Source organism: Nyctibius grandis, chromosome 1, assembly GCF_013368605.1.
Source record: "Nyctibius grandis isolate bNycGra1 chromosome 1, bNycGra1.pri, whole genome shotgun sequence".
Taxonomy (NCBI): domain Eukaryota; kingdom Metazoa; phylum Chordata; class Aves; order Nyctibiiformes; family Nyctibiidae; genus Nyctibius; species Nyctibius grandis.
Genome location: NC_090658.1, coordinates 126,194,749 through 126,324,697, shown reverse-complemented (window position 1 = coordinate 126,324,697; position 129,949 = coordinate 126,194,749). Strand labels below are relative to the sequence as shown.

The following is a 129,949-nucleotide window of genomic DNA, read 5'->3' as shown; positions in this document are numbered from 1 at the left end:
GACCCTTTCTGAAAAGAAATGCTTCCTAATGTCTAACCTGAACCTCCCCTGGAGAAGCTTGAGGCTATGTCCTCTTGTCCTATCACTAGTTGCCTGGGAGAAGAGGCCGACTCCCACTCCGTTACAACCTCCCTTCAGGTAGTTGTAGACTGCAATAAGGTAACCTCTGAGCCTCCTCTTCTCCAGGCTAAACAACCCCAGCTCCCTCAGCTGTTCCTCGTAGGTCAGACCCTCCAGACCCTTCACCAGCTTGGTCGCCCTCCTCTGGAGTTGCTCCAACACCTCAACATCTTTCTTGAAGTGCGGGGCCCAGAACTGGACACAGTATTCAAGGTGCGGCCTCACCAGTGCCGAGTACAGAGGGACAATCACTTCCATAGACCGGCTGGCTACACTATTCCTAATAGAGGCCAGGATGCCATTTGCCTTCTTGGCCACCTGGGCACACTGCTGGCTCATGTTTAGCAGGCTGTCGATCAGCACCCCCAGGTCTCTTTCCGCCGGGCCGCTTTCTAACCACTCTTCCCCCAGCCTGTAGCGCTGCATGGGGTTTTTTTGGCAACCCATGGTTGGCCTATGGTGCTTGTTATAACATAGTGGCAGATGTTGCAGTGCTACATTATAGATTATTGACATCATAAATTGCAAGAATGAATTCTAAACTATTATTGTCCACTGTATCAAACATAACTAAGGCACTTAATATGTTCTTACTTAGTGGCGCTTCACATTTGACTTGGTAGTGTTAGGTTAACGGTTGGACTCGATGATCTCAGAGGTCTTTTCCAACTAAAATGATTCTATGATTTTAAAATGGATGTAATATTGGATAAGCATATTAGTGATCTGATGATAACGCAGAAATTGAAAACATTACTGTTGATAAATTCTGGGGACAGAGTTTGCTCAGACTGACATAGATTTAAAAAGATATCATCAGATGGGTTTACAATGTTGTACTTTGGCCTGTGTAGTCAGAGGGTCAGCTTGTGATTGGTACTGCACCACTTCTGAAACAATGTTAATCCATAAACCCATTGTGCTAAATGCTGTGTTTATCCAGAAAAAAGCCTGCTCAAAGTGCTTATGATCTCAACATGAGGACAAGGGATGAATATAGGCAGGCTGGGAGTAGATGGATGAGGACAAGCAGGCACTAGAAAGTGGTACATAGTTGTTCAGCATGAGAGGCCTGTGCTTCTGCACAGCAGCACTCCAGCTAATGAGAAATCTTTTCCATGTGCACTACGTCAGGAACGGTTTTCAAAGTAGAGACAGCGTGGTAGTTTTTCAGATTTCTGGGATGTTCTGCAGAGTTATTCCAAAGGATGTCAAGAGCCCAGAAGAAAATTGCTGATGGATAGCAGCAGGTCAAAATTGTCTCTCAAAGCCAAAAAGGGTGTTGCAACTAGGAAGAGCCTTGGTCTGGTTTTGATTGAGTGGACAGGGAGATAGTATTGCATCATGGAGATAGAGGCAAACAGGTCCAGACAAGTTTGGAGACTAAAGTAGTATCTTTCAGATACCATGTAAAAGTGGCAGCTGAATTTGTCTTCATAAGTAAGGGGATCAGGAGAGTGTTTCTCTGTAGAAACCTTACACTTGTAGAAACTGTGAGGGTGTTCACAGGAAAAACTTACCATATATGGATTCACTTTCTTATAGACTTTCCATAAATATCTGCGCTGGCCACACTTTTAGATGGAGTATGTGGTTAGATGCAACTTCTTTGTAGGTCAGTGCTGCAACTCATGTTCTTCCGGTGTTGGCAAGAACATACACAAACATAAGGAAGTAACTTTTGCCTTAGACAAGATGTTTTTTGTATTGTAGGCTGAACTTTTTTGGTTTCCATGGCATTTGAGAGAAGATAATGTGTTGATTTAGGCTTGGTTTAATACAATTCACAGTAAAGAATTGTCTTCACCCAGTACATGGACACACAGATATTATCTGGTTTATGAGTGAAGAAGGAGAGCCAGGAAGAGAAGTCTTTAGGGTTTTTTTGGTTGATCATTTACATCTTAGCAAGATACTGCACATTGAATGACCTTGCTTCCATTCAGTGAAGACAGATGATATTTTCTTATAGATTTGATCTATGTGATGGAAAAAGTTTAATGTTTCTTACCTTATGGGTGCAATGTCTTTGAGGAGGAATGGCAGGACAATTAAAAAAAGATTTTTCGTGTTTAAATGGATGGAAAATCTGAGCCCAGAATTTTTGAGAGCTGGGGGAAAAAGGAGAGATTGAGAGTTATAAGCGTCATTATCCTTCTGTGCATGTTTCTTGTCTCAGCAAATTCAAAATCTGCTATTTTATTCCATTTAACTTATCACATGCAGCTAGTATTCCTCTCTGAAGTGGCTGAAAAGACATGGAAAGAAAACCACTGGATGCTAATTCTGTATTCCTAACTGAACATGTCTGCTGAAATCAAGGTCCAGAGGAGCTTTTACTTTGGATGTTAAGAGAAGAACAAAATCAGCATTCATACTTCCTTTTTTCGTTTTGTTGAGATCCACCCTTGCACTTTGTCTTTTCCCTTTTCCTGCAGGTCTAACAAAGAACTTCTGCTCCTGAGGACCGAGAGCATCAAGACTCCAAAGTCCTAAGGCTACAACTCATTCAGCAAATCCCTTCACCACAACATCCAAGAGGATCCTGGATCTTGGATGCTTAAATCCAAGAAGATCTGATTATATCAGACACCTTATTACCATCTAGCAAGTGATGGGCATTCATTTTATCTTTCTGGAGTTAACAAGTGCCTCCCGTATGAGTTAAGCTTTTGTGTAGGACTTGATGAGGAATTTCCCCTCACTCATGGAAATCCAGAACTTGGATTCATCTCAGCTCATGTAGAGCAAAAATTCAACCACTTAAATTAGAAACCTTGTCTCTCTAGTCTCACTGGGTAGTCAGTGGGGAGAGATAAGCGTAGGATAATCTGTCATATATCGACATAACAACCATATAAACCCCTTGGCACAGCTGTGCTACTTTCAGAACCTTGGGAACATGCATCTAAAAATGGGTAGACTAAATCTGAAATTAATGCCAGATTAAGCATTCAGAGAGATGATGTTGTTCTCCGTTTTGTACACATGCATCAACCACCACTTTCAGTCCCCACAAGTTTGAATGGATGTACACAGAGCAATGAAATGCATTGACACAGGACTTTGCGAATGCAGCTCAACCATTTTATTTCACAGGACTGTGACCCCAAAGAGAGAAAATACATGCACACTTATTTTCTTTATTTGACAAATCTTTAATTAGAAAATCAGTCTTTTCTTTATTATAAAATTTCACAGGCTAATAAATCTTGACAGGTTATAGAGAGAATATTTTTTCTATGAACCTAATATAAAAGTTAAAATAAATAACAGCATTCATTAGATTATCTCTTCCCCCCTACTATGTTACCTATTACAAAAAAGCCTATAGTCATCAATGTTTATTTAAAAATCATAGATGTATATTGCAGCCTTTTATGACTTGAAGGGATGATATTAACATTTGATGATTTATTAATCATTTCTGTGACTCTGACTGGCAGGAGTGGAAATGCAGCAGCCTTGGATCTAAACCCATACATGGAATTTTAATGTTCTGAATTCAGCAAAACTACTATCTGCAGGGGAGCACACAGTCAAATTTAATGATTATAACACTGCCTTTTTAAAAAGAAAAATCCAAGAATTAATTAGCATTAAAATATTAAAATCAATTATACAGTAAAGCTTGCAATTTTACACACAGTTTTTGCACGAGAGTGCTGCTAACACGGTGCTGGTGTGTGGGCATGTCTATGAACCAGGACACTCTAGCTGAACACAGTAGGGCTTTCATTCATATGGGACTGGCATGAAGACACTTTGACTAAAGGTGCAAGACCGTAACCTGGACATTTTTACAGAACTGGATTAAATGACATAACTCAACCATGCAACTACATGTGAGGGTACTTGATAGAAACCCAAAGTTTATTTACTGTATGTTTACAAAGCAGCTGCTTCCCTGGAAAGAAATGTCCAAGAGATGAAATGAAATCTCACGTGAAAAATGAATATACAGTTATCTACATTAACTTATGCTCCTCATTAAAATTATGAGTAGTTTATAATTCATATTTAATTGATAGAACAGAGTCTAAAGTCTGGGATTTTGTATCTGTTTTGCATAGTCCATTTAATACCCGGTATTTTCTTGCTTGCATGATTAGTGTCTAAGAGAAACAGTTAAATAAAAACGAAGTCATTTACATAGTTCCACAGTTTATTTAAAGCATTTTGAATCTGAAATGATGAAAAGAGGACTGGGTAAATTACTTGGCAAACTGCACATAATTTATTACTACACTGAGTAAGTATATTGCACTGTCTAAAATAGTCATTGTTAAATTACCAGCTTTTAGACACTGTCTAGATAATTTTCTGTGATTTTGCCCTCCTCCCCCCCCAAGCTACAAATTAATATACAGTTTTAAGTCTCTATTTTAGTGGAAACCCTACTGAAAATAATTAGTTATTGTTAGCCCAAGGTCAGGATCAGCGATGAGTACAGCAATAATGCAACTGTTCTTGTTAGACACTTTATTGCTGATTCCTCTGTATGTATCCATACCTCTTCTGAGGTGCATTTGTCAACACATTCTCAGATTTCTCTCTTAGCAGGCTTGTTCCAAAGCCCACTGATGCTCATAAAAATATTCTTCTTGTTGCTAGGCTTCAGGCAGGTCTCATATGTGCCTCATCCTGCTCTTTGTAGTTTTTCTGCTATTCCATGGGAAAAAGTTTTGCTAGATATTTGGCTGTACCCATTGTTCTGTCTGTTGGCTGCCAAGATGTACTCCAAAGAAATCCCTTCAGAATCACAGAGGACTTGTTCACCTCACCTCACCTCTGCAATGTCAACATCTATGCCTGAACTAAACCTCCCAAGCTCCTTTGCTCATCAACAGAGAGAAGCAGCTACTTTTAGGGCACAATCCATTTGTCCTGGTTTCTTTTCGCCTTTGTTATGATACAATGGATTGTGCCCAGGAAAAGCCTACATCTGTCTCTTGGTCAAACATAGGGTCTATAAATTTGGGGTTACATGTAAATGTTCTTACTTTGGTCAGAAGAATCCCAGGCTCTCATGTAGGAGTCTTGGTTCATATTTATATTCTTGAGTTGGAAGTTTTAAAAGCATTCATCATTTACTTGTCAACTGTGATCAAGGTCAGACAAAGTTTAACTGCAGAAGCCAGTGAGGTTGTTCTGCTCAAACATACTGAAAGTCTGATTTTAACTCTTTCTTTTCATTAAATGCCACCATGAAATTGCACATAGGTTCCTAAACACATGTTTTGCTGGAGGAGGACTTGTCTTAGCTAAGAAAATACAGCTGCATAAGAGATTCCATCAAGAAAACAGAATGAAATCAGGATCTATCTCCTTTTTTCTAACTAACTGTCATCAAAATAACCAACGTTGTGCTGTGCAGGTGGTTTTGCTAAACATATGGATGCATTTCAAACTCTTCCATATGTTTCAAAATGCTGAATGTTTCATAACTAGAAGTATTCTATACTTAAAGAAAAGACAGGTCTTACATATCGGAACTTTTGATGTTAACAAGACTGAAGTTTGGGCTTCGTTGTGCTGGTGTTCAATTTCAAACATGAAATTGAAGAGTTTTGAGTTCAGAAGGTAACTTCGTATAATAAATGTAACACGGTCTCCTTTCCTAATTTATATCCTTGCATTCAAAAGAAACAAGGAAAGGTGAAGATAAAATAGATCAGAAAGCATGGCATTATCTCCTCTTTGTCCTGAAAATGTCTAATAACTGAATGGATATTGTGAAAGATTTGGACTCAAAATATAAGACTGGTGGAAGTGATGTTACCCTGGGGTTTATGCTAGCATTTGTCCTTGTATTGCTGTTCAATCGATCTACCTCTGTACAAAAGGCTGCAGTCACTTATATTTCAGTCAAGTAATACCAACAGTTTCGGAAAAAGACCACTCTTGTTCCCCCTGCAGCTGATGCAAAAACCTGCTGAAGTCAACAGGAGTATTTCCAACAGTTTCAGGAGGCTGTGGAGCAGTCCTCAGTGCAAGCAAGTCAAATACAAATTGTGACAGAATGAGCAAAGGCAGGAGCCTGTATCCAAAAGAACTAAAAAGCTATCAAGTAACTAATCCTCTCATTAGATTTTGCAGGACTCAAACTGGTTGATGTTCCGACACTCTAGTGATGGTCATAGCAAGAAAGCATGCATAGAGCTGCACAAACGGCTGTTCAGCAAGCACCAGACACACTACACTTACGAGAGTATAATCTAAATGATTTTACTAAAACACTGGACATTTTAATGCTCAGTGATAACTAATATTGGGAAATGCTGGAGCACAGAAACAGAAAACGAGGAGTTCCTCTCTTATGGTGTGCGTTGCGTTCTGTTTGCCTGATGCGTGAAATGTCACACTTTGCAATGCGTGTGCTGAGAAAGCAGAACCATTTGCTGATTCTTACTGCAAATTTTCATCCTCATGGAGCATGAACTAAACTCTGGGTAGTGAGCTAGCAGAATCCATCATTTGATTACAAACAGCTGTTTAAATATATATACGCACATATAAAATAAATGAATCATTTATTTACACTTGGCAATAAAACATGAGGTTGCTCATCCATTATTTATCCCTGCAGTGGAAATCAAGAATACGGATGCAAAATTTCACTGAAACTTTTCTTGCTTGTGCTGTACAACACTATGTTCTGAAATAAAATCCCTGGTGTCCCTCCTCCCTTAAATTTTGATCCAGAGCAACCAGCAAAACTGCTGCACAGATGAGAGGACACATGGTACTCTAGGCTTTCAGGCAGAGAAGAAATGGTATCTAGTTCCTTTATTTTGCTATCATCTTTTTTCAATTTTTCTGTTGAGTATAGTCTAATTCCACTTGACACACTTAAGAAAATTATGAAAGTAAGAGGGAGACGTGAGGGCTGAATCTCTGCTCAGTTTCTTTTTCCAAAATAAATCTATTGTAAATCTGTTAACTTAAAATTTTACCAATACTGGAGAGATATCACATAGGTAGTCCAGTGCGGGAGATTCCATGGCCAGCTATCACCAGCACTGTCTCATTATTTCTTCTGCCTCACTCTGTGTGTCTTTATCCATCTGCCCTCCCCAGAGTTGTAGCTGCCTTGGTGCAATCTTTGGGTTTTTTTGTTTGTTTGTTTGTTTGAAGAAAGCCTAGACAGTGGAGCCCTATAAGCTCTGCTGTATAACTGATGGTTCAGCACAAACCAGTTTCTAATCCTTGGAAAATGCTGTTTTATCAGCACTTGCTTTTCTTACAAATTGAGATGAAAAGTTGGATTTTACTATTACTATTGTTACTTACCATTTAGTAATTGTTAATTTTGTTTTTAAATCCTGAAAGAGATGGATATATAAATATTTCATTTTGGTGTGTTTGAAATGGGATGGAGCATTTTAATATTTCTGCCTCACAATATTTTGTTTCAGTTTGTTGAACTTACTCAAAACTCTTTTAGTTCTTGTCCTTGGGACATTAAACTACATTTCCCTGTCATGGCACACTGCTTCCTCTTAGGCATTATAGTTTGAGTGTCCTGACTGGCTTGGAGCTGGGCTAGCTCTCCCACAATGCCAACACAAGTGCCCTGGGATCCAATGCTCCTCTGACCCCTTTCTTAATGGGGACTTATAGACACATCAGCTTGCCACTCCATGAGATATGCCATTTGGCTGTAGAGCCTGACCAATCCAAAGATTATGGCTTCATGCCAAGTGCTCTTCAGCCATCAGTGAGATCTCTGAAACAATTCCTGATGACCCGGGATGTGTCAGGACAGTGCAGGGCACCTGCGAAACAGAGAGGAGGGCAGTGTGCCACCTGAGTAGTAAAAAGCCCTTGTTTGCAGGGCTTCTCTGCTTTAGCTCACACAGGAGGGGCTTTTGTAAAGAGAATTTAATTCCTTCTCAACTACGTATGCCCCTTGCTTCCCCTCCACTTACATGCAATTTCCACAAATGTCTCCTGTCCATTTCCCAAAGCATTTTCATTTTGAGCACTTAAAACTGTGATGTAATCAGGATTAACTTTTTGCTTGGACTTCTCTTCCAGAGTACAGACTTACTGTTTTTGAATAGCTGATCATGCAAGTGGGTCAGCTTGGGTATAGCTCTATATAATGTGACTCATTTCATTGAGTCTCTGTCTGGGTCTGGGATTGAGCCTTTCTTTCCCATTAAAAGAAGGTAGAGGGTTCAGACATCAAAGGAATTCTGGCAAGATTTAAAAAAATGAAAGCCTCTTTAAGTTGTCTCTGCCTGCATCAATAGTGGAAACTATACCTTATGCTATTAATAATGAATTTTTAAAAGATTAATGCATTTTTAACCGTCTTTGCTTCCCACTTCCTTCTGCAATGCACTCAGTGAAACTTATTTGGCCTATTTCAGTTTTATTTCTAGGCAATTTCACATTATTTGGGCTCTCCCATTAACACTAGGATGACCAGGATATTCAAGCCCATCTAAGGGTTTTTAAGTCCTTGATTAGATATCCCTTATGGGGTACAAAAGTGTTGAAAGTACTAGCTCTGAAAAACTGGCCTCTTGAAGCTCTCAGTCTGAGGAGCTCCACTAACAAGGCACTCTCAAAGGTGCTGTACAGCCAGGCTTTTCAAAGAGTTTAGAATGATAAAAGTACATTTCTGCTAGATTTTTAACAGCTCCTGAGCAGTGAGCCTCAGTGGGAGCTAAGCACCATCTTTAGGTATCTCTTAAAAAATCTGCCTCATTTCCTGGCTTTTGTAGATGTTGGCCACCTTGGGTCATTAGTGCTTTATGGAGGTTGCTTATATTTTTTTCAGTATTTCAAGGGCTTTTCTGTTACAATGTAACTTCTATTTTGGTTCAGCCACATCTATTTTTAGCAAGTCAACACATGATTCACATTTCCAGGAACCAGCTGTCAAGGGACTGCTGCTTAGACTTTATGAGCAGGAGATCCCTTACACTTCTGTGGTCTTAGGGGAGCTATTCCTCTGGGGATTCCTCAGAGGAATTAAAAATAGACGCTTGACTAATTGAGAACATAAGTGCAAAGTTATGGTGAGGAGATGAGCTATTTATAACAGGATGGCCAAGATGACATGGAAAAACTGCTGTTTAGAGGCCGTTGCTCTAAAATGTCCCAATGAAGTCTTAACGAAAGAAGGGTCACCTATGTTCAAATGCCAGGGTGTGAATTAAATGGTTGAAAAATGAGAAAATAATAACATACAGAAGTACACAAAAATCATATGCTACCAAGCTGACAATTGTTACCAATTATATTCTCTTTAAACTAAGGCTTTTCCATTATAAGGGTATCAGAAAAAAATTATGAAGTCATCCTTATTTGTATTCCATTCATGTACAAATTGATTTGGGGAAGAGTTTTAATGTTACAGTGCATTACACACAGGAATGGATATCTTTTCATTTATAAATGAATGTGGCTGAATATGGATGGGAAATATGTGCCAGTGTAACTGCATTTTTATGATCACAGTTATAATCCTTATTTACAGCAATAGCCAAATCATTGCTGATAGCTGGAAAAAGGATTTCAATGGAAGACTAATTATTTTGCCCGGTGGATATAGCACAGTATCTCCCAGTTGCAACTCTTACCTGAACTGTCTGTAAATATCAAACCTTGAATTTAGCTTCATTAAGAGCTCTCAGATGCCCGGCCCTGCTCTGTGTTGACCTAAAAGCCAAGGACAATGTTGTGGCTGAGCCTAACCATTACTAATGATGTCACATACTGTAACAGATGCTTTTGGTGTTGCCCCTTCTCTACCCTCAGTTGTATTTAATAACCCATCACGTAGGATATGCCTCAGGGAAAAGAAGACTGAGACAGTAAAATGAAGTATGCAGCTCACCTACTGAGCCAGGGAGTTGAAACAACTTATGCATCTCCATCCATCAGAAGCCTGTGACATTATCCAGAGGGCACAGGGTCTATGTGGGAAGGGGTGACTTCACTGGTTTGGGGTGTTTGAAACTCTATGTAGGAGGGAAAGATAGATAGGAAAGCTGGAGAAGACACCAGGAAAGTGGAGACATAAAAATAACCAAGACTACAGCCAGACTGGGTGCATGGTTTTGAAAAATGCCTATAGGAAACTTCTTGGTTTGAACCAGGGGAAAAGAGGGGACTCTCTGTGAGCCAGAGAAGCTGTTTCCTGCTGCCTAGAGGCAGCATCTTTTGCATGCCTCATAGGTGAAAGAGGAGAACAGTGAAGAAATAGCTGAATTCTTTATCGATTTCTTCTGCCAACAGAAGCGACTGCAACCTCCAAAATTCAGATAATTGCCAGGAAGGGAAAATTTTTAAAAAAGTTAAATCTCTAAAAATAGATCTAATCCTCTCAATTTCTATTAATCTTTTCCTTGGCTGGTGTCAGACATTACATATGTAGGAAGGGAGTGAGTTTTCCCCTGCCTTCTGCACTTGTAGATTTACTAGTATTCTCAGGGCTACGGACTCCTTCAGAGACACCCTCTTTGAAGATGAACTCTGAGAAAATGGTTAGGACAGTGAACTTCCAGCCATTTGTTAACAGATATTTGCAAGCATCTTTGAAAGAAAATGCTGCGTAACTCTGAGTCTCTCTATTCTGTAAATGCTAGAGCCTGGAGAGGTTTTTCTAGAATTGCAGTTCTGTATTGCCACAGGTGCATATTTTATTGCGTAGTCCTAAGAAAGCAGATGCTTGGCAGTATTTTTCAGGGATTTGTTCAAATCTGTTTCTGCTGACCTCTGCTGACACTATTACCTTCAAACAAAAATATTTATTCCTTAAGTATCATGACTTTGAGCTGACACAAGAAAGCATTTACTTCCCAAAATCTCATGGCTCTTTGGCACAGAAAGAACTAAACAAGACAGGTAAAATTTGAGCTGGTCCACACACACACTCAAGGGATAGTGTTTTGTCAGCTACTTAGAACAGACTGTGATCTGTACAGTACAATGGAACAGAGGCAGAGAGATATGAGCCGTATTTACCTTATCTGTGGATAGAAGAACTACGAGCCTGATGTATATGTGCAGTCATAAGTCATAAGCTTCGAATTTACAGTCGTAGTTACTCAATCACTTTGACGTTATTTCCTCAGCAAGAAAACCCCTTAGATACAAATTTTCAAGTCTATCTGAAAATTTGGTAAAACAGGCTCCAGCATCACATGAACTGAAAAGAGAGCACTTCAACAAATTCTGATTTGCTCTGAGTTTTTTCCTTAACTTTATCATTTATACCCAGAAACATTTAGTCTTCTAACAAGAAGCCAAAAAGAACCAGCAGCTTGGTTATGATATGACTGCTTCTTTGCATTGCTAAATTTCATTTTTAGCTTTAAAGTTCTTTTTTCCTCAACCAAGTACAAAGCAAATCCCATTTGCAACTAGTCTTTATTACTGCCTTTGAAGGAATTAAATATCCAGCTACTTACTGTTCAATAAACTCCTCAAATCCTGTGTGAACAAAATGAACAAAGCTCATAAGCACATGCTTCTCTCCCATAGACGCCAGTGAGATCTGAGCCTGTGCTTGAAAGATATGAGCAAAAGTGGGAATATTTATGCTCATAAAGCTATGCTGGGTTAGAGATACCAGCGTTAATTGTAGAGGATCTGTGTAAAGGTACTAGTTTGGTTTTGAAAATGGCATAGTTGTGTTGGTGTGGTATTAGTCATATGATAGCCTTATTTCTGAGGAGTGATGAGCTCCAACACAGTGCCATGCTGACACAGCTTTGCATCTATGCTTGCAAAGCTGCCTTGTCTTCTCATCATTGCAGTGCTACTCAGTGTAGAAAGGCTCTCTGCAAGGCTACAGGTTTGCATGGATTTCGAATTCAGTAAATATGTTCCCTTGCACACTGTAAGATGAGTCTAAGTAAACCATGCTTATATTAGTCAGTGATGTTTCTCCTACTTTATGCCCTTATTTGGCTATTTCCAGCTTTGTCAAACTTGTATTGAAGGCCAAGTGGTTGCAGCTAAAGTGATAAGTAGCAAACCTATCGGCCATGCATTGAAGAGCATGTTTCAGGACCTTGCCATCAAGTTTTGAGAACTGTTAAGAGTTACTCCAGGGAAGCATCAGTGCCAGCAAGCCCCTGAGAGCAACTGCTGGAGCTTTCACAGAGCGCAGGGGAAAAGCTGCTGTAAGCTGTGATACAGCATTGATTGCAAGAAGCAACAACTGCGTTGTAAGACTGACCTCCTCTAGCTCCTTTGGCTCAAGGGGACTGAAGACTTTCCGTATCACGTCAGTGATTAAGCTCTTAAAATGCCATGGATTTGGAAATTGAGGAGGAATGATGCAAAGAATATGTTGCCTTGACTCATTCCTTCCAGCCCTTCAGTACTCTGGTATCCAGTTCTCCCAGATCACACAAAGCAAGAGCATCTATAAGATGAAAGTAAAGGGCTTGTTCCCTGGATCTTGAACGCAGTATTTGTGTTCCTCTGTCAGGAATCAGCTGGGTTTCCAGCCTTTTCAGTTGAAGAGTAGAAGAGATTGCAGTGGTTCTGAGTGAAAATGTAGTAGATGCCTAATATCAGCATGAACTTACACAGTGGATAACATCCAGAATAGATATGACCTCCTTGTCTATCATAGCTCAAGAAGCATTATGGGATTCCAATTTAATGTGCTAAAATGTCATCACAAACATGAAATTCTAAAGCCATCACTCAATGATTATAATTAGCCCATGGCAAACTGCTTTGAATACTCAAGTAACTATAAAAGGTGAAAATTTTCTTAATTAGCAAAAATGCAGAAAATGTGTGAGACAGACTTGTGGCTGGGAAGGCTCCAATTAACCTGGCCCAGACTGAGATGATTAGGAGGGCAGCTCCAATAGTGCAAAGGATGTAAAAACTGCTAATGTGGTATCAGGTCTTGTATTTTTCCATCCCTGGGCCTGTTCTTCAGTGCTACTTTCAGGCACATCATTTCTTAACACAAAATCATTTCCTGAACTGGCTGCCAAAAACCAGACCTAAATCCAGCAAGCCCTGACGATGCTCTGCAAACCTTTTCAGATATTAACTCTTTCAGTGAGTTTGATCTGTACAGCAATTTTTCTGCCTGGATGTCACACAGTCCTGCTCAAGCTCTAGTTCAATACTATTACAAGGAAGTCTAGACCAAAATGATTGGTAAAATTACCACCCTAGACTAATAAAAAGCAAGAAACCATTTATTTCCATGTCATGGCATCTTGTGGACACAACACCTCACACTGGGTCTCTGATCATCGTATTGTAATTGAAAAGCTGCTTAGCCTGGACTGAGCTTGCACCTAACAAATGCAGTGGCTTTTTCTCATTCACTTCAGCAAGAGAAGATCATGCCAACTCCTTCAATTTCAGACCACAGGACTACTGTCCTGTCCTGTCCTGACAACCACTGTACAAAACCAGAGTGCTGCAATGTGTGTGGGTGCCACAGCTGAATTTAGTTTTAACAGCAATAGCATAGTTACTACTGATAATCAGGGCAACAGGGATTTCTGAACAAGCCATTCACTCAGTCGCTTACTCAGCTTCTCAGAAATGTTTTGTTTTCATCTCATACTCTAAAACTCAGATACGTGTGTATGAGCTGCAGTCATATCTCTGTGATGCATCTTAGGAAAGAGCACTAAGTAGTTGTATTCCTTTAAAGGAGAGATGGAGAAATAGCCATCAGCACAACTGCAGCATTCCCAAGTAAAATGTAAATTACAGGCAGAAATCCAAAAGTGATCATGAATGAGATGGACTGAGTAAAATATGCTGATTTTTTTCCCACTCTCTAAAATGTCTACATCTACCCACAAAGAGCCAGGATATGGGTCAGTTCATCACAGAAGATGCGTTCTTACAGCAGTACTACCAATAATGTTTCTGAAACATTTCATTTGCTGTAAGAAACTATGCCAAACCTTTGAGTTGGAAGACCATATATATGTTTTTGTTTCATGGTGCCTTGAGCTCATAGAAACTTCAAATGCTAACGATGACTGCATCATTTCTCTGCATGCTGCTGTGAAGATATCACCTGTCTTTCACACTATGCACTAATTTCTGAGGTGCGTGGGAGAGAACCAACAACTCAAGAACAGATCTAAGGTCCGTCAATCAACACACCACCAAACTCCATACTGATGCAATGTTGAGAGTACAAGGGAATTATTTTCAGGAATAACAAAAATGAAAATGGACATTTTTTTGGCAGAACTAATACTAAAAAGTCAATCTGCATTAAAAAAGGAATTAATTGAAAATCTCATTAATAGGTGACAGTTTAACTGTAACAGGTCCAAAATTTTGTATTTATGTTTTTTTAATATTCAAATCCATGTTACCTTTTATTTCTCACAATAAATTGACCTGCATTTACTTTTAGTTTTTCAAAAATTACAAGCAAAAATAACTGGATCTATATTATTATCATTATTTTTAGACAAGAACTGGCTAAAATTCTGGAATGAGAACTGCAGTTTTCGGTAAGAATTGAGCAAAGACTAGAAATAAGCTGCTACAAAGGACTAGAATACAGATTGGAACAACAGTCTTTATCACTGGAGGGCAGTATAAGTACCAATATAGGCTAAAATAGCAAAACCCCAGTATTGTCAGCCAAGTGACTTTATCTACCAGAACAGTAATTGCTGCTTCTTCATAGTGGGCAGCTACAATCAAGAGATCCTGCAGACAGCAGGTCAGACCTGCCACTGGAGGACAGAAAGACAGATTGCTTGTCATCAGTTTTTCTTTTAGTTAAAATTTCCCAGACCAGACCTGGGTTGGGAAAGAGAGAAACTTTCCATGGTGAGAGATCCTCTCCAAGTGAAACATGTTTACAAAATTGGTATTGAGCTTTTCTCTCATTTTAATAGAAATATAGTTACAGAAACTCTCATCATGTTATGGCCTCTACCAAACTAGGATGCACTCCCAAGACTTTGAAATATCTCTCTTATAGCCAGGCACACATTACCCCTGTTTCTTGGAGGTCCGCAGAGTTTAAGGGCTTGCTGGTTGAAATGAGAATCTAATTGTTTCATTTGCAACATGCACAGAAAACTTTGTCAAACTTTTCTACATCCTTGGCAATGAAAAGGAGAATTTCATGCCACAGTTCTGGGCTACCTTTTCTTAATCATAGCAATATATGAAGTTTATGGACTAGGCATTCCTTAGAGAACAGTGAAAAAAAAGAATATATTAATTTTGTGGGGTACCTCTGTTATTTTGGGTGAAATCTGCATCCTCCCTCATGAAAGTGAAAGTAGCACAGAATCAACACAAGCAGAAATGGCAGTATCTAGCTCAGGCCAAGTGAAATAGTGTTGGCTTCTGGTTTCAAGCAAAGCCAGAGCCTCTGAGGCAATAGTATCTCTCTGCTTCATTCGTCTTGACTAGTGTGAACATCTAGTTCCAAGTGAGACTGTATAAGTAGCTATGACATAATCAAGGAAAATTCTTTTATGTTTCCCCTTCAAATAAATCTGACAGAAGAAGAATAATGAAGAAAATAGTGTTCTTTACACCAAATCAGTTAAATAAAAAAAAAAAAACAAAACAGAAAATGGAAGAAAAAGGAAGAAACTCTTATGGCAATATTAGTAAATTGGTTGGTGAAACATTTCTAATATAACAGCCTTAAGTCAGACACAGAAACTTGAGGACAAAGTCCTCAGTAGGTATGGAAGTGTGCTTCATTTGCACATGATTCAGGCTGACTTATATCAACCGACATTTTGGCTGTACATGCAGGAATCATTCTGATAAGCTAATTAGCTCAATTTCCAGAAGAGCCTGTGCAATGGATTGACAAGAGGGCATTTGACATGCGACCAGCAGAGATATGTTGCTACAGCTGAGTGTCTATTATGTAGGTTGCAGTATTTGGTAGTCCTGAATTTCTAGGCAGAAGCTTGGTAGATTGCTGTAGTATGATTAGTGATTTGCAACATGAGCTGTACAATTTTGATGACAAATAATATCACAACTGAAGTAATTTCATGACTTCATGCAGTTTAGCTGAACATCCTCAGTATTATTCTCCTAGCGTGTGGTTTTTGCACTCGATATTACCCATGTTTGGCAGTGGAGATGTTTTGTAGCTCAAAGACACAACAGAGTTGCAACTTCACCACATGAGACGACAACTAGCCACTTTTCTTTCACCAAAGAGCGTTTCCCCAGCAACAACTAGCAGATACTGTTTTCCAACAGTGTCCTTTTTTCAGTGCCTTTTGGGGCCACTAGTTGGAAAACTCACCTGAGGAAATGGTGATTGATTTAGAAATGGAAAATAAGTGTGTCTGTGGAAAATAGCCTGACAAAGAGGGACAGGCCTACATCCTGGGTCAGGTGCCTTCTCCAAAATGACCGACAAGGTCGTGTCCTCTGATCCTGCACCATCCCCTTCTTTTCATTTGAAAGAAAATCAGGTCCTTGGGTATGGACAGAGTCTTAGCCCAGTAGGTTCCCTCTAGAAAGGGTACTGAGGACCAAGACTTCAGCATACAGCCAGATACTTCAAGGCAAAACCCAAAGGTTACCATTTGCACTCAGTGGGAGAGGGATTTCTGCATGTGAAATACATGATTTAATGTGTCCTTCTAAGCTTACTATTTACACAAGGGTCTGAGAGATGCTCATGCTGGTACCTTCATCATCAAGAGCAAGTGAAGTGATAGCACAGAGTCAGGGGCAGATCTCGTACTGATGGGGCACTATTGAGCATGATGTGGGCAGATTCCCTCAGGCTTCCCAGAGATAGTTAGAGAAAACCTGATAAAACCATGCCGCAGAAAAAGTATGTGGCTTTGCATTGAAAAGACTTGAACTCCCAACTCTGCCACTGACGGAAGAGGAGCTGAGAGCTATCAAGGTTGTGGAGGAGAGAAGCCTGAATGTGAAAGTGAGAGAGAACTTGGTGAGAAAGGAGCTGTTGGCATGAGTGGTCAGTGAAGAAAGGAACTGGGTTATGTCCTATAGAGGCCACTGCCTAGTCAGCTCTGTCTGGGAAATTTCAACATTTGGTTGCATTTAGCATAGCTTCAGGGCAGCTGTAAATTGTCTATCTGCCGATAGTCTGTGGGGGACCATATGCCAGCTCAAGGTTGCCAATTGCTCTGACCTGTTCTTCCAAAGCCCTGAGATGCCCTGCACCCCTTGTGAGGAAGGAGATGCCAGTTCCTGGCACTGCCCAAGGTCTTAGCTCCACATTCGCTCTTGAAAGAAACTCAGTTCATTTCGTCTAAAACTAAATGCAAGTGAACAGGCACCTGACAAAATTGTCCTGTAATATGCATTAATACTGAATATCTTTCTATTAAAGAAAGGAAAAATCCTAATATTTAAGAGTAAGTAATATATTTTATTGAAGATTTCAGTCTTTCAAAGACATAAGTATTTGGTGTAGAATTTCAAGCTCAGTAAAAGGCTGTTATACAAATATGGTCATGGTATAATCTTGAAAAATATTAACAGTTTTCAGCAACAAGGGAACTTTATGAGGGAGGAAAACCAATATTGACTTATAGTGTTTATTCATAGCATAGTAAAGTTGCCTACACCTGAGAAATTCCAGTAATTAAACACCTAATGCTAAATTCATACAAAGAAAGGGAAGCGAATTCTACAACTTAAAGGGAGGTGGAAAAGCTGACCATTACGGGCTAGAAAAATAACAAGCATTGCATTAAATTAGGGTTCAAATGGACATAAAAACAGTTGGAAAAAATGACTTTCATCTTCCCTACAGTACTTGCTTAATTCAGTCCTTTTTGTAGTGACTCTTGGCTGCTCACAACTGTGTTGTTTGTAACATACCAGTCACCCAGCTGCCATCCTGGAGCCCCAAAGACCCATCTTAACCCCCTCAACAAGCAAAATGAATAGTCAAAGTGATTACTGCTCATCACCCAAAAATTATTTGTCAACATTTGCATTGCAGCTACAATGAACAGAAATGCCTCAGAGGGATTAGTCTGACCCCAATTTATACATGTGCTCTAAAGTATATGAAGTAGTTATCCCAGGCTATCACCAGCTCTGGTAGTTGCTGTTAGATACATGCAAGGGCCCTCATCCTAAAGCAGCTGTCATCTGAGACAGATGAATTGCAATACCTGTTTCTCTCCCTTGACTATAGCCTAGGAGGGGAGGTTTTTGATATCTGATTTTTACATGTCCCTTTCCATCTGGTCATGTGCTTCTGTAAAGTATTAGTTACGGAAATCAAAGGGGAAGAGATTTCATGAAAAGATACTGTTTGTTATGAGACTCTTAAATGCTTATAGTGCCTGTGTTTTTATTGAGCTTTTTTGGGGCAAAGTTTTTTAAAAAGAATTGTTCTTGTACTCTGCCCTGGTGAGGCCGCATCTGGAATATTGTGTCCAGTTCTGGGCCCCTCAGTTCAAGAAAGACAGGGAACTGCTAGAGAGAGTCCAGTGCACAGCCATGAAGATGATTAAGGGAGTGGAACATCTCCCTTATGAGGAGAGGCTGAGGGAGCTGGGTCTCTTTAGCTTGGAGAAGACGAGAATGAGGGGTGACCTCATTAATGTTTATAAATATGTAAAGGGCAAGTGTCATGAGGATGGAGCCAGGCTCTTCTCAGTGACATCCCTTGACAGGACAAGGGGCAATGGGTGCAAGCTGGAACACAGGAAGTTCCACTTAAATATGAGGAAAAACTTCTTTACGGTGAGGGTGACCGAACACTGGAACAGGCTGCCCAGAGAGGTTGTGGAGTCTCCTTCTCTGGAGACATTCAAAACCCACCTGGACACGTTCCTGTGTGACATGATCTAGGTAATCCTGCTCCGGCAGGGGGATTGGACTAGACGATCTTTCGAGGTCCCTTCCATTCCCTAACATTCTGTGATTCTGTGATTCTGTGAAACAGAGACCAGTTACACTGAACCTTTTTAAAGATGTCAAGGAAATGTCTGATTTAAGACCCTCTGTCTCCTTTTCAGGTTAGAATATCTGCTTATCCCAGTCCCCAGACTGACAAAGACTTATGGGCATATCTTCATATGAAACCTGATGGCTTCACTGAAGCCAATGGGATTATTCACAATGTTTACATCTTGGCAATCACATCTGTTTTTGCAGGAGTGGGGACTTGATTTCTTTTCCTGGTGTACGTTAAATATTCCTCACCAGATGCAGCCCAAGGACGTGTATAGCGTGATTCTCCACTTCTGCGCCATTCATGTCACCATTCACATTTAATTTAATTAAAAAGCAATAGATTATGCCATGGCAAGTTTTACACTAGGCATAAAGCCAGCTTTTGGGATTTTTTTTAATTGGTAAAACTGAATTTAACTTCATCAGGCAATTCCTCTCATCCATAATAGAGACATATCCAGCGCTTCTCCAGAGTATCACTTGAAAGAAATAATGAATTATATTAAATGAAAAGTTTAATTTTTTCTTTTAGAAATGAGCTTTAACATCATAAAATACTGTATTCTCATTCTGAGTCAAATATCTTCTTGTTATTTTTACAGGAAAAGTGCTCAGCAAGGCTTTGTACTTGCCTGAGTGTTGTATGACTGTAACAAATCACTAAAATGTCCCTGAGATCTCTCACATCAGGGAAATTGAAACCCTGAAAAATATATGTGTTTGGCACGGTCTTTCTATTGTGAAATTGCTACTATAATTCTAGGATTTAGTATGTTATGGGAAAAAGGTCTTTTCTTTTAAAGCCTCTTTTTTCTGCAAAGCTCATATTTAACTTGAAGCAGAGAGATAAGTGCATCCTTATTTAGCTCAGTACTTAAACACATGCTTAAATTTAAAGATGTTCCAGTCCATGAGATTTAAGAGTTTGATTAAACTAAATCATTTACTCGAGTGCTTTGTCAGATTAAGATCTCCAGAAGTAAAATACCAGCATAAGTATAAGCTGCATTGGTGTCAGCAGTTATAACTTGGCTAGTAAACCAAGCAATGTCAGGGGTTGCTCTAGGCCCTCAAGGAGGCTGGCAGGGTCTGTCAGTGTCCATGCTATTAAACTCTCCCAAAAAAGTGTAACTGTAAACAAGCTGTCTGGTGGGAATGGTGCCTGGGCCATGCCAGCACCCAAACTGTGCCCAGGAATCTCTGGGTAGAGAGCTGGTTTGCTGGACCAAAGCTGTGCCAGGGACTTCCCTAGATATTTGATAGTTTAAAAGATTAAATTCGATCACCTGTGTCATGCCATAACCTGGAATCACCTCTGAAGGTAACTGCTTCAATCTTAAGAGGTTGCACCCTAAGTTCTGTGTTTCAAATGGCCTTATCATGCCCAGGACTTAGATCAGGTTCCACGGTGCTGTTCAGTAGCAGTTTGTTTTTATACTCTGAGGTAGTAAGAAGAGAACAAGTTCTTGTTCAGGGCTAGGTGTTGTCACTGTTCAGGCTTTCACAGCTAGACGATCCATCTCTGAAGTTCTCACACAGGTACAATAACTTCAGCTGGGCTGGCACCTTGGTCACTCTTTGCTTTTCCACATCATGATGGAAAGCTGATCTGGCCAGAGAACTGAATTTTCAACTGCCTCTTCTTTTTCTGTAGAGGCAAAATCACATATCCCACAAATCCTACATATTTAGTATTTGGATGTACACTTTGGGAATGAGGGCATATGTCTGAATAGGTACATACTAACACTTCTCCTGTGCCAGATGCTGCAAAATCTCCCTTGACATGGAGTTGAAACAAATGGCATTTGTTGTCAAGTTCAGTCCTTATTGATGAAAGGAAATAAGATCAAAGAGGTATCATGCCAGAATTAAAAGAGAGAAAAAAAATGCTTTGGACCAAGATTTCTCTGTTCATGGAGACCTTCAATCTCCATTCAATTGACATTCCTATTCGAATTCCTGTGTAAAAATATTCTATCCATGACTGAATCTAAAATATTTCATGGCCTATTCTCAAGTGGCTTATTGAAAGAAAAGTGATGTTTTTTGTCTTTTACAGAGGAACTCAGTACAATATCCAACATACAGCTGGGAAACTGAGAAGCAGTCTTATAGTAGAGGGCTGCCAAAATACCTTATGCTGGGATATATCCCTTCTCCAGTAAAAGCTGTGCTAATCTGTTCATGATTTTAGAACATAAGCAGGGTAGACTCTGATGTGTGCTTGGGAGTACTATACAGCTGATATTGCCAAAATAGTGGTGTTGCAAGTAATGGGGAGACCATTATCAATCTGTGTTAGAAATACTGCCTGCAGTATCCAGCAGGCTGATGCAGAGGGGTTGAAGTTAAGCAGGACACTGTTGAGGTACCATTAATTTTTCTCTAGTTAAGGCTGTATCAGCATTTCCACTAGAATACTTGTTTCCAGAGGCTTATATAATTCAGCCTGGAAAATGTGCTCTGAACAGCAACTTGGCACAAACTGTTCCAAGCAGGGACAATATTTCCTTTTTGAGGGCATGAAGAAATACCCCTTTATTTTTGTTTCTGAGACAGAAAAGCAGTGAAAAAACAGGCATTTCTGTGATAAAAGTGTGCTGAAAAAAAGAAATGCCTACAGTAAAAAGAACTAAAAGAGCAGAAGTTTATGAGATTAAAAATTGCAGAAAAATGGAAATTTAAGCTTAATTATTTTCCGAGTTTTCTTACAGACACTTTTCTGTCTGAAGAAAGCTTTTAGCTATTTGGGTGCTGTTATAAATTAGCTAGTTCTGTAACAGAGTCTGCACTTTGATGCATCCAAGCATCTTCCATTTATTTCAACAGGGTTATGCTCTCAGAGTTTTGAAGAGGTTGAGAGAACATACAGAAGATTAAAGTACAAAATAAGTTGAGCTGCAAAGGAAAGATAGCCTCGGGGAGCAGGAAAGAGAAATTTTATTTTCTTTAATGAGGAAGCAGGAAGAAAATGAGTATAGTCTTGTGTGCACATTGGTAGGTCAGAGAGGAAACAAAGGAAGCAAGGAAAGATGAAGTTCAGAACTGCTTCATGCTTACTCGTTTTCAGCAGGATTTTGATTGCCTGTCTGGGCAAGAAGGCCAGATCTCTGTTTGGCCTGAAAAGCCACAACCCACCTCAACCCTGTGGTTAAGCAAAGACAACACCACAGTGGGTAGGATGAGCACGTACGTTTCACATTGGATCCTTCACTTTTAAGCCATGAAGGGGGTAGAAAACATGGGGAAAAGAAAGCCTTGAGGATTAAAAGGAAAAGCTTCCAGAAAAATTTCTTCTACCTGACTGATGTGTCAGAAGAAGCAGTTTCAATTCTCCACTTTCAGGCAAGTAAGTTGATGTGTGGGGCTCTGTAGTGAGAAATGGGGATCTCTCAAAGAACACCTCTGAAAAAGTCCCTAAAGTCTTCTTGGTCAGTAGTGTATGCCTGTGAGCTGCTGTGATCACAAATTCCAGATTACTCCTTGGGAAATGTTGAATGCCGGCACTCAGCACCAAGCAGGTAACTCTGCATAACTCCAGAGATTGCGGTGCTGCTGCTAGTAAGAAGGCAGAGAGCAAACAACAGGGGCATGCAACATCTGGCTTGCAGCATGGTGTGCACCTTCCATCTCTCATTCACAGCTTCGTCAGGTAAGGAAGCAGATCTGAATCTCCTCCCCAAGGGTTTGTGAAACCCAAGATGGGATCCCTTCCTTGCCATGCATGGGAAACAGGTCATGGAGAGGCCCATGCTGAGGCAGGGGAATCTGCACTCACTTGGTCCATGACATTGCTTTATGTAAGACTACGGTGAAAAGAAGCATTTTAGGTGATGGATGAGCTTCTTTCCATATTCAGTTTCCTTCCCTGTTTAAATGCCTTCTTGCTTGTGTAAGATGGTGTAGAAGAATCAAAGTTTTGACTGTCTATAATTTGATTACACTATCCTCCACACAACATGTTTCACTTGGTTTCTGCTTCGCCTTCATCTTCTGAGATAGCTTTAACACAGTTTTTTATTTAGAGCCTTGTTGGAGGATACGCTATCTCTTTGTGAAGTATCCTTTTTCCCCTACTATACGTATCTCTTGTTCACTAACTGACTAACTTTGCTTCCTTTCAGTGTTTCCTTGGACATCAAATGAGAGCTTGAAGTACTCAAAAACCTAGTGTTGCAATGAAAAATAACTTATTAAAGCTTATAATTACAGAAAAATTAATAAGAGGATTAGCATGGTACTTGCATAAAGACAATAAGCCAAGTTCTTGTCATAGTGAAATATGGAATAACTCCATTGAAATAAATCTTAATTATGCTAGAGTCACTACTCAGTGTGACTTAATTAAGAGTAGAGCAGTGAGAGCCTTTTGGGAAAAAAGCACTCTGATTACACAACTACTTTTTTTCATATTTCTTCCTGCCCCCCCTGGTTCTTTTCCTTCCCACTGAAGAAAATTTCAAAACTATAGTTTTTCAAGTGAACTCGAATAGATATTAGCATGTGGCAGGTTACACCCTGAATAGGAATTGTTTGAAGTAAAAGGTTGAGAATGATAACCCTGAAGATAACCTCTTTAAACTATACATGCAAGGTGCCATGCATCCGTACCTATCTTGGCCATAAAAAGTATGTTGCTTTGTTAGGCAATGACTTTATGAAACACCAAGTACTGGACTATAGAGGTGAAGACTTAATTCTAATTATAAAGACAGAGGAATAGATTAAGTTTAAAATAGCCCACATGGGAAAATGTAAAGGCAAAAATTACAGAAAGAAAATATACCTTCACTGCAGCCTCCTGAATGCAGCATGCAACAATGGCTATACAGTATAGACAGATATATTGGTCAACAAGCATATCAACAATGTGAAAGGTTCATTTGTCATGATTTCAATTCTTACCAGATAGAAAGCACGCAAAGCCATATATATCACGGCAATAAATCTGTTGACTTCAGCAGAGTTATCTCAACAATGAATTCAAACCAATATGCTTTGAGGGAATGAAACCAAACCAAGTAGGAAAATACACACAACATTCTTGGCAGATTATGTAGACCATATATAAAACCAGACATTAAAGGAATATGCACGATATCCATTAGACTTATGATAACTGGAAAAAAAGTGTATAATGAAGGTCCAATATGCAGCATGTATCAGAGTGTCAAATTGCTTTACACGGACTATGTCTTTTCTTCACTGGTACTTATGTAGCTCCAATTGAGCTGAACAGGTATTGCACAAAAGGGTAGAAATTATTGAAATGGACTGGAAGCAAAAAGAGCAAAAAAAGGAGAAGTAATTAATAACTATGGACTCCCCATCCCCAACTGATTCCAGTGTGAACTGAATTATAGAAGAAAATAATCTTTTTTTTTTTTTTTTAGCTTGAGATGAACGTTTTCCTTGGTCCACAGAGACTGACGTATCTGCAGGAATAACAGCTACAATGGCCTTTCCATCTACCAGATCTGGTAGATCTGGAAAATGCTTGATACATAAAATAATCAAATGACATCCGTGAGAGATCTGGTTTGTTTTCTGCTCCACTCCTGCATTGACGCAGAAATAAAAAGCTTCCAGTCCCGGAGTGTAACCTGTATATCTTGTGTCTGGTATATACAAGTGCTACTGCGCGTGCATGATATTGAGAGAGAAGCTGGTTTGACATCTCGTCATACTCTAGTTTATTTGTGCAAGCCCACCCTCAACATTAACATCTTCTGATTTCTCAGCTCACCATTGTCTGCTAGGGGAATTCCAGTGGCAATTTTTAAACGATCTGTTCTGCATAAAAGCCTTATAAGCCAAACGTAAAATTTGAGCTGAGTTACTCCTGGGATTTATCCCTGAAATAGATGCTTGGGAGGCAAGTTTCTAAGGTTTTCTTTTCTCTTTCACTTGATATTAGGTCATTTAAGTGGGGCTAATCTCACCAAAGCTGGATGAGTCTGCATTGCCGATGTCTGTGTCTGAACTAATCATGCTGAGATTCCTTTGTCACCAATGGACAGAAATATGCATCTTTTAAGGTGTGATTCATTTAGCCCTAATGCACAGCTGTAGAATGGGTCAGAAGTGTCTGTCCCTCTCCTATGGCCATAAAGTGAGCTCAGATATAAATATCTACATTGTCAACATCCAAAGTTAGATGGATGAACCTGGCTTTGATAGCTTTGGAAAATGCTGCTTTCTTCATTACAATGCAGGACAGAGATCCCTGGGATATATCTGGGCAGTACAAGAGAAGACCAATAACCTCCCCTGTGACACAGAGAGGGGGTCTGAAAATGGACACCCCAAAGTAATACCCAGGGGTCACAGTTGTGTTGCAACAATCCCATTTTTGTATGGACAGTGGAGGAAATGTAAGAAGAGGTGTGGAAAGCTTGACATTCATAACCGACTGTTCTAAAAAGGATGGATATTGCACAATGTCTTCAAGACGCAAATCAAGGTCAGTAAATATTTCCCAACTATAGATGCATCTGAGCCATAACCCAACATTAAAACATCCCCTGCTCCTAAATCTTATGAAACTGTTTAGATCTCAGTTTTGCAGCTGGTCCTTGAATATCTTGGATCAAACCAGTAACCTTGATCTAGCTACACCTGAAGTTTAGATCTGGATTCAAACTTTGGAAGCTTTACCTACCTAGAAAGATTATCTTTCTCTAAAACCTGTTGCATGCAAAAGGTCCCTTCAACAAATGAGAGCTTTGACCACTCCTAAAACACAGAGGTCATTTTTAGCAAATGGTTATGGCAAAGTACAGAAGGTACAGAGAATAGGTGAAACTGCATTCCTTGGATACAGAAGCAGCTAATGAACATTAGAACTGGCATTCAAATGGCTTTTTGTGCTGCAGGTGATTTTTCTCTGGCTCTCCCTAACCATGAAATAGTAGGAAGAGGTGAGACATGTCACATAACAAAGAATCACTTCTTGCAGAGAGCTTTTTAGTAAAACATATGTACACACCTTCGTCAGCAAACTCTGCAGGCTTGAGACTGAGTTAACCAGCCACAAATAGAAATGTATACATATTTTGGAAGGCAAACAACTTCCAGACATCTTTTAAAGGTACCCACAAGTAATACAAAGTAGACATAAACACTCCATATAATGATATCTTTACATAGTGTCCTCATGGATACTATATATTCAGGAAGACATTGCTCATGTAGGTGATGCTATACCATACTCCAGAGAGTAGAAAGCAAGCCCTTTTAAAATACTGAAAGGGGAGATGGACATGGAAAGCTCCAGCACAGAAGTGGGCCAAGAGCAAACTGAAATGGCTAGATCTGTTTTCATCCCTTATCTCGGGCTACTAAGCTGTGTAGTTTACAAAGCAGAGAAAGTCATTCATAGTTCTTTACAGTACAATTTCTAGTGTCATGTAGTAACGCAGATTTACTGCACTCTTCTGTGAAATTTCAACTGCCATAACAAAGCTTTATGTTGCAGATGACCAACGCTCAAATATTTAGGAATAATAATAATAAAGACATTTCGCCCTCCCCTTCCCACAGGGGACTGATCTGTCTTTTTACAACTAGGGGTTGATTCAGCCCCGTGCAAACCTTAACAATGTCTTTTTTGTGTGTGTGGCAAGTATTTGACTGACGTTTTGCTTAAAGAAGGGGAAAATCCCACTTCCTGCAGCATATTGCAGGGGCCGGCAAACATATCCCTTCATCCTTTCGACCAAATATATAGTGATAAAACTGTGCGGGAGCTCCAGAGCCGACTCAGCTGTTACACGATCACATTATGCCTGTGATATGCAATCCATCATTACATTTAAAGCGCCTGCTTGATTAATATTCAGTATTTAATGTCAACACTGAGAAATTAGAATTCAAAAGTGCTACACTGCGGGAACTGCAAATACTGCTGCAGTGGTAATGGCCTGGGTTAGTTTCATGAGATCTGTTAGGTCAAGGGGAATTTCACAATTCAGAAATACCAAAATGTATGTATGGTATTACCTACCAGCTGTGACCTCTTGGGATAAAGGTCATGTGTCACATTTAAAGAAACTAAATGTTAAATTTTCAAATGGCTATGACTACTTCTTCTCCTGTATAAACAGTACCTCTATCCCTTAGCAGTATAGCTTTGCCATCCATATCCACAATAACACTCTAATTGTATTTTACGGATATACATGGTATACTAGAATTGGGAACTACTTTGGCTTAGATTGTTTTAAAGATCTACTTCCCAAGTGCATAGGTTTTATATTAACCAACTTGCTCAAGAAAATAAGAAAAAAAAATACCATGACATTTTTTTCTCTCTCTTGGTCTTGTTCCTTTTTCTCATTTGAAATGCTGTTATTTTTTTCTTTTCCATGGACAATTTTATCAAACACATCTGCCTTTTCCCCTACTGTTTACTTAATAGTAACTTTTTTTCACCTTTGCTTCAGTCCTACATATGACAGATTAAGCAATTCCCATTAGAGTTACAGTTTGAGATTCAGGAACACTTAATGGCCAACAGACTCTTCCCTGGTGGAGAATGAAGATTCAAACAGAACATTTGAGATTATTTTTACTTTCATTATTTTTGTTAAAAAAAGTTTGCACCTTGATGTGTCATGAATACCCCTTCTTGATCTTCCTTTGCCTTGTGAGACCTGGCCAGCACAAGCAGCTGAGATCTTTGCTCTATTTTCCCTGCATCTCTGTGCAACGCTTTTTTAAAAAGAGAATAACTATTATTTTTTCTAAGCCTTTCAGACTGCTGTAACATGATCAGGATTCTCCTGAATCTCTATGCATTCGATCTCTTCTCGCTCCTTCCTTTTGGCCCGTTTCTTTTTCTTGTGGTGCTTTTTGGAAGGTGGGAAAAAGGTTAGAAAGACGGGCAAAATAACAAAACAGTGTAGAAGTGTGCAACTGCTGGCAAGCAGCAAGCATTTGAACAGTGTGAAGGTCAAGTTTGAAGGCACAAAGAGAAGGGGGACCAACCCAATAAGAAAAGAAGAAACGTTCTGCAAAATGGCTGTCCCATGGTCTTGGAGGGAGTTCTTTATACACTGAGTTCGGGTGTGCTCAGTAGCTAGTACAAATGTATAAAGCAGGGGTGCACAGTGATCTATGGCAAAATTCAAAGTGTAGATAAGGCACAGTATAGAAATGCAATCCATGTCTACATTCCATAAGGTCATCAAGCCAAGGACACCCAGTTCTATTGAGGTGACACTGAGGATTAACCAGAAATTTCCCAGAGGATGGATAACCAGGAAAAAGGTCAGTATTAACACCAGCAGGATGCCAAAACCAGAAATCAGGACAGGCATAGTTACTGATAAACCGTAGTGGTCCATGAAAACAAAGGTTGGATTGAACACAATGAACTTGATGCTCTGTATAAGAGAGAGTGGCCTCAGCTTCTCCAACAATTCTACTGCCTCCTTCTGTGTGTTTTCACTAGTCCTGGCCACCAGATACAAACGAGAAGCAATTATGTTGTTCTCATCTCCAGCTTTGGAGAAAATGATGTCATTTTTGAAGTGCTGGAATTCTGGCTTTTTTAAAAAGGAGCTCTGGAGGATGCTGATAAAGTCACTTTTGTTGGTTGCATTGATGTTAGCCACTCGAAGGTACTGGTAATACTGTTCAATCCAGGACACTGTATTGAACCCCTGGCTTAGTGTTTTTAAGTCTTCTTGCACAGTGCCATTCCAGTACTCCAGAGGTTCATAAATGTAGAAACCTATCACTGGGCTGTAGTTGCTGAAATACTTTTGCTGTATGAGGGCATAGGAGACGCTTGGAGACTCACTGGCAAGAAGGTTAATAATGTTGGCTCCATCATTAATCTGTAAGCACCCCATAAAGGAGAAAGAGGCATAGATGAGATACAGTATCACCACAAATGGCTTGACATAGATGTTGGTAATCCACTCATTGTAATGCTCTCGGAGGAAATGCTGGATAAAGTGATGCTGGTATGGGTTGCTCTCATGATGAGAAGTATGATGATGACCATCGTTCATCACAGTCTGGAACCACACAGGTTTCCGGTCCAGGTATTCTGCTGAAGGAATTTTACAGCAGAAGATGCTGTGATAACGGTTCTGCTCCAACTGGCCAGCAAACACCAAGCAGGAGCCAAAGAAGGAGAAGATATAGAAATAGTTCAACAGGATGGAGACACACATATTCTGGCAAAAGACTTTTACAGCTTCAATATTGGTGAAAGGGCTTGCACCCATTCCAAAGGCTATGAAATACAAGGAGCTTGTCATTGTATAGGAGACCATAACATCAGAGTAGGCATCTGCTACTCTGTCCTTGAATGGCAGATTCTCTCTGGTTCGACGCCATCCTGAAAGAAGTTCAAACACTCCTTTGGTTCCATGACCTGAAATGAGAAAACAAAGTATATACATGTCCATATATAAAGGGGGTCCCATCATCCTTCAGGTTTTTCATCCTCCAGCAGTAAAAAGTTTTGTCAGCCAAGTTTTGTTATGATTTTGTCACCCGTTAAACAAATGGAAAATTGTGAAGTGTCTATCTAAAGCTAGATACCAGAATTCATATGCACGTATATAACAGCCTGAAATTCTGAGACTCTCCATGCTCGGTAATGAGATGGTGAAATATCTTTTAAAAGACATTCATTGATTTTAATGGACATTGAATTAGTTCCCAGATGGATTGCCTATATAGGACAAAGGAGAACATTAAGTTTAGTTCAAGTCTGGGGTTCATTCTTTAAATCCTTGTGGCATCCCAATAGATCTTTCATTGTTTAAGGGATTCAGTTTGAAACACTTACTTATGCGGGTAACAACATTTTCTTCCAGAGAGTATAAATTAAAGGCATTATTTGAGAAATGAGCAGGTGTGATCACTAAAGAGATACCTTGGTTCTTCATGTCATTAAGTACAAACCAGAATAATTTGTATGATAGTTCTCGACCTACTGAGTGAAATTGGGACTTCTCAGTGATAGCTCATAAGTTTCCACACTATATGAAAGTTGACATGCTGGTGGCAATGATGAAGAGTACAGTACTGGCTAAATCACTGGTCCACATTAATTGTCTAGACAATGTATGTTTTTTTTCCATGATTATATCTCTCTCTCTCAGCTATCCAGAGCTCCTCCTGGGGAGAAGGAATTCCCTTAGCTCACATGAGAGGACACTCAGAAAAGAGCCAGATGTGATCAGTGCTCCATGACAAGTTCTTTGTATTCCATCCTGAGAAGCATTTTAGGGGTATAATTTTTTAATAAACTAAAGCTTAGTACAGAGTTACTTTCATTTTACTCATCACAGTCACAGTCCAGGAAGTCTACAGCTATTAAACTTTCGGACAGAATAGTGAAGTTGAAGCTAAGGTTACCGGAAAAAATCTAACTAGTAAAAGTTATTCACTCTTTCTACATATTCATATAATTTTTACTTTGAATATATATATATCTATCTATATACACACACATATTCTTTTATATCCCATCAGAGAATTTCAATTTGGTGAAAAATATAAAAACTAACATTAAAAACACAGCCAAAAGGGTTTGGCTTTCAAATAAAAATTTTGATCAAAAATTAAAAACACTTATTTTGGGTTGGAAGAGAAAGTGGAAAGTTCTCTCCCCTTTCGATCAAGCACTGACAAAATTCTGGACAACGTAAGGAAACACACTACTGAGCAGAGCAAGAAGTAGAAGCAGATTGCAGATGCTCCTGTCTCTGTGTGCCTTCACTCTCTACTGTAGAAGAATTTCATGTAACAAAGCATGCACAAAGGTAATTTTCTTGTAACAAAACGAGAAGTATGACAACATAAGATTTACAAATAATGAAGTGTGTAACAGTGAACACTGTCTGTTGAGTTTGCCTTTTGATTTAAATCGTTTGGATTCATACAGCTGCTTATGTTGCCCAAAGCAGACTCCTGGCAGCCATTCTAGACAGCAAAAATTACAGCATAAACTGTCAAGTTCTGTGAGTGTTACCTGTTTTACTGCAAATCGGTGTCCCCAGTGAAAGATAAACATACAGTATTACAGAAGTCTTGCAGTTAGCAAAAAGCCTGTGTGGAAATGTTGCTCTCTTATGAATCAGAATCTTGGTTCAGGAGGGACCTTGAATCCCCTGGTGAGTTTAGGGTGAGTCTGTTCAAATTCTCAAAGCACAGCTGTCTTGCACACTGTCACTTTTGGACCATCAAGCAGAAAGCATTGGTTCCTTGGGCTCAATAAAGCTGCAGAATCCAGAGACTTGGATGCAACTTTATATTATGCTTAAAGCAAGCATGTAAGTACCCTGCAGGACGTGGACCAGGCTGGCTGGTCACCACTTCCAATGCCCATGTCCTGACATGGCTTAATTTATTGGTATAGGAGCTGTGTTTCATTCTCTTTTGGGGATAGCAGAGTACAATGATCTCCCTCAGATGTCTGTGCTCACCCCCTCTCCTTCTAACGATTAATTTTGGATGGTTCTTTTCCAGACATTCCTGACAAATGCCCCTTTAATGTATGACTTTACCACTTGTTCATATCCCATATGTCCATAACTCCTCTCATTCCGAACCAGCTCCTGACCTCACTCTTGCACCTTCTCTTCGAGCTTTAGGCACCTCTCTTCTTTTGCTCTCTGTCTTTTTGTTTTCTTCTTTTGTGAGGAAGGCTGAGGGGATGAGTAGTAGCACAGGATTTCTGCTTCTATTGCTGTTGTCATTCCTCCCCCCCGCATCCCATCAAGACTCTTCCACTGAGGACAGAGTGATCACGGTGAGCGGATGTGCCATTTTCTACCACAGTTTCCTCTCTTCCCCCAATCTCCCAGGTACCCTGCTTGTGATCTAAGACAAAGAGAATCCTTGGTCTACAGATCTCACGTTGGAAACACTAATTTAGTGTCTAGCTGGGACTTGGAGAATATCCTTCCCCTCTAACGTTGCTCTTCTGCCTTTAACAACTTGATGGTAACCACATTGGGTCAAAACAAGGGTTGCTCTACCTTTATCTAGTAGATCTGACAAAGTGCAGGGACAGATTTTCAAGAAAAGGATGTTGGGAACAGGACACATATAGGGTAATTCTTTTCCATTTCAGCCTCTGTGATTTTTGCATTTAGCCAAAAGACCTGCCAAAACCAGAGGCTGCATTTGCAACATCATGTTTGGAGGCACTGAGGGACATTTGTTCATCTCTTTAATCCATTTCTAAGTGCACTCATACTTTTGGCTACCACAGCCTCCTGCTACAAGGATCTTTCATTACTTGCTCAGTGAAGGAAGGGCTGGGTTTTGCTTGTTTCAAACTCTCAGCCAGTATAACTTTATGGCTGAACTAAGAAAAATGTAAACCTATTGGTCCATGAGCAGCATTTTTAATAAAACCTGTTCTATGCATGTGTCCTTTGTTCCTGGGTTCTCCCATCTGAATAGTCCCAGCATGCCTCACCTTTCTGACACCTCTCCTTGACCACATGTCCACATGCTAGGTGTGTGCTCCCTTGCAGGCTGTCCAAGACGCATGTGTTAATTTGCCATCTAGATGTTACCAGTGAAATATAAAATAGCTGAGTTCTGCCTTCCACTCCTTGAGAGGAGGTACTAATCTGGGATGTCTACCTCCTTCTAGGCCTTGGTTTTCACAAAGCTTCTAGGATTGCAGCAGTCTCTGAGATCTCTATCTCTCTTCTAAATATGACTGAAATGGGCCCATTGTTTGCAGGCTGTTGTTACACATGCAAATGTATGGAGTGAATAACTGTGGGAGCCTCTTCTTAGGAATAACAGCTAAAAGTGATTGGTAAAATCAAATAAAAATAAAAGATTTTGAAAATGTTAAAACAGATAGTGTGGATCATTGTAATGTTTTTAAATTAGAAATTTATCAAAAGAAGTCCTTTTGCGGAAATGGTTTAAGTTAAGATGGATTGGCACTTTCCAAAGGAGACTTAGGTGAAGCAATACTCCACCAGCTCTATCAACAATTTGAGGGAATATTGACTTTTCTCTGCTTATTCCAAAAAATCTCACTTATCTGCCCACCTGCAAGGTTATGTTCACAGTTGCATCCTTGCCATGTTTTTATTGTTATTAATTTATAAATTTTAGTGTATCACATTCTCAGTGACGAGTACCTGGGTGCATTTAATCTTAGGGTAGGTACGTAACAACTAACAGACAGGGGCTTTATTGTGAAACATAAATGTATACAAAGATTACCCAAGAATATACACTAATGGGTATGCACAAACTTGTGCTAATACTGAAAATTAAAACACTGTAATTAAACTCTAGACTTCTTTTCTAATAGAACAAGTAGTATCTTAAGAAACTAAAAGACTGATATTTGTAACTTCTTTGAGGATGAAAATTGGTGCTGTTTTCTTATGATCACACTATTACACAAATGCAAAATTTCCACTTATCCTCATTTTACGAACCACTTCAATTCTATCATACAAATACAGGATTTGGGGAATACAGTGCAGTAAATCCCTTGCTGCCACAAGAAGAAATCTTTGCCATACTGGTTTTCCAACATCATTACTCTGATATCAAGTTTTCCAGTGAGCCTCTGTTGTTCTCCACAGATAAGCAGGTCTGTTCCCCTTTCCCAACAAGGATACAAATCCATTTGTTTTTTTAACATTTTCTGACATTTCTGATGATTCAGACACCACAGTCACTCTGTAAAATTCTGTTCCTTCAGCTTCATTGCTAATGGCACTGACAACATTGACAGTGGAGTTAAGTTCACTGAGCAGTTATAGGAAGGTTCACAGGGTCTTTGGCTCTGGGTCAAAACTGCCAAGTTTCTTTGGTACTAACATGACATGAACGAAGTACAGCAATTTTTTATTTGCCAGACAGGCAATGGCCTATGACTACTTAAGAAGAAAGGCAACAATAGAAATTTTTATTCCATTACTTGTGAGCTTAGGAGAGCAAATAAAGGAGGCTGCAGCAAAGGTGGAAATACATAATGCTTTTTCTGCCTCAATTTTCAAAACAAAAGGTTATTATGAGCAGATATTTAAAATAAATTTGAAGAGGACAGGGATAAAACCATGAAGAGTGAAATAACAGATTAAAGACCGCTTGATTCAGTTAAATTTGTTCAAGGTGGAAGAACCTGGAGAAATTAATCAATTAAAAGCTGAGCCAAAGCAATCTCTGAACTATTAACAGTCACCTTAGAGAATGAATGTAGATGGGATGGTCCAAGAAGAATGGAGAGGACAAACATGCTTTCTATCTTCAAAAAGGAGAAAGAAGAAGACCTGTACAACTTAATGTCCATCAGCTTAGTTCCTATCTCAAAAGATAACAGAATAAACAATAGCAAGCCAATTTACCATCACCAAGAGGACAGGAACGTGATCAGAAAATGAACCTTTAAAGATCATCTAGTTCCATTCCCCTGTCATGGGCGGGGACGTTTAAAAAAAAAAAAGTTCGAAAAATTAGGGTGAATGCCTTGGGGAGTAAAAACAGCAAACAGTGGCCTGTTTGTGAAATATGAAAAGTACAAAGAAAAGCTGAATGAGTTGGCAATTTTTCCCCTACAGACCACAATGCCATGGGGAGTCTACAACATTCAACATGAAAAAAGTTATTATGAAGAGGACAGCAATCAATTCTTTCTCATTTCTACTGGGAGAAGGTCAAGGAACCATTGGCTTCATTTGCAGAAAAAACATTTAGGTTAAATATCAGAAAAAGCAAAGCTTTCTTCCTCTAAGTTTCATTAAACACTGGAATACACTGTCTAAGGAGGATGTAAAGTCTTCTTCATTGCAAGTCTTTAAAAAAAGGTTAAATTAGTAAACACTAGTGGATGTGCTAGGTACTCCCTGTCTTAGTGCAGTGAAGTGGCTTCTGTGCAGATTCCTGAGGTCTCTTATATCTCTACTTTTGTACCATCATACCTAACTTTGACTTAAGATGCTTAGGATTACTTAAGCATGAAAACCAGCCTGCCTTCCATGTTGTCTTAACCAAAGCATGCCTGTTCAACATTTATGTGTTGTTTCTTCTACAACCTGTCAAGTTCTTGCGAGAGGAATTTCATCTGCAGTTGTCACTCAACATAATATCCACTGAGACTCCAGTCTGAAGTCACTAGCCACTAGGCTAGAAGGAGTGCTCGGGTACTACCAGCTTTTGTAAATTTTCTAGGAAGGAGGACCAGCATGACTCTTTGTACTCTTTTGGTTCAAAACGTAAAGAAGAGGGTTTGCTGATATAGGTGATAGCAGCTAATGTGTTGATATCCTAGTTGTCTATGCTATATTTCAAACCAAAATGGCAATGGATTCTGTAATAGGGCTTTTAATAACAGGAAAAAAAATTACAGGACTTTTAATCATAGGAAAAACAAAAGCCTTGAAGTAAGTGCCACAGCACAGCTTTACTCAACATTACTACACTAAGAAACCCACATATTATGTTCAGTTTTCTTTAACAACCACACCTGTAATCTTGCCATGTATATACAGGATGCAAGGACAGCTTTCTTTGAAATCATAGTGGTGGGCAGTAGGTATATTTTTACATTAAAATTCTTTGCTGTGAGTCTACAGGAAATGACCTTTCCATTATTTTATCTAGAAAAACAACCTATAACTCCTTGAGGGGGGAATCACAGGGGTTTTTTTCCCTAGGAACAGATGAACAGGGCGCATGGAAATTTTTTTCTTCCTTAGCACTAGAGAGGCCAATTCATCTCCTGGAAAAACTGGGCTTGTTTTATCTAACCAATGCCCTGTGATAGCAGGGGCCATGGCCATTAGTAACATTGACACGACCTATTCTCTGTCTAATTAAATGTTTTAAGACAATATGGTTTATTTGGGTGCAACTTAACAGCCTGTGGTGTTTAGAAGGTGAGGCTGTGATCTAATATTCTATTCTGATCTTAACATTTATGAAGCTATGTACTTATCCAGGCCCATTGTTTGAAAATACACCCCATTTTAGATAGTTTAGGCTCACACAATCACTTTTTTACAGAGGAGGAACTTTTCATCTCAACACAGAGTAATGTAGAATGCATTTGTTCTTCTGCTTAACCACTAATGTTGGTATCCCCACTTACATTTAGAAAACTGAAACACAGAGATTAAGCAAATTGATCACAGTTGCCAAGGACTGTCTACATTTCAGCAGGGAAGTAATAGAAAGAATGACTAAACAACTTTTTTTTGAAGAGTGAGTAAATCCTTAGTGTCCCTCATACGGAAGGCAAAGAGGATTTGAAGCTTGGTGATACCTCAGGCAACATTAGAATATAGGAGGCAACATGTACCTTAATCTAGATCCCCTTCCATAAAGGTAAATCTCAGGACAATACATCTGGGCAAGAAGGGGACCTTGACCACAAGGCTTAGAAAATAGCTTCCCAGCTTGATTAAGGATAAGGAGAGGATAGACTATATTTTTTTTAACTAATCTAAAATATAGGTGGGAAAAGAATGTTTTTTTCTCTCTCTGTGTATCTCTAAAATGACTGCAACTGAATTGTTCATGCAGTTGGATTGCTGACCATATCTTCTTTATTTAATTTTCCTTATCTATCTTGCTTTTTTAGTGGTAACTAGGGTAACTAAGGGGGTCTGGTGAAGCAGGTGAGGGACTAAATCACCCTCACAGTGGCCAGTGGTTTCCTCTTTCTCCAGAACCTCAGTACAAGAAGTGAAGTAGGACCTCATCCTACCAGTAAGATGCCCAGGATGGTTCATACTTTGGGGGTAGAGGGTCTAACTGTGGAAGCAATGCACTACTGACTAACATTGTTCATAGAGAGGAGTTTCCTTGAGCCATAAGGATGAGCAGTGATATTACAGTATTTACATCTTCTGAATGTCACTGAGCTTACAGCAACAAATATATAAAGTCCAGCCAAGATCTGCTGATGAATCTCCTGTGGAAAGTTTGCTTTCACTAAACATATGATTCTTTATCTGAGACATGGCATTTTATGATATTAAGAAGCATCTAAACAAAGAAGTTACATCATTTCTAAGTATATTCTCCTTGTGATGCCATGGAATGCACATTTTTTTCTCTAAACAGGTTTATACAAACATGATGACAGAGGGGTTTACACCCTGCTGTGCCTTTCCATCTTGAAAAGTATGCAGGGTAGAATTGTTCTAGAACAGAACCCTATCATAATAAATTGGCTAATTTACAGAGCTGGATTCTATAGCAGGAGTGTTTAACCAAGTGCAATGAAACCTCAGCCAGCTGAACTGTGTGTCTTTAGCAACAAGGACCTCAGGGAAATCTCCGGTGCTACACAAGAGATTTTGGTATTGCTACATTTTAGCACTTTCAACAAACACAGGAAATGCACTTGAAGCTATCACAAATATAATAAATGAAGTCAGCTATGCCTAATAGAAATTTTGATTTCCCTAAAAATATTTCTGCCAGCCTTTGGCCACTTTGCAGCCTGAACACATTAGTGGCTTCCAGCACCCAAGTTGTGGTGTATCCCCATTACAATGCGAACACCGTTAAAAAAATAACAGTGCATCATGGGGCACCTCTATTAAACATACAGACTATGACTGATGCCTTCATGTGTGCTTCAAGTGATTGCATTTATTTCTGCTCACATGAGCATTTCTAAAAGCCTTTTAAATAATTCTGGGAATTGCTGATGAGACCAAAACATAAAAGAGCTAGTCTCCTCATGGACATTTCAGTGGAGTCTGGCAGATAGTAACCCCATGACTGTTTGAGGCTGAAAAGCAATGAAGATAGAGGCAAACATTTGAATCTGTCTGGTGTTTTCTGTAAAGTGGCATTTCAGAAGAGCTCGATATCAGCCTAACACTGCTCCCATAAAATATTGCAAACTTCTCAGTCACAGCCATAGCTGTGGAAGCTGATCTCCCTGCAGTGACTACAGCAGGAGATGTTGACTGCTTTAGCCCAAGGTTACCTGTTTGCAGGACTCTCCCAACAAAATGCCTCTCTCTTTTCACCTGTAAAACGGGAGCTGAGACAGATAGTTTAGCCTAGGAGCATGACTCTTAGACTGTTAAAATTATATAAGATTATATAAGATTAATCATATCTTCTCTCTCCATCCTGTTTTCTTAATTGCTTCCATTGTAGCAGGAAATATATACAGAAACATATGCCTTTTGAGGTAATGATGTACCAGTCACAGTGGAGTCCCTCTCTTAATTTGCCTTTGAAGATCCTAAGGAACACCAATCTGTAAGTTATATTAACACCAATCTGTTGGAAACACAGATGAAAAGTGATGGTTCACTTTCTCTTTTGGTCCCCTTTCTTTTACGTGCTCCCTCCAGCTAATCAGCTCCACAATCCTTGACAGCCCTCTCACTCTACCCTTTCCCATCCACTTCAAAATAAATGTAGTCCCAGACAACATAAAGAAGCCCAGACATGAGCAAGCAACTACAGGAACCGGGCTAAACTGCATGGTGATCATTTACTTACATGTCACATCCCTTTGGCACATCCTCAGTCTTTCATCAGTTTCTGTTTCTCATATTGCAGACTCTCCAAGGCAAACACTGTTGTCCCTGTTTGTACAGAGACCAGCATAATGGGACCTTGATCTTGATTCAAACTAAGAATAATTAATGCTAACATGAATTTGGCATCTCTGATTTTGAATCTTATCCAGTTTTGGATCTTCCATACTGAAAAGGCCTTTCCAGACCTTCACCACAAGCATCCCTGGGGAGAAGCTCATGGTTGAGCACTGATGATGAGCCAAAGACCTGCTAGTCCAGATGCAAACATGTTTCTAACTGAACCATAGTGACACTACTTTGTATTCAAGGTTTGTTTGCTACAGTTCATTTTAAGGTCAAATTTTGCAATTTTTCATGCCTAGAAGGTCCTCTTCTTCTTGTTAGAAGGAACTGAAATATTAAACAGCAACCCCCTCCACCCCACGCATTGAAACAGCTGAACATGGAGAACATTTCAATGGATGTGATTAGTCATCAGACTGCACACCTCATTATATGAGATTTACGTTTGAGCTAATGTATACTGCTTGCAAATTGTATATAAAGTTGGAATCCTGCTTAGTTTTCTGCTGTGCTTAGCAATGAATTAAAATGCTTTTTGCTGTTTCTCATCTAAGCCTTTTAATGAACATTGTAAACAAGGGCTGCACATATGGAAATTTATGTTCATTGGTAGGAGTTTAAGTGACATATAGAACACAAGGAAATTAATTTAGATCAAGCTATTAATGAATTTATTATATATTCATTTATGTTAAAAGCATAGGATGGATTTATGACACTGACCAGAACAAGCTTTGTTTATCACCTGGATTTGATAATCCAGTAACATCCGAAATAAAATCATATGAATAAGGTACTAGTGAGTCTCAAGAAAAGAAAATGCTTTGATCAGGTGTGGATTCTGGCATCCAGAAGAAATAATCTATACTTGAATCTTTATAGAAACAATGAGTTTGGTCATTTGTTACTTTCTGGCCTGGAGAGTGCAATTCTGGACAACAAAACAGTTAAATAGTTGGAGAAGAAATTATGGGTGTGAAAGAGTACATGTCCAAAAAATGACAAGTGCATTTATCAGTTTGAAGAAAAGAAGAGAGCACATGGGTGTTTGAAGAGAGTGGGAGAAGTTTCTGGAGTTACCCTTGAGGGAAGCGTACAATATTTTAAGTGGTGGGACCCAGTTATGAAAGGTGGAAAATTTTACCTTTCAATGACAAGATGCATTTGCCTGCAGTTTCTGAACTGCGGGATGCCAGAGTGCAACAGGCAATATGTAATAGGCAATAAGCAGGAAAAAGTTCATCCTTCACTTTCTTCAGTGAAATAGGTCATCTGTCCAACCAATATCCCCTTGCTTGAACAGCTGGAAGCTCACCTGAACAAAGCTTTGTGGGGCTTTATCGCCCTTTGAAAAGGATATAGGCTGTCTGATCGAAGATGTCTCTTATACATCCCCAAAGCCTAACAAGGCACCATCTTTTCATACTGGCTGAAGATCTGGGCCTGTGGTTAACTGGGTTCATGGGGTTTGTAATAGGCTGAAGAGCACTGCAGTAGCTCATTTTCGATTACTACCCCAGGGCCAGGTTCTAGCTGAGAAAATCAGGGGTAACTTTTATCTTGATAGTTAATGCAGGTCAAAGCTATTCCTTCTCTAATAATTTCTCTCTGGAAATTACTCCAGCTGGTGACACTGCGGTGCAGAGCATAGCACACCTGCTCCTCACTCGGCCACTGAGGTTTCCATCTAAACTACTTATCTTGATGTAAAAACACACCTTTCCTGCAATGAAGAGAGAGCTCGAAACTAAAGGGAATGAACCCATCTGCTTACAGGGTGATATTTTTAACAGCGCTGTTAGTGCAGGTTTTGCTGACATTTGTTTACTTCAGAAAAGGGATGGGAAGGCAGAGCGGGAGGCAACGTTAGCCTTTCGCCTCTGCTGGGACTGAAGGAGGACTGACTCAGCAATTTGAAAAATAGGTATTAAATCTCCCTTTCCCTTCCCAAAAAGCCCAGGTTCTGCATTGAACAAGAAAGTGGAGGAAGGCTGCTCTGCTGCCCTTGCCAAGCCCGAGACGGCGCTGGGGAAGGCGGCGTTGGGTGCACTGCAGCGTTGGGCTGCCCACGCCCCGCCGCAGCACTGCAGCCCTGGCTCAGGTCATCCCGCCGGTGGGACCGCTCAGGCAGGGAAACATCCTCTCGTTCGTCTGCGGGACACAAGCAGCTGTCAGGTGGCTGATGCAGTGATGTGGCTGCTGCCCTGCGTTGCGATACACAAGCTGTGCAGCTCACAGAGTGACGCTGTGGGGGAGCACCAGCCCTCTCCCATATTCCTGACTTGTCCCTATAAATTTATCCTGAGGATTGCAGGTTTCAGGTCCAGGATGTGTAGGTTACATATACACCATTTATCAAACAGCAGTGCCAGGGAACACTGTGGATACAGGATTTCATTTAGCTGAGCTGCCAAATGGTTATAATGGTCCTCAGCATGCCTCTGCATGGGCAAAAGCCCATCCCTGGACCTAAGAGTTTCCTCTCGTTAGAGGAAATTGAACTAAAGAGAGAAGAAGTGACTTAACAAATGACTGGAATAAAACACTACTACTTATGTTTCATTATGCAGCTCTATTGAAATATTACAACTGCAACATACTGATGTTGTGCCTGCTGCTCCGTGACTCTCAGCTAGAGTCATATCAAAATTGTTCAAAAAACTGTAACACGACTATGGACCATTCAGGAGGCTGAGAGGACTTGCATACATTCATGGAGGAAAACTGCATGGAATGGGTCATTAAAGTCAGAGACAACACATTTGGATGTGGAAGCCAGTGAGACAAGAAGCAGCTGGAGCCTGGGGGAGTGTTTTGGGAAAGTATGACTTTACGCTTGACGGGTTGAAATCCTCATTTTTTAAAGCACTTGCCATTGGCTACTATCAGAGATAGGATGCTGAGCCAGATAAAGCCTTTGGCCTGAATCAGTCCGAATGCTTTTATGTCCCTGTGTATTCATGGGGCTGACTGCATTAAAATACATATGCACTCAAAAAATTAATTAAAGCTGTGCAACTCTTCTGGCCCTTAATTCTGGCATTCAAGTTTTTGACTTCACTAAGACTATAAGACTAATTTTAGTCTTATAGGAATACCACACTATAAGTCTTATAGTAATACTATACTATAAGTATATAGTAGACTATATATATTTTGACTATACTATAAGTATATAGTAGACTATACATATATTTTGACTTCACTAAGACTATAAGACTAATTTTAGTCTTATAGTAATGCCATTTAGAAACCTGTCTTTGAATTGATACAAATACTTGCCTCATTCACTGCATGGTCTCAGGTCTTATTTACCCTCACCATCTGTACACAGCGCTGATTACAAATTGATTATTTTGCCTTGGGTTGATATGGCAGTACATGCATCAATTCCCACATGCACTACATACATTAATGAATATCATGACCTCTGTGAGATTATTATGGGTATTACACCAATTTTATGGCAGGGAAATTGAAGCAAAAAAAAAATCTAGTTTCAAAATATGACCAGGATCCATCAGTGAGCACTTAGTATTGAGCAGGCTTTGCTGTTCTCATGTGACACAGGACTTTTATTGCAATTTATATGCTTAAAGCCTGGTATCAATCAATATATGCATGTCATACTGTGGGGACTCATATCTTGGGTGTTGGACCAAGACACAGGAGAAGTAAACTGTGCAAACTATTAGGCATCTGATAATCACAGAATCACACAGAATCACAGAATGTTAGGGATTGGAAGGGACCTCGAAAGATCATCTAGTCCAATCCCCCTGCCGGAGCAGGATTACCTAGATCATATCACACAGGAACGCGTCCAGGCGGGTTTTGAATGTCTCCAGAGAAGGAGACTCCACAACCTCGCTGGGCAGCCTGTTCCAGTGTTCAGTCACCCTCACCGTAAAGAAGTTTTTCCTCATATTTATGTGGAACCTCCTGTGTTCCAGCTTGCACCCATTGCCCCTTGTCCTGTCAAGGGATGTCACTGAGAAGAGCCTGGCTCCATCCTCATGACACTTGCCCTTTACATATTTATAAACATTAATGAGGTCACCCCTCAGTCTCCTCTCCTCTAAGCTAAAGAGACCCAGCTCCCTCAGCCTCTCCTCATAAGGGAGATGTTCCACTCCCTTAATCATCTTCGTGGCTCTGCGCTGGACTCTCTCTAGCAGTTCCCCGTCCTTCTTGAACTGAGGGGCCCAGAACTGGACACAATATTCCAGATGCGGCCTCACCAGGGCAGAGTAGAGGGGGAGGAGAACCTCTCTTGACCTGCTAACCACACCCCTTCTAATACACCCCAGGATGCCATTGGCCTTCTTGGCCACAAGGGCACACTGCTGGCTCATGGTCTTCCTGTTGTCCACTAGGACCCCCAGGTCCCTTTCCCCTACGCTGCTCTGCAACAGGTCTGCCCCCAACTTGTACTGGTACATTGGGTTGTTCTTGCCCAGATGCAGGACTCTACACTTGCCCTTATTATATTTCGTTAAATTTCTCCCCGCCCAACTCTCCAGCCTGTCCAGGTCTCTCTGAATGGCTGCGCAGCCTTCCGTTGTGTAAGCCACTCCTCCCAGTTTTGTGTCATCAGCGAACTTGTTGACAGTGCACTCTATTCCCTCATCCAAGTCATTAATGAATATATTGAATAGTACTGGTCCCAGTACCGACCCTTGAGGGACTCCGCTAGACACAGATCTCCAACTGGACTCTGTCCCATTGACCACCACTCTCTGGCTTCTTTCCTTCAGCCAGTTCACAATCCACCTCACTACCCGATCATCCAGACCACACTTCCTCAGTTTAGCTGCAAGGATGCTGTGGGAGACCGTGTCAAACGCTTTACTGAAATTGAGATAGACCACATCCACAGCTTTACCATCATCTATCCACCAGGTTACGTACTCATAAAAGGCTATCAAGTTGGTTGAGCATGACTTCCCCTTGGTGAAGCCATGCTGAGTGCCCCTAATGATCCCCCTATCCTTGATGTGTCTAGAGACAGCACCAAGGACAAGTTGTTCCATCACCTTTCCGGGGATGGAGGTGAGGCTGACTGGTCGATAGTTCCCCGGGTCCTCCTTCTTGCCCTTTTTGAAGACTGGAGTGACATTCGCTTTCCTCCAGTCCTCAGGCACCTCTCCCGTTGCCCACGACTTAGTAAAGATGATGGAGAGTGGCCTAGCAATGACTTCCGCCAGCTCCCTCAGCACCCGCGGGTGCATCCCATCAGGGCCCATGGATTTATGGACGTCCAGGTTGCTTAACTGGTCCTTGACCCAGCCCTCATCTACCAAGACAGATTCCTCCTCTATCCTGACTTCTTCTGGGGCCTCAGGGGTACGGGGCTCCTCAGGACAGCCTCCAGCAGTATAGACAGAGGCAAAGAAGGCATTCAGTAACTCCGCCTTCTTTTTATCCTCTGTCTCCAGGGCCCCCATCTCATTCATCAGTGGGCCTACATTGCCTCTAGTGTTGGCTTTACCTGCAATGTATTTGAAGAAGCCCTTTCTGTTGTCCTTGACCTCTCTTGCAAGGTTTAATTCCAAGGAGGCCTTAGCTTTCCTAGTTGCCTCCCTACATCCTCTGACAACAGGCTTATATTCCTCCCAAGTGACCAGCCCCTCCTTCCATGATCTGTACACCCTCTTCTTCCACTTGAGTTTGACCAGCAGTTCCCTGTTTAACCATGCAGGTCTCCTGGTACCCTTCCTTGATTTCCTACCTGTTGGGATGCTCTGATCTTGAGCTCGGAAGAAGCAGTCCTTGAATGGTAACCAACTATCTTGGGCCCCCTTACCTTCTAGTACCCTGTCCCATGGGATTTCCCCTAGCAATTGCTTGAAAAGGCCAAAGTTGGCCCTACTGAAGTCCAGGGTTGTGATTCTGCTAGCTATTCTGGTCCTGCCACATGAGATCCTGAACTCTACCATCTCATGGTCGCTACAACCAAGGCTGCCCTCAACCTTCACCTCTTCAACCAGACCCTCCTTGTTAGTGAGGATAAGATCCAGCAGCGCTCCTCTCCTAGTTGGCTCATCCACCATTTGCATCAGAAAGTTATCATCAATGCACTGGAGGAACCTCCTGGACTGAGGATGGCTGGCTGAGTAGGCCTCCCAGCAAATATCAGGGTAGTTGAAATCCCCCACAACAACCAGACCCTGTAATTGCGAGACTGCTCTCAGCTGCCTGTAGAAGGCCTCATCACCCTCCTCATCCTGATCCGGTGGCCTGTAATAGACACCCACAACAGTATCACCCCTGCCAGCCTGCCCCTTAATTCGCACCCACAAACTCTCAACTCGCTCCTGATCCGCCCCTGGACAGAACTCAATACTTTCTAGCTGCCCACTCACATAAAGAGCAACTCCACCACCTCTCCTTAGCGGCCTGTCTTTCCTGAACAAGACATAGCCATCCATGACCACATTCCAGTCATGCGAGGCGTCCCACCAAGTCTCTGTAATTGCCACTAAATCATAGCCCCCCGACCGAACACGGATTTCCAACTCCTCCTGTTTATTCCCCATGCTGCGTGCATTGGTGTACAGGCATTTCAGGGAGCGAGCTGAGCTCACCGATTTCACCCCAGGAGGGTGGGGGGCCTCCTGGTCTACCTCAACACTAGAGCATTGCCCCAGTGGTGCAAGCCCAGCTACTACCCCATCCCCCTTCGAATCTAGTTTAAAGATCTCCGAATGAGCCCTGCTAATTCCTGTCCCAGAACCCTTTCGCCCCTACGACATAAACCTTTCCCATGTATTACTGTCACGCCTGGTGTCTTATAAAACCAGCCATTATCAAAGAACCCAAAGCCTTGCCTGTAGCACCAGTCTCGTAGCCAGGCATTAATAGAGAGAATCCTACTATTCCATAAAATAAATAAAAAAATAAAATGTATTGTTTTCCAAATTTTGAAGTAACACAACTCCTGCTTTTTCCAGAAGCCCTAAGCTCCTTCCCTTGTTTCTTTTCAGCCTTTTCAAGCATCAGGGCAGCCACCAGCAAAGGCCTCCTTCCCTGAATAGCTCTATTCACCCCCCAAATCACTGGCCAGAGGACCCCGTGAAGAGCTGGAATTAGACCAACAAGCCCTTTTCCAGTTTTGTGGTGCATGGCCTCATCTTCAAGCTGCTTCTGACAAAACCTGATGAAATGATTGTAAATAGAGCACACAATGAGCTTTCTTTTCATGGCAAAACTCCCACAGACATCTGATATGCCCAGTGTCGGCACTGAAAATATGAGCGGGCTGGCTTGTGTGCGACTTAAAAAAAGCCTTTCCCAGTTATCAGCATTTAGCAGCTCATTAATGTATCTGAAACATGACCTTTAGCAGTCTGTCCCAGGGGGGTATAATTAAGCTTTTCACTTAATTATTATGATGGCTAAACTCACCATAGCCTTAAAACAGTATATGAGAAACATTTCTGGTTTGGGGGAGGTCCTTTTTGCTAGGAACACAAGAAGCAGTGAGCCAGCTGGCTGCCCACCCTTTTCCCAGTGTTATTTTGAATAGCCGTAATTTCACATGTGAATAATTTTGAACATGAATTTAGTTTGAATATGAATTTTACTAGCACCTTAATGAGGAAGAGAGTTGGAGGAGGGCTGGAGAGGGAGTCCTTTCTCTGATGAATCTTTTGTTGTGCATAGGTCCCAACAGAGGTCATCGGAAATTCCTAATCTACGTCCATTCTAATGAATTGAATATTTCTAGGGTTAATTTTCTGTCACAGAGGCCAACTGGTGCAGTCTGAGCATCACTATGGTATTTTACTTCTTTAGCCTCCAAAACAGAATGGCCACATCCAAACCTTAATTTACACGTAAGAATTAGTTCGGAAAGTGCCATGGACAGAGTAAAATCATGCCAGGGAACATGCAAACAATTTAATACCATATAGACAGTCACAGGCCTGGCCCTGTTCTGTGCTTTAGTAAAGGCTTTAGCCAAAGGGTGATGTTCTGCCACTGCACATGCACAAGAATTGCATTGATGCTGAATTTCCTAGTTCTGTTGAGGTACCTAACTTTCATATTTGTACCTATAAACATGGGTGAGATGCTCTTAATCCCTTTGTGAGCATGGCAGAAAGCACAATCTGCTAATTCAGTTTATCATTCTTCTATAGAGATGGCTACACTGCTTGAAAGTACTTACATTTGTGCTGGTGGGAGGGAGAGGGGCTGCTTTACTTTATAGGATAACTGACACAATAGTATGTCACTAGTGCCAGCTTTAGGACCAAACCTTTGGCTGTTCTGAGCCTGTCACTCCCACCTGACTTTACTGTGTGCATTCATTAATTTATCTGAACATTAAGAAACAGCAGAGTTTTTAATGGTAATAAGAATTGGGGAGACGACCTCTGCCTCTTTTTTCATCTGACATGCTGATTCAGCTACCCTTCTTCTCTAAAAAGTCTGAAAAATGGGAGATTACCCCTTATAAGAAGCCCAGTGCTGTGAAAGAAAAAGGAGGAATGAGGAAACTGCTAGATCCAACTCCTTCAAGCCCTCTGGTTTTAGTGCTTTTGATACACTTTAAAATGTTGCATTGTCAGTCATTGCAATGGGCGTAAGAGAGAGATAACCTGAGCCCAGACTACAGACCACGTTTAATTGCTTGGTAGCTGTAACTGAGAGATGTAAAAATTCTGGAGAGAAGCAGCCTGTTAGCGTGTTACCAGAAGAGGGTTTTGCTTCCTTAAGCTTAGAAGAAAGAAAATCATAATCTACACCAGAAACAAGGTGCTGACTGTTCTCAATGAATCACTGATCTCACAGCATGCTTCTTTTTATTACTTTTATGTCAGCAAAGCTTTGTCAGTAGCACTTCTCAATGTGCTCTCAGTACATTGAATTTACTCAGAAAGGCAAATAACAATAAATATAAAATGAACAAATTATATACATAAATCACTGCAATTTAAATGTGGGACAGAACCCAAAGTTATGTTTTGTTTTAAAAAGAGATTTTAAGATTGTTTGCCTCCTACAGGAAACTATATATCAGTTTATTTTAGATGACTGCTTCTGAGAATGTTGCCCATTCATCCAACCTATGACATCGCAAATTACTGTTTCAGTTTTAAAGGACTCAAAGTGATTTCAGATATTGTCATGAGTTATCAGCATAAGACTGAGGCAGAAATTTGTACAGTCTCAGTCTATATCTCTCAAGCTGATAAATGATTGTTGTAATGGTGTTTTTGTTCATAAGGCTCCAAGTGCACTGTATAAACTTAAGAGACTGCTAAATACAAACCAGAACACTAGGGTGAAAGTTAAAAATGTAACAGCAAGGAGCATTAAAATTCATTTTCTTAAAACAACGTTATCTGGGCTCTGTAAGATGTACCCTGTGTCTTCCAAAGTGTATTTTTTCAAGAGAAGCAGTAAGTTACTGAAACAAATGTTTACCCATAAAAAAATATTACATAATCTGCATTTTGGAACCTCTTTTTAGATACAATCTTATTCTTAGATATGTAAAGTTAGTATTAAATATCTTTTCCTTTTAAATGGGAAGGTGAAATCTTCACATAGCCATGCTGTCGCTGTAAGTGGAGTTCTGCTGCTCTAGCACCAGATTACTGCAACTCTGTCCTGTTTTCTCAGGATTTGCAACAGCATCCAGGATTCTTCTAACAGCTCCAGTTTCTGGTATCCTTGGACTGTGCAAGAATCCTGACCCTTAGCTGAGCAAAACAAAGTTTTCTATACTCTTAGTTTGCAAAGCAAGCCCTCAAATTCTGACACCAGACAGGACAGCAGAAAACAGCCACAAATATTACTTTCTTTTTCCCTCTTCTTCTCCTCTTTGCCAGTGTCAGAAATTTAAAGCCAATTTCATGGTGAATTGTGCTACAAAACTTTCACCCTATTGAACCTTCTTCTGGGCAGTTCAACCAATTTGTAAGTGCTTCTCATGCTTCTGGATAAATTCCAGTAAACCAAAATTATCTTCTTTCTCCTTAGCAACTCTTTACTGTCTGAAAAGTTATCCATGGAATGTAAGAGGTCTCCTTCTTTTAATGAATCTTTTTTTCTTCCCTGAAAGTTGGTTAGGCAGTAAAACAAACCTCAACTGCTATGATTTCAGCTGGTAATGCCTCACAGAAACCGTATAAAAAGATTATTAGTTTTATAGGGTACTATTCTCAATGATGGGGATTTACCTCACTGAGTAGAGGCTATATGTTTCCTCAGCATCTCCTTCCAGGCCAAGGAATGAAAGGAGTTTTTCTCTTACTTACTCTCTCCCATAATGCCCGCCAACTGGCCAGCATGCCCATAGCAGCCTGACAGTCACACGTGCACTTCTCTAAAACAACCACATCTGCCCTAGGTGACTCACCAGATCACAGAAGGAGATGGGGAGGCCCATGGACCAAAGACAGGATTTGAAGCAAGGTGTTTGGGACATATTCTGTGGATGAACAACTGAAAAAAAGGTCATAATCAACCCGTTGGTGTCAACACATTGTGAATTTTGCTTCTGCAGCCACTCCTGCTGTTGCCAGTGTCGTAGGAAAACAGCTACTGCTGGAGATGACCCTGCCCTGGGAGAGCTGTGATCAGCTCCAGCCTGTGTCACTATCACAGGCTGCATTGGTGTAGGTCATCCCCCTGACCATGGGGTGTCAGGACTGGTTTGCTCTCCTCTGCTAGGCTCCTCATTTCTGCTTCCCTCTTTTCACTGGGGGTGAGAGAAGACTCATCTGCCCTTGCAGGAGACATGGAGAGTGAATTAAATCATGACATCTCTGGAAAAATATATTTATGAGAAACAAGAATGTGGCTGAAGCTGATGGTGCAGAGACAAATGTAAGGGATAAGGGAAAGAGCTGGAGATGTTCTAGTATCAGGGCTTAATGGACCTGGGAAGACTTGGGAGCACTGTGAGAAAAGGTAGAGAAGAGAAAGTAGTTGGAGAGCGTGGGACATGAGGAGGGTTGGGAGCGTTGTGAGAAGGTGTGGATCTGACCCGGCAATGCAGGGGGACACAGCCACAGCTCGCTCTGTGTGTAATGATGTGAAGCTGTTCTGCTGTGTTTCATGCTGGGATGTCCCCAGTAGTCATCAGTAGTCATCAACCCTTCCTTACTGCAAACTACTCCATAGCAGAATACATCTTTCTAAACTAGAGTGTATCTGACCTAGCTGTCCTCTCTTTAGACTTATGATTATTTGCAGCCCAGCTTACTTCAGTCCTCCAAGCTGTGTCCATAGATAGTGCAATCCACAGTGAATGGAGAACTGAATATGATTATATCTATGCTGTTAAAGAAATGAAATCAGGGACCATTTCCTGGTCTGGAGGCCAGCTGTGGGATCTGGTCATAGCCTTAACACTAATCTCTCTTCTCAGTTTGAATGACTATCTCTAAATAGTCCTTGACTCCCCAACTATGTCTAATGGTTGGTTAGGAAAATGTGAGTTGTCCCTGACCAAAAGCATATCAGGGTATGCCCCTGTACAGAGATCCCCTGTACAGAGAACAGGGATCCACTGTCCTGCCCTGACTGCCCTCTGGCACTGTGATTTTACTAGTACAGATGCACCTTGAAGGTTATCCCAAGGACATTCATTCCACATAGACACTCTGAGCAGAACTCTTTTACTCAGTTGATCTCTCTCTCTCTCCTGTGTAACTTTAGGTATTTATCTATCTGAGGTGTCTAATCATCCTAAACTCCCTCTGTAACATGAGAGACAGACAGAGGACAACCTAGCTTGTCTATGTGGAGATCTACAGGTGTCTGTCTCCTTCCATTGATTTAGAGGGAGCTCGAGAAGACAGCTTCAAATGTAGACAACTCAGTTATGTCAGGTAGGAAGAGTCCAGATGTGTGTAAATAGAGACCAAGATTATTTCTTAGGAATTGTCTCACTTGGTGACGTAGAGATTTGTTCTGAGGCCAAGGAGGTGGCTAGCAAAGCTGGATTTCCACACCATGAAGTGGTCAGGCATATTGTCACATTTTAGCTGTTATGTGCTGGGGTTGTTTTCAGAGAGTATTCTGAGACCTTATGAAAATATGTGCCAATATGAACGGAAAGTTGTTGTGGACTTATTACTGCTAGGAGGTCTGTCTTCTCCATGCCGAGAATGGCTAGAAGAGATGTCGTTGCATAGTAAAGAGAGCAATATCTGATTAGCAGGGAATAAAACCATGGCGTCAGCAGATCATACAAATATTATGGTTGCAAACTGCCAAGAAGCCTGCCATCAATTAATTTTCTTGCAAACCATTCTGCAGGAAATTCTTCTTTGCATTTGGCACTAGCAGAAAAATGATGGCAGATTTTATTACTTCTGGAACAGCACAATGGGAGGTGGTGTGTCCAAGCAGACTTGCCAGCAGCCCAGATGAAGGCAGGTCATGGTCATATATCTCCGCTCTGTCTGCTTCCTGGGCTTTCAGGTACGAACTGAGAAGAACAGAAAACAAAACGCGTGTTCTCACTACTGACCCTTGCATCTCTTTTTCTCTTTCTTTTGATGTAAGCAATTGAGAGACCTTTCTCAATTGCTTTTCACAGATTTACTTGTTCAGGTGTAACTTTCTTCTTCTCCAATTTCTACTCATAGAATCATAAAATCGTCTTGGTTGGAAAAGGCCTTTAAGATCATCAAGTCCAATTGTTAACCCAGCACTGCCAAGTCCACCACTAAACCATATCCCTAAGTACCACATCTATTCGTCTTTTAAATGGCTCCAGGGATGGTGATTCCACCAGTTCCCTGGGCAGCCTGTTCCAATGCTTGATAACCCTTTTGGTGAAGAAATTTTTCCTGATATCCAATCTAAATCTTCCCTGGGACAACTTGAGGCCATTTCCTCTCATCCTATCACCTGTTACTTGGGAGAAGAGACTAACACCCAACTTGCTACAACCTCCTTTCAGGCAGTTGTAGAGCGATAAGGTCTCCCCTGAGCCTCCTTTTCTCCAGACTAAACACCCCCAGTTCCCTCAGCCGCTCCTCATCAGACTTGTTCTCCAGACCCTTCACCAGCTTCGTTGCCCTTCTTTGGACTCGCTCCACCACCTCAATGTCTTTCTTGTAGCGAGGGGTCCAAAACTGAACACAGTACTCGAGGTGCGGCCTCACCAGTGCTGAGTACAGAGGGATGATCACTTCTCTAGTTCTGCTGGCCACACTATTCCTGATACAAGCCAGGATGCTGTTGGCCTTCTTGGCCACCTGGACACACTGCTGGCTCATATTCAGCCAGCCATCAACCAACACCCCCACGTCCTTTTCCACCAGGCAGCTTTCCAGCCACCCTTCCCTCTGGTAGCAGGGTGATCAGTGTCACACGCCCATGTCCCCTGGCACTTGGTGACTCCCACTGCATCGATTCTTTCAGTGTGGCAAGAAACCCAGTCCCAGCCTTGCTGTGAATGATTGCACTTCTTCTGTGACCCTTATTTTTGTCTGCAAATGCAAAAAGCTTAATGCTGGTCAGTTAGCCCTGAGCTTGACTTAAACAGAAGACAAACTTCTGATGGAAATCACAAGTTCTTGTTCAAAGGAAGTAGCAATTATAAGTTCTTGGGCTACAAGGGTGAAGCACACAAACTGTAAAATACGAGTATAGAAGTTACTGAAGGCAAGGGTTCTGTTTTGTCTATTGTTTCATGTTTGTTAGCTGGAGAACCTGTTCACACAGTAATCTACCCCATAAATACTATCCTTTGAAGAGGGACCTTGGAGACATGTTCTAACCTGCACAGGCACAGTTTGACTTGAATATCTGCTCAAAGATGCAGCTACTCAAAATGAGCTAGCTGCAAACCTTTTTATTGTGGTTACACTTAGCAATTTTTATCACTAATCTAAGTATGCCATCATGTCTCAATAATCCTTCTCACCTACCTCTTATTTTCTACTAATGAAGATGAATTCCTTTAGCCTCCTTGGTAAATATTCAGCATCCACAAGAGTGTTTTAAGCTTATTTGAGAGTAGATTTAGAACAATGAAGAATCTTGGTGGGAAAATTTTCCATCCTTATTCTTTTAGGTAACTTTCTGAATTGTTGCCATTGTATTTCATTCTGCTGTCTTGTACCATGAAGGTTGTTTTTAGTTTGCTATAAATTTATAGAATACAAATGTAACCAACTAATGTTTTTTGTAGAACCACATAGTTCTTTCCTCCCTTGTTTTTGGGAGCAGGCTTTAAAAGTGCCTTTTAAACAAATAAACCAAGTGAGGCGAGATGATGTGAGAGAACAGAGAATGACTGTCCTGTTTGGGGATTATGTCACTCATCTGGGACTGAATCCAGTGACATCTCAATTCAATCACTGATTCAACAAATATTGTTGGGGCAGACTAATGGTGCCTAGATAAGCACTGTCTCACCCCCAGTGCTCCTGTTACATGGTGGTGTGGAAGCTGTGCTGGACTGTGAACCAAGTGGGCTCTGATGTTTGCAGGCAGACAGGGGAATTAACCCTGGATCTGAATCTAAGCAAGTGTAGGAACTCTTTCCTTTGCTGTACTGACAGGAAGGGGATACTTTTCATCATTTGATAATACAGGGTTTTTTTTTCCCTTGCTTTGCTTTTTTTTTTTTTTCCGAAGGGTCTAGAAAAGTGCTTTGATTCAGGCTGAATTGAACATTTTATGTCAAAGTAATTTTTTTCAGTATTTTGGCAAGAAAAGGATGGAGAGTTAGATATAAGTTTTTCAGACTGAGACTCCCCACCTTGAACTTGAATTTTACAAATCCATGGGGAAGTTGTCCTATAGAAAATCCTTAGGTGCTTAAATGCAAGTTGATAGACTTCAAAGAAACTTTGAAAAGAACTTCAGAGAAATGTTTGGAGGACTATAAGAAGAACCTAGACATTTCTCTATCAGAGAACATCCTAGGTAAACACTAACTTTCACATGAATTTTAGACACTTTAATACATGCAGTCCTACTCTAGTGTCTTACATGCTCAGCTTGTTCACGTTCATTTTTTAGTCCATAATTATGTTAGGGGCGGGTGTCAAGAGGATGGGGCCAAACTCTTCTCAGTGGTACCCAGTGACAGGACAAGGGGCAACGGGCACAAACTGAAACATGTGAAGTTCCATCTCAATATGAGAAAAAACTTCTTTACTTTGAAGGTGACAGAGCCCTGGAACAGGCTGCCCAGGGAGGTTGTGGAGTCTCCTTCTCTGGAGATATTCAAAACCTGCCTGGACACGACCCTGTGCAACGTGCTCTAGGTGACCCTGCTTTGTCAGGGGGTTGGACTAGATTATCTCCAGAGGTCCCTTCCAACTCCAACCATTCTGTGATTCTGTGATTCTGTAATTAAGTAAAACGGGAAACAACAAGCCTCAGTTCCCACTGCAAGCTGTTTTCTCTGTATGCCCTGATATTTCTTGTTTACTCTTCAAAGACATCAAGCCAAAGATAGGCACCTCAGTTTCCTCTTTAGACAAAAAAAATGATTAATTAGATCTTAAAATAAGTGGGATGGATTGTCCTCTGGGGACACCTGCCTCACATCACTGACTATTGAGGGAATCCAGAAATCTAATTTTCAGACTGCTAACTGTAGGTGAGATGACACAGAGATTTTAAGCACTCATAACATTAAAAAGGTAATTAAGAATGTATGTAGACATCTAAACTGGCTGATAGACATCTAAGTCATTTCTCCATCTACCTCAAAGGCATTTTTGAAATTACCACTATTTATGCATGTGTAGACATCTTAATATTTGTCAGTTTTCCCTTAGACATTTTGAAATCTAATTTATGCTCAACTTCACAAATACATCGTACTACTTTTCCTGAGAACTATTTTAAACTAAAAAACTGAGAAAGTACTGACAATCTACATACAGAGAAAGGTGAGTGCACCAAGCTTGCTTAGTATTTGTACACCTTTCTAGTTGCCAAAATATTTACTGGAAGCTGACACATAATTCAGTGCCGGTTTCACGTAATTAAATATGATTATTAGGAGTCTATACTGAAAAGTCCACCATGATAGTACTAGGGGAAAAAAAATGTTGAACACTGTAGACATTTACCTTATGACACCTTTAGCAGAAAAGCATTAAGAGTGAAGCCTTGGGCTTGCAAAAATACTAGTCATTCATTTTCATATTAAATCCCAAGGACTTTGGATCACAGAATCATCGAATCATAGAATCATCGAATCATAGAATCATCTTCATAAGTCATTCTACTGAAAACTTTTTGCTCTAAAAGGTCTTTTGAATTCAGTGTTGTTTCTGTAACTCAAGAACTTGATCCATATCTCTTTTACATCAGTGTAGTTTAATGATCACTACATTCTGAGTACCGTTGTAAGTGTTGGGGAAATCAGGCTGATAGCATCAATGCATCAATGCAGAATGTGATTAACTGAGAAATATTGACCATGATAGACACAGATGTAGAACTGTGATTCAAGAAGGGGGAATCCCTCAACGACATGAGTAATTTCTCATGGTGGCAACACTTCCATCACAAATTCTGGTACATATGTCTCATATCATTCTTGTCAAGGTGTGACAATTGCTGCAGAGTGTCAATTAACAATATGACATTTTCCTAGGAAATGGACCGCACATTAAACAGAGGCATTTGCCACTTGCAAGACATAAAAAGCACATAAAGAGAGACTAATGATCTAGCATCCATTATTTATGGGAAAATGAAAATAAATGCAAGTATCACTAAAATAAATAACTTTATATGTCTTTACAATAAACTTTATGCTTCTACTCTCTCAGGGAAGGATATCAGATTGGTGGATGTGACCTGTTCTTGACAAATACATGTAAGCTGTTTCTTATCATCTTATTATCCTGCCAGTGTTTGCAAAGTGATTCTTCAACAACCTTCTTCTCTACCTTTGTGACTTTCACAGTTAGATTGCCTGGTCTGTAAGTTTCTGGATCCTCCTTTTTTTTGCTGCTATTTGAAGACAAGTATTATGTTTGCCCTACTTCCATCCTCTGGGGCCTGCCCTGGCCTCCACAATTTCTAAGGGAATAATTGCTAAAGTTTACAAGATCATTTCAGATAGTTTCTTGAACCTTTGGAAAATAAATTTGATTAGGCTCTGCCGGCTTGGAGATATTTATCTTACCTGACAATATACAGTTACCCAAAATCACTAGGGAATTGATTCAGATGACTAAACATAGGTGTCCAGGACCTGAGTATTCAAGATATCCAAACACAACTGACAGGAAAATTTTTTTACTCTTAGAAAATCGAACTGAGTCATGAAAGTGGAATTTATTTGTTGATTTAGACATCCACAGAAAGCGGAAGGATTCAGATCCAAATTCAGGTACGTAAATTTCAGTATCTGCAGCATAGGTACGCACCTGGGAGGTAAGTATTAATGGTCTCATCATAGTCAGTGGAAGACCTTTCAATAGTCAGTGAAAGTCCTTTCAATAGTCAGTGAAATCTATAAAAATCTTCAGCACTACCTGAAGTGGACTAATACATTTGATCAACTGAAAAGCTCTTTTGACTATATTTGCTTACTAGTGATGAAATCCAGTTGTGCAAACATAGACAGCCACTGACGTTTCAGATACCTTTGAGCATCTGACACACAGACAAAGGTAGGGCAGAATGACACAGGGCCTCTTCATGTCCTTTTGATCTGGCAGCTGGAGGACAGACAGAATACATCCCTGGGCTTCTTAAATAGTACAAGATACCTGCATTTAAGCAGCTGAATCCCACCTTTGACCACTGTTGATACAATGGGAGCCAATAAAGTCTTTCTTGATTCGGGTGCCCCTGGATAGGCATTTCATGCCATTAAAGATGTCCTAGTGTAGATAGTCTGGTGGGTTTCTACCTGTGATTCAAGAAAAGCATGAGTTTCCCATAGGTCTCTAAAGTAATATGTCCCTTAGCATGATTCAAGCAGTGGTAGACATCATTATTTAAGTAACTGAATCAACTTCTGTTGCACAAGATGCGTAAACATCTACTATTCCTAAACAAAATTCTTTTCCTCCCTTTTTTCATTTTTAGATATTGTTTTTATTGTGATACTACTCCTCTACTACTTACTTAAAATTACAGTGATGTTAGGGAAAGTCTGGTGGCAACCATCCAGGTCTTGTCTGTTGTTCCCAAAGAGCCTAAGCTGGCTTTTAATCACTTTGGCACTCTCTTTGAAGGTCTATATTTTCAGAGTTATCTAGATATTTTGTTAGTGTTATGGTTGGTAGTACTCTTATTCCACCTATTTCCACTGAGATCAGGTGTGAGTTCTCAGGACATACCCATTGTCTGGACATGGGACTGGACCACTGCCTACTCATCTACCAATGTGTAATATCGTGGAACTCCAGATTTATCCTCTTCTTGACTTAAAAGATAAGCTGAAAGTTTAGCTCTGTGTTGTTGTGATTGCTTCACGTCATTATATAAAGTGATCAGAAATACACCATGTAGTCATTTTATCTTCTTTTGGACTGCTGCAACCTCAGTTACTTGCCAGTGATCACTTTAATGTCTGTTTCCCATTGATCATATCTCCTATATTCATATATACTTAGGATACACAGCAAATATTCCCCTTTATCAGCACCAGCTGTCATTCATTCTCACTATATTATCACCTCCTTTTGTAGCTTCCAAATCTTTTTTTATATTTTATTGAAAATGGAGACAAGATAACTCGGAGCTGATCCAGCATGCACTGAGGTAAGTTTTTGCCACGTACTGAAGTGTGCTACAGGTTATTGAAGCCCAAATTCTTAAAGCTGTACTATAAAGTAATTTTCAGGGGGTGCCTCTATATCAGTACATTAAACAACACCCTGGAATAGGCACTGCAAATCTATTTGCCATATTTCTGATTGCCAGAGAGGTCCCTGGCACAGGTTTGGTCTGAGCCAAGTAATATTCTCACAAATAGTTCCCAGGCACATTTTAGGATGTATTATAGGCCAGGAACCATTCCCAACAGGAAATTTGGACACAGTCACTCTCTTTTGAAGGCTAGGGGAATTGAAACATATGGATGTTGTCAGATAACGCCAGTTGGCCTCCAGGATGAAAAATAAACAGTGGCACGGTCTTGGTAACTGATACGGATACAGCCATTGTTTCCAGTGGTAATTAGATGCATAAATACTTAAGAGAATGGGAATCCAAGCTACAAATTATTATTTTTTTTCTTTCTTGCTACATATAGATTCTACTTAGAATCAAGTAGAATATTTTCTTCCTTAGAATTTCATGCATTTAAAAAATTTCTGCAGTGGGGTTCATCTGAACACATATAACTCTGAGCTAGCTGTTTAAACATTCTTCTTAGTCCATGAAAGAGAAGTGTTTTTAGGGGACAATTTATTTTAGTCTAGGAGGTCTTCTAAATCAGGACAGATAAATTATGACCCAACAGTGCATATTTCATCCCATTGATTACAAAGGGAACCTACGATGACTTGCTCAGGGAACCAGCTCAGACATCTATACTGCACATGGCTAAAGCTATGACAGATGAAGCCCACTCTTTATTTCTTCTGGCTTCTGTGATTTTCAGTATTTCAATTTTGCCTTCTAATTTAGTTTTACAAAGCTTTCATTGCTCAGCAAGAGTCAGTTGACATCATAACACTGAAAACAAGAGAATTAGACAAAATAAAACAAGCTCAAGATCAGTCTGTTGTCTTTCTGGTTTTCTGCGATAATGTATGTTTTATTCTGTGTAATTCCCTTTTAGTCTTATTTTTTTTAAAAAAAAGTCCTTAATCTAGTTACCTTATTTCTTTCCATTTTGTCTCGTTTACACTTTGCATAGGAAAGATGATCGCTGTACATCTTATCTGTTCTCCTTCAGGATTTTCCCTCTAACTTTTTACTGTCCTAATGATTTTATGTTTCAGAGTCTGCCTAACAACTCTAAAGCTTTTCCAAATTATCCTTTTCTGTAGACAAAGACCAAAGAGCTATAACATACTAACAAACATCTCCTTGGAGTAGTAAATTCAATCATGTATTAATAAACACTCACTCTCAAGTCACTCCTTGACTTTAAGCTCCTGAATATTTCTCCCCTATTAGTCAACAGAGACTTCCAAACTCTCTCAATTCAATTGCTTGTTCAGACTGTCAGAATAAACAATTAACTCAGTTCAGTAATTCTGTGCTAACTTTTTCTCCCTGTAACTAATTGGTAGAGGTGTCTTATGAATAAAAAAGCCTCTGATCTTTCCTAAATCTTTTAAGGTGTACAGGAACCTAACCCTCACCTTATCCATGGGATAAGATATCCGAACACTTTTGACGTTCTGGGTTTTGGGTTTTTGTCATATTCATTTATCTTTCCTGGATTGAGTGATGTTTTCTCTCTGACTTGAAGGGCTAGAGATGATGTTTCTTGTATTCATTATTTTGCTGGCATGTTGCCAGATGGGCAAACAGTAAAGAGCTTTGCAAGCTTAGACATGGACCGTTGGCAGAATTTAAAAAATAAGGGAACTCTTCTGCAAAGGCATTGCAGTATTCTGCAATGGATAAAGTTGTCAGTTCTCCTTTAAAATAGAGGAGGGAGATGCAAATCTCATCTAATACCTGACTGTGCTTCCTTTGTTTTATTTTCCCATTTTCTCACCTTCTTCTCCTCCCTTGTTGGCCATGATTCTCCTCCAATGTCAACAAATGTTCTTTATGATTGCTCCTATACAGATATCACGCTCTGGAAATGAAATTCTATGTAGCTCCTGCACAGGGTGCCAGACAACCCCACAGCCCCTCTCCAGTTCTCCAACATCAGGTATTCCTCTATAGCAGAATCCCCATATAAAGTTCTCTTTCTCAGGTGAAACCTTCCAACTTACACATCGTATATTCCAACATTTATCAGATTGGCATTAAGAGACCTGGAATGTTTTCAGTCCCAGACCTGGAACCAGACTGAATTGTTTCAACAATTGTTGAGTTGCTGGGATTGTTTGGCCATCAGGAAGCATTCACAGAGATAAAAGCCTTCTTCCTGGAAGATGCCACTTGGAGTATTAGCTTCCTTATCAGGGCTACCATGACGGACTTGACTTTGGAGAGGGATTTATGTAACCTCCATGCATAAATTTAATACTTAGGGAGAGGAAAATGCGTAAGATGAATATATGACAATGACTAGAGAAAGCACCAAGAGCAGAAGCAGATAAAGTAGATAAGAAGTTAGTACTGACAGCAGTAGTTGTCAAGTAGGAAATATATGTAAGTGTGGTTGTTTTTTTCATCTTGTCATGCTCTGTTTTACACCAAATTAAACAATTGTGGATCTTTTGTTTCCAGAAGACTGGAATGATCCAAAGGCTCACTGGTTTATGGGGACTATCTGAACACGTTTGGAAGTCACTCTCAACAGCACAAGCAGGTACCAAGTTTCATAAGTGATGTTATCCAATCCACTTATAGGTAATGTTCCCTACTGCTACCTGCATTTCTCTAACATTGGAGTTCAGGGAAAATAATTACATTAGGCCTATCTTTTTTTCTCAAAAGCTAAGAAAGAATGTCTTCCTCCACTTTTTTCCCCTGGATCTTGCCCTTCAGGTTGTATAATTAATTTTCTTACTGCAATATGTTCTTAGAAAAAATAGAATAAGGATAAGCTGTCAGTGCAAGAATAAGTTCTTAGTGCAATATGACAACCTTCCAAGGTGATTTTTTTTAAAAAAGTATTGTATATCTTATAATAAAAACAGCATCTGTATTAACTAAGATGTCTGGAAGCCAAGTTTTTCAATCAATGTTCAGCAAGCATTTTCTATGAGATCAGCAAACATTGGCAGAGCCTTGCACACATCAAGAAGAACAAAAAGAGTAAAAAAAAAAATGGAAAAGTTTAATTCAGAAAACTCAAGCTTTGCTTGATTTGCAACAGTGGAAAAGAAGAGATCAAAGAATGTTATTTTTCTCCTTCCTATCTTTCCAAAGATAAGGTGGAAATATGAAGGAACATCATTTTTCACATCTTCTGCAAGCGTTTACTGTGATCTAAACTGGTAGTTCAGCTTGGAGACAAATTTACAGCATCTTATAGTGGTTGTGTGCTTTAACATGAGTTCAAACCACAAAAGGTCCCAAATTTACCAGAAGGGTTGGAGTTTGAGAGAAGGAGAGATGACAAAGGATATCCTATGAATACCATGGTACAACATGTTGTATGCACTGTGTCACATGAGGCCGGCAAAACTTTGCAGCTTCTCTTGTGCTTTTTCCTTTTCCCATTCTACTGGATCAGATTGCCAACATTTTTTTAAAAGAGGGGATATGGAAGCCCCAAAACATTTCTCTTTCAGATATAATGCCAGCAAAACATATCACAAGCTTTAATAAAAATGGGTTTGGAAAACACACTTTTTGGATTTAAAAATCCTTTTATTTCACTGTGTGTTTCTCCAACAAAACAGATGTAGTTGTATTGGTCAAGAAGGTGTAAATTGGAAACTGAAGCAGGATATCACTCATATTAATTCATTTCTCTTTCTGATGAGGTTACATTCTTACAGAGTGAAGTGTCCTAAATTCAGAAAGTACTCAAATTACCACGAGATACCATTTTTAACAATGGACCATTAACTTTGAAAAGCCATTTGGAAGTACATATATTTTACTAAAATATTGTCTAGAGACAACTGTCAGGATTAGAAATGCATTAGCGTAGGTCTTTATAGCTTGAAGACTATAATATATGTTATTTGAAGAGATTCAAATGCGGGGGAAAGAAGAAGTTATCTTCTATGACATTAATCTAAACAAAAATCTAATTGCAAAAATAGCCAACAGTATTCAGCTGCAGTGTTGTGGTAATGGCACCAGCAATGCTATCAGTTCAGAAATGTGAGGGTGTAGAGAACACGAAGAGCCTGAAGCATAAAGAAATATCAGCCCACTTTCTTTTCTTAGGCAAGATATCTAAAGAAATGTAGGTGAACCCAGTAGATATGTTTCCACAAAATTAGCTACATACCCACAGCAAATCTTATTCAGAATAAGACTGCACAGTATTTCAAGAAGCTGTGCTCATAAAGAACAGTTCAGAATATCAAAGTCAGTGAGAAAAAAACAAGTTATTTCCTATCAGAAATCTCATTTTTTGGTTAAGATTTTCAATGGATTTCTTATTTTTTTTATGGTTTCCTGTTTCAGGTAGCTGGAACTTTTAAACAATTCAAGATAACTAGAAACCACCAGATGTCTGACAGTCAAAATGTGTTGCTTTTGGCCTAAAAACAAGTGTTTGCTGAAAAGCAGAGTCAATGGTTTTGTTTTTGTCAAACAAGCATTACCCCAGGGGGAAAGCATGTGCTTTCATGCAGAAATTCTTTGGCTGAGAATGCTTTTAACAAATTATCTTCTGATTAGCTATGCTTTAGAAAAAAAAAGTGAGGAAACACAGATGCAAATCCCCAAAACTGTCTTGAATAATTGCCATAATGAAGCATGACTTCATGTCACACTTCCTCAGCTACTGCCTTGCAGTCTCAGAGAATCTAGAAGTGTCTGGAAATTGAGATACCTCAACTGCAGTAATAGATCGGTCCATAGTGAAGATAACGCTATGGACACCAAGGGTGGCTATGAGTCACCTTCCCTATCTTCAGTCAAGGCAAAAGGAATCTAGTTCAAAATGGTCATGTCTGCTCTCTCTTTGGTCACTGAAGAGAGAAAGGAGACCCTCCAGGTACCTAAGATAGGTACTGCTTTCCACTGAGAAATATTAAGAAGTGATTTGATGACAATAATTAGGTCTTATTTATTTTACAATAATGTCCAAAGACTGAATCATGTTAGACAATACACAGGCTATAAAGGGACTTTTTTCTCTCAAGTTCCTCATGCTTTTCCCTGTAGTGACTGATCTTTTTAAAGAGATTAATTTCTCAACAAAGTCTTTATGAAGACTGATGTGTGGGAGAGATCTGAAATTTTTAAGTATCACAAATCTTGCAGTTCAGAGTCTGAGAAAAAATAAACAGACATAGTGTGTGTTTCAAGCTTTTTAAATGCTTGGATATGAAACAAAAGTGGATATCTCAATAGTTAACATTTTTGACTTGTCAAGGTATTCCAACAGAGCTTTGAAATTCCATGTACGTTGTTCGCCATATAGCACGTATCACCTGATTTTCCTCACCACCTTTCATGGGCCTATCAAGACCTACTGACTAAGAGTTGAAGACATACTGGTGAAGTAACTGAAGGTCTCTGGAAAAAAAAAAATAAGGAATTTAAATTCTTTTTTGAGTAGAAAAAACAATCAAAACAGAGCACTAAGTACAGAGCCACGAAGTCAAGTCTGCATAATAAACAGAAAGGTTGTTTTAAAACATCACTACCACTTTAACTTTCCCATTCTGAGTGACTGTGAAGTGTGACATTACCTAAATATACTGCACATCATAAAACTGTGAACATCACTCTGGACTCTAGGCTGTGATTCAGGAAAACATCCCTTTCAGGAAAATACTTAAGCATGTGCTTAAGTGATTTGATTTAAACACGTGTTTAAAGCTGAGCATGAACAGAGATGGAGTTATGTCTGTGTTTAAGTACTTTTCTGAATTGTCATCTTAATTATATTGTCTTAAACTCAAGTACATCTGCTAAAATTTCTTAAATTACTTTGGATTCACTCCTGTATAAATAAGCTCCATTGGTTCAGCTTCATTTTATTCAAAGTAGATCTCTAGTCATCTAAGAATTTACACTAAGGATGAGGTTGTCCTGATGGAAATGAGGGAAGGGATGATTCTTTTTTTTTTTTGCCACAACCCTTAGGAAATACAAATACACTGTCATTTTAGTAATTCTCTACAGAATTCTTCAAGCATGCTTATGGTCGAAACTGGAGGTAAAACATTCATGAGAAACATCCTAGAGGAGACCAAAATGATTTTCAAGCACATTTAAAATGGTTGGGGTTTGTTTTGTTTTTAAAGACCCTTGAGAATAAAAACATTCAGTATATAGATTGGCTACCGGAAAAAATTCTTCGTTTGTTTTTTGAAATATGTTGGATTTAGCTTGCTTATGAAATGTTTGTTATGTTCCCTGTTCTTTTGAGCCCGTAGGGATTTTTCAGCCTCATTAAAATGTGCCATCTGCTGGAGACATCCGTTATAAAATTATAACAACATAAATTTATGTGCCTGCTTTATTCTTAGGAGAAGTACCAACACCTTGAAGTTTAAAGAAAGTAGCATGCTTTACAGAGCAGCTTTCTTAAATTTTCTTTCCTCAATTATCAAAATATACAAATAAAACAAGTTCTCACTAGCACTTAATAGAGAGAAAATAATTTCCCTTGTGATCCAGTTAATTGTATATGATTACTTTCATCCCACTTTCCAGTCCAGAAATGTGAACTTTTTGCTTGAACCCTCAAAGCATCCATTATGGCATAAATGGGGGAGAAAAAAAAAAAAAAAAGCAGATACGGATATTCTCAACTGCACAAAAGATTGTGCCTTTACTAATATTGTCATTTGATTATATGATAGTCAAAACCTTGAGGGATTTTGCAGTAAGGAAGACATCTTGCAGAAGCATGGCTCTTGCAGGACCACAGATGTGTCAAGGAATATTTTATTCTATTGGATTTATACATTCTTCCACGAGGGATAAATAGCACCAGATCCACCACAGGGTGTTAGACAACGTAAGTCTACAGAGATAACTGAAAGTATTCCTATTCATGTCAGTCAAATAGCTAATCCATATTTTTTTTTCCTTTTGGCAAAAACTGGCAACAAAGAAATAGATTAAAGTGATAAATCATGGAATATTCCCTGGTGGTGGTGAATGATGCTGGATGTAATTATCACAGAAGTCCACTGCAAAGTTTAGATGAGATTTTGCTCTAATATTTTAGCCTCCTAGGCTCCAGTTTCATTGCTCACAGATGTACACATGATTCAGTAATTCAAAAATAGAGCAAATAAAATTTTGGAGAGACTGAAGAATGAGAGATAGCCTTCAGTTTGCCAGGAGTGGTGGGGGGTCCGTCTCTTCGTAAAGGAGATACTCTCTTTTCAACCTGTTTTCTCTTAGCCTGAGCTGTCTCTCAAAAATGACATCAGCAAAACTCCACAGAATTATTTTTGTGGGCAGAAGTCACAATGAAAATGGTTATGAAAATAACACTCTAATAACAAAAAGGAAGACAAGATCCATATACTCGTGTGAGTAGTAATGGATTAACTAGTGATGGTTAGTGCTGAAAAAGACCAGATCAAGCAGGTATTTTTTATACTGCATGGTTTCAAAGGCAGGCTCATACAGTTTAGGTCAGCAATAGCCTAAGGGGTGGGGAGGATACAATGTCTATATAGCTTCTACATGGAATGTGGCATTCAGTTTTAGATGCTGCTGCCTGGCTTCATCCCACATAATTTTAGGCAATTAAGAGGTACCTACACTAGTAGTTAGTTGCACCAGGCTTCCTTTTAATTGCTGGAAAGACATAGGTTACTGAGATCAGAAACACCTACTGGACATCCCTCTTTCCCTTTGGCTATAGAGAGTGACTTGGGCAAGCCAGCATCTCAGATGAGTGACTCAAGTCAGGAGAGAGCAGGGGGAGCCTCAGGGTGCATCAGAGAAAGGTGTCAAATAGATAATATGATGCATTTGCAGGAAAGAAACCATGAGTTGAATAAAGGGATCTAATTCAGAGGCAGTTCCTGGCAACTTTCTGTCTTCAAAGCCCAGTCAAGGAGAAAGTTTCTGTAATATTCTGAGGAAAATAAAAAATAAGGCAAAAGGAATGCAATAATAAATATCAGAAGAGTATGTACACCAGGGAAAGAGCAATATCTGGTCATACCCTGATGAATTAACCTCACATTTTTTTTCCCCTGTGCTGTGATGGATTATTTAAGAGGTGCTTTTCTGTTTGAGTAAGGACTGTGTAATCATTAGAGGAGTGAGGTGTAATGCTGTGCAAGTAGGAATGAGTGAGAAATGAACTTACAACAGATAGAAGAAACGCATTTCCCAGCAATGACTGGGATGTCATGCAGCCTCAGCCGTGCTCTCTACAGCCCAAGGACTGCAGGGGAGGTTCTTGTACCAACAGGTGCTGGAAGTGGGGAAACATCCAAACAGTGATGACAATGGTGGGTTTTTTTTCAACGTGTGGCTGTTAATTGTCAGTGTTCCAGGCTATGAGGTGGTTGAGAAGCCTGGAATGTGTACTGCTGGTTGTCATCACCTCCATCTCACTAGAAAACTTTTCCATCTCTATCTGTTCGAGCATCATGGCCAGTCCTTAAACAAACTCACTTTTCCTTTCCCTTTGACCTAGTCCTTTTCCTCTCTGTGCAAGTTCCTTTTCTATTTTGTTTTGGTTTGGTTTGGGGTTTTTTTCCAAAAAAAACCCCTTCAATCCCTTTGCAAGACCCAGGCTTCCTTTGGGTTATCATTACTGACAAACTCATGGGAACTGCACCTCCTGTCAAGGGCTTTTCCATGCTCCTGTGCCCTCCTTATGAGTGTTTTTATTCTCCATAGTCATATTCCTTCCCAGCTACTCTCTGCCTATTGCCTGCTTTCCTTCTGAATGATCCAATGCAGTGGACTTGAGGAATAACAAGTTTGCAGCCTACATTTTCAAAAGTTTTCACCCACTTTGGGGTACCATCTTGAGAAACTTACATCTATGCTTTTCACAAGGGCCATGAATATAGGGCTCACACCAAATTCAATGGAGTCAAGGTAAGTAACAAAACAAGTAGAATGAGAGTGTCTTGTCTTATATTCTTTTCTTGCTTTATGCCATTGGTTCCAGAAATACAAGAATTTCTATTGTCAGTCCTGGAAGGGAGCTCACATCAGAAAATCACAATGATCTCTTTTGTTATTCTGTCCTACAAAGAATTTTACTTGAAAACTGCCAGTGTCACCTGCTTTTCCTCATGGAGGAAGGGTCTTTTAGCACAGACCAATGCAATGTGTCAATAAAGCCTTCATAAAAACCCCAGCCCTCAACAAACCTGAAATAATCCTCTCCCAACTCTTGGAAGTGGAGCGTACACCATTACTGTATCAGGAGACCTTCAACCCTCATCTGACAAAGCTGTGAAATTCACTTGGTTTAATCAGCCCAGGGAGCATGTTCCTACTCTGTCAGACCTCAGATTCAGCTGCAGAAAAAATTACAAGGCTCTCACAAATGAAAGAAGACACTTTAATTCTATCCTCAGAAATACAAACATATATTTATATACTTCTATTTTAAGATCATTTTCCCATCTCATTGGATAGAGTAACTAAACGCCAGCCTGATTAGGGAATTTAAAATTTTGACATCTAGTTGCACTGAGTGTGCTAAGTTTATGGCAATTAGAGAGGAATCACATTATTTTGCTCTCAAGTAAAGATTAAGCTCAGGGATGCCTGGACTATTATTCCCAGAGGTGACTTTTACAGTTATTTTAAGATGCCAGAGAAAGATGTTCTGAAAAAAAAAAGAGGAGAGGAGAGGATTTAAGGGATGAACTTCTGTTCTTTTCTGTTCTCACATATCTATCTCCTGAAAGTAAGTTTCCTAAGTCACCAGCTGATTCCTTATTAAATTCTGGAACCAACAGTTTTTCTACTACCTGTTTTTTCTGTGTAATTTTTCAGCATTGTGCTTAGAAAATGAAGCCCACCAATACTTGGTAGTGATGCCATCTTGATTCAAACATGGACACAGTGCTGATGATATATGTGCTAGTGTCTGTGAGCCTGTGCTGTGTGAAGCAAGGGGCTCCACTGGTGTGTCACCAAGGGCTGAAAATAATGCTCAGGGAAAAATGCTTGGGTAAAACAGCAGAGCTCAATTCATTGTAAGCTTCATTGCACTGAGACTGATTTATGCTAGTTCTACCACACATTTGTGTGCTACTTTGAGCTGGAAATTTTAGCCTAATCAAACTGGAAATTTTTATATCGTTCCTCAAGAGCACTAAAATTTAAAAGAAGAAGGAGAGTATGGAAACATTGCTGCAGAATTTTGGGTCCCAATGTTGTATTATGCTTTCTATGTTATGATAATAGGAGTAAGGTTGATATTGAAATCCATTGGGTTACATTTTCCTTTTTGTCATGATCTAGTCTACTTCATTATCTTTCTGGCAACTAAGCAATTCAGATCAAAATCTCAGAAGTGCCCACAGACAATTATTGGACTAAGCTCAGGGAGGCATTTAGAAAGCAGGGAAAGTTGGTGATTTCCCTTAAAATTGAGTTAAGACTTTTATCGGCTTGTTTTCTTTTTGTGTTATCAGATGGCCTTTGTCCTCCCTTGCACAATGCTAGGGAAACTGAGGATGCTGGGACATTTTTCAATGAAGCCAAGTACTTTTTAAAGCCTGTATTTGGAGGTCTGTCTCTTACGAATTATGTGCCATCAGGTTTACATGGCATGCCATGAGAGGATTATCTCATGAGCATGAGAGCTACACAGATCTCACATTATTCTCAGAGAAATCACAGATGAACAATGGCCTGGTACATGCTGAGTTATTCAGCCCACACTCTGCCAGACTTAAAACTCAGAAAAGAAGCCCAGGTAAAAATATTGAGGGAGGATCTCTCCATCCAAACAGGAAAGCATGATCAGATGTTTATGATATGGATGTTATCATCACAAGCACTTGGTGTTGGAGGTGGCACTTCTCTGCCCTAATTTAGGCTACAAGCCTGACTTCTAAATAGTTAAGATAGATACACAGGATGAATTTTTACGTAGGCATCTCTCCACTGGGTCCAGAGATAGTCACCATCTTTCTGCCCTGGATAATACGGAGCTCAAATTGCTCTTTGAGCTTCAATGGCATGTTAGTTGTTAAACTTAATCTTAGACACAAAGGTAAATGATCTGAATAAAACTCCAAATGTATTAAAAAAATGGTGGATTAAAACCAAGCACAATTACATTGATTAGATCAAAAGCCCATGTGTTTTTATTTATCTTATTCCCAACTATGGCTTTAAAACCAGAAAACATAGACTTCACCAATTTTGTTTTATAGCAGAAACTTTTTCCTCAGCACTCTTGGTGACTCAGCACTGAAATTACCATATTTCAGTATATGACCCAGTGTAATTAGGAAGATTTTTTTTTTAGCTGGTTGTTACTTTTATGCTGTAGCTGAGTCCCCAGAACTAGTAATTTATCTCCAGTGATGAGACTCTGCCCTCTTTTCAGTATTAAAAGACTCAGAAATTGTAACTGTTACTTGAAGCAACCGAGATTAGAATATTACAGACTGTTCTTTGGAGACCTCTTTCCTGCCAAATCCTCTAATTTCTGTAATGGCAGATGTTTGCATTTTAAGACCTAGTTCGTTTCATTAATTTTCGTATTTAATGTCACTTTTTCTGTGCTTGCATAGAGCATGCAGGAGTTTTTCAGAAGACCCTAAGGATGAAATTAATATCCCCTAACTTTGGCCATGTAGAGTTTTGTGTATAATCTAAATCTGTTGTCCTTGGCTCCCTCTCTTGTCAACACAGAGAAAGGAGAACATCAAAGAGGGGATTCAAACCTATTTCAAATTCCCACCTCAGGATGGGAAGAAGTACTCCCTGGAGGTACTGCTCTGTCTGGCTACTGCAGGCTCAGCCTGGGCAACGAACTGGCTTAGACTGGATGCCTTGGTTTTAAATAGCTAATGTTAGGGAAGATGCATTCATGCACAAATTATCTTTGCATGGCAAATCAGAGCCTCTGCTGCAAGGGGCTTGGGAAGGCCTCACCCAAAATTTTGTCTTTTTTTTTCCTTGAGGCAGTTCTGCCTTGGCTCGCTCCTGACAGATACATGAGGTGTAGAAACGTCAAGCACACACTGATGGGAGGATAGATGGACTGAGAAAAGGCACTCCAAGACAAGGGGACAGAGGAGTGACAGACAAATAGTGGGAAGAAACACAGTGAAGCACAGAAGATGCAATGTAAAAAGGAGGCAAAAGCAGCAGCAGACCTACCACTTTCTGCCTTGATCTTCTGACCCATCTCTGGATGGCAGTTTTCAAGGTTATGTCCTGCCTCAGGACAATGGTACAGTGGAGCAGGAAGGGGAGAAGGTGAGAGATAAGAAGCTACAAGCTACAATATCTTCCCTGCCTCCACTCAAGGCCATGGGACAATAATTTGGGTCTTCAAGTAGGTTACCAACTTGCAGCTCCAGTATAGTAGCGGGACCTTGGCAGTGGAGGGGTAAATGTCTTGCCTTCCCCAGGTCACAAGCTTGTTTGATCTGTACCTTGATTTACAAGTTCTCAGTCCAACAGGAGAAAAACATCCAATGGTTTGATCTGCAGAGTCAGCCCAGCCAACTTCATTACCTTACTAAAAATGGATTGATGCAAAACCTCTCCCCAGTGCTCATCCCAGCACCTATATGGATGCAAAATGACATGCAAATCAGGTAATTAACTAGATTTTGCTTCATTAATGGATAAATCAGAGCAATAAGAGTCTTCCTAAATACCAGCTATGCATTTCTCCAAAAATAGGACATCTAATGCAATTATTTTTATTAGGTCTTTTGTATGTGATCACAGAGCATAAAAAGGAATTAGAGTTCCATGTTTGTTATTATTAAAGAATCCCTCTAGCCTCTTTATTTCATTTGGCTCAAAATGTTGTTATTGTAATTCATTAATTATCAGACTCACCTTTTAATTCATAAGTCAAAGATCCCTACTTTCAGCTTGTTCCTAGTTATAATGGAGTTAAGGGTATGATGGAAGGACAGAAAGCTAAAGTTGAAATAGTATTAAAATACTCAGATGAGCAAAGAGGTCATATAATGTATATTAACATGTATTTTTGATTATTCTATATAAAACAAATGAGGATGAGTGAATGGCAGCTTTTGAGCATAGACCCCTCCATGGAGTTGATATGCCAACTGAAGGAAGACCCACTAATATTTTTTAGCACATTTGTCTTTGGTTTCCTACCAGATCTGCCACTGTAGTATCTGATGATTTAAAAAGTTGCCAGTCATACATTCATAGTTGTACACTTCATTATATAAAAACTGGTTGTAGAGGGTAATACCATTTCAATTATGCTGTAATTTTGAAGTTGTTTCTGTATAATCATATTTTAGGCTAAATTGCTTTTGTTACTACTTCTGTGCCACAAACTCGGCTTATTAAGGATGAAAGAAATAGAGAAAAAAATCAATATTTCCATCACGTATATGAACTATCAGTTATGTGAAAAATGGGTATGAAAAGTATCTCAAAATTAACAGCAAAGTAGTTATGTTATCGTCTCATCGTAACTACACTGTAATTATAGTAGCTGAGAATATATCACGCCTTTTCTTCCATCAGTGTAGAAATTTATTCTCATAGAAAGATATTAAAAATATTTTAACTAAGACAAAGGAGAAACTTAAGTTATTAAAACTTCACCAGAATAGATAAAAGATTCAGAATGTGTGGTTGTTTCTTTTGGAGTGTTTTTTTTCTTTCTTTTTCTTTTTTTCTTTTTCTCTCCTGACCCTTATCTTGAATCTCTTCATCCGTCCAAGGACATCTTTTCATCTAAATTATTTCTCCCCACACTTTCTCCATGTAAGATAAATGTTCCATTTTTGTGCAAGAAGGTGTTACTGTTGGAAGAGCATAAAGGTGCTTACGGTTGCACGTTCTGTTCCAGACTCAGTTCTCAGATCAAAAACCTGGTCAGTAGTTTTCCAAATTTTAACCTTATTATCTACTCAATAAGAAATGTTTAAAGGAGAAAATCTGACTTTAATTAATCCACATTTATGTGGTAAGTTTGGGGCTTTTTGCTTACCTAAATCCATTGCAATGCTGGAGGATGAAGGAGGATAAAGGCTTACCAACCATCTTGCAATGACAGCTGCTGTTTGCCTGTCCTAGATGAGGTGGCAGCCACTAAGATAAAAAATGTGGAGGTCTTCATAAAATAACTACACAACGTGAGAACAGCTGTGTAAAACTGTCTGCTGGTGTCTTCTAGGGATGTGGTGTCTTCTAGGGATGTAGTGTCTTCTCTGGTGTGAAAGCATATGACAGCTGAACTGTGTATTAAGGAAGAATACACCTAATCAGTAGTACTTTGATAACCACAGATAGTTATACAGTACAGTAGTACTTCGGAAACTATGAAAGTATATACCTGAACCTCATCCTACTTGTGACTCTGGATCACGCTTATTTCTGAGATGTGAAAAAAGTTCTCTTACAAACTGTTGCTCAGGTTTTATATCTCACTTTTAACATATTTCATTCCTGTAAATGCTCATATTTAGCTAAGAAATGCCAAATGCAAAATTTCTGCTAAGATTTTTATATGATTTTCCTACTCACATATGTGACAGTATATATTCTTTCAGTGCAAGTCTCTTCAGGACATTGCTGATCTTATAACCCAGCCAAGGTTAATTATGCTGTGACTTCAGCTGGATACTTAAACAGAAAGATGCTGATATCAGCTAGGGATTATGGAAATTATTTGCCGTTGCTGTTGCTACCTCTCCGGTGAAGCTGGCGCCTGTAGCAATTCTGCTGGCACTGTGGCTGATATTCTTGTTCATTTATGTTTTCATTGAGCAAAAGACTTTTCCTCTTCTCTCCTTTATTAGCCAATGTCTAGTATGTTTGAAGTATTTCCAGCAAGTCTCTGACATTCCCAATATCATTATGGCTCTTCTAAGAGGATATCGTTATTCTTACTTGCTTGTAGCTCTTTGGATGGGCATGTCTGGGTGCAGACCAGCAGATGAGCAAGCTGATTCCCTTCTTTATCCTCTTTCACCTTAAATGCTAATTTGCACTTGAATGGAGGTCCCAGGGTACATAGCATAGACATATATAGCATTCGAGCAGATGTCTCAGTCCTCTTGACAGAGTTTTCACAGAATCACAGAATGTTAGGGATTGGAAGGGACCTCGAAAGATCATCTAGTCCAATCCCCCTGCCGGAGCAGGATTGCCTAGACCATATCACACAGGAACGCGTCCAGGCGGGTTTTGAATGTCTCCAGAGAAGGAGACTCCACAACCTCTCTGGGCAGCCTGTTCCAGTGTTCAGTCACCCAGTTACCACTTCAGTTTTGGTGGTGGCTCATGGCCAAAACATGAAGTAAACAGCTATACCCCAGTAGTGCAATGCACCTCCATCTCTGCAGCAATACCCTCCTCAGCCAAGTAACTTGTGGCCTGATTCCAACTGAGTTCAGTTGCATTTATCACAAATAAATGCTTTGTAGTGAGGTAAAATATTTCAATCACAAGTATCAAATTAGACAGTAGTCTGAGTGATTTGTTCTCTCTTTTCACATGGTGATGGAAAGCTCTGGACACTTTCCCAAGCAGACATCTGGCCTTCTCCATGGTTACTCTCACCTATGTTTTACAGCAGTTGGGTGGCATCGTTGAAAATCAGACCACGCAAGGAAGACACAAGGGCCACATTAAATTTCTGAAGCCTGGTCTCCTCTGTGAAATTTGTCTAATCTTTCTGTTTTCCCTTCTCTCAGTCTCCAGAGTGAGTTTGTGTTGCAGGGTCCTCAGGGCCTGGAATGAATCTCGCACAACAGGGCCATACTATGAATACAGAAATAACAAAAGCAGAAGCCAACAGCACATCTGCTGCAAGCTATCCCATACAAATTAATTTCTGAGGCAATTCCATTGACTTTTATAGACTAATCTTGTGAATTTGGCCATGACAATGAGAAGCCAGGGAGAAGAGGGCATGACTTCTGCCATTTCCACTCTGATTTATTGAGAAGACTTTTGGGAAGGGAGGAGATTGATGGAGGGTGAAGTAGAGAAGCCCCTTCTCTGACACACTACATACATATTTTTTCTCACTACAAAGCCAATAATATATTTTTTTTCTAACAGAAACATACAAACACAACTTAGTCAAGCATTTGTTTCATGATGCTCCTGTTTCCTCTGCTCACACCAGAACCAAACCAGCAAGTCCTTCCTGACACAGGCATCATAGGGAGGTCTTAACTGTAGGCATCTGACTGCCTGTGATTGGATAAGATGGGGTTCTGAGAGACAAATAAAACCTAAGAGCTTGACTCTCCCTGAAGGAGCATGAATAGACCCCACTTAGGCACTTAGCAACACAGCTACTGCAGCCCATGGCAATTTTCACACATAAAAATCAAAAAAATAAAGTGCAGATGAACAGTGTACCCTAGCTCATTTTAACAATGCATTTTCTGAAGAGCAATGAGATAATTTCAAAATAGGTAGGGAAAGGTGCCAGGAAGCTGAAAGCTAAGCACCTTCTAGTCAGTCAGGTCTTTCAGGGCTCCTCACTATGGTCACACTCCCAGCCCTCCCCCAGAGCTGTGTTTTCCCAGATCCAAGGAGCTCGTGTGGGCAGACACTACAAACCAGCAGCTGGGTGAGCAGGCAGCACATATTGCAGGGTTGCTGGGATGGGGATGGAAGCAAATTCCCCTTCTAGTCTTACTTGCTGCTTGGATCCTCTTCCACTCCTTGCAGATAAACTGAAATCTTAGTTGTCATTTGGAAGATTATTGTGTTCGACTATTAAAAGAACAGAGGTAGCACATACGAAGAGGCAACAAGGAGACTACGGATTATGGTTCTACAATGTCATCTCATCTGGGGATTATTGGTGCATGCAGCATGCAGCTGGCACAGAGGGATTTACAAGGATGCTACTTCTAAGAAGAAGACGTAGTGGGGAAACCTTGTTATCCTAAATTCTTTAGGAACCAAAGAAGAGATTTGCAAAGCTGTTAGAGGAGGCTTGTGGTCACATGTCATATACTTGATACAAATAAGAATCAAATGCTGTAACTGGAAATAGAAAAACAGGAAACACCGCAGTTTGTTGCTAAAGAGCCAAAAGCATATAAGGCTGTGGGAAGAAAGGGTGAAAGAAGAACATTTGATGAACTACATGGACCACAGGAAGCCTGGAGTATAGGAGGCAAAAACGGAGTTGAAGAAAAATGTATGATTAGGTGAATCTGTGGAAGCAGGGAAATGATATGGCAATATCTCTAGAAGATGGTCAGCAGCAAGTAAAACTGCCATAATAGTGACAAAAAGGAAAAAACAGTATAACTGCTTTATTTCCATTTCCCTTAAAAAATTGCTCCCTTCTGCTAGTAATTCTAAACATAGATTGCATAAAGCGGCAGTTTCTGATTTCCAGAAAGTGCTAAGTTCCCAAATGATTTGGGTATTGCCTTAATCTGTCATACTTGGAATTCAGTATCCAGCAGTGATCTGAGGAATGCATGCTACCAAAAGAAAGCCATAAAGGGATAGCTGTGATGAGAGAAAACTTTAAGTGGTCTATTTCTGCCCTGTGTTACAATCTGAGATGTTGCGTATGGGCTTTACACTGTTGTGAAATCCAGGCTGTGATTATCACAGAACCAGTGAGTGTGTTAAGAAGGAAGTGCTACAACTCGGATCAAGAGCTTGAATTTCAGCTCTTACTGAGACCTCCTCCTTCACTGCATTTCATAAGCCAAAACACTCAGCCTTCTCACCTACTGAACCAGTGTGGAGGGAATGATATTCGTGACCAGTTTCACTGAAATGCTGCCAGTTTGTATTGGAAAGACATAAAAAAAGGGTGTCAAAGGGCTGAAGACATGAAGAACTAATCATGATGCTGATCTTAAGAGAGGGAATACAGCAATTGCTAACCACTGAAACTAGCTTTCATGTCTAGGCAAAAGGAAAGATAAGTATTAAAGAGGAATACTGTTAACAAGGTACCAGGTAAGGGAACTAGGTGAAATTAATGTCTGTGCTGAGATGGAACACAAGGTTTAATAGTTATATGAGCATTTCAGTGGCACTCTGTTGGGACATCACACTAGCCACAGGGTAGAAACACTGGATGGGTTTATAGAAGAGCAACGTTGTTAAGACTAATGTATATCTATAAGTAATATGAAAACAGAGACTAATAGAAGAGATGCAGTATGTTTTGGTTAGAGAAAATCCTTGTGATGCAACGTCTCACACAGTCCTACTCGTATATGAGTTCAAGAAAAATGTGATCAAAAGCCAGTGAGCCATATAAACAATAATAACTTTCCAGTACTTTTCACACGTGTTGGATTTATATGAGTAAAAAGACATGTAGGCCAGGAAGAGTTTGCCAGATGAGTCACGGCTTCTCTGAAGAGACTAAAAGCACGAAACGTTCTAGAACAAATGAAGCAAAACAGCAAAACCTTTGTGTATATCAAATGGATCAGTGGAGCTGGGGTACTTATCAAAGTGTACTAAGAAGAAAGTTTTTGGAAATCATTTTGGATTTTTGATATGTTGGTTGTAATGTGAGAGTCTTACAAAATACCATTAAATAACAGAGTGGTTTTTATTATCAAAGTCTTGCAAAATTAAATATATGTAACATAGAGAGATGAACATAAGATTATTCTGTAGGAATATTTGTAGGAGTCTGGTGAGTAAAGACAATTATCTGAAATTCCCTAAAGGTGGGCATAAAACAGGTAGAGTGGGTTAAAGTTGAGAAGATGAAAAAGTAGGATGAGCAAAAGCAAAGCTGATTTGTCACACAGACAGAAGACAAAATTTCTGTTCTTTCATAACAGAAACTTCACAGGTTTTAAAACTAGGGAAAACTATTATGATCACATGCCAAAACGTTGTAACCTATCATTTCTGCATCAAAATAACATTTTTTGGGGTATAGCCTGTACGTTAAGAAATGCAGTCTTAGTCTGAAAGTTTTTAGTCATGCAGAGTCCATTAAGCCCTGAAAAATTATCCCAGTGGTTAATAGCTTTCAGTGTAAAAGAATTGCACCTTTATTCTGGTATGAAGTGGTTTAACTGCAGCTTCCAGACACTGGATCTTGTTATGTCATCTCCACCTGCCCTATAAAACTGCCTGCTGTTGAAAACAACATGAACGTCATATTCCTCCAAATGAAGGACACCAGTTTTGTAGTCTATTTTGAAACATACACTAGGAAGGGCTCAACAGTGCCACAGAAATACTGCATACATGATAGACACCTACATTTTATCAGGTGAATCTCACTCAAAATGCCAATTAGTGTCTTCCTAAAGTAGTTCACCTAACTGATGTCACCTTCCTATTCTTTCTCTAACACACACTTGCAATGTCATCCTTCCATGTTACCAGCAGCAGCACAATAGGAATTCTTATTCAATGCATCATCTACTGTGATCTCATTGTTTTAGCTTTCGGGGGATGCAATTGCTCATCGTGCAAATGTGAATACATTCTTTGTTTCTAAATGTATAATCTAGCACTTAACTGTGATGAAGCACATGTTGACAAAATGAGCTTGCCTGACGATGAGCTTGGGCTGCATTTTCATTATTTTTATCTGCCAAACCTTGCATTATCTGAGAATTTTACTACTATTGATTTCTTTTTCACTCCAGAACATGGGGAAAGGTGATGAATAGCATAGAAGACATTTTTTTTGACTTGATGATTTATGTCTTCCCAGAAGGAAGAGTGCACATTTACAAATTAATATTTCATTATTATATTTAATATAAGCTACAGTGATTTAATGCAGTACAAATACATGCATGTATCAAAATGTCGTGCAGGAGTAAATCAAATTACCATTATCTGAATATACTACTCCACCACTGTTTCTTTTCTTGTGTAAACTTGGAGATTAATTTAAAAAAATATGTTTATCTAATAAGACCTATTTTACATGATACTATGGAAATAATTATTGCACCATTTAAAAAGTCATTTTATGGGATAATATAATTTTTTTGATTGAGGTATTTCTCTGTAGATTGTTGGATACCAAAACCCTTTATACAACATGGAGCTAAGCTGAACTTGTGAATGCTGCAAGTTCACATGGCAAAAAAGTAACTCAGCAAAATCCTAGAAAAGTTGCTAAGTGCAGAGACATTATCCATGGCTGCCTGAACCAGTGGGATAGTCTAAGGACTGTGCGCTTGCCCTGTCCTGCTGTTCTTTCCAACGTATCTGTTACTAGGCATTGCCAGAGACAGGGTATTCAGTTAAATGAAACCTTGGCCTGATCCGGCAGAATTATTCTTAGATTCTTTGTCCTAATGATATGAAAAATCATCCTAAAGTTTAGAACAGGTGTCCAAATCTTAAAAGGTTAAATTTAGCTGAGATGATGCTCATCTACTGACCTTCAGATTTAAGACATCCTAAGATGAAGATTTTGCAGTCACAAGAAGTTGGATTCAATGGCCTAAAGCTTCCTTTTAATTTCACCCATTAGTCAATAAACCAAACTCAGTAGAGAGGTATTAGGCTAAAATTTATCATCCTGAAAAATGTCATCTTTGTTTTTTCATGTAAAGTTAAATCAATCCTCTCTGTGTGAAAATAAAAATAATTTCTAACAACTTCGTCTTAAATTTGTTGATAAGGGACCTCCAATATGACCTGTATACTCCATTTGCCTATTCAAGCTATCAGTGTATCAGTGACCCAGTTACACACACTGTTAAGGGAAAAGTCATGGAAGAACCTGATCTGCAGGTTAAAAATATTATCTAATTTTCAGCCATTTCTGTCATGCTTTCACTTTGCTTACTAATGTCAGGTCAAACAAACCCCTCTGAGAGTTAAAAAATTTGCAATGTGTTCCAGTAAAAGACATTAAATGGGACATTTGTGTCACTGACTAATGAAACCAAGGGTATTCTCATCTTTTCAAACAAATATTGAATAAACTCCAAGGAAAATCTATCAATAGCTAAAATAAAACATTTCATAAGGAATGCACTCTTTGACGTGTGTTTTGCAACACAGTCTCAGGTTCTAAGGAAGCGGTATGCAAACGTGACAGGGTCAGGTAAACGAGGTCACAAAAGACAAGCGAAGGTCTCCTGGAGCATTGACAATATTTTTGCAATTTAAAAGCTGACAAAGTATCTTTTCCAACTTGTGAACAAAACTCCCAAGTGGATGAGGCTTAATGATTTCATTGCTGTGAAAGCTGAATCATGACTGTTTACCACATACACAGTTTTTTACTTTTTTTCATACTATATGTAAGGAAAACAGATTGACATTTTTGCCTTGTTTTGCCCAATGTTCTATGTTTGTGTATGCATTTGGGTTTGTCTGTCCTTGACCATGAATTCCTTTTGTACCTCCTGACCAATTTAAAAAACTGCGGCAAAGCAGAAGAGATTTCAATCATAATAAATTTCTACACCTCTTTTTTTTTTGGAAATAATCCGTAAAGAGATTCTATTACTTTCCCCTCAGGGAAAGAATAAGTATATTAGAGGTCAAAATCCACGTAAGAGAGATCTTTTGAGACTTGCTTCATTAACTGCGTTGTTCAAAGCCTAACTTCAAATAACCTAAGAAAGAGGTAGAACATCTGTATCTATGATTAGTAAAGCCTTCTCTCCCTCAATATCCTACCAAGGTTATTCATTTAAAAGCAGGCTAACTGTATGATAAAGTTCTTACTGTTTCTTAGCACTGATGGGAGAGAGGTTAAAAGCTCACATAAGGGATTACAAAAGACACTGAGCTGTACTTTTGCAGAGAGATGAAGACTAGGTGAGTCCAGCAGTTTTCACTCCTAAAAGTGGTGCCTTGAAGTTGACTGGAAGTGGGATGGGAGGGATATTTGCACCATTTTTTTTCCCTAGTATAATCAGCCCTTGTACAGCCCCAAGATTGCACTTTCTGTTAATGCTTTCAGTAGTGTAGTTAGCATCTCTCCTGTGGGGTCGTCTTCTCTTTCAGCTGCTCCCACGAGAAGATTGTGCATTAGAAGGGTTTTGGTTTTGCTCTTTGCACAGTTTGCTGTGGTATCTACTCTAAGTACAAACAAGCTTTTTTGTTCCCAGGGATCCCAGTCTAGTTTCAGAAGGTTTAAATTGCCTTAACTGAAAACTTCATGCTAAACTGCTTTAAGTTACTGTAGAAGGACAAAGGGTTTCTTTGCTCTGCACTCAGTATGCAGAACACCTCTCTGTCTTCATCTTCTGCAACTCTGTGTCCTCCCTGGGGGATAATAATTCCTCAACAGTAATAGTAAAAATATCAACTAGAAACTTAAAGAAACACAGGAAATTTCACCTGCTAGGGTCTCACCGGGTGTGCATTGATCTGCCATTTCGTCCTCTTTATAAAGCAATGCAAGTGCTCCCTCTAGTAGATGATACCTGCAGTTTCTGAATTTATGTGAAGTTTGCAAAATTTTATAGTACTAACTGATTTCATGGCTATGCTAGCAAAATAGTTTTCTTTATATGCAGGATATCAACAGTAATGGGGTTTGTAACACCAGGAAAAGCTACAGCATTTAAAATTTCTGTGGCAAATTTGAATTTGAAGATGGGTTGGGATGTATGGGTTGGGCAGGTCTAAGTGTCATATCAGGCTGCAAGAAACGCTTTTCTTCCTTGGACTTTTAGGAATATAGAGTACAAGCAAAAAAATCCCTACTGCTGAAATAGCACAGATTACAGCAGGAAAATGCAATGACAACATGCCAAGACACAGCTACACATCCTCGGGGGAATGCCGAATGATTTTAGGGACTGCTGAGCCACATAATGTGGCCGTTGCATTCATCAGGAAATACAGCCATGCCTGGGTAAAAACCAGCACTGGCTTAACAGAGCTCCACCTGCACAGAGCTTTGAGCCAGGCAGTGCTCACCAATACTGTATCTAAGCTGCACAGCAGAGGGAATCTGAAGAAGACAGAAATGCAATTATCCACACTGAAACTCAGCCAAGACAGTGAGGACAGTATACCCACTCTTGCAGAACAAAAATTAAAGAGCATCTTTACTGACCCAAAGCTGCAAAGGCCTGAGGTTTTCATCTCATTCTGTTGGTGGTACCACTCACAGCCCTGTGCCTACATCTGTTGCTGTTGCAGCTCCCACTACCACTTTGAGCATCCAAAATAGCATGTCCTTCTTTATCTTGCAGTCAGACAAGTGCGGATGAAACATGACCTGCTTCGCCACATCCAGCAGGACTAAACACATGGAAAGTCACAGCTGTAATACCTGCGTATACCTTTCTGAAGGCCAGTAACACAGGCGTGTGCCAATGACATGGAAGATGCTTCTTGAGTAACATAGACAGCTGCTATCGTTTGTTACCACTCGTGGAGCAACAAGCCCTGAGCCGGTGTGGCTTCAGCATCCTGTATGTTACTGCAGGCAGTTATCCCACCAGAGAGAAGTCACCTCATGGGAAAGAAATGGAGTCAAAAAAAGGATTGGAAATGGAGGGACAAAACTGAATTATTAAAACCTCAGCTGGGTAGTGGTTACACAAAGGAGGACATATAATGATACAATATTGAGTAAGGTCTTTTTAGTTGGTTTTGTATTTGCAAGAGACACTTTAAGCCTTTAATTCTATACAAAGTTTTCAACATTGCAGATGAATATAGCAGATAAATATTGATTTAGAACATTTGGTAAATGGTCGATTGAGTTCTGTATCCTTTTCCTAACTCTTCAGGGGAAAATTATCAGACTGAAAGAGGGCAGCTATGGTAAAATTTATTCACAAGTGAAATTCCTTTGTACCCATTTTTGAACTGGGCTTTTGAACATGGTCATTAATTTTTATACTTCTACCTTACTATTATGTTTTAGTATTGCAATGTTATTCAAAATAATGAAGATGTTTTAGCTAGCTGTGTAAAAACCCAACCCTTTCTGAATCAGGCTGAATTTCAAGCCACAATCATATCTCGCAACAGTGAGTTCCAGGAGCTATTTGCACACAAAATGTATTCCAGGAGAAAGCAAATGCTTTTGCTGCGTTTCATTTTTGCTTATAAAAACAGAGGCACAACATTGGATTTCCTTACAGAGGAACACGGTACCTAAGGCGAGCAGACAGCGTGCTTGACACAGCATAGGATCATTCACTCTCTGCTTCCTCGGGTAGCAGAGCCCACCTTTCCTGCCCCACACAAAAGAAAGGACAATGCAAGAGTGCGTTTTCCCAGCACACACCAGACAGCACAGGACACATCCTCAGCCTATCCCACATCTGCTCTTCCCTGCAGATCCACAGCACTCCAGCAGAGACCAGAAGCCACCATCAATCTTCCAGTATGGATGGAGCTCACAGGAAAGTGTAAAATATCTAGGGAAAAAAAGATCTGGTAGGAAATTATATCCAAGCTGAAGTAAGCACAGCCCTACACATAAAATATCCTAAAAGTATTTGCAAATACATAGATACCGTGAAAAATTACACTCCACAGTCAGGCCAGACAGACTATGAAGTTATAGGCATAAGCTGCAGCAGTGAAAATATTAAGAAATACCTTTATAAATGTATGGCTGTTTAAGCACTGGAACAAGCTGTCGAGGCAGGTTATGGAATTGCTAGCAATGGTGCTATTCAAGGCTGGATTTGGCATTGCCCTATTAGGGATGATATACGTGAAGCTAAATCATTTCTGCCGTGATGCAGCTCCTTTCCAGCCCAAATGAGCCAAATGTAAATGTGATGTGCATCGATACATACTGAGTACAAGGAAAAAAACTCCTGCTAAGTGAGATCAACACGCAGAAAAGGTGCATCCAATAAAGAACCTTAAATAACTCAGCCATAGGAATGAGCATTGCCATGAAAGGGTAGCAAAAATGAAAGCAAGACGTGTTCAGACAAATGTGTGAGGCATCTGAAAAGGAAAGATCCTTTGCTATCTAAACAGAATTTGTTTATTGATTAAGAGTACTAAGCACACATTTTTAAGTGCAAACAAAACCCATTCCTTTTAGCCTTTGACTTTTTAACTCAAAACATACTCTCTTCTCTTATCAAACCTTTTTTTTCAAAGGATTGTAGAAAAGCTTGCAGCAAATTAGAAGCAGCTCAAATGACAGCTACCAGTCTGTTAGCTGCAGATGGAGAGGTGAGGAAGCTGTTTTAATAATAATAATAACAATAAAAGACAACTGTATTTGGAGACTTCACTTTGAACAAATGGGTTAACTGGCTTCCCAATAGAGTCAGAAGGATGAAGAGTTTATCTGACTGTTCTTGAGGAACAAACCCAGTTAACATCTTTTGAATTTGCTCTGTCATTATGGAGGATCTGGTAGTGATGGCCTGTGCTTGGGCAATGGTCCAAAGATGAACGCTTCAACCTGAGCTGAGCCTCAGAATCACTGACCAGCAGACCCGCAGACCCACCTCCGTGTGTGGAGTAACTGCCCTAAGGGATGATGACATTTGAGATGATAAGAAACCTTCTGGTAAGTCTCTACAGGAAAAGAAGAGCTAGAATTCAATCTGTAAGGGTTTCAAGTCAGTTTATGCATATATGCTGTATATGCATACATGTATGTATATCTTAGATTTTATGTATATAACCTTAAGTGTTAAAGTCTAAGCAGTCACCCTAGCTTTTTCAGAGATGTATAGGACGTTCCAGAGATTTACACAGCTCATCCCAAATACTTACTAAGTGATGGTGCAAATGACTTTAGAGTTGCCAACTTCTCTCTATTAACTGCAAAGGAAGTTGAGATTGGTCACTTCAGCTAAGGGAGGAACATTTGGGACACCTGAAATTAGGTGCTACAAATCCTGTTGTTAGGACAGAGACTGGCTGTGCTGCTTCTTGCATCCCTTTCTGCTGGGCATGAGAAGGCCCAAAGGACCCGGGCAGAGATATCCTCATCTTGCCTGTGTTTGGGGAGAGAAGGATAGCCCCAGTCCGGTTGCCTCTCCCTAACCATTACAGTTCCAGGACATAGCTGCAGGGCCAGACTGCATGGTGCAAGTGTAGCAGATTATCCCATAAAGGTTTTCGTCTTCTACTCAAAATCCAGGAAAGACTGCTCTGGGGAGATTAAACTTTCCTATAGACATGAAAAAACACAACCCTCTTCAACTGGGTCTCTTCAAGTCTATGACTTGTTAGGGGGTATACGAGGTTATAGGGAAATTAAACTTACAAATATGGAGAATGTTTAAACCCATTAATATGAATTATTTACATTATCTGACCATCCAAACAGATAATTTTAAGCATTTTTATATCTTTCCAATTTTTTCTCCTGCTGCCCCTTAGTTTTTCTCTTATTCCCATTTCCCACTCTGAAAGTCAAGAATGGACATTTTCTAATTAAGGACAAGGTATTTCCAAGTCCCTTATGATCTGCTGAGTGGGTGGGGACATGAACTGCCATAACATCTAAAATGACAAATTAACTGTATTTCTAAGGCATGGAGTGGTAGGGGTTTATGTCAGTAGGTCTTTTTGCTCTAACGGGTCATTCTCTTGCTCCTTGTACAGACAGGAGATGATCATATCACAAGAGATTCATATGGGATTTGCTTTACTGCTGCATCAAAAGAACAAAACCAACGTCAGAGTCACTCTTGAAATATTTCTAAGTTGCAGCTGTAATCAGAAAGTCCATTGCTTGAAGCAAAGGTTAGAAATACTGTGATACTTCATGTACAGGTATACTAGCGATAGCATGCACTTTAGCACTCACATTTGTCTTCTGAGGTTTAAAAAAAATAATTTCCTCATCCGCACTAGGACTTTTTTCCGTAATTTCTCACAACTCTACCACTAATGGTGATACTGTGACATCTCAAATTTACTTAAAGATGATTACCAGCCATTATTATAACAACTGCCATCTGAAAGAGGTTTGATGTCTTCTGTCTGAAATGATAATAACTGCCTGGAGTTTTGTCTGCTTTTGTCTTCCTTCCTCCTTCCATTTGAAAAACTCAGGGGAAGGAATAACTGTGAATTTTAACAGAAAATTCTACACTGAAAGTACAATCTCTGCCATCTATCTTGCAGTCATATCAGGCATGGGGTTACTGCTGGAAACAGGTAGCCTATTGCTTCCTAAAGTTTTTGTATCTCTTTACTGCACCGCTACTAACAGTATTGTTATTGGTAGTAGTAGTAATAATATTGCAATGTGTTGTAGGGTATCTATTGAGCTTAGTGCTCTCTCAATGAGAAATAACTGTTCCCATGAAGATCTTACCGTCTTCACGGTCTGGACTTACAAAGGGCAGGAAATATTCCTTACATCCACTGTGAATACAGCCTTCTAAGGAACACATACATTTTATGACACAAAAAGCATAATTGCACTCTAATTACACTGTAGTTACATTTTTAACATAAGATTTCCACTAATTTATATAACGAGGTACTTCATGGACTGGCCAAAAATAATTACAGTGTAAAATGACATAATTAATATACCTGCATTTAAAAATACACAGTCAGATCCTCAGACGAGTTAAATCATTATCTCTCTGATGGTATCAGTCTGGTTCCTGTGCATTAAAAAGCAAATCATGGGAGCAATAATATCTCAATTATGTAGTTAACCTTCTGGTTATATTAATTAGTGATGATTAGGCATGGGAAACCATAATTATGTCACGTACATAACATCCTTTTGAAATTGTGTTGTGAATCCAAAAACAAAAGGCGGATGTGAACGTCTAACCAGGTCCTTTCTGACATCTAGAACAAACCTGAAACTCAATGGTTTGACCTTCTGTCTCCTATCTGAAACACATCCAGTGGTGATAGCTCTGCTGGTGTCAAACTTGCAGAAGAAACTGCAGTTCGCATTTGTCCCAGAAGAGAAATGCAAGGTAGAACTGTCCCATATTTTGATTTAACATGGTGGTTACTAAACCCACCTTAAAAAAAAAAAAAAAAAAGCAAGAGGCAAATAAAACATCTAGATCTGGTTCAGTTCCTAAAGGAGGAAGCCCTGAAACTAAATCAGCACCTTTTCTCTAACTCACCACATTTAGCCATTTGTCTGGGGTATGAACAGCTAAAAATCATCACCTCTTGCTCCTGTTTGCAGGAGATCCTGGCAGCCAGAGCATTATTTGCACAGGACCTTTCTGAAGGATTGCTCTTCACTGACTCCATAAATGCAGTGATAGACACTGTACTGGGGAAACTCGTTTTCCTGAGGTGGCTGTCTGAGAAGACCGTGGTATTGGGAAGAGGGAGTCACAGCAAGCAGGATTTTTCACCACTGTCCTCATGCCTAACTTAAGACTGAAGTTTTTCACCTTCAAGGATAAAGAAGGGAAAAGCCAATCTGAGTTAACACTCTTCCTCCAGTATATCACAGATATGCTTTATCCTCGCAGACCATTCCCTCACAGCAGGGCTACAGTAAATAATTAATGGGTAGGTCATTCAGTCCAAATTTAGAAAAATATTAAACTTTTCACTTCTAAATAGGCTTGTGTCACCTACTGAAACCCACAGAAGCTCTGCACTGCGGTAGGAATTATGCACCTAAACATTTGTACAAGTCCAGGGTTGTTCCTGTCATTCAGAGGGCAGCATCCTGCCATCCCTGCAGGAAAAAGGACCAGTGCAGAAGAACATCATAGACTTTCCATTCCAATTAATCCTTTGAAAACTGAATGTCAGAAGAAACTGTATATTTTTGATCAAACAAATATACTTTAAATGGACCGTTTGCAAACGTCAGGTTGAAGTGTTCCAAAGTTAGGAGCTGCCAGAAATAAGGTTGCCTGTGTATTCTGCATAGCATTTCACTTGCAGGCATTTTGTGGCTGTTATTGCCTCGTTTTCCTTTTATTTTTTTAATCTAAGTAATTTGACTTTGAAAGACTGGCTTGCAAATCTGTCATTTGTAATTCTGGGAAACCCCACTTTGCACAATTTTCATCTATATTGACGCAATTATTATTTGATATATTGTTTGCTCTCTGCTGTGCTAGCAGCAAGGTAAAACATGGGCAAGAGTTATGCATTGACCCACAGAATTAACAGTCTCGGGGACTTCAATGGATCTACTCCAAGGTGTCAGATCAGTTCACGGTTAACCAGGTTCAAGAGAAAACCCTGCTCTGTGAGGAGCCCAGCTCTGTGAGGCTCTGGATGTATCATGGGCAGAGCAAGGTCTCATTAGCTGGCACTGACACTTAAGGGACTAAAGGCACATGGCACTTTGCAGGATGTAATCCAGTATGCCTTTGGTGAGACACGCTTCCTGTCTTTTAGGTCACCAAGCTGTAAAACTGTTGCCTAATATTTACCAGCAGCCGTTCCCAGGCATTGCAAGCTGTTCTCTAAGGCTATTTCCAATTCAGTCTGAGATGCCTGAAAGAAATTTCTGTAGAAGGGTTACTTAAATGTTTTCTTTTTCAACCCAAAGTTTGTTCGATGTAATGTTATAGAAGCAATCCTTGCAAATATCTCACTTCAAGACAGGCTTTTTTTCCTTTTTTTTTTTTTTTTTTTTTGCTCCAGGCAGTGGCTGTAACAAGAATGACAGCATAAAACGCAACAGAAAGTTATAAACATTACTTCTCCTCAGACAGCAAACAAACTCCCAGATTGCCACCATCCTAAATGGGAAACTGAGCCACTCTGCTTTCAGAAACTCACGCCCTTCTCTCATCCTGGGACTGCAGGGTAGGTACGAATTGAGTGCAATGCTACAGCCATTTCAGTTGACACTCCTGGCCTGTACGGGTGCTGGTGCTTTTCAGGTCAGCCTGAAGACGAGCTTCACCTACAGGCACTGTTTGGGGTTCCTTGGGAGTGACAAATTTGGGACCTGTCAAGAAAAGAGTATGGGCCACCCATATCTACAGCCATCTTAAAAGCAACACGAGTGAGGAATAAACAACTGAAGGAAGGTGCTTTTCATCACTTCAGTGTTTTTTTGCCTTTACTTCAACTTGCTGCACAAGCAAGGCAGCACCATTTGGCCCCATTCTTTGGTATGCACCTCCTGACACCCAACAAAAACGTTGCCATAGTCTGATAACAAGCATGAGCCTCCCCTTCCCCACTGTTGTCCTTTTCTCCATTCTGCCACGCAGATCCCTTTTTCCTAAGCCCACACTCCTTTCTCAGGTCAGGATCCATCCCTGCCACAACCCAGCACGTTCTCTGCTGCTCCTGCTGGCATTCTTCTCTTCCCCCTCTCAGCACTTCCTTTCCATCAAGTCTTGTTACACTGCAGAGCTGTGCACAACATCTGAAGAGCAGGCACAGGGCAGACCATGCCAGGGGCCATTGTCGTGATTTAACAGTGCAGATGATTGAATTAGAGGCTTTGGCATGGCTTTGTTTATCAGTATAATGAGGCTGAATCAATCATGCAATTCCTTGGGGTCTTTTGCCTCACTCCTCCCTTTCCCTTCTGGAATGTTGACCATACACTGTATCCCACTCCTTCCCACCTCGGCCAGCTTCTCCATAGATGCTGGGTGCAGAACTGATGAGGCCACGGCTCAGCACCCTTGGTTAGTAACACGGGTGCATTACGAGGGGACAGACAAAATAGAATCATATCATAGAATCACAGAATGGTTTGCGTTGGAAGGGACCTTAAAGATCATCTAGTTGCAACACCCCTGCCACAGGGAAGGACACCTTTCCTCTAGACCAGGTTGCTCAGAGGTCCATCCAACCTGGCCTTGAACTCTGCCAGGGAGGGGGCAGCCACAGCTTCTCTGGGCAACCTGGGCCAGTGTCTCACCACCCTCACAGGAAAGAATTTTCTTCCTAATATCTAATCTAAATCTACCCTCTTTCAGTTTAAAACCATTCCCCCTCATCCTATCACTCCATACCCTTGTAAAAATTCCCTCTCCAGCTTTCCTGTAGCCCCTGCAGGTACTGGAAGGCTGCTAGAAGGTCTCCCTGGAGCCTTCTCTTCTCCAGGCTGAGCAGCCCCAACTCTCTCATCCTGTCTTCATAGGAGAGGTGCTCCAGCCCTCTCATCATCTTCGTGGCCCTCCTCTGGACTCGTTCCAACAGCTCCATGTCCTTCTTATGTTGGGGGCCCCAGAGCTGGACTCAGTACTCCAGGTGGGGAGTTGAGGGATGCATAGACCTACAGGACTTTTCTTGAGGGGAAGAGCAAGAAAACATAGTTTTTTGGGAGGTTGAGGTTTTTAAGAAAAATATAAGACCCTTCTCCAAAACTTGACTTTAGCTTGTGGTTTTGCATATTTAGTTATCTCTCACTATAGCTAGCACAGGACTTGGGCTGGAGTACTAGAAGCATGAAGAGAATTTAAGAAATTAACTGTAAAGATGCAGAGTTCTGTCCACAGGTAAGATTTCCTGCCACCAAAGAGCCAGCATGAAGGTTTTTGGGTCTGGGCTGCCACTGCTGAGATTTTGCATAGAGTCGTCGTTGGGATTCAGACTCGTGATACAGTGAAACTCTAACAAACTTGGATGCGATGACACCAAACAACGCTGCCTCAGCAGGCCATTTTGGGCATGTTTCCCTCTTCCTTTCCAACGTACCTTCCCAGCAAACCCATTAACCACACAGATGCACTAAAAGTGCTTGGAACAGAAATGAGAACAGAAGGAACAAAACCAATTCTTCAGCTAAAAGAGCTGGGTTTTATGTTTGTTCTTCACCTGCACCTTCCCCTGCCCGGGTGCAACAGAAAGGAAATCTCTGCAGTTGATCTGGGACTTTACAAACCAAGGGATTATGCACTACAGATACTGACAGGCCCCTTCTCCTACAGCCTGGCAAACACCACAACAGTAATCTCCTCTCTGAGATAAAGTCCATCAATCTCATTCTTATACCAAGCTGTTCCCCTCTGCCCCTCAGACAAAGCTGGAAGAGCAGCCCACCTCGGGAAGGATGCTAAAATCTTTCCCTGCTCGGCGCCCTCCTATTTTAACTTACTCTTTCGGCTGGCATCCCATCAAAGTCAGGTCAACACATATCCATTTTCTGTGCTGAGCTGACTAGTTTTCAATAACAATTTCTCCTTCGTTTTGTAACAGAGATCAATAAAACTGCCCCTCTCTCATATTGGCCAAGATTCCAGTAACGTCATTTGCTCTTTATTGTTGCTACTGCTTTGTTTTGTTTCCCTTTTTCTTTGTTCTTTTTTTTTTTTTTTTTTTGGCCAGGCACAGATCAATTTAACAAGATGAAAACGACTTAGACTTTCACTCAAGGTAAAATCTGCACTTTATAACCCAGGATGTAATTTACAATCCTGTCATTAAGCTCTGTTAATCCTATTATTATGAAGATAAATAATTACCCATAGCGAAGAAAGGGATTCCCAACAGAGTAGAATTATATTTTCCATCAGTAATGAAAAATATCCCTGCCGCAGTGACACTGGAAATACAGATAGTGAGTACTCCCAGGAGTCCCAGGAAAGGTTTGCTACGCAGGCAGTCCTTCATGGAGCTCGAGAGGGTAGCAGTCAGGAGAATCAGCATCAGGCTCACCAAAATCTTGCCCCTGGCCAAGAGACTGGTCTGGTGGAAGTCCTTCCAGAGGCTAAAGGATGCTAGTGAGTAGAGCTGCAGATCTTGGTGATCCAGCTGCATCTTGTGCATCAGTTTACAGAATTCACTCTCCCACTTCTCCCCAATGAGGTCCTGGGTGACAGAGCCATACGTTTGGAGGTAGTAAGTGATTTGGATGGCTCTGGCTGATTTGACTCTCTGGTCCTTGCTGTTTGGTACTTCCATGACCCCTCCGAGCTGGTGGCCAATAAAACTGCTCCTTCCATCCTGGGAGGGAAAGTAAAAAAGATGAGCATGTGGTTATCCTGCGTAAGATGTGATACAGTGACACCATTTGACTCTACCTTCCTTTCACAGACATGCCAAGAGCTCGACTCAAAGATCACTGCAGTCAACAGCAGTCGTGCCATTCACTTCAGTGGGCTTTGGGGTGCATCCCTGTTCCCTGCCACAGCTCTGTTCCTTACTCATTGTAGACTCATTTACAATTCTGTGCTGCAGTTCAGGGACTACCCAGGTGCTCATTGCAGTCCCAGATGTTCAGGAACTGAAATGTAGCACGCAAGCTCCTCACCCTGTGGGAGAGGATTGCTTTCCCACATTTTAACTGTGACAGGCAACAACAAATCTCCAGTTACTGAAGTATGAAATGTTTGATATGAAGATCAATTTCTGGAAAATTTGTGATTTCCTGAGTCTTTGGAAATGCTTTAAAAAAGTTGGAAATGTACAGAAAATGAGGCCTGGTTCCTCAGTAAACAGATGTAAATGTAGACAGATCCAGCTTAATAGCTACTCTGTCTCTGGAACAATATAATTAAAATCAGACTTTTTGAATTGTTTATTTGAAGTTTCATGGATTTCTGCCAGTGGCCACAGATAAGAACCTACCTTACACCTCGATTTAGCCAGTATTTGTTTTTTTATATTTCAAGAATATAAACCTTACTCTGGTCTCACTTATTCCAGTATATGCTAGGACATAAAAACCCCACGACAATCAGTAAAGGACACATGAGGTGCACTCAGGATTAGCTCCCATCTATTTAGATGACCAGACTACTTTTTTGTAGAGTTACCATCTGGTCTCATTTAGATGGTTTTTTTCTTTTTTTTTGTAAAAAAAGGTTTTGTAAGAATGTCTTGCTTTTTAGACACTGGTTATTCTAATTCTCTAGAATAACTGTGATGTGTCCCTTTCAAGACAGGAGAAGCTTGCATGGATTTAGATCAAACCCAGTTGCAAACTGAGGAAGAAGACTCAGCAGATTGGATAAAAATGTCCTAGCACAGGTAATCTCTCTGATCAAAAACTCTAAACCCAGGGACTAAATGTCTGTTGCACACCGAAAAACAATATTTTGCGCTTTTTTTCTGTAAATGGGATTAGAAGTTTTCAGATTTCTTTGCTCCTGTATTTAATAAAAACGTAAAATTATCAAGCCAGTTAATAGATAAAACATCTTGCAGCAGTGAGTTCACATGAGATAATACTCTTTGTCTACATGAACTATGGGAATGAGCCGATTGAAAGCCTGAATTTGGGAGGTGCTCTGCCCTACACACACACACATAGAAGCAGTCACCTGCAAAAGGCCAGAAGCATTTGGGAGAGACACTTTTAACATCTATTAGATTCAACATCAACCATTTCTAGAAACACCTGTGCTGCACACAGGTCATTATCTGAAATTGCCAGACCTGCTCTCTGTAATGATTCCCATCCTAAGGAAAAATCAATGAAGCAAGGTACCAGGCTTTATGAAACATAGATGTCTTCCAGGATGTCTGCTTATAGAGCAAATAAATATCAGAAATGGAGAGACAGTGCTGAAAATGTTTTATATACTCACCTTGCCTTGTCTCTGGTACATAAAGGAGGTAATCCTCCCACAGAGAAATTTCTGCCTAGTGCCTGCTTTCATGGCAGGAGCTCACACTGTTTTCAGCATTTGCCTGCCACAGCCCAGGGAACGTGACAAAGTGCTTTTTGGAAGTTCATTTTTTCCCTATTCCCAGTTGTTATTTCCCTTTCAAGTAATGGCTTCTGGCGAGGTATCCTGGCACGAGCTGACTTGAAAGGTGATTTGCAGTCTAATGCCGGCTTCTCAAATCACCTGAAGCCTCATTGCAAATGTCATATAAGCAGAGACAGCTAGCACAGAGGGGCAGCCGGTGCTGTTTGGACTCCAAAAAATCCTCGTCTCTGGCATTTCGTGTTAGAATCCTGTTTTGATTCATTATTTCTTTTTTTTTTTTCCTAAGGAGGGATCACACCTAGCACTCACGCACTCACAAAAGGTACGTTTCCAAGGTGGTAATTAAGGTTTGAGCAATGCAGTCCCTGCTCACTTCAGATGTAACTTCACATTTAAAAACCCCCTTTGGCACTGCTTTGAGATTTTAGGGAGAAATGTCACGTTTCCCCAGTATATATGCAGTATTGACATTCAAACTTTTTCAGCCACTGCAGGATACTTTAGCAGCACAGCTCCAAACTCAGACAATGGACTGTAATTCAGATTTCATTGATTCACTATGCAGCACGCACGGCAAGGTTATGGGAAACTTTGCGATGACCATCTGCCTTCCTCTGCAAAAGGTGCACTGAAAGACGGCAACATTTCAAAAGAGGCAACAGAGCAGGCACAAATAAATCATGTTCTGCCCATATCTCCCATGAAACAGAAGATAATGGCTATTTGTTACACTGATGTACAACAGGGCACCCCGCTCATATGTCAGCAAAATAGAGAGCGAGCTTTCAGATGGAATCAAGGAAATCACAGATACTGAATTGCTTTGAGGTCGTTTTGTCCATCCCCTTCCTTCCAAAGGCAGATTGCTTCCTGTCTACGCAAGGGTTTTGCCTTTGCTGCTTCTATAGCATGCAAACATGAACCTGCCACCTGCCATTTGGGAAAACAGGGCCCTTTTCTAATACAGCTCACATGCTGGCTTTGCCAAATGCTCCAAGTGAGATAAAGGTCCTGTTGTGCTAGGCAGGGCTGTCACATCAACGGTTACAATTCCTCAGCAAGGAAGACAGAAGAAAGATGGAAAAAAATATTGCCTTTCATCCCATTTTACAGATGGAGACTGAAGTGTGGGAAAATGAAGACCCAGCTGCCTACATGACTTTCAACATTTCCTAGAGGTCTCCAAGCCAGGTACCTAACTACCTCTTGATGTCTCGTGGGCATTTCAGGGGAGTTGTTCACCATCCCAAGTTCTCTGTTGTGCTCCAGGACCACCTTGATGAAAGGAGACATAAACAGCTAAGCTCCTGGGCTAGGCCTAAGGTTTGGGAAACAAAATGAAGCCACAGTGACTTGTATAAATGAGGCCTGAAGACCAGGCAGTTTTTGAACAAGATCCCTCATTCTGCCTAGTTCCTCAATGGAAAAAAACACTTTCTGCTGTTAATTAGCACATCCTTCCTGGTATATGCCTACATGATGCCATTTTTAATTTCATAACAATAGTTTCATGTTTCAGACTACAGATCCCTTACACATTTTACCTACATATGTTGCTACTCTCCAATCTTATACACAGAAAAACAAACTCAAAAAGTAGAGTAATAATAATACTTATTGGTTGTACACCATTTTACATCCATTTATCTTCAGAGGATCTACAACACAAGATGATGACTGTCTTTAGAAACGTCACTAGCATGGCTGGAACCTGAATTTTGGATTCCCAGGATGTGTCTGTGTGTCTATCTCTTTCTTTTTTTGGTTTGTTTGGTTTTGTGGTTTTTTTTTATATCTATGAAAACTTCACAGCGTCTGTTCTCTGAGAGGACAAAAAGGGCCATCGTCCATTCTGATGGCAGGTCATTCTCTCCAGATCTGAGCATCTTTAAAAATGGCATGAAATATAGATCACTTGCTGAGGCATGTGGTATTTGATCTTAAACAGGGGCCAAGCAAAACTCTCTGCTTTGCTATTAGATTGGTTTTTGTGCACTGCCTTCTCTTTTTCTAGATGCCCCAAAGCCATTTGATAGATTTAGAGTATGGAGGGGAGGAGGATGAGAACTAAGGCCTCTAAGAGGAGTGAGAGATGACAGACATCAACAGCATCATCCACATTTTCCCCTAGGATGATGAATTTTGCCACCTGCATTTATGCAGACCTGGCCTTGCATGTAGTTGAAACCCCAAACTCCTTGTCCATTCAGCAGTAAAAATCACTAATGGTGAATGGATGGATGCAGAATAAATCCCTACCATATTTCAGGCTAGAAACTTGTCTGTAAATGATGCTTGGACCCTTAATATCCTAAAAAGATGTGTAAATGGCATGGGGGTGTTCAGCTTGCTCCAGAGGAGTGCAGGACCTCTCAGGTTAAATAAAACCAGCTGCTCCTACTGAGCTAAATACCTTTTGCTGGTGCTAATGTAGGCATAGATCCTCTCTGCGTGCAGCCCAGAGGGTTACTAACTATACTGCCTTACTACTAAATTGCCTGGGACATTTTTGTTTCTTTAATAGTTTCAGTGCGGCTGCTGCAGCCCTGACTCCAATCCCCGGGATTCTATGTGGTCACTGCTTGCTGCCACACCAGCCCTGAGCAGATCACCTTCTCCTCCCCACTTTGAATGCCACCAGCCTCCACTGACTTCCTTCTCATGGGAAAAACAGAGGGTTTAAGGTATTTTTGAGATGACATGGCTCCTGCCTTCCCAGCACCCTGCTCAGTGACAACTAGGGCTGGTGAGAGGTTTAAAGTCATTTCAGATCCCTGGCAAGGAGGAGAGGAGCCCTTGTAACCTACTGACCGATCACTCTCATTCAAGTACATTCACAGAACCTTTGCCAGCAAATTTATCTCTATTTTTATTTTTCTTTAACTGCTACTTCTTACCAACTGGAGTGATGGATAATTATCAAACTACATTCTAGAAATGTTAGCATAAAGGATGCAATCCTGGTTAAACTCTTTTATCTTGAAGTCTTAAAAATGTGTAACAGAGGGCAACCAGGAATCTCTGTCAAAATATATTGTGTGATAAACATCCTAATGAGATCAATGCAGTTGTTTCTCCCCCTGACAAGGACATTCCTACTCTACCAAGCGTAGGTCGTAGAAAGTATTGCACTAAGATCCACAGAGGTTAGGATGAAGTCAGTTGCTTTAGTTCACCTAAAGTTTTTGAGGTAAAACAGAATAAAAATCCGCTTTCTTTGAGACATTAATTAAGGTTTAAATATTTGGTTGTTCCTACCTCCATCTAGCTCACTGTGAAACTTAGAAAGGAGTTTTTTTTCTCCCCAACTGAACTTATTTCCCTGTCCCTGTCCCTAGTATATTTATCCACAAAGATCTTATACCAGTCAATCCCTATTACACAGCCACCAATTACCAACAATTCCTGAAGCATTCCTTCACTCTCAAGGTCAGATTCCCATTCAGTCCATATCAGAACCCATCCCAGTTCTTCTGAAAAAAAGAGGTGGATTTACTGCCCAGTTCACTCCCACCACAGCATTGTCCCTGGTCATCCTAAACTGCACCTGTGCACCCAAGGACACAGCAGTGTCCTCGAAGCTGCTGAGTAATACCCATGTTGCCTGTGATTACACACATCCCCTACATGGGGAAGAATATTGCTGGAAGATGGGGGGTTACAGACAGCAGAAAGAGGACCTCAAGCACTGTGAGGTAATTTTGGGGCACAGCTGGCCTATCTGCCTTTTTCTTCTTCTCCTCTCCACCAGGAGTAGGATCACAGGCACAGCAGTGACATAGCTTTGTCACTGACAGTTCAGGCAGCAGAATATGAATTGGTGGTTGAACCCCAGCCCTGCCAGATGGATCCAAGGATGAAGGGGGCAGATGGCTTTGGGTGCCTGGTGGCCTGGGGACTGGTGAGATGGCAGGAGAAGAAACCCTGCAGTGGGTGGCTCAGCAAAACTTGCTGTCGGTGACATCAGTTCACCTTCCACAGGAGATTTGTCTCAACAGGACCTCTCAAGTCTCAGGTAAGCCTGGGTGTGCAAATCTACCAAATCAGGTCTTAAAATACTGCTGTCCTCTTGTTTCCAGCAGGCACAGAACCACAGCTCCCTCCCCACTTTATATTCTCCTTTGAGATTGTTCTCTGCCCTGTCCAGTATCAAAAGCCCTCGAGGCAGTCACCTTGGGCTCAGCCCTCTGCATTTCACTGCCTCTCCCTGCCAGTGGAGCTTCCCTGGTATCACAGAGCAAAAAGTCAGGCTGCATCTAGCCCCTAAATACCCCAGGATGAAGGATGATGGTAAAAATAATCATCGCAGACCAGCACAGATTCCCCTGCCCATCCATGAATGGGTTGCTGTCTGAGGGATGGCTGTGGACAAACTAAGCAAGTGGGAAGTGTGCTTTGTGGGGGGATTTATGTAACAAGAAAGTGGTCAATGATGCAAAAGAAGTGGAGTTTGTTGTGACTATAAAATAAAAGTGGGGCTATGGAGCGGGGTGCCCTAAAGAGACTGGACGTGTGAAAAAGAAGGTGGCAGGAAGGAGTGAGGAGTAACGAAGTAGCAGTTCTCAGTGCACCCTGACCACCCAGAAAGAAGGCAGAAGAAGGCAGGTGGGACCAAAGTTGCTTTGACATCCTCCTGCAAACAGCAGAGCTGTGTCTCCCGTGCCCTGCGCTGCCGTGCCAGTGGCAGCAGATGAGCACAGCCCTGCACTGCAGTCCCTGCTTCAGCTCTCACCTCCTTTCCATCCCCCTCCAACCTCCCCACTGGGTCCCAGACCACATCTGTGAGTGATAGCATCGAGCAGAGTGGCAATAACTCAGAGCAGGGTTTAGCTACCCTAAACTGATCCCCCACCCCAACAGAAGAACAGGAAATTTCAAGCATTTCGACCCAAAAAAGTGACACTTCAGGCTGGGTAGCACATGTGTTATTTCTTCCTGCTGGCATCTATCTGCTCCTGGGCATCTGTTTTGCAAGCTCTGTACAGCCATACTGTGCTGCCCTAGACCTGTGTGTAGGGACCCATACAGCACAGGAGGATTCAGACCCCATCCTCATCTCTGGGGTGTCCCCAACGGCCTGTAATAGGTCGACACGCAAAGGGTGAGAAACAGGGGAAGAAGGAGGGTGACATGAATAACTCCAGCTCTCTCTCTGGTCTGGAAAGAAGCAGGGACTTGTTTTACGGGTCAGTGGCTTCCTCTCACCACGCACAGGACCATGCCCTGATTACTGGAGATTTTTGGCTTTCTTTCCCCACCTGCAGTGTTTGCAGGCCAGCTCCAGAGCGTGGCAGGTTGATTCAGGTAACCAGGAGCTTTGCACTGAGGTGTGGGAATTTCCACAAAAACTGTTTTTCTACCCCAGGAACTCCATGCTTCTTCACATCACCAGGCAGGACAGCATTCATATTTTTCATATATCCAAATCCTGCTTTATGATAGACTTTTGTGAGGAGGTGCCACATGGCTTTAGGAGGGGAAATCCAATCATCTCCTGCATTGCATGGTACAGTTGTGGTTCTCCACCTACACAGATTGGGACAACATCTAGGGCTCTGCCAGGTGCTAATCCATGAAGAATACCCAAGTCCACTAAAAAAAAAGCTGAGTTTGTCTTCCTAGCACAGTCAGTGTTCACCCCAAAGGGTTTTGCTTGTGCCAAGGAGAAACGTAGGAATGAATCACTAAGGAGACAGCAGTGCCTCAAGGGACTTGCGCAAAGGACGAATATTTGTATATATACAGTTAAAGACTCACACTCGCATATGCAGGCATGTGTCTGAAGAACACTTTTACTGTCTCTCATATACTGCAAAATCTGGGAATGTATAGCATGAATACTTTATATTAAAGAATATGCCATGATTTCATCCACAGCTCAAACTCAGTGTTAAAAATGTTCAGAGGAAAGGAAGAAAATTACAAAGAGAGTAAGAAGACAAGAAATGCTTTTTGTGAAGACGCCTTTGGGAGTCTCATAGTTATTGTGGATTTTCCAGCTCTTTAAGAAACAAAAAAGTGAAAAGAGATGCTGGGAAGAGGGAGAAAGAATGCAACTGTTCATTTTTTAACAAAGAAATCCTTCTCCCAAATGCAGGGTTTTGAATGAAATTGGCAATAAGAAGTAAGTAAGATTAATGAATTAAAGCTATCTTGTGCCCCAGCGAAATCCAAGAGAGTTTTGTTATCCAAAGAGGGTTATTGCTTTCTCCAAATGGGAGTAAATAGGGCAATATTCCACCAGAATGCTTTCTGTCTCTTGTGAAGGCCTAATCTTAAAGTTTTCTTGAAGTCCATGGAGTTATAGTCTAAACAAGAACCTAATTCCTAAAGTAAAGGAAAAAAAAAGACAGCAGAAAACACTAAAAATGAAGAAAACCTCCTTTCTTGTCGTCTTTCCATATCAAGAAAAGCAAAAAGGCACAAAACTGTTCACAAAACTTCACCACATACTTCATATGCTGAGCTGAAGGGTTTTGGGGAGATGAGAATGGGATCCAATAACTGTCCCTAAAAGGAGATCCTAAAAAGGGATCATACGTTTTCACTGACAGATTTGTAGACCCTCTTGTTTTGCATGCATCCCACTTTGTACCTCTTCTAATTGTTTTCCCTAGACTTCTTGAAGTCCAATACACACAAGGGATAGGAAAAAAATCTGTCAGGAAGCAAAAGGAATTGGATTTGCCTGGTTTTATTACTCCATCTAAAGGAAATGTTAAAAAATAAACAGCAGAGAAAAGCAGATCCAAAGGAATCATTTAAGCTCCTACAATCTGAAGTTTCAATAATGACACAGAAATGATGCTTTTTTCTTTTTAAATTATGTTTTATGTTGGCAAATGTCTCTTTAATTTTCTCTTGTCTCTGCTCTTCTTGGTTTCTCTGGGGACCAGCAGCCAAAGTACTGAAACGCTGTGATAATGTTTTATCAAAGGCAAGAAGAAAAGAAATAACAGAATCAGACAGAACCAAGCGTGATGTGGCAAGATTTTGGGGCCAGCGTGGTTTTGAGGTTAACTTCCAGCTAAGCAGTTTGCAGGCTTAGCTAAGCTCAGCCTTTGAATGCAAGGTGCTGCTGTGCTCTTACCCAAGTCCTATCAGGAGCTTCCACTCTCATGGTGCTCAATAAGATATAACAGGAAACTGCACAAAGCAGATACAGTTAAGGACACTTAACACTTCCAGCTGAAAATTTCTCCTTTTTAAGAGATAATTAATCAGTTTGCCCTTTTTTTTTTTTTTTTAATCTCAAATTTGGCATGGCGAAGCAATTTCTCTACCCCGAAGCATCCCCCTCTTCCCTCCAGCACACACTGGTTTTTAATGAGTTTGGCCATTTGTTAGCTGGAGAGAGCCAAAAAAATGTCTAGTTTCAGATGTTTTTCCTTTTTTTTTTCATAATGTTGGACCAGAATCTGGAAAGGGGGAGAGGGAATGAGGCATTTAAGTAGGCCTGTATTTATGCATTAAAATATAACAGGAGCTGGGGTTCTGGATCTGCATATGGGAGAGTTGACTCCCACCCAAGGTACTTTTGAATTCGGTATGTTCAAAGAGATTATTCATCCCCACATATGAAAACCAGCAGGTAGTTTTTATATTTGTAAAATCTGTCTCAAGATCACTTTGTAACATGTGCCCTTCATGACAAAATCTTATGTTCTTAGTAGCCCATGGAGATGAAGGTGCTGTCACGTGTGATCCTCTAACATGTTTTCTTTAATTCTTATTCCAGTCAAAAAAATAAAACTCATGGCATCATCTCCACTTTGGGCTTCTCATTGCCTCCCATCACTGGAGAACTCTCCCACTGGAAGTTTGCTGACATGAGGGCCAGCTTTTCTTTACCTTTTTCAGCCCTACTTCGTGGGAGAGGGTGTCTCGTGCTGTCTCAGACAGCACAGAGCACGTTTGCAATGATAAACAAGTGTTAAACAACAGCATGAGACAACCTGAAAATTTTACATCAGCCTAAAACTTTCATCTAGAGATTGCAGGAGTTGCTAACAACTGCTGCTGATCAAGCTCCATGTACTGGGAGCAATTCATCTTGATGCAGCCTTTGCACTGCTGAGGCATGGAAGGTCCCACATGAGGTACAGCAGATGCCGAGGTCTCAGTTCAGACCATAATCACTGGTCACCAGTGAAGTTCTGGCACAGCCCAGGACTTCACTATGCAAGGCGCTGTGCAAATGCACAGCTGGAGAAGCTGCCCATGCTCCAAAGATCTTTCCATCTGATGCTGGAGTTTCCTTAGTCGCTGTATTTCACAGTACAAACTGGTGATGCTGCCAAAGGAGGGGTCCCTTCGCTCTTCTTCCTGAGCCTGCACCTCTTCCCCGCCAAGCCTGGGAGCAGTAGTTCATGTGGCATGTGGCAAACTGGATTGGAGAACTAATCCAGGTTTATGCAAACTCAATGGGAAGGAAAAAAAGAAAAAGACAAAAATATTTAACTCCCTCCTTGCTGCCAGATAGCTCAGGGTTTCGTTAATTCCTGTGCTCAGATCCCATAGTCTGGTGGTGGTGTCAGCGATGCAACACCTGAATAGCTTCATCCTCAAGGTGGCTGTACTTCCCGGCTGAGTATTTGTCCTTTTGTGCGAGTACAGTAGCTATTAACTTCAAGCAGAATTTCTGATTTGGATGTGCCTCTTCAGCCAGAACAGGACCCAAAACATTAAAAGTCCGAATTTAGACTCTGAGACCCTGAGTCAGGCTCCTAACCACACCTGCTAGGTTAGAAATGCCAGGACTACCAGGCTGCCTGCTCAAGGAGAAGAAAAAAACGGGGCACCTCTAGAGGCCAATTTTGATCTTAAACAAACTGAATCTCATTCTTAGGGTTTTTAGTCCTCCTAAAGTCTACAATGTCCTAAACCCTAATTTAAGTTCTTTCATTAAATGCTTAAAGTCAGGTTATACGTGTTCTTATATTTATATGTTAATGTAGTCCTATCGTTAAGAATGAGTTCAAGATACTAAGTAAGATGAATATTTAGTTACTGTGTATAAACACTTCTGAAGAAATGTAGTATATTCACTGTAAATAATAATAATAGCTGTCTTTTCATCTTTTCCGAGACTTTTCTCTGCAAGACACTAAAACTTTTCTCCCCAAATAGACATTTTACAATTACTTTAATGTAACACATGTTTAAAAAAAGGCTTTTCAAAGTCCCCTGGAGTACAAAGTGATTTTTCAGTTTATATTAGTATAACCTATTCGGAAAAGTTTTGGTTCCGGCACAAGAGGAAGGATTGGACTTTTGATTTTAAAACAAAAGTGTTGTAGATGGTGGGAACTCGTGGTATCTAGCTACCTTTGGCTTTCAAACAAATAAATATTTAGGGAAAAATTCTGATAAAGTAAGCAAAAGAGTAATCAGATGGTAAAGCACTTCCAGATGATAGAACTTCAGCATTTGTCTTCTGAGTACTCTGCAAAATCTGTCTCACTGCTGCAACAAACTGCCAGTACTTGGCAATCTATTTTGCAGAAGGATGGCATTTCATTCCGGTTCCTTCAATGGAAGCTAATTCCTTATTCAGATTAATGTATTCTAGTTCTTTTGCAACTGTCTAATAATAATTTCCAAAAAGAGTTTTTCAAAGCCCTGTCAGAGATTTGGTGGGAGACAAAGCTTCAATGCGCTTGAGAAGAAGCCTTGATTTTCCCCACAAAATTATTCTGGGAAGTCTTTTCTCATGTCAGTGCAAATACAGATTATACCCTAGGTAATTCAGAAACACTTCACCTGACATAAGTCTTTTCTCTAAAGATCTTAAAATTTAGCATATTTGCATGTTTATGAAAATTTCATGGAAATTCTTTTTTTTTTGGTGACTTGAAATGAAAATACGGTGGGATTCAGCTCACCTAATTTTAACCAGCTGAAAGCTGAATGCATAATCTGAACATTCTTTCTCTGGTCCGTGATGTCTCTGCAGGGTGAATTCACCCCCACCTAATGCAGTTGTTTAGAAAAAGTGAAATGCATTGCTTCTGGAGGTTCACCCTTCTCTCCTCTGATTGCACACTGGACCCAGTTTAGATTAGATGCCAAACATAAAATCAAATCAGACAAAATATATCCCATCTTTGGGATGGGTTTTCGCATCGTGACTCTCTGTATGAGCATCCACAAACTGCTGCTTCATGGACCCTCAGTGGCAGGACAGGATCACAGCCTGACTCCGCAGACCAGACTAGGTGCGACCTGCTGCAGCAAACGGTCTCATGTTGCAGACATTTGTCAAGAAGAGAAGAAGAAATGCCCTGACTCCACAATCCATTTCACAAACATCACCAACCTGTTCTTAGAGACTTGGTCTGTAATCACACACAAGCTGGACAAAAAAATAGTAGAAATGATCCAGCTGAATATTTTTCAGATGTCCTGTTCAACTGAGTTTTAATACTGTCTGCTATGAGAATTTTTCCCTGGCACAACCAGAAATAATTAGTGAATGACAAAATTCAACAGGAACAAAATGGAGCCAATTTGTGACAGTAGGGGTATGAGGCTATTCAAATTTGAAGTGCTGGGGAACAATCAGGTGATGCACTACATGGCAAAACAACTTCAAGTTTGGTCCATCCAAAATCCACACAGTCAGCACAAAATTCCAGAAGAAGACTGAATTCATTTGAGAAAAACAACAAAAGGACAAAGGCAAAGCAACAATCTATCAAGGTTTCACTGACTATTCTAATGCATCATCTACAGCCTCCAAAGCACCCTTCAAACTCAACATACGGAGCTGTCTTTGTCTGGCAGAACTTGATCTGCAAGAAGGTGAAGGACGAAGGACAACATTGAGTAGTGAAATGTCCATACGTGCAAAGCAGTAACAGAGTCAGAAGTAAAACTAAGTGCCCTTTCTGTGGGAGTTGCAAAATCCTAACTTTGACATCAGTTTTGTCTTTGACCTTGGTCTTGTTACTTAAGCACTGCATCTTCAATTCGACATTTGCAAAACTCAGCTCACAGGAACCTGTTTCAACCCTGGATTGCCCTTTGGGGACCAGAATGCAACCAAAACTCTTCAGAAAATTGTTTTATTTTTTGTTCAGGTTTCTAACTGCTCTGATGCTGTCTGTGTAAATTCTCTGACTCAGCTGCTGCTGACATCTCCTCCCTGTTTAATATTATCTGTGAATTTCATTCCTGTGCAATTGAATTCCACTTCCTGACAATTAATAGAGATGTTAGATGAGACCAGACCTAACACAAATTCTCCAGATACCCTGCAAGATACCTTCCATAAACTTGTTACATTATCAGTTATCATGATTCTTTTTTTACAATCTTTCAGCCAGTTTCCAACCCACATGACTGATTTACCATCCAAGCCAATCTGAATTAATTTTTCTATTAGGATTTCCTCATAATCCTGCACAGGCCAGGGAATGGGCTAGACTGACCTTATAAAGCTTTTATGTCTTTGGCCTCTTGATGTTTCACGGAAGAAGCATGAGATTGCTCATAAAACTCCAACAGCTCTTTGAATTTCTCCAGCTGCACCACAGCACTCCTTTATGATGGGAAAATCAATGTAAGGCAGAGGGCAGATCTGCGTTGCAGCAGAATATGAATTCTTGAATACGTGGTCCTGCATCAAAACCACCATCCAACACCCCAAACTGCTCCTTCACAAAGCAGCATCTGAAATATTGTCCTTTCTGTCCCCTGTATCCTCTTCAAGGAGGCTATAGGAAAGACCCAGTTCAGACTGGTCCTATCATTTCAGGATGCACTTGAGTTTCTTTGAGATTCATTCTGGGCTGTTCTCTACCCTGGATACTTTTTATTTAGCTACTCTAAAAGAAGAGAAAAAATGTCTTATTCTGCCTTTATTTTTTTCTTGTCATTTTGCTACTTCAAAGAGTAATTGGGTTTTCCACAAAAAAAGTATCAGACTCATTCCTAAAGGAGCGTTGTTCAGATCTGTTAAGTAGTGACAAATGACCTGCTTTAACTTTCCTTTTGAGGTGAATATTCTGATGAAAAGATCACTGAACACATGCAATTACAGTATTTGGCATTTATATAATACATTTTTTCCCTTCAAGGATGTCCTCCTCTTTCTCTCACCTCCAAAATGTTACACTAGAGGCAAGAAGATGGTAAAAGTTGTAAGGATACAAGCTTTATTCTTTTAGGAGAAAAAAAAAACCCAAACTTTCCTTTAAAATTAAATTCTCAAAAATGAAACATCATGAAATAATTTATGAGAGCAGGGGAGCTCTTAAGCTTGTCAAGTTTGTGAAATTTATTTTTGGGTATATACCTAAAGCCTAATACTTGTGCTAATCTTGAAGACTGGGGAAAGGAAGGACTGGAGAGACATTTGTAAATACTCAGAAATGTTCATGTTTCTTTGCTGGTATCCCAACTTTCTATGCAATTTACAATGATAAATCTGTTGTGCATCAACTGAGTGACCAGTGGTTTTTATGTGCAGATAGAAAATCAGTTATGGACAGGAAAATTAATGTTAGTTAACAAAGAAACACCACTGGTAGGGTACTTATTACCACACCCTCCAGCCACTCCTGAAGAGAAGTGGGTTTCTCATCTGGATCCAAAAGTCTGTGTGATCTCTATTGGAGGATGTTTTATACTTATCTGTGAATAAAAGCTTATTCAGTAGGACAGGAGTCAAGAACATGAGCAAATTGAAGTGTGGATTTTAAGGAGAAAAATGCACATGAATATTTCCATGTTGCAGCTGCTCAGCACTGAATTTGTTAATGTATTTAGTTAATGAATCAAAATCTACTCTAAGAAACCATCCTGGAAAATGGTTAGGAAAAGGGTGATTTATATTTAAGTCATAGGCTCTGTCAAACAAGAGATTGCATTGCATAATGAAGTACTGCTAACAGCATCTTTCTTCTTAACGAACTGCAAATTATTTTACAAACTAAACCTGCTCTGGAAACTGGAAGCAAAGATCTCTTGGCCCATCAATACAGTGCTTTGGTCTCCAGTGAAAAATGGCATTAAAAGAGCCAAAGCACCCTGTTCGGGGCTATGTTCATGTCCACGGCGACTGGGCTGTGTCCTTAGCCAGGCAGGGATCCTGCAGGCAGAGCTGGTGGGGTGACTTCATTTCTCTGTAATTTTCAAACCAGAGTGACCTCTCCTTCCCCAAAGTTTGAACATGGGAAAACCTTTCCTTTTAAAGTGACTTTTTTTTCTCCTTTATTTCCTAATCTACAGTATAATGTGAGAGCAAAATAGTAAATATTTTGGCAAGAATTTTGAAAGAATACTTTAAAAGAACTGTTTCAACACAAAAAAAAAAATAGAAGCATTTTGTTGGGGACAAGTCGAAATGAAACTATGGGAACTTGCCCTTCTCTTTTCTTCCTCCAAGACAAAATTAAGGGCAAGGTAGACACTGTTTCACACACAGTTTTGGTTTCAAGAGTACTGTAACTTCTGGTAGGAAAAGATTAAGCTGAAATTTTACGGGCCTTACATGCAGCACAGGTAATGCATGATTTAGCACAGGTAAATGCATGATTTAGCACAGAAGCAGCAAAACACTCCATGGCCACTTCTGAATCATAACATCCTTTATGAAGCTGTGACACGTGCAAAAATACACCATGTGTGTGGTAAGAATAACACCTCCCCATAAGACTGACACCACTTGTGTAACACTGGTAGAAACACTTATGCAAGGTGTAAGAAAAGCGAGACCCTGTCTTACACAAGAGCAACTTCTCTATCTTGCTTAGGTACCTAACTTGGTCACAAGTTTTAGGTGCCCACTGAAACCAGTCCCATAGGTGATGTTGTGGACCAGAGAAGCTGTGGCTGCCCCCTCCCTGGCAGCGTTCAAGGTCAGGCTGGATGAGGCTTTGAGCAACCTGGCCTAGTGGAAGGTGTCCCTGCCTGTGACAGGGGGGTTGGAACTAGATGCTCTTTAAGGTCCCTTCCAACCCAAACCGTTCTATGATTCTATGATTCTATGTTCCCTATATTTTGTGAGAGGATACACATTAGATCTTCCCTGTGGAGGTGTTCAACGGCACCTCCCGGGTCTCCTACAAACTGCACAAGAGAATTAATTGTGGCGAACTGGCCCATTAGGAGCTTGATTTTTAATCCCAAATTATGTACACTGGGTAGGTGGGCTGCATTACACTGAAAGTCTCTGCAATGTGATATTGCCTTCAAAGGCATGGGACAAGTAGGCAAGACTGCCCTTTGCCCTCTCATATTCCCTCAGAGCAGACAAGCAGGCTCTAGGGCTTGTGCAATTGGCATTTTTAAAGAAGAATTATTCTGGGAGACACTGAAACATTTGCCGTCGTATATATTGAGGAAACATTATACACCTGTGGTGTCAACTGACTTTTTGTATCTCAGTTATAGATCATTATCAGACCAAAACCTTTCTGCAATATTAGCCAGCTATTGACATGCTGGTCTCACAACCTGCAATCCCCCCATCAGCTCCCTGACTGTGGTACCAGTTTGTTAGTAAGAGTGGACTTGGGGAGGGCATGTTTGGTGCCAGAATGCAGAACCAGGGAAGAAAGCTGATCTGGCCGACTCACGGCTGTGGGAGGGCTGTCTGACATCTCGCAGAGCTGCTGCTAGGCGTGCAGAACTGGCATCATGCAGGAATTACCCACCAATGTGTAAGCGGGGTGAAGGAGAAAAAAAATGCTGCGGAAAAATCTCTTTGCCGTACCAGAGCTGCCCACCAACAAATTATTCCCAGTAATTCTTTTTAGATGGAAATCCTTCTGCCACCAGCTCACACTTACTAGAGTCATCAAAGATCTCCAAGCACTTCACCCAAAGCTCCTGCTCCCAAATGGCCTAACCAGCGTAAAAGCAAAGCTAATTCACACCCAGTTAATCCAGGGCCAGGGCAATGACGTGTGCCACCGCATGTGATCATCTCCACAATGCTCGGGAGCTCTGTCACTGCTCTCTCATTTTGTAGGATCCTTCACAGCCTCGCTACCAAGAACTTCCTTCACTATCTATTCTCCACATGAGCATCTTGAGCCATGGTAGGTAGGAAAACAGAGAACTGGACTAATATAGTGAGAAACAGAGGTATAAAAGACTCTATAGCTTGCCCTTTCTGCCTCCCGTTGTCTTCCCCTCTCTTTTCCATCACACGCAGCACCAGCTTTCCTACGTTGTTGAAGACTTTCTCTCATCTGTGTTTAAAGCTGCTTTTCAGCTCAAGTCCCAGCCATGCACAGCATGTCTCACTGTTTGCACTAGGAGTGTGCAATGGATGTGGGGTCTGCATAAATTAAAGGCTTTCTGTAGAAATGCAAGATCATTATTTTAATAACTCAATTCACTCCTCTCGGAAAACCAGTCAGCAGGTTTTTTCACCGTGACTTCTGTAATAATAACTGTGCAGAGCTCTGCATAGGGCTCTTTTATCTCTTAATGGCTGTAAAGGTTTAATACAAGTTTTGTTCTTAGATTATTATTTTCAAAATGTCTAGCACAGCCTATGTCATTGTTTACCAACTAAGAAAGATACGTATTTAATATGCCTACCCACATATACATAAAGGACACTAAATAATTTAGGAACTTTTTTTGCCATGTTTATTAATCTCATTTTCTCCTTACAAAATTCTTCCCACTTCTACCACAGAACATATATTTAATCAGTTAATGTTGGTTTAAGGATCTCATCTCCTCTTCTCTCATCTCCCCTCCTCTCCGTTAAAGTATCTTGCTCTGGCTGGGAAGACAACACATCTTCTTTACTAAGGCTGAGATGAAAACTATCTGCAGCCTCCAGCCTTGCTCTTCTGATCCTCTCCCTGCTCATGTTTTATTATTTTGGTTTGACAGAGCAACTTTTGCCAGCCACAGAGCACTTCACAGGGTCCTGAGCCAGAGGCTTGGATTGGGAGAGGTGGTATCACAAGTGAGTACAGAGCCACATCGCCTCTGAGGAAGCATCTGGTCCTTGGAGTCAGAGTAATCTTACACTTGAACCAACTTTACTGAAGGAATAAACAGTTTGTGGGTATTATTGATATGCAGATGCCTACTGTGATGTAGGTGGGCTCTGGTTTTATATCCTCTCAGTCCCATGGAGGTGGTCAGTGGCTCAGGGTCATGTAAGAAGGAATTAATCTTAGAGAAGTGCAAAAGACTCCATGAATAGAAAAGGAACAAGTTTTATTTAAAAGTACAGCTGTCAGCATGAGAAAAATTGAAAATGTGGCCAGTAGCAAGTCTGCAATTACAGGTTTCAAGATGCTAAGTGAATGCAAGTAACTTTTCTACTTAAGCAATAAAGATTCAATATCCAGCTGATGTGCTTATCACAAATGTGGTAATAGAGATGTCTGTTTTATTGGCTACTGTTTAGCCTAGTGTTCATAAATGACTAATACTTAATTAACTGAAAGCAGTATTACAAAAATCAATCTGCTTACAAAGGCTCCTTTTAACCAACAGTTGTCATATTCATTCTGATCTCAAAGAGATAAGTTCTACGTTATTATATTTTCTCAGACAAACTAGCAAATAAACATGAAAAGAAACAGTAAAGGTGAAATACCTGAAAGAATACATTCATGGGGTTTTTTTTTCCTCCAGGTAAGGACTGGGTTCAGAAATCATTCTTTGTAGTGATTTTTTTTTCTTTTTCCGTGATAAGGACAGCAAATTTCTTGGGGTTATTGGAAAATCAGGGTCATAAACCCATATCCTTCCTCATATCTGATAGTACACAAGAAGTAATCCCCATGTAATCAATAATTCTGTCTATACCAGTAAATAAAATGTTCCTGAGACCATACTCTGGCCCTGGGGGCATGGGCACAACATGTCCAAGCAGATACACACTGTTATCCCCAGAATGGAGTAGATACACCAATCAGGAATGGACCTTTTCCCATGCTAACTCCCAAGCCATGCCCAGGCACTGTCCTGGAAGTCTTCATTGATAAAAATGATGCTGGGATTTGTTAAAACTTGTGATTTAACAGTTTGGTGTCTGAGGGTCAGTGCCTAGTGTAGACTTGCCCAGTCTGTGTGGTTCGGGCACAATCCAGACCCCAAGCACAGGAACATTGGGATTTTTTTTGTCCTGGACTGAGGAAAGCATGAGCAACCTTGCTCCAGGATGTATTTCAAAAGTCTTCATCAAGACTTCGTACATCCAGCTTTGTTTTCCTTCTCCACCATGGTCTATCTGCATGACCTTGGGCAAGTCACTCTTCTGGCTGGGCTGCAGACTGCAGTGCAGCGTAACAATAACTGTGAACGGTCTAGAGAATGTCCCCAAAACAATAGGAGCAGGCATTTTCATACAGTCTGGTTCACCTGGCCTTTCAGAAGAGCAAACTAGCCTACAATTACCCCCACGTTGCCAGAGTAAACCCATCTCACGCATTTGAAACCACACTACAGCCTGCAGTCTGGATGTAAGTAAGTGCCACCTCTCTGCTCCTCCTCTGGTGAGCGGAGAGACCAAGACTTCCCAACTTACAGAGGGGCAGTGAAGATAGATGTATTCAAGGCTATAAGCTCTTCCAACACTACAGCAAGTAACGATTAAACAATTATTACCCTTCACGGCCAGATTTTCTTAGGAAAAGCCAAGCTGTTTCTAAACAAGAGTAGTTTGCTGAAACCTGCTCATATGGCTCCCACAAAGTTCTTGTGAAAGACCTGGCAAGAGCTCACCCACAACCAGCCTTCAGCCAGCCTCACCTGAGAGAATCGAACCAATTTGGGCTACAGCAGGAGACAAGAGGGACAAAGTGAGAGCTGGTCACAAGACTTGAGGGAAAGAAAAAACTGCAAGATGTTTTTGCAGCTCCCACATGGAGCAGGAGAGCGGTTGGAACAGCTCAACATTGTCATTGTTGTTCCCAAACCAGTACAGGTTGACACTTGACCCACGTCAGCTCCAGACTAAACACATCTGGGACACCTTCACAGTTTGTAAACCCACCGTATTGCTCTTAGAAGAATTTTATTCAGTCTGAGGCCATTATTAAAAGAACAAGACAGAGCAAAATCTGCCAGTATTAACCAAGCAACGTGTCCTTTGGGAAAGTGAGGCAACCTAGAAGATCCTGGTGGGGCCTTATGGTGCAAGAAAGTTTAGCTGAGAAAGCTCCCAATGACATGGACCGGTGAGTGTGATGTACACTGATCCGCACTGAGTAAAGGCAGACAGATTTGACCCTCTTGTTTTCATTCCCATGAGGTCTAGACACAACTGCTCCTTCATGTCACAACTCAAGTAAAAAGAAATAAAAAACCTCATAGCTACAGTCACAGGGGTTTTTCCCTTTGCTGAACAACCAGAGACTGATCTACCCTAGTGGGTGCAGCACCTGAGGTATTTCTGGTTAAACACATCTAGACACCTCAACACAAGTAACACAGACCTGGGTTTCTACAGTCTTTGCTCAGAGGTGCCAAGAGAGGGAGGTCAGTAAGCAGCCTGGGAGCCTAGATTAAAACAATATTTTGGCCATGGCTTGAAGGAGAGCAAGAGATGTTTGCGCACAACTTCCTCACCCTGTAGATGGGACAACAGAGATGACAGAGAGAGGGCTCACCTAGTGAATTAATCTATAAAAAATAGTAATTTATTCCCAGGAGCTGGAGCCAAAGCAACCAGAGGAGATGAGTCCCTGAGGACATGCCATAGCTGAAGGCCAATCCAGGTTCAGGGCTAACCACTGTCCCACAACAGAGTCCTTACCATACCAAAAAAAGAAAAACAGTGGCAAAGGGTGTTTCTCTTTCTCAGTAACACCAGGGACTCTCCCTACCCGCAGAAAAGGGTTGTAATCGATGGCGTTTCTCTGAAGTGCAGTCACAGATTTTGGCGGCTTTACCTCCCTTTACTGAGGAGTGGGTAGAAAGCTGCCTGCTCTGTCCAACTTTAAACCTGGATACTTAAGGGCATTTATTCCTTCATCTGGAAGATGATACACAACAACTACTTGGGGGACTGGAGGTGCCGGGCTGGTATTCGGCAGTGCTCAGAGTTAGACATCTATGCTTTGGGAAACCCTTTCTCTCTGTGAATTATCGACTGATCACTTATTCCAATAAATCTCTAATCCAGATCAGGTTATTCTTTCCTTTGCTTTTATCTGTAAAAAAGCAGGAGCTGTAGGCACCGTCCTAGTAAAAAAAACACATTGTAAGTGACCCCATCCTAGTTTTGCCAAGATCAGTTAAGGTTTCTCTACACAATAAAATTAATCTGGATTGAGAGAGTAGAATGACTATTTCTGTATAAAACAGGTTTATAATTATGTTAGTCCAGATTAACAGTGTTCTTCACTGAACTAGCTTAATCCTGACTTTAAAAAAAAGCAAAATGGAAAGAAAGCCTTTTAATTCTGCAATAGCACGTTTGTTTTCACAGCAAACAAAGAGATAAAATTTATTCACGGATATTTAATCCAGAATAACTCGTGTTTCTGAGCACTTCTTGCACTCAGGACTTTCCAGCAGCAGCAAGGACACCTTTTCTTTTCCACACACTCAACTCAAACAGCCACAACTCTGCACAAAGCAATTACTGTAACATCTAGAGCAACGGGACCAAATCCCAGCTCTTCCACCTGGCCCTTTTATTGAAGTAAAAAGACCAATAAATTCAATCTATGTCTCTGCTTCAGTTTTTGGGGCAGGGACTGGCTTTACTTTTTTCCTGGTAAATGAACAGTAAGAAATAAATGATAACTTCAGGATTTGGCCAATACTTGCAAAAGCACTGCCTCCCTCATCCCTAAGGATCTCTTTGAAAAAAGGGGGACAGGTAACCCCAAAAGAACCTCTCTGGTTTAGGTATCCTCTTCCCTATGACCTGAGCCATGAGTAATTAGTGTGCTAGGGAGTTTGTTACACTCAAATAAATCCTGCCTCTGGTGCAATTCGTGGGGGAGCATGCAGATATACTGTAATTTGCAGAAACTTCTTTTAGCAGCTGCCTGCAAACTTTGCACCTTATTTGCTCATAGCAGGTTAGTCCTGGGGAACTGGATTGCTCCAGATGAGAGGGAAAGCAGATGGGTTCTTGTGTGCCAGGGAAATATTCTTGAGAACATTTGTGAAGAATCGTTTATTCTTTTAATTGGAAGGACTGAAACTTCTTTCACCTTTTACCTTCTTTCGCCTTTGCTGGAAGCCTCTAGCTGATGGGATCCATCCCAAAACTCCAGCCCATCCATCAGCGGCAGAGTTAATTATTTTCACACCGAGAGAAAAAAAAAAAAAATCCACCTTCTTTCCCCTTCTTTTTATGCAGGTAAAGAAAAAGAAGGCAGGACACCTGAAATTGCTTCTGGCCCAAACCTCCTGCTGCTCCTAAGGCACTTGCAAAGGCAGGGAGACACAGGAGCTCTCTGTGCATTTGAGGAAAGCCTTTTCTGGCCATATTAAAGGCAAATTATCCCACCACATCAGCGGGGCTGGAAAAGGTGATAGTGAAACCCCAGCTCTTAACTCCCCACCCCGACCTCCTGTCCCTTTTCCCTGATGTATTAACCCTTCAAGGCATTGCAAGTTCTCCTGGTCCCAAGCTTGTTCTCCACTCCCTGCTTCTCCTGGTTCCTTACCGTACAGTCCCCCACCCTCCCTCCTCGTACAGAACAATAGCAAGGCACCGGTTTCAGCTGCTTCCCGAGAAAAGCCCAGATCACACACATTTAGATATATATAGAGAGATATTATTATATTTCTCTTTGCTGTTTAGGACAAGAAATGAAGTGCTGCCTCTTTAATTGGCAAAAGCATGCAGTAAGAGCATACCTTCAATTTAGTGTTGGGATAGCTCACTTGCACCCTGGCAGTTGTCTTATTGGAGAGGGCAGCCTGCCTCAGATCCTCTAGCACTGAAATAATATCATCCAGCACGCATTTCTTATCCTGATTTCTCAACACACACAGATGGGAAAAAGTATAATTATAGCCTTTGTAGTTCACCTTCATTTCCAGCACGGCTCGGTGGATCTGCAGGATCACATCAGCCTGATGCAAAATATTGCCTCCGGGTTTGGAGAGGAGAATCACCCTGCCATACCTCCCCGGGGTGTGCAAGTCCGAATAGAGCTGGCTTTTGGATTGATCGAGGGAGAAAAGGCTGCTGGCTAAGCTCCTCTCGATCTTGGCCAGGCTGTGGCTGGGGGCTACCAGGCTCTCCAGGTCAGTGTCAGGCTGGAAGCGGTTGAGCAGGCTGAAGCCGAAGATGATGGTCAGGACTGCGGGCACAGTGAGGAAAAACACCGGATGCCTGCTCACGAATAAGCCCAGCTTGTAGAAAAACGACTGGAGCCCTCTGTGTATCACCTGCCGCAGCATCCTCCACCAGATCCAGCCTGCAGATGCTCCCGGCCGTCTTAGAAAGCACATGTGACATGTGTAGCTCCTTACCCCTTCCTGTCAGTTCCCCTTTCTCTCTCCCTCTCTCTCTCTACTACTCCTTTAAAAGACTGCAGCAAGTTGCAGCAAGACAGACAAATATTGATCAATGGGGGGTGTGTGTGAGCGCGTGTGTGTGTGTGAGTGTGTGTCGGGGGTGGAAGGGACCGGGCAGAGCGGGGCGGGGGTGTCCCTGCTTTTTTTCTCTCTTTCTCTTTTTTTTCCCTCTCTCTCTCCTCCCGCCCCCCCTAGCTAACTAGTATGCCCCCCCCATCAGCCCGGGTGCCCCCCTTTCTCCGGCGAGGCTCAGGCGCTGCACCGGGAGCGCTGCCGGCTCTGCAGTGCCCGCTCCGCGCCCGCCGCCGCTCCGCGCAGCCCCGCGCAGGGCACCGCTTCTCCGTCCGCCCCCCCGCCTCCCTCTCCCTCCCCGGCTGCAAAGCACCGCTGCTCGTTTTTCTGCCTCCCTTCACCCCCTACACACACACGGGGAATTTGCCGGGGTGGGAGGATGATGCTGCAATTTAACGTCCCCCGACCCCACCGTGCCCCTCCCTCGCCGCCCCCCCCGCCCCACCGGGCGCCCCCGCTGCCCGCCGGCTGCCGGAGAAGGGAGGGCTTTGCCCGGAGAAGGGAGAGCTTTGCCCGGAGAAGGGAGAGCTTTGCCCGGAGACTTTGCGAAGCTCTTTCCCACGGCAGCAGCAGCCGCCGCGCTCCGCTCTTGTCCCCCGGTTCCCCGGGGCTGCTGCATCCCCCCCACCACCGCACCCAGCTCTGCCCCAGCCGCGCTGTGGCTCTTGGAGGGGACACACACCCATACACACACGCACCGCTCCAGGCAAAGCTCCCAGCCCGAATTGCCACCTCTCCCTTTCCCCCTGTTTGCAGCCCGACGTCGCCCAGGCGGAGCTGCCCCGAGGAGAGGGACTCCGGGAAGGGCTCGGGGCAAGAGGGGGAAGGAGGAGTGAGCTGCTCTCTTCTGCTGCCCTGGCCCCTCTCCCCACCCCCGGCCAGCATCTCCCTGAGCAGAGACCCAACAGAGGTAGGACGGGGCTCCTGACACCCTCCAGCAGAAAAAAAGGTTTTTCCAAGCAAAGACACCAGCAGACCATTACATAAGAGGAGGAAAATTCTGCAGCTCCCCGGGCCAAAGGAGAGCAGCAGAGAAATGCATGCATTTGCAGCAGGAGAGCTGCCCACCAACTCTCCAGGCAGCAAGCTCTGCTCCTTCAGGAGCTTCAGCAGGGACTTCTTGGGACAGCAGGTCCAGCCCTAGCAGACCTGAGAGCCCCTTGCAGGCAAAAAAGCAGGCTTGCTTTTGCAGGCACTTTATACTTAACTCAAAAGTCTAAATCGCAGAAATGTAATTGAAAAACCCCAAAAATGTAGATCTCTGCTCGGTGTCTCCCCCTCCACCAAATTCCTGCTGTATTTTAGCTAGTTTTGTCAAGCAGGAGTTGATTTATTTTGGTATGGGACCAAGCACATTATGCAAAGCCTGAGAGAGCAAGGTTCTGCCATAATAAACCCTTACTAAAACAGAAGGAGGGAGAGTGGAAACTGGGGAGCTCGAGCCTGTCAGTTAGCAGACTCTGCCCAATCCAGGACTAGGCACACAGCAGGCTATGCTCAACTCGAAGTAATTATCAGTGTTTGAGAAAAACAGCATATTCAGCAATCCCTTTCATGCTGACACTCCCCCACACGCACTTCTGTGTGGATGAACAGGACATACAAAGAAGGAGCCCATCTTTGAGGGCTTTGGAGGGCTTGTGTTAGGTCACAGAGACAGTAATTCAGATTGGGAGAGTGAGGTCCTGCAGAATTGCGGAGATGTTCAATTCTTCCAAGGGATGCAACAGAGACACTGGGACCATTGGATTGGAAACCTACCTGACTGAAATCACTGGCTATGAATCACAACTGCCTTGGTAAAACTGGCTTAATTTTTAGATATTTGAATCGGTGCTACAAGCACATCATGCCTTTCAAATTCAGACTGTTTTTATTTAGTGGCCTAGATACTGCTGATCTGGAGGCGCTTGCAAATGTGAGCTGGAGTTCTTACAGGCAACAACGAAAGGTCAAAGGTGGGAAATTCTGTAGAAAAGACCTGATCAGTCTCCTATTTGCTCATCTTAAAGCATTGCCCGTGAGGGAAATCTATCTCAACAACCCCAGGAAGTGCTAAGACCCATTGGTACAAATGACAGCTCTTTGTCTATTTTATGATGCACTTATGCCGATGGTTGAGTGCTCCCAGTGAATAAAGTCTAAATGCAAAGGCTTTATTGAGCCTTTGTACTTACACACATAAGCGAGACCTTGAGTGAGGAGTTAGAACCTGACTCCTCATTTCCACACATGCAGGTTTGTAATTAGCCTTTGATAGAGTATGTCGCCATACCTAAGCTATGGGTGCTACTGACAGAGACACCTTCGCACTGTGGGCTTCAGCACAGGCTGCAGAAGTTCTGCCTGGAGCCTTTGGGTCCTTGGTACTCATTGGTTCTGTTGCTTATGTGGTTTTGGGACATGGTCTGTTAGGGAGAAAGCTGCAATCACTTCTCTTGGTTGCCGTGACCTTGCCCAGTAAGCCCTCCACAGAGCTGATCATTGCTCAGGAGGTTGGCCAGATCTTCCTGTTGACCACAGGAAGAGTTCAGGATCACAGCACAAGCAGTCTGGACCACCCTAGGAGGAGCAGGTCCCTCTAGTGCCTAAATAAAACATGGCAGAGGATGTTTTTTTCTGCAGCTTCTCCTGGTCTTGGACAACTTCTGTCTGCCAGGATGCTGCAGTGGAGCATTCAGACACGGCATTGCTGAAGCACAGACCATGCAAAGAGAGGGGAAAGAAGTATGTGCAACGAAAAGTGTGACTGAGCACATGCTTGTTCCTTCCTGAGCAGGAAAATAAAGCAATATTGCCCAAGGGCACTGGCAGCTGGTTTTGCCTGTCTGTTTGAGTACACAATAACAAAGTGTAATCTGGCATTAGTGTCCCCACAGGTAACGTGGATGATAAAGTGACCAGTGCATTACGTTGGTCATCTCAAATGGCAAAATCTATGGAGGTTCTAAAAAGTCAGTTTGAAGTACGCCTCAGAAAAAAACAGGGCATCTGCACCTTTTCTGAGAACAGTGTTGGGATATGCTGATACTTGTATCCTCCCTGGTGTCATCTAATGAATCCTCTTTAAAGGGGAATAACTGATATGTCAGGGATGTTAGCTGGGGGAACTGAGTGATGGGTTATGGTGTCTGGAGCCCAGAGAAATAACAAACCACAGAGAGATTTGAAACGCTCGGGAATATTTGAAACAAGATTAAGCTTGGAAAAAATGTGACTGTATCTGAGGAAAATAATTGGAGATACCTGCTCCCAGAAAGGAGACAAATCTGGGAACAAATGATTGTGTAAAAAAAAAAAGAATGGATTACAGTACAGAGCAAGGCAGACATGATTTTGGAAAAACATTACATGGCAGAAAGTCAAAGCAATACAAATTTACTTTCAGAGATATCCTAAAGCAGGGAGGGAACAGTCCCTCTGTGCAACTCTGATGTGGCTGCGATGGGGGAGTGTGTTCAGCTTGGACAGTTACTGAGACACACGAAATCTGTCTATAGTTTAAATAAGAATTAACAATGGACTCAAGGGATTGGCATAGGTGCACTGATGAGGTACTGAAGAAGGCGGAGTTGAGGGCCCGAGAACCGGTTTGCCATATGTTGATTCACAAGCAAGTAAAGCTACAAACAGTCCTATTGACATAGTGATTTTAAGTTGTTATGGTTTAATAGCTGGGTGGATGTAGTAAAAATTAATGGTACAAAAAGACATTAAATAGTGAAAAACCAGAGGAATAATTTAGAATAGTCACAGAGGCTGTGTATATAAGAGTAAATAAAACAGACTTCAGACCAACTAGCAGTTCATGTTCATACACTTACATGATTTTCTACCTCAAACTGGGAAAGAAAAACTCTAGGGTGATATAGAGTTTGGTTTTAGAAATGTAGATTTTAAGAAAAAATTCCTTCTTAGAAATTCTCAGTTAAGTTCTGATCTTCCTCAAACTGCAGGGCCAGCCCTACACAGGAGACAGGCAGGGAAGGCAGGGGTGGAAAGGGGAAGACAGAGGCGGTCTGTGCTTACTACTGGGGGATGAGGGCACTGGAGAAAGGTTGTAAGAGCTGGGGTGACCCTTCGGGGGGGAAAAATCCAAACTGTGGTTACTGTGGTTGAATTTGCTGTTTTATTTTTGTGCTGTGTGGTGGTCTTGAAAATAGTTGAGAAAACCCTGCCAGCTGCAGAAATGGAGGGTATGAAACACTGAGGTGTCCCGTGCCTCTTGGGGAGGATGTCAGGCCCTGTAGGACCAGAAACCTTCACCCATAGACTTTGGAGATTTTAAACAGAAACCCTTGAGATGGATGAAAAGCATGGACAGTCAGGCTGTTAGCAAAGACACAGGAGGTTGTAGTGGTAATAGCAAAAGGGGCAGGTGCTAAAGAGTCTTTGAAATTCTTGTGTGGGAGGAAGCAAATATCAGATCCTTTATGTATTGATATATTTTCAAATGTTCTGCTTTATTATAAAAGTTTTAACCTCATTTAGGTGTTATTTCCTTAAGTAGCTGCAGGGCAGTTGGTGAAGTTGCTAAAACGCTACTGACATAAGCAAAGATTGCCAAGCCAGGGTTTTCAAAGGGTTGACATTTCTTGAATAAAATTATTCAATACTTTCACGTATGGAAAACAGATTTTGAAAAATATTAACCCACTGTTTTATTATACATTTACAGGATTGTTTTGTTTTTCCTCCAAGCAAGTTCTTTTAGTTTTGAAAAGTAAAAAATGTCAATTCAAAGATCAAAATTCTGAGAACAGGTTTAAAATACGTTTTTCTTCTGATGATTAATTCTCCAAATCTTTTTAAATTTCAGTTTTTCACCAAAAATTGGAAGCTTTCTTGGAAATTTCTTAGAAAAAAAGATAAACTGATTTTGCTCCTGTTTGGGGGTTTTTTGGTTGCAAAAATATACTTGCCATTTTATAAGCTAATTCACACTGTTACCTGATAAAAGCCTGCAGTGTTAGCGAGGAGCTGCGAGATGTGTGACAAGTAAAAGCATCATAAAATGCATAATGTTAATGTCTTATATTTCTTGAGAGGACTGAAAAATTAAAATACTGAAAGAAGACACCTTGCAAAGATAGCTGGGAGCACCAGTCAGTTAGGTAATATGTTTTGTGTGGGTGGGAAGGTTAAACTGTGGTTTTGGTTTCTTTTGTGAGAGAGAAAATATTGATTCAGCTGGAGAAAATGGAAATGACTGAGGCAGCTACTTCAGATGAGTGAAAAAATCAAACAAATACCCTCCCACATGTGTTTCTCCCTATCACTTCTGCAGAAATTAAACCCCATCTTTTCAACTCTTGTTACTGTGCTTCCTACTATCATAAAAGACTAACAATGAATATTCATTTCTTCCATCACCATATGTCTTTATTTTCACATCCCTGCCTATTTGGAAAAATACTTTGAAAACAAAAGTGTCAGATGGAGATCTGTGGAACTGTAGATTATATCTGCTATCCGTGCCCTCCTTAAGGGCTTTATACAGAGACCATATCTATCCTGTAGGATTTCAAGATGACCAGTGAAGCTACTGCAGTGTATTTTTAATGCTACAGATCCAAACGAACCTGGAAAAGACACTCCTAAGCACAGGAATCCCAGTAAGAAAATAAATTGTATTAATCCTCAGTCTGACAACATCTTGGATACCTGCCTTGCATTATTTCACCTCATTGAGAATGGAGGATAATGTTGCTGTTTAGCCCAACTCAGAGGGTGGTGCCATACAGCAGTGTTATTTTCTGTTTACAAAGGTGGGTTCAGAATGGGAATACAATGCTATGTCTTGTAGAAAAGACCACCTTCATAAAATGTCCTCCTAAGAGGCTTCCTGCTTCTCCTTTATTGCAGGCTGCCTCTGCAAATTTTGTCAGCCTTAATCTGCCTTTTCGGAGGTGGCCTGAGATGGCCTTTGCTGGGAGTCCTGTGAGGACAGGGCTGAAAGCAGTAAGAGAAGCTGATACAGAAACTGATGGGAAGGAGCAAAGTGTAGTCAACTTCAGGACTTTATTTCTTTAGACTGACATGAAATCAAGAGACATGCAATAAATCTCATGTAGTGGTGGTGTTGGCTGTCTAATGACATGAAGGGCGTGGTGGTTTCAACAAAAGGTAGAAAGGAGGGTGAAAACTAAGGAATTTATTACCCAGGAAAAGACTCTCAAAGTACTTTATTATTCCTAAAAGCTGCATTGCCTTAAGATATTTATAACAGGGGACCAGCAGAGCATGTTTCATGAAGAGCAAACCTATGTGATCATGAATCCATGCAAAACGTCTCAGTCCAGCTTCTTTCTTTCTGTCTTTTAAGAGTAATGCAGAATCTTAAAAAAAACCCCAAACAAACCCAAAAATGAAACCAAACCCAAACAAACCCAAAAACCTGGGACTGAGAGAGGCTGCAGGATTGTGAAGCATTCGAATACTCCCTGGAGGGGGTCTGGTCCTGTTCCTGCCTCTGCTACGTTGTTCCTAAGGGATGTTACTCAAGTGGCTTAGATCCAGTGGGGCTGTAAGTCTCCTGTCAACTTGGACAATGAAGTCTATCCACAGAACATTCCCAGCCACAGTTATGATGGGTGTTGAGCTGTGGATATGACTATCCTAGTACACTAAGCAGTGCCAGGGACCATTTTTTAGTCCTGGGGCCAGCTGGCACAGCCTGGCTGTGTCTATATCATTAAAGTATCTCAGCCTCTGGAATAGTGTAGCTGCATCCAAACCAACCACTCCGAACGGTCCCTGGCTGGTGCTGGATCCTGACCCACACTCAGGATTGCGTTGGGAAAGTGCTGGTTGTTTTGGACCAAAATCATACTAGGCATCATTCTAAAAACTGCAGAATAGAGATGATTGCATTCCAGTGCTTGGGAATGTTCCCTGGCACCGTTCAATTTACTGACAGAGGCAATTATAGGATGGGATTTGCCTAATCAAATATAGATGCCTACATCTGAGAGAGTTGTCTGGGTCTGCCCCAGACAATGTATAGTCAATGAAGAGAAACACTTGGGTATAATTTCTCTCATCATATGAGATCTACTTATCACTAAGTGGATGTCTAATAATGGTCACATGGATTGCACCATAAAAGCTGTATTAGATAACACTGACTATAAGAGTAGCCCAGAAAGACTAGGTCACTACATTATGAATGATGTACACCAATATAGACAACCCAGAGTAACTATACTCCAAATATAGGTATTGTAGCCAGTGCTAGAAGCAAAGCTGGACAAAACTCTGTGGCAGAAAGAAGAGTCAGTCTTAAACTCGTAAACAATCCCTGAACCATCTTTTCCTATATTTTATTAAACTTCTGTCTTCCTACACTTCTTCAGGTTTTCTTTTTTGGCTGCTTTCACAAGATGTGACTAAGTCTGTGTATATCTGAATATACGGGGGCCTGATTCTCTTTGCAGGTCCCTTGGCAGCCATGTAAGAACAATCATAACAATTTGCGTTTATACATTTCCTTCCACCTGATAGCCTCAGAGTGCTTTACAAATACTGATTGATTATGTTCCACATTACTCCTGTGGGATGTCTATAAAATAGAAAAATAGAAGAGCGGATTATGAATGACTGGAACTAAGACACAGGCAAAGAGAAAAGAAAAGCATACCATTAGAAAAAGGAAGGACCATTACTTCTCCATAAAACCAGGAACTCAGTGATTTTGTCCCCGTTTACACCAGCTGGAAATTCGATTTTCATCCCCCAAATTCCTGGCAAAGCATGAATTTAATTCAGGACATATCTTGGCCTTAATGAAAACTCTGGATGCTCTTAACTCTTGACACAGCATATGCACTATATGAAGGAAAGGTGATTCTCATGTGTGGTATCAGGTTTTTGTTGCACTGAATTAATTTAATGGACTTAAGAGCAAGACAGGCTGCTTGTCCAATACCTGTGAGTGAACAAGACAGACGGTAGAGACATTATAGATTTATATAGGTCAAGCGGCTTCACAGGGAATATGTTCCAGTTTATCTGACTCAGTGTCAAGCTCCTCCTCAAAGAAGAGCTGAAACTCCCTACGTGGTCAGTGGGGATAGGCAGGGCAGTCTGGAGGCCTCCAAGGAGAGATCCTACCTGCCTAAATTTAATCACCTGTATTAGATAAAGTGGGTCTTCCTCTCAAGGCCTTCAAGGCATCTGTCATCACTACTTGCCTGGGCACTTGGATACTTACTGTAGGACTGGGAGACAACCCAGGCAAACTGGATTCCTCCTAAGAAAAAGACATATTAGAAAAACCACATGCAAGTGTTGGGGTGGCAGTGAAAGGAAAAAAGCATGTCCTTCCACAAAGACTCACCTCCCTGCCCTATTTGCTATCTTGCTCTCTGCAGAGGTTGCAGTCCCTTTCCTGACACACCACTGCTCATCTTGAGTGATTCACATGCTAAGCCCTGAGAATCCTCCTCCTCAATCCTCCTCGTCATTGGCTACATAACCTTGTCTGGGATCAACTCGCTGAGTGATGTGTATTGCTGTGCACTGTTGCTCCATTCTCTGCATTATTTAGCATGCTGACAGCCTTTGTGTTATCTGCAAATATTACCAACGGTGATTGCAAACTGCCTTCCAGAAATATGGGATAGCAACAGACCTAGCAACAGTCTATGCAAAACCCTACTAAGAGCATCCTCTCTCCATCATGGTTTCCCATTGACAAACCTTTTTGCAGGTTTGTGAATTAGCCTGTTCTTAGTCTCCTTAACATATGCCTTGTTGATATTTTCTGGAACTAATTTTTTAATCAAAATGTTATGCAGCAAAAAGTCGAACACCATACAGAAATCTAAATAGATTACATCTTTGTTGTTACCTTAATTAGCCAGTCTTGGAAGATCATCAAATATTTAAATTGCATTTGTTTTATGAGGCATGTTTTGTGTAAAATTTTGATGACTAGTATTAATTAACTATATTCCCTATTTCTTATTTATTCTTTATTAATTCTGTATTAATTTTGCCTTTTTTTTCCTCTATCAGTTCTGTTATTGATACACTGCCTTTCCCAGGAGATCTTGTTCATCATTTGTTATTATTGACACACATCAGCAAGTTCCCCACCCTTTGGAACGACCCTGGATTCTGTTCTTTTGGAAAATGCTTTTCTAGAAACTCTTGGGGCATGAAAGTTTCCTCAGTCTGCAAATTTTCCTGTGTTTTGATTCATAGACTCTCTGTTTTTTCACGATTTGTGTTGAGTAGCTGTGTCAAAAGCAGAGGTGTCATTTCAGTCAACTTCTATGGGCGATGAGGAATACAGAGGAAAGGAGAGAGGTAGCAACCGCAGGAAAAACACTCCGGTCCCATATGAGCCTGGTAGTTTTGAAATATCAGAATGAGTACAGAGAACTAGAATAGGGAGAAGACTGATAGGCAATTATGACCTGACATGAACTGAACCTACCCGTAGAAAATGTAATGGTCACTTCAGTTCCAGCCCACCCTGCTGTACAAATGCTTTCCCCCCTCCTTCTTCTCCCTTCTGCATGTGCATTTAGTGGTTCTCTACAACTGTCTACTTTAATCATCTTCTTCTGCCTTTGATGGATCCTAGCCCTCATGAAACACATCAAGTTTTTAGGAGCTGTTGTATATGAGGACAGTCCTTCCTCTCAGCCCATATCCTCTATTGTAATGTGCATTTAGTGGTTCTCTACAACAGTCTACTTTAACCATCTTCTTCTGCCTTTGATGGATCCTAGCCCTTATGAAAAACATCAAGTTTTTAGGAGCTGTTGTATATGAGGACAGTCCTTCCTCTCAGCCCATATCCTCTATTGTAACAGTCTGGTACTATTCCTGGCCAGGAGAAGTGAAATCTCTGATGGTTTAAGTCATGCTGTGAGGGAATGGACACTGCTATACGTCATACTCATTAACATTTTCTTAGACTGGATCCTCTGGATCCTTCAGCAAGATGGATATTTTAAGAAACTGCTTTTCTCCCTTACTTGTTAGAAGCCTTAAGAAGGTTTAAATATTTGATAGCATTTTTTGCTTCCATTTTCAGCGAGAGAGACAACTGTAATCAAATCAGGTGACTAAAAAAGTGAATGCCAGAAACAAAGGAATAAAAATCAAAGTAAATCCAAAATAGAAGAAGTTGTAGAGAACACTTGGATGAATTTAAATTGGATTCTCAGTTAATTCATGGAAAAATACCTTGGTGTTACTGTCAGGTGTCTGTGAACTCCTGGAAGTCAGTTGAGGTCCTGTAAGATAGGAAACGGTAAATAAAGTGGACATTTTTAAAAAGGAAGAGGAGGAATGGACAGCCAAAGGATACTGCCCAGCCAGCCAACCAGGCATAATTGAACAATAACTAACTGAAAGGTCACAGGGAGAAATGAGCAGTAATGCAGTTTTGTTAAGGAAAAAAATTGTCAATTCCTTCTACAGCAGTCTTCAGGATAGGTAAGAAGCAGTAGTTAAACACTTGACCTTAGGATGTCCACTGACATTGTTTCGTATTATTTTCTCACAAACAAACTGGAGAGAGATGGTCCTGATAAAACTGAAGTGAGGTGGGTGAAAAACTGGTTAGAAAGTGACTGCCTGAAAGTAATTATGATCGGTTCATTTTCCAAATGGATATACTGCGACAGATTTCTCAAGACTTTTTCTTTGGTCAGGTATTACCAAATATTTTGAGTTACGCTGATGATCAAACAGGGAGTATGAGTATTACACTTGCAAACGGGATCAAATGGGGTGACGGCTGAAAGGACTGGAGAATGGAACACAAATCAGAACAGGGTGGAAGAAAAGCATGTGATTCAACTAAATGCACATTTGTACACTCAGGTAATAATCACCTTAGGGTATGGAATATCTGGATTAATAGATATTTTTTAATAAAAGGGAGTTTTTACTGTATCACAATCTGGACATGTTTCAACAAAATCAGGCAGTTTCCAAAATAACCAAACATCATAGAATCATAGAATCACAGAATGGTTTGGGTTGGAAGGGACCTTAAAGTTCATCTAGTTCCAACCCCCCTGCGATGGGCAGAGTCACCTTCCACTAGACCAGGTTGCTCAAAGCCCCATCCAACCTGGCCTTAAACACTGCCAGGGAGGGGCCATCCACAGCTTCTCTGGGCAACCTGTTCCAGCATCTCACCACCCTCACAGAAAATAATGTCTTCCTGATATCTAATCTAAATCTCCCCTCTTTCAGTTTAAAACCATTCCCCCTCGTCCTATCACTACATGCCCTTGTAAAAAGCCCCTCTCCAGCTTTCCTGTAGGCCCAGGAAATAGAGCCTCATTCTCATCATATGGGTTGTGTCTCTAAGACATGTCACATAATCCTTCTGCTTACACTTTAAGGCCTGATATGATTTAGCCCGAGTGTTGTTTCAAGCTATAAAGAGATGAACCAGAAACATACTTGATTTGACCAGTGTAAAGTGAGGTCCAGACTTGAAGTTTTAATTCTGAGAACACAACTCAAAGACCAGACACTGTTTGAGGCATTCTGTCTCAGTGCTGTTTCATGATAGCCAGTCTACTCTGAACTTTAATTTCTACCTATTGGCCAAAAAAAGGTAACCTCTGTTTCATTTGTTGAAGGACTGTTTCCATTGCTTATACATTAGAAACCACAAGAAGACAAGATAAGTTAGGTGTTTCTCTTTATGTAATATGACTGCTGCTCTTCTCCCACAAATCATCACCGCCTCTGTACTATCCTCAAGTTGTAGCAATCTCTGTCATTGTAATAATGCCCTCTTCCTCTCTCCCTTACAAATTCATGTCTGTATGATAAGAAGTTTCAGGAATCAGTGCCCACTTCTGTCACACTATTTACCCAAGAAACAGCCAGAATATGAATCCGATTGACTTCACTACAAGGTTCTACTGCAACACATGAGATATAGTACCTCAACAAACCACGAATTGATGCTTCAGTCAATATTTTTCCTCTGGTGTTCTTTGTTGAGTTTAATTATTGGATTTGACTTCAAGATTCTGTCATCATCAGCACGAAAATGATCACCCGAGCAACTTACTGCAGCAGAAAGCTCATCATTTGGTATCAATGGCTTTTAATTAAATTGCAATAAAAGGTAAGCAAAACTTTTCAAAAGCAAATTTATCTCTGTTTAAATATTTCTGGCTCTATCTCCTTTGAAGTCAAGTTTTCCAGCTGAAATGTCAGTCGCTATGAAACCCATTATGTGTCTCTTTTACCTTTGCTGAGCTGATTCCAGTGACATACCGTCCCATGGCGAGGGAGTATGAAGTAGAATTTCAGTAAACTAATTGCACAGGGCTCTGCTATAAGCTGACCTGTTTGCCCTCTCTTCGCTGTGAATGGCTCCACCTTGCCAAAAGAAGAAAATTAGGTTGTCTTTTAGGAATGCCATGCCAAGGCCATGAAGTGCTTTGCGTATTAGCACCAGCTTATTGAATATGATGTGATACTCTGAGGATAGAATAGAATATCACACTCCTTCCCCTTCCCAAGTATTTATGAGATCCCAAACTACCTTCCCTCTGCAAACTTCTCAGTTCTTCATGCTTTACCTATTTGCTTTCTTTTTTACAGTACTGCTCCCTTTAAGAAAAATATTCCTCACAGTATGTATATGCAAAGGCAAAGAACAAAGAGGGCATGATGGTCTTTTTCAAATATATGGAAAGCAGATATAAAAGAAGGAAGAATCAGTGTCTTTTGTTTGTCCTTGGTAACTAGGATAATATGAAATAATCTTCAGCAAGCAAGTTGTTGGATATTGCACCAAAACCTTCTAACACAGACAACAGGTAAGCACTAGCACTGAGTGCCTACAGAAGTGGTCCAGCGTTTAACGTTGAAAGGTTTTACAAGTCTGCTATGAGTTTCCTAGTAGTCCCTGTCTTGACGTTCCTCCTAATGGAGGAGTATGGGTGCAAAGCTCATCAGCTGTGGAGCAGATCATATTTCTCCAATCTCGCCTTCCTCAGGAATTAAAGAAATGAAAACCTGGATGATACTTTTTTTTTCCTAAAACAAGAAGAGGAAGAAAAAAACATTTGTAATATATATATAAGTTCTTATGTTCATCTTCAGTGGTCAGCAGAATCTGAAACACACTTTTGCAAATATTGGATATTCTCTGTCTATATGCATTTACATAATAAAATACACAGAATAACCCAAAAACACCTCCTTTAGGTTCTTTATTTTTTCATTTCTGTTTTGCTGAAAAGAGTGAATGACAGATTTCTTATTTTCTAAAGACGTAATTAACATCTCCTCCCCCCGCATAGTGAAGTGCCAAATAGCTTTCACATGGATCCAGGAATTTAATTAAAGTACAGAAACCAAGGTTTTTAAAAACAATTTTTCTTAGCTAAATAACATTAACTTAAATGTCCTAGATGCATGAGCAGGGTTAGAGAGTTTTAACGACATCTTTTGCATCTAGGATGAATTATACTATAATCTGTACAAAGAAATTGAACAGATTGCTTCAGAACCCCGCAAGATTTTACCATAGAGTTACAGTAGCAGATCTCATCCTTCCAGACAGGAATAAAGAGTTTTCCCACTTCTTTGATTCCCAGTTAATTTCTTTACTTTGAACGTGCTAGCACCTAAACAAGTTGACTAAACCAGGGGTATAAACAGCAAATACTCTGCACTGAGACAGAGTTTAGCAGCATCGACATTAATTTAGCTCTTTAACAAATTCTACTTCCTGCTATTTGCTCAGTGCTTTTCACAGGTTAAATGGATTCACATTTTTATAACTTTGGTAGAAACCCTGAACTGCTTGAAATTGTTTTAGTTTAAATGATTTATATAAACAGCATTAACTATATATCTTGGTTCTAGCTTATTCTAAGTAGATTAACAGAGGTGTTAGAATTTAAAATTAAATATTAAGGACACTTATTATTGAAATAAAAACATAATAGAAAAACCCGTCATTTAATTTTTTATAATTGATTTTTAACATTTTATTATCTATCAATTTTTCCTATGACTTCAGTTTACACAGTGTATTTTGTATTGCAATACTGAAATAATATGCAATAAGAAGTGACGCAATTCATTTATGGGGCAGGTTACAACACGCCTAACATTAGCTGTTTAAAAGTTATGTGCCTCGTCTCATCCAGTTGGGTCCCTTAATAATCATCAAAAAGACATCTTCATCAGGAGATTCATCTTAGACTTGTCTTAAAACCTTTTTTTAGATGGGGATGAAATAGCCTTTGGACATGACTGTCTGTCTCCAGGGACTATTGTTGGCCCCTTGATGGTTAGTTCAGACCAGACACCTAACCTTCAGATGGCTGAAGTCAGGTAAGATGAGTGTACTCTTAGAGTCACTTGTCAGCTACCATCATTCATCCAGGTGGTCTGCCAAAGACATCACTCCTTGCAGTGGGGCTGAAAAACTCAGTCAGAAAAGGCATGGGAGCTTCCCTCTGGGCAGAAATTCTGGAATGTTTCAGTAAGTTTGTCCCCCTTCTGTATCGATGTTAACATGGCTCTGTGGACAGGTGCAATTACAATTCGCAGCAAACACGAAGGACTGCATCTATCTACCATGAGATAATCTTCAGACAGCCTCATCACGACAGGCTGGCACTTTCCCTTGGTGCCCAGATCAATCTTCCCCCTGGAAGTGCATTTTTCACACTCCGACCATTGAATGTTCAGGTACTCCTAGGCAGTACATGAGTTAAAGGCCAGGCTGCTGTCCAGGGAATATCAGGGCTCATCTCCAGATGAGCACTCTTCTGCAGAGGGTTTTTATCTTGGGTGTTTTTCTTTCAGTCATAAAGAAAGAAGGAGGGTAAAAAAATGTTAATGCAATGCCATTCCCCCAAGAGAAGGTGAAGCAGCCTGAAGAAAACCAGCAAAGGAGGAGAAAGAGTCCAGCAGGACGTCTGAAGGTTAATACTGTGCCCTTGGCATTCTCTGCATAACAAAGCTGCCAAGAGTTTCCTTTGTCATGCTGCTTTTTCTGGAGCCTTTTGACTTCACTTTGTTGGTGAATGGAAAGCTGCACACAAAATAAATAATGTTCGTGAGACCAAATGTTATCACAGCATTCTTCTCACATGATGGTCTTTCCTCCGTGTATTTTCCTTTGGAAACACCCTTTTCACCCCATTTCAGTTACTCCTACTTCCTTACCTTTAGATCCATTCTCCAGACCCACAACAGCATGGCCTGCTCGTGATATCTTACCCACTACAGCAACTCTGAATTTTCTGTGTTACATGCAGCAGCAAACAAAAAACACAAGCTCCTTTTTCCCTTCCCTTTTGTGTTCAGCAACATAGAAGATTTCTTTTGGGGCTGAGATTATTCTTACCACTCCATTCCATAAAACGCACACTTATCGTTAAATAATATTAATAATAATAATAACAACAACAACAAAAGATGAGTGAATTATGCAAAATGCTCATCTGAGGAAACATATGTCAAGACAAGAGATGACACTGGATTTACACAACCCACATCTACTAGCAGTGTGGACATAAATAAAGATACCCATTATTCCCTTCTTGGAACTTGTGGACGTTGTACCTACATAAATATGTACCTGTTTGACTCTGCCCACAACCCTCATCTACCCACTCTAAAGACCCATTTAATGCTCATCTCTGCCAAGCTAATACAGATGCCAGTAGTGTAATGCAGGGACAAATGTTCTCTCCTTGTTTCCTGCATGCATCCCTCCCTTCACTGAAGTGAAGATGGTTTAACAGCACCAAGAAACTTGTGGTTGGCAGGTAAATACCTCCTGGAAGAGACGGAGGGATTTCTGTTCATCTGAAGCTCATGTGTCAGTGATCCATAGCAATGCAGCTCCTCAATAAAGAGGTGAGCTAATGCCTTGCTGGAGCCGTCGGGTTGAACAGGCTTGTGATTGGCCTGTGGGATATCTCATCCCTTACTGTTCTTTATTCATTTAGTATAATGGAAATAAAGAAATCGAAACAGGAGGGTCTGACAGGGTAATAGGCTTGTGATGCTCTGAAAATAAACATCTACCTCCGTCTTGACATTTATTATCTATAAACTGCTTGGCTTCTTTTTGGCAGTTTTATTGTGTCAGGAGACCATTATCCTGTCACAGTGCTGTATTGCACTGACATTATCTCTTAAGCAAATTTTGGTACTGAATTTACAGTTCTGTGGATATTTCCAGCCTTCCACTGCTGAAGGCTCAAAGCAAGGTAGGGCAGGTCTTTGAACACACAGGTGATGGGACTGCATCAGGGTTCATGGGATGGACCAGCTCAGGTACCTGTTAAAGAATGGGTGCTGGTGGCAAAAGTCCTGGCAATTGGATAGACAGGAGATCTATTTCCTTCCTTGCACTGGAGCAGGGCTTGCTACATGCACGAAGAGCATGGGACAAGCTGTCACAGCAGAATCACAGCCTCTCAGGGAATGCTAATAATTCTTTTACTGTGCCTGGAA

General features: G+C 40.8%; 1 protein-coding gene across 2 annotated transcripts; it reads right to left on the bottom strand.

Annotated features, from left to right (window-relative positions):
• Positions 1-27,785: 27,785 nt before the first annotated feature.
• On the bottom strand, positions 27,786-113,332 carry PTCHD4 (patched domain containing 4). Of its 2 annotated transcripts, none has more exons than XM_068412999.1 (3): positions 112,733-113,332; positions 89,738-90,218; positions 27,786-29,419 (listed from the first exon to the last, which is right to left on the bottom strand). In XM_068412999.1, the coding sequence occupies exons 1-3, from the start codon at positions 113,330-113,332 to the stop codon at positions 27,786-27,788; spliced, it is 2,715 nt and encodes a 904-aa protein (XP_068269100.1). The 2 variants fall into 2 exon arrangements, with proteins under 2 accessions (XP_068269100.1, XP_068269107.1); XM_068413006.1 differs by having other exon boundaries at positions 112,907-113,332.
• Between the last annotated feature and the right edge of the window lie 16,617 nt (positions 113,333-129,949).

Coding starts and splice junctions, on each gene's coding strand:
- PTCHD4 (XM_068412999.1), bottom strand. CDS start 113,332: ATGTGCTTTCTAAGACGGCCGGGAGCATCTGCAGGCTGGATCTGGTGG. Junction 90,219..112,732: donor ATCCCAACACTAAATTGAAG/GTATGCTCTTAC, acceptor TTTCCCTCCCAG/GATGGAAGGAGCAGTTTTAT. Junction 29,420..89,737: donor AATCCCTTTCTTCGCTATGG/GTAATTATTTAT, acceptor TTCTCATTTCAG/GTCATGGAACCAAAGGAGTG.